Source organism: Catharus ustulatus, chromosome 18 (assembly GCF_009819885.2).
Source record: "Catharus ustulatus isolate bCatUst1 chromosome 18, bCatUst1.pri.v2, whole genome shotgun sequence".
Lineage (NCBI taxonomy): Eukaryota > Metazoa > Chordata > Aves > Passeriformes > Turdidae > Catharus > Catharus ustulatus.
Window position 1 is genome coordinate 3,381,040 of NC_046238.1, and position 114,927 is coordinate 3,495,966.

Below are 114,927 nucleotides of genomic sequence, written 5' to 3' on the forward strand. Positions count from 1 at the left end.
CAGACTCAGGTTCCCCATTTCACCAGAAATTTAGTTCTCTAATTAAAAACCAGAGGAAATGGGTCTGGTCTCAGCTCGAACCCTCTCAGAGCAGCACTTGCACTCAAGGCCAACCCCCAGTGCACAGAGCAATGAACAGGAGCCGAGCTGAGCTTGTCCTCCCACGCCTGTGTGCAGCCACCCAGCCCCGAGCTGGGCTGTGGCAAACACCAGCTCAGGCCCAGTGGTCTCACGTGTGGTGCTGCAGGAGCTGCAGCCCTCAGCTGGGAGGGGCCTCTGCCTGAGGCTCCAGACCCGCAGCTAAACCCAACAGTGCTGTCCAACATCACCTCTTGCAGCTCAGACAAATCCAAACCAAGAATCCGTGGGTTTCCAGAACAATTTATTTCTCCATGTCAGGCCCTGGGAGAGCAGTAGTGTATATGTTATGATAAACCGACACTGAGAAGATTTAACAATTTCTTCATTTAATAAGTGATTTTCACTACATGATATTGTACACTGTCATCTGTTCAAAAAAGATCAACAGTTTTTAAAAAACAAGATTCTGTGAGAGATTTATATAAACCGGTGATCAAGATCAACACCTCTGGTTGGCTTATCAAGCGAGTTTCTCGGTTTCTTTGTAAAACAAAGTCTTTATGCTGAAATGCACAAACCCCTCGCAGCAGATCCAGAGCCTGTTCCGTCACTCCCAGAGCTGTTTGTGTCACTGCCCCGGGACTGCTGTCTCAGCACTGGGATGTGCTCAGCTGAACACACAGAACTGTACAAGAACGTGTTCACTTGGAGCACGGACAAGCCTTTCTGTTTGCTATTTCCAGCCAGCACTTCCTTTTCTCTCCGACAGGAAGGCGTGGATGGGAAGCCCGGCCGGCTCAGCAGGGGGGCTGTGTACAAACGGGTTTCTAAGCGAACTTTGGCTTCAGGAAAGAGACACAAACACTTAAAAGAATGGCTTTGTCATCTGAAGTATACGGAGAGGGATGTGTGTCTGAATTAAATATACATCCTACCAGTGGTGCTGGCAAGGTTGAAGGTTATTCCTAATGTTGACAGCAATAAAACTAACGTGTACATGACAAGACAATAAAAGAAAAGCAATCCCTTTAAAACAAAATTGAACGTAAAAAAAAAGTTCACAGTGGTTTGTATAAAACAGTATGTGATCGCTGACAGGACAATCTCTACTCTCACAGCACACGAGTGCCCTCTGCAGATCCTAAAGAACAAGATTTACACTACTCATGGTTCAGTCCCGCCAGCCCCGCGCTTACCCGGCTGGAGGGGAGATGCTGTGGAGTGTGCAGCTGGAACACCGACACAGGGGGACTTTCAAACTCTTCCTGGGAGGGAGCAAAGTCTTTCATTCGCTGTTACAACCAGCAAATGCCATTCATCAAATGGAAAGGAAAACCACAAACACATTATCTATTTTGAGCAAGCTGAACAGCACACATGATAGGTTTAAAAATGGAGGTTATAGACTATGATACAAGTCCCAACAAGGCAGTGCCAAAGTGACTATTTCTTGGCTTGTTTTGTGATCATACCCCTGGGAGGTGTTACAGGTCTGCTGGAATTGGGCTTCTTCTTCTCTGCAGGTTTCAAAATCTGAAAAGACAGAGGGGTCATTGAGTAAAAAGTTTTAGCTGTCTTCCAGTCAAACAGTAATTCACTGGTAAAGGCACTACATGGTTCTTCTGGACAAGTCTCAATGAGTTTCCTGCTCTGAGCTAGGCCAGGCCTTGGGATCAGCTGCTCCAGAGCCCACAGCAGTGGGAGCAGCTGACAGCCAACTGCTCTGCCTGGGTGATTTAATTCCAGGATTAAACAGTTCCCATCTCACACCAGCAGAGTTATCACGTTTTTGAAGATGTGAGTGCAAACACTGCCCTGTCTACATGACAGCTGTAAAGATTTATTTGAAATAAGCCCTACTGTTATTTAACAGTAGAGCATTGATTCAAAATAGCACAAATTTAATGTGTGACCTCATTAAACAGGAGGGAAAATCTCCAGACACTGTACCTGGAAAGAGCACATTAGTGTTTCATCCACGCTCATCATGGCACCCGCGTTATCAAATTCTCCACAGTAATTTGGGGCAGAAAACAGAGTTACCAATTGTCTTTTTGCAAAAAACTCATATCCATCTTCAACCACCTGTGGAAACAAAAGCAGAGGTGTTAGTCTGGGCAGCTTCCTCCTGACAAGGAGCAAAGAAACTTTTTCAGAGGCAGTGGCTGAAATCCTTGCTATGTTTAAAGAGCAGGAGTTTCAAACTTTTACACCAAAACAGGAGCATCAGCTCAACAATAGAGTCCACTATTGATAAAACTCTTGTTCAAGAGAGTTAGAGTTTATATGAAAATGTTCATTATGAAGGCTGTTAAATACTGGGACACATTCAGAGAACCTCATAGGGTGGCTAGACAGAACCCTCAGCACCTTGGGCTGACACAGATCTGTCCTGGCCTGGCCTGGACCAGGTGATCACCTCAGGTCCCCCCAAACCTAAATTATTCTATGGTTTAACATATAAAATGAAAATACCTGATGAGCTCTACATATGAGATCCAAATCATGTTTATGGAGAAACTTAGCAACCACTTCAGCACCAAAAGTGAAGGACACTCCTCTGTCATTTTCACCCCAGCCCAAGACATCCTTGTCAGGGTCAGACCACAGGAGATCACACAGGAGGCCTTGGTCTGGTACATCCGTGGGACGCATGATTCGTCTGATCTGCTCCATGGACTGCAGGTCTGGTGACAAACCTGTTCACAGGGAAGACACAGGCAGGCCCCAGCTTAGTCCAGCTTTGCTCTGCAACACTGACATTCATCCAGGACAAAAATAACTTGGATTCAAAGTGATTCACTGCTGCCATTTGACGTAGCTCAATGGCGACATTCACTGACGTTTTTTAAATCCAGCATTTGTTCTAACTGAAGTCACTTTCTAGGAGATTTACTGGAAGCAAGATAAAGCAAGGCCATTTCCATGTTTTACAGGATTACAATAATCTCACTAATATTTTGCAAGTGTCTGATGAAAGAGCTGTTAAATAAAAGAGGCATCAACGCCAGGAATCACAGGGAATGTTCGCTGTGACGATCAGGCCCAGTAAGATGAAATAAAATATCAAACCAATCTGGTAACATTTTCCACTGATGTGAGCCCCTGGGCAACTGTAATGACTTGCAAGTGATAAAACATTTAAGGTGCAATCTGTACTTTATGACCAGAAAAAGCTGCATTGTGTGGCATAAATCAATTTCTACAAATTAAACCCACCAGGTCTTACAGGGCCCAACCCAAACCACTCTGGTTCTGTGGAAACAGATTTTTACAGAACAGACATCAAACTCCTGGTTATCTAAAAAAACCCTAGAAGGACTCTCTACTCTAGGAGAGGTTACTAAAGGTGCCTTTGGGTGGAAAAGGAAGAGCAGATAATCATGTCTGAACCAGCTCCATGATTCACAAAACCGACACTCATTGAGCCCAACCCTTCCTCATACAGAGAAAAATCCCTAAGTTTTGAAGCTTCAGCAATGTAAACATGAAACTGCCATGACTGAGTTTTCCAGTTCCTCAAACATCACCTAAGGAACTGCTACTCACCCCCATGACAGCAGAATATCTTCTCATCCACAATAGCTGCAATTGGTAAACAGTTAAAACAGTCTGTGAAGGTTTTCCACAGCTTAATATTGTATCTTCTCTTACCTAAAAGAGAATGGGGAGAAAAACCCAGTCAATGTGCTTTGCTAACACAAACACAACCAAACTGAACTTTACTGAGGCCTCCAAAAAGTCAGCATTAGAGCCTATACATAATTATATTTTCTGATTTAATTGTTTAAAAACAGTGGCAAAGGCTTCTCAGAGTCCCACAGGCTTCAAGGACACCGTAGTCTGTTCCTCAGCTGGCAACCAGGCTGTCCAGTCCCAACTTTGCTTTGGCAAAATATCCCCTGGAAAATTTGATCTATTGCAGAAAATTTAGTATTTTGCCATTTCTTTCAGGGGAAGACAGCAATTCGTGAAAAGCAGATTTTCTTTAAAATTCTGCTTTACCACATAAACTCACTTTCAGCAAATAAACAGGACTGAAAAATGAAACAGGACTGAAAAATGAAACCACCACAGTTTGCTGAATTTCAAAGGGCCTCTCCCAGATATGAACCCTGAACATATTTGTGATATATGACTAAGCCTGTGATTAATCTCTGAGGAGACAACTCTGAAATACCACACATCTTTGTTTCCTCACAGGAGGAGAACAAGACATGGAGTGCACATCTTGTCATCTGCAAGCCAAGTGTGTCCCACCACACAAGTTCCAACATGCTTCAGTGCACAATTAATTTAACAGCATCATCTCTACATTATCTGGATTAAATCACATCCTTTGAAGCAGGAACATTGGCTTCTACTTCACAGCAAAGTTATTTGTTGTGCTTGGGTAAGGTCTACATACAGCCCCCACCATCAGGTGAATGAAACAGAGGTGAATCTCTGCAATGCACATCAAATTAAATCCTCCCATCTCTCATTAGATCCCTTAGGAGTTTTACCAGTGAGAGCTGTTAGTTAACACGGTAGACAACAAATAAAATGCCCAGCTTGGTTGCTGCTTTGTACTGTGAGGATCAGACTCCAAGAGGACCAGGGGAAGGACAGACTCCCCTCTCTCAAACAGGCCAAGGGCAGCTCTAAATTGCACAGAGGGCATTTCCAGTTAGGAGGAACCATCCAACCCTGGCACCCTGCTGTCCCCAGCACAAACACCTGGTACTTACATTCATCATAAAACCCATAAATTCTATTGATGCTGGCACATTCGTGGTTCCCTCGGAGGAGGAAAAAATTCTCTGGGTATTTAATTTTGTAGGCCAATAGAAGACAAATTGTTTCTAAAGATTGTTTTCCTCTGTCAACATAATCTCCAAGGAACAGGTAGTTGCTTTCTGGTGGAAAACCCCCATATTCAAAGAGTCGGAGCAAGTCATAGTATTGTCCATGGATGTCCCCTGCAAGGAGATTCAGACATGACACTTCAGTGACCCTCTGTGACATTATTTGATTGATTCTAGACAAAGAACAAGTCAAAGATGCTTCAGAAAGAAAAAAGCTGGCAGTTACATTCCTCCCATAACATACTTTAAATGGCAGTTAACGTATATAAAATTATCACATTTTGACATCTCTGCTACACAAAAATATTTGTGTGTATAAAACAACATCAAGATTCCAAGAAACAAACTGTGTTTTCTGGAAACACCCAGGAATTCAAATTCTAGAAGGGAAACTGCATCAAAAATGAAATTGGTATTATTTCTGCCTTTGGCTTAAATCATGGACCTCTTTCTGACAAGCAGAACACTAAATCATGATTTTAGACTACCAATATTATAAATATGTAATGAGCTGCTTCAAATTGAAGTCCTCTGTTTTAGAGTAGGATAAAAAACTAATTGCTGGAAGCTTTCAAAATTGCATTTATTGAGGTTTTTATGTTGATATTTTTCATTCTTTTAGCATAAGTAGACATGTACATGAGTGCAAAATGAGCACTGCTGTATGCAATACACTGAAACCAAACCAGAAAGTAATTCCAAGAAACAAATTTAAGTTTCCATCAAGATTTTAATATACTGTCAAACCACTGTTCAGCTTTGCATGGCAGCACATTAAATACTGGGGCTCCTCATTGCTTCTCCTTATTCAGGCACAACTGGGCCAGACATTATTTATTTGGTAACTTCTTTCCAAAACTCCATGAGGATCTCTCCCCCAGCCTGGTGAAACTGGACCAGTTGCTTTTTGGGTTTGGATTATTTTGGTCCCAAATACAATTCCCACATGTTAACCCCTCTCCACTCCTCTGCCCTACATATCCAGAAGGGTTTTATTTTGCCTTTTGCTACAATTATTCATTAGTTTCACTGTTAGTAAGTGAAAGTAGCATCTGGCATTGCTCTCTGCTTAAGGTCTGCATTTACCTGACACCTCCCCCAAGATCAAACCAAAACTCACAGCACTCACCACAGATTTTCAGTGGAGCTTCAAGTTCTAGTAGAATAGGCTGACTCAGGAAGATTTCTCTGGATTTCAAGCACAGTCCTCTAATTTCATTCTCTTGAAGTTGGACGTTTTTCCCTGGTTTTGATCCTCGCACTGTTGGGAGGAGTCAGAAGTCAGTTAGCAAAATCAGCAAGATCCTGGTGTTATTTTAGAGCCTGAGGGCCAGAGCAGCACAGAATGAGAAGGTACCAGGGCAGGATCAGTGTGCTGGGGTGAAATGGCAGTGCCAGGGAAAAGGGAGCGTGCTCTGTTCCACTCATGTTACCTTCATTTAACAGAATTCATGGCTCAACACTTCCCCTGTTAAAAAGTCACATTTTAAACAGCATCAGTTTAGTTCTATTTAGTTATAAACCCCATGTTGGACAATGGGACTATTTACATGTTATTTTTAGTGAATATTTTTTATGTGCTTGTTCTCTAGAAAGCTGTCTGAACTTGAGCAAAGGGCATCTGCAGCTCAATCAACAACAAATGTGCAGGTTTCCCCAAACCAGCAAATCACCTCACCCAAGACAGTCCCTAAACAAGATCACAGCACCAGTAAATCCTGTCCTGCCCTGCTCTGCACTGCAGCTGGAGAACAGGGAAGGAAAATACACACATGACTGGAAGGTCAGGACCATCAGTAAGGAAACAGTTTTGGATCATGGTGACAAAGCAGCTGCCATCATCACTGCCTCTGAGCAGGGTAAAAGACAAGCCAGAAGGAGACCAATCTCCCAGCTCCCATCACTGCTTCCATCTTCCCCATTGCAATAATTCACAACAGTTTGTTCCTTTAACACCCATTAAAGTTTTCCTTCCTCCTCTGGACAAGGACATCAGCCTGGCCTGAGCAAGTTTCACAGTCCTGCTTCTGTTGCCCAGAAATACAAAGGACATTTCTACAGCAGCAGTGCTGTAACTACAGCCCAAATAGACTTATCAGGGTTAAGACTGGATTAAAAAAAATATAAGCATGCCACTACTGGTGAAGCCTATAGTTTTATTTGGTGTCAAAACCAGTGACAACATGTAACAGTGATAAAGCTGAAGAGAAAAAAAAGGAGGAAGAGCAGCAGCCATGATTACAATTTAACCCATTGCTTCAGCCCCATCAAAGCCAAATCACCAACAACTGCAGTCTCAGATGGCTGCAAACCCTCTGCCAACACCTCCAGAAACAAAACCCCTCCACTGCTAAGGCTGCCAGGTTAGGTGACTTACTGTGAGCACTGAGACTGAAGGATCTATGCCCTTATCCAAAAAGGTCTGGTCTTTAATTGCAAAAAAAGCAAGCAACAAGCCTGAATCCTCCCAAACACAAGAACCTATGCAGCATTATCTCCTGAAGTCCTGATTAACTCAGTATCTAGCCAGGAGCTCAGTTTAATTCCTCTGCTACGCTGAACCTCCCAGTGAGAATCTGAAAGCTCCAGATGACTCAAATCTCTGCCATCACTGTGGGCCTTGTGCTGCATGAAGCCAAGTGAGAACTGCAGTGGGAAAGGCTGGGGGTGCTCGAGGCAAGTTTCAGGAACAGCAAGAACAAAAAACAGTTGTGTTCCAATTTCTCACTAGCACAGAAGCTGCTGACTTTTGCACAGGCCTCTGATCAAGCACTGCTCAGTGAGAGTAGACCTTACCAATAAAGTGATGAGTGTGTAACGGGATGTGATCCCTGCCAGCACTCCCAGTGTCACTGTCACAGCAACCCTTCCCTGTCAGGGTGGCACTGCCTGCCCTGCAGAACCACTGCCAGTGCCCTACACCTCCCTGCCTCAAAGAACCCTCCAAAGGAAACTCGAGTTCAGATCAGTCTGTGCTCACAGTGGCAGCACTGCAGGTCAGAAGTCACGGCTTGAAGTGTTCTCTTTAAACTCTACCTGCTCCTCATGCCCACGTGTTATCACTCACCAGTGACACTACATGCCAACACTGGAATTACCACTGCACTTCATGTCTTTCATTAAAATCTCAGAAGTAATGAAGCATGTAAATGGAAGTTCAATCTTTGTCACAGCAGTTTAGCACGAATGAGGCTTTTCATCCACACAGTAATTTTTTCATCCTTACAGTAATTTTCCAAAGACTCCTGAGCAACAAGCAAGTTACTCAAAATGCCAAATATCCAGAAGCAATGAAGAACTGACATTTTCAGAATTAAGTGATAAACTGGCTGAATTTTAAATATAAAATTGATGGTCACTTAATCATAGATTTTACAATTCACCTTTTTTTTAGAGATAATACAAAATACTTGTATTTAGTTTTCTATGAAGCCAAAAATCTAATTTGCCATGATTTGGTCTTCTCAGAAATTGCTAAAACCAAACCCTGTACTTCTCATCCATAAATTAAAAAGTACAAAATATTATAAAGACTATGCAATGCACTGAGTCACTAAAGCTCATGAATAAAGCATATGCATTCATTTTGGCTAAAGATTAAATGAAGATCTGAACACTGTTTCAGACACAGGTTTTCTAGGTTTTTGCAATACATTTTGAGCTGGTATAATCCTCACAGAGTTTGGAATGATGCTTTGCTGCACTCCCCAAACTCACTAGGACAGATTCCATGGAAGGAAGAACAGGAAAATTTGGTTCAGCTCTGCCTGCCAGTGACATTTTCACCACTTTGTCTGACATGGAACTCACACAGAGGAGATGAGTGTGTTCAGTTCCTTGTGACATTAACCTATATGTCTTGAAAAGCTGGGAAAACAAAAAAGGGTTTGGCTTCAGAAGAATCAAAAATGCAGAAGTGCATCTTGGTTTGAGAAATTTGTATTTTTAGTGCAAGGATTTTCTCATCCACAATGAAAGAGCTGGCACAGAAATGCAGGATATTCAGTCCTAATGACTTCTTAAAAGGTTTCTCTGGGTCTTCCAGTTACTTAGTCCTTCTAAGAAAGGCAAAAATAACACACTATGAAAAATATGTTGTTTGTTTCTCTGCTTTGGACCAAAACAAGGCAGCCTGTGGAGATCAGACAGTGTAACACTAATTGACAGCTTGGTCATGAAGTCAAAAGAGCAGCTCGATAGTTCTGTGCAGGCACATTTGCCCTTTCAATGCATAAAAAATAACCTCTCAGAAATGACAGCCTGCAACTGACAGTGGAACAAGCTAAAGATTAATGATTTGGGGAAAAAAGTCAGCCCATTTCAAGTGGTATTTTATTTGTGTCTGAACACACTGCTGCAGCATTTCCAGACAGCAAAATGTTCCCAGACTCTTTAGGCAGAGATGTTCTTAGAAATAATTTCTCTAGAGCCTGAATTTCAGTGTCCAGTCTGGACAGCTTTCTAACAGGTAAAATCTTTTTTACTGTACAAATACGAGAAGTTGTGAAAAAATAAACTCTCACTAGACAGAAATGACTACAGATAAAAATCCCTCCCTGGAGTCTGGATGATCTCTGCAGAGGTGCTGCTTTGAACACAGGGCTCACTATTAAAGACAGGGAGAAACCAATGGAAACAACAAGATACCAGCTCTAAAATGAGTGCATTATAAACAGTGCAGTGTGACAGGTGCCCAGCAGAGGGGGAAAGGAAGGAAAAGAGAGAAGAGCAAGAACTCGAGGCACCCCCATCACTGTGGAGCGAGCAAACAGCGAGTACCAAGTGCAGCTGCCAGGAGTCAGAGCTCTGCCTGACATTGAGAACTATTCCACATTTCCCTGGGAGGGATAAATGGGTCAGGAGCTGGGGGATCCAACAGTCTGAGCCCATATGTATGCAGAGTACAACAGACTCCCACATCCCAAGCCAGCCCCAGCGTTTTCCAAGCCTCACTTTGGTGCCACACAGTCCCTTACGTCACTCAAGGTTAATAGGAAAGGGACAGATACTTAGAGAAGTATTCAAAAATAGCTGCAAGTTCAAAAATGCCAGAAACTGCAGTGATCCAAACATCTCATTTCCATTCAGTACTGCATTAAAAGAAGCAGCTGAAATACTGTCAACTGAAGTGTGAGAATCGAGTTCTCCTACAGAAAATGTTTTAAGGAAAATAGTCTGTCTACAGGTCAGTTCATTCTTCTGCCTTATTAAACGAGTCTCTCAGTTTCACCACATTTTACGTTAAGATGTCTGCAATCATAGTGACATTTCCAAAAATACTGCAGGTTGGTTTTAATCTAGTTTTTAGCAGTTCCTGATGACAGTTTCACAGTCAGTTTTGCACCACAGGCACAAAGGGAATAAATAACTTGAAAGTGGTTGATGTAAAAAAGGTTTTACTTTACTGCAGGCACTACCAGCTTTGATCAGATGGCTTCAAATTCAAACCTGAGATGGAAAAGCATCTCCTCAGTGCACAAGGCTCTGAACAGTTCTCATCTGCTTCCTAGCATGTCAAAGTTCACAGCAGTGTTATCAGATGGAAGATTCTGCATGATTACAAGCTCTTCATCTTGTAAGGTGTTTCCACACTGCAATAGGAACTCACACTGCTCACAAACACAGGGGACAAATTCCTCCCCTTCACTCACTGGGCAACTGATCAGACTGATTTGAATCCATGGCATTGGTAAGAATCTACTGCTGGTCTGTGGAATTAAAAGAGTTTCTATTTCCCCCTCTTAGAGACTGCTGCACCACAGCAGGAAACAATTAACATCAAGCTACACAAACCAGGGAAAATGATATGGTTTGAGGTCAAAGAGTGTTGCTTGCTCATGAGAAACTTCATCACAGCATCCCAACTCAACCATGAGTAAATGTGACATTTCAGATTAACATCTCAGAGAATCACTCTTGCCCCAGTATATGAAGCTAAAGGGCAAGTAACCCTGCAGACCAGATTAATGCTGTACTTAGCAGAAAGGTGAAAAAAAAAAATTAGAGAACTGCATTTGTGAGAAAAGTCTTCTCTGTGCTGAACAAATTCTTATCCATGCTCTTTAGCTTAACTATTTTTAATAAGTAGATGATAATCTTTCCCCATTTAAAGCAAATTAAGATAGAATATCTCCTTGACATCTCTACAACAGGCTTTACTGGGAATAGAAATCTGTGGGTGTATAAACAGAAATGTTTAAGGATTTAAGAGTCTTTTTGCTGATTTTAGTGCACTAGCCAGGATTTCAGCTTTCAGAATGGCTACCACCACTGTAGCCTCATGTGGCTTTATCCAAAGTAGCCTCCATTCATCATTCCATTTTCCCTTAACTGCAGAGGATGCAGCACAGGAGATTTGCAGAAACACATTTTAACATGGGTCACTAAGGTGTGTTGAAACTGTTACTTTACCCATTATTTATTGTTACCATGGTAAGACTAATACACCCCAATCCTGTTTTCTAAATAGGTGACTGTGAGCTCCAAACCAGACCCTACTTATCTGCAAAGGCTGCCAGCACAAGAGATGAAGGAAATGGATAAGGGGCTCAAGTTATAGGAATCCCATCTGACATGCCACAGAAAGGAAGCCACAGGATTTGTCACTCATTCTTTACTGAGGCAAGCAGGAATTCTGCCATTTCCTGGAGCCCTTTCCAAGAGCACACAGGTGCCACTGATTTTTTTATCTTACAAGGAGTTTTTAGCAGCTTCTTGTCTGCTGGCATTTTTGACTCAGCACACACAGATGCAGTTGCTGCCTTCAGTACCCTGGTGGAAGGGGCATAATTTGCTCTCATGTTTGACCCCTCTTACTCATCAGAAGGTGAATTAATTCCATCAATATCTGAGCTAAAAACATTTCAATACTCAGTGTAGGATATTGTTACTTACTACACTTTACAAGTGTTATTCTTATGGATATTACAGTTACCAAAAGTCAGGCAAGCTGTACTCAGGAAATTGCTCCTAGCAGGACAAAACCCTTCTCAGTAAAGACAGGAGAAAATACGAATTCAATTACAGCAAAAAGAGTCAGTATTTTCAATATTTTCCCTGAATGGCTTTCCAAGGTTGAGAACAATGCTACTGAAAAATGTTTTTTTGTGACATTTCAATGCCAAATGGTTCTGTACTATAAACATCTGGAGCAAGGAAGACTCTTCAAATATTTACCTTAGAATGAGAAGCTGAAGTATATATTTCCAGGCCTTTTAAAGAACAAGTTAATAATTTCACCTGAATAGCCTAATGTGGGTGGGAGAACATCACTATTTGGAGGAAAAGCAGGAATAATGTGAGTTGAGCAGAAGAGTCAGGACAGAAAGCAACTAAAATCCCTCACAAATACATTATTAATATCCTGTATTAAGGACAAAAGCAAGAGTAATTTATTATTCACCCTTCACTTTACCTCAGCCATTAGACTCGATTCACTGCTTCTTCCAACAGGGCACTGCTAAGGCACATGATAAAACAAACACCTGACTGTATCTGCTCCCTGATTTCCAGCATCCCATCCCAAATCTCCTCAGCACTGGGGTTTGTCACCTTTAGAAAGGGCTGAGCCCCCTGCTCACACTCCTTAAATTTTAGTAGCAAAATCGCCTAAAGTTAACTGCTATAAAAATGTGTAAGTATTTAACGTTTAAAGAGAGCTAGAATGAAATACCAAATTGCTCTAAAATTACAGCTTGCACAAGGATTTGTGCTGATTATTAAACCAGATTTTGCAGTGTTTTCATGTCTGAGTGTGGTTTTAATGCGTGTGCAGCCTTGTCTGAAGGGGTACTGACACAGAGCTCACACCACACTTTGTGGGACTAACATCATGCACTTGCTCTACCAGGACTGCACTGAAAAATAATAATTTGTTTGATCTAAATCGAAAATGCAGTGTGTGTTGAAATGCAGCAATGTTTTAGGAAAAAAAAAGTATAGAAATGACACAAAGGTCAGTCATTACTCTCTGTCTGGCAAAGACATTTAATAATCAACAAATAAAGCACTAGCATAGGTTACTCACACCAGCAATTGTTTTAAATATGGAAAGACAATCATTGCCTCAAGGAATTAAAAATCCCAGCTGCAGTATTAATAGAAGAAAAAAAATTAATTTCAGTCCTGGCAGCTGATGCAACCTCAGGTAACGTCTGTATTTACATGAAGCACCTCTTAAAAGATGTCAATAAATCTTCTGCAATCTGATTTATGAACTCTTATCTGCTCCAACCATGTAATGCTGATATAAACTGAGCAAGAGCAGAACATATTATTAACATACTACTTTTTGAAACTTTAAACAGAGAAATCACCCGCATTTCTTTCTAGGAAAGGTCTAATCCATGCTTTTAAAAACTAGAATTTTCACTTTGAAAATACTGCATTAGTTACACTAAAGGGCATCTGTAAGGACTGTAACTAATACATGCAGCTCGACTGAGCATGTATTAATATGTCACCAAACATATGACATACGAGACCTGACATTTACAAGTCGTACTACTGGATTTTCAGGAAAATCCTGGTCTAACTTTATGAAGGGAAGTCTTTAAATAATTGAAACCAGGGCGGTTTAAATTGGTAACAGGCAAAACCCAAACCAGATCAGCGGAAAAACCCCATTTACTTTTACTTATTCAATAATCCCGTAATTCATCTACAGGATTTTTTAAACTCCAATTGATTGCTAGAGTAGAATTTCTGTTCCCCTGCCTGACCTTTAGCTATGCAAGCATTACACAAGCAAAATCCTGTAAGAAGGAAAGTGTGTAAGAAAAGACATTTCTTCATCATTTTTTCTCAGCTGACTTTGCGCCAAATGGAAAAAAGTTAAATTCCTGACCAAGCTCTTCAAGAGTAAATCCAGATGAGGTGCCTGCCCTGACACACGTGAAGTGAGGCTGGATCAGGACAGCTTCCTTCTCTGAATAATTACGGCTTTACTTGATGTCTGCAAGACAATTTCTCAAGGGCAGCTTCTCAGTCTTTCGCCCTAAAATCAGTCAATCCCAGTGAGTGCAGATCCCTGCAAGTGAAGGGATGATGCTGGAGAAACCCCCTGCAACTTCCAGGTTTTCCTTTGATTTACAAACTGCCAGGCAACTCTTTTCACCCCAAAGCACCAACAATAGCAGACAATAAGCCCTTTTTCAGACTGTCTGAAACACCAAACCCCAACCCTCTATTCACACCTAAAAACCCACCATATGTCACGAATTAAGAGCCAAAATCCTGTGGCAGCTTTAATGCAAGCAGCTAATCAAAGCTAAACCCAGCAAACACCGAAACCCATGACAGTCTCCTCTCGACTTGCTGAAAAGCTGCCTCAACACTCTTCAAACACGCTGAGTCTTATTTCCAGAGCCCCACAGCCATGCACTGATCCCATGTGTACACGTGAAAGGCAAGAGAACACCCCAGGCTTTTTAAAAGACCTACCTACAAAATACTACTAAATTAAGCATCCCCTCATTCGAACACCCGACTAGATTAAGCATCCCCTCAGAACTGCAAGGGGAGGAGAAGGGGGCAGCCGGCCGGTCCCGGCATTGCAGCGGGCGATCAAAAGGCAGAAAAGCCTCGGGAGCACACGGGCTGAGGGCAAAGTTGGGGCTGCGGGGCCGAGCCAGGCGGGGAGGCGGCGACCCCAGGCAGACAAAGCGCCTCTCGCCCCTCCATTTTGGTGCCCCCTCAGACCCCGCGGGGCGGGCGGGACGCGGAGCATCGGCCCCGCCGCTCCCCCCACCCGCGCCGTCCCCGACCCTCACCCTCCAGCAGCCGTTGGATGATGCTGTCGATGTTGAGCTTGTCTATATCCGCCATCGCCTCTCAGCGGCCGGGCGGAGCCCTCCCCGCCGCTCCGCTCGCGGCTTGGCCGGCCCGACTCCGCACCTCGTTCTGTTTCGTTTTTGCCCTTTCCTGCTCTGCGCCTTCCCTCGCGCTCTCTGCCCCCCCGCCCCCTCAGCACAGAGCCAGCAGTGAACAAAATGGCGGCCGTCCCCTCAGCGGGCTGGCCTGGCGCACGGATACTACGAGCGCGACGCCGCCCGTCGGAAACCCTTTATAGGCCGGGCGGGAAGAGCGGGCGGAGTGAAGCGACCCCGCTGCGGGATCCTTCCGCTCCCGGGACGGGAAGTAGTGCGGCGGTGCTGCCTCCCCGTGTCGCGATAGTCGCGGAGCGACGGAACCAGTGATGGCGGTTACAGAATCCCAGAATCCGTTAGGTTGGAAAGGACCTCCTAGAGCGAGTCCAGCCCATAACCGAACACCACTCTGTCACCCAGACTATGGCACCCAGTGCCACAGTCAGGCGTTCCTTGAGCACTTCAGGGACAGGGACTCCACCACCCTGTGCACCATTTCCAATGTCTAATCACCCTTTCTGTGGAGAAAGGTCTATAATTTGTAGGGTTCCTGCAGACTGGGGTCTGCAGGGAGCAGGAAGGGGCCACTATGGCCCTCATGTCCCCTCAGTGTGGTCATGGCCCCGCGCACCCACATGTGAGGGAGATGGTGGCTTCAGGTGGCATTTTGGGGCTGTTCACCCCACTTTGGGACTGGGGGAGCACAGCCCTCATGTCCTTCACCTCACACTGAGCCACCTCTGCCCCATGGGTTGAGGAAATGTGTCCTGAGGAGCCCCTCCAGACATGTGGCTCTGCACCTGCAAATCCTTCAAGAAACAAACATACAGTGCTATCAAGTCCTTGCAGATGAAGGAATCAACCTCCTCGTTCAAAAGCATCTCACTACTTTATTTCACAATTTTATTATTTTATTCTATATCTATCTCCAAGCCATTAAAAGAGGTTGTGCTCATAAACTGGATGGTGTTTGTCCAGAAGACAGCCGTGCGAGCCTTTCCCACTATTCAGTCTGCATCTCGGGTTGTATATTGTTTAATTGCTTTATTTACTCCTGCTTTAATTTGCAGGGCTGGCCGTATCGAGCTCTTTCCTCCTCCCCTCCCTGCTCCCACTATCCTGTCGGATTCCTCCAGGCAGCAGTTATACAATATTCATTACGGCTCATTGCCGTGGTGGGGCCGGAGCAGAGTTCGGATCCGTGCGGGTGATAAAGCAAAGGACTTGCAGTCTCAGCACACCTCAGGTCTGCAGGAAGAAGGAGATAAGAGGATGCAGAGTCTACCTGAAGCACAGGCTCTGGCCCCTTGCAAGCGCAGCCTCAACGCTCCGCTTCCCCAGCGAACACTTATCGCATGGAGCACGCCCAAGCTGATATGCTAATCTTAGTCACGCTGGTGTAAACCCAAAGTAAGCCCATGGAAAACAATAGAGTTACTTCAGATTTACTTCAACGTGACAGCCTTTGCAGATTTACATCTATTTTTTTTTTGTGCTGCACCTTCTCGGGGAACGGCCCCCTCCGGCTCTTGCATCGAATGCTTTCTTTCTCTTTCAAATCCTTCCTAATTCTGCAGGGCGAGTTGTTCTCTTGGACTTAGCTGAATTATTTAACAAGGAAAATTGGTCCTGTGTTTCCAGAGGAACCTTCCTGGCCTTGTTTTCGTTCCCGGAAATATCTCCAGCTCATCTCACCCCTCCTCTCCAGGGACAAGTCCTTTGGGGATCTGGGCACCTTTATTGGGGTGTTGAATCCTTTTCACTCCTGTTAATGCTCTGGGAAATGGGATGGAGGGGAAGAGCTTAGCAACCTGGGTGCAACACAGGAGATGTACTTGGGAATCCACTTGGGAATTCACATGGAAACCCCACATTCTGAAAGGACAGAACCAGCCCTTCAAAACAAGGCCAGGGCAGAGAATCTGTCTCACTTGCTGAACCATATGAGGCAAGGTCCAAAGCACTGAGAATTCTTGTAAAAAGAGGTGTAGCTGGGAGGAGAGAAGAGAAATGACAGATAAAGGTGAATCTCTCGAGGCCTTATCATCACCTTGATAACCAACTCTCCTTGTTCCAGCTCCAAATCTCAACAGCAGCTGCCAACACTTGATGTCCTGTTTGGTGGGGACTGGATTTTTGCACAGGGTCTTTCTCATTCTCATTTTAAAAAAGAGACCCTTCCTTATCAGTAAACTGGAGAGTCAGAGTTATATTAAAATGCTACCACAAAATTATCTTTTTAATAAGGTAGCTTTTCTCTGCAGGAAATAACCAGCTTTGCCCCACACCCTGATTAGAAAAGGGACCCAGCCAAGGTGTTATAAATATAATGAAAATGTTCTGTTCACCAGTGCTGCTCACAAAAATTATTTATTTCTAGAGGAGGAACATATTTATTTCCAGAGAAGGAACAATCAGGGGAATCCCTTTGTCCTTAAACTCTGCACAGGGGCTTGGAACATTCCACAATTTTGAAGCTTACACTTCATATACCAACATCTCCACCCTTTCTTTCAATTTGTCTACAATTTTTTTCCTGTTTTCCTACTAGCTAAATACATGGTGATGAACGATTTGTTCAGCACAAATCATTCACAGCTCACAGCTCTGAGACCTCTGGGTCTTTTCCTCCTTTCCTCCCTTGAAATTCCACAAATCACCACTTTGGTCTCATTCCTTGGAAGCCTCTGTCTAAAACACCTTTCCCAACTGATTTGTCCTCACTCTCCCTTGCACATATTGCTTTATTATTGTATTATTGCTCATAATCTGGTTAAATTTAGGAATACAAAAATTATATATATAATTCCCACCTACATATAGAAGAAAAATAAGATTTCAGTATTGTTCTGTACATATAAATATATATATACATACACATGCATATACTGTGAGTACAATATAGCACAAATTTACACATCTCCACATACATCTGTGTATATATGTGCAAAAAATAATTAAATATTCCCTGATTTATCCCTATTTGTGGGTGGATCCTGAGAAATGTGAGGCACCCACACTTTTAGATTACATATTTGCTAAGTCCATGAAATTCAGAGTGTTTGTGTACATTTCAAACAAAGCTCTACACGCTCTTCAAACTGCCAAAACAAGAATGGGTGACTTGTGGGTCAGGTGTTATTTTCCCTAACTCGCTCCACAGCCAGGATTCCAATGTTTTCATAACTCCTACTGTTTGCACCCAGCCTGCCTGGTGTTACAATCGAGATAAAGCCTCATGCACACGTCTTGCTTTTCACGCCTAAAATATTTTGCTAACCCCCAAATTTCAGCAGGGTTTTGGGGGTGGGTGGCGCTGATTTGTCAGACAAAAGAGGAGCAGCTGGAACAAGCTGTGAGGCTGATCTGGAGATGGAAGGGTCTGTGTCCTGTTCTGTAGGGAGCTGCTGACGCACAGGCAGGAGTTTTCTTAGTGTCATGTTTTATTTACAAAACACACAGCGCCGCGATCTCCCTCCAGCAACAAAACTTGTGGATCCTGCGCGTTCCTGCGCGGAACCTGGCGAGGAGCTCGGGGCTGGCTGCTGCTCCTGAGCCTCCAGCTTTGCCTTGGGGCTCTCCAAGGACTCAAACCCTGTGCAGAAATGGAATGAAAGCTCATTCCCAGACAGCCAGCAGCAGGATTCCTGCTGCAGATTTCCTTACGCTCTTCTCACAGGTCTACCCTGCACACCAGAGCCAGGCCTTGATCTGCACCAAGATGATAATTTCCCAATCTCAGCAGCTGGTCTGTCTGAAATCTCCCCCCTACAGTAGCTGTCAGCACCAATGACAAGTCCATCTCAAGCTTGTTAAAATCACATTTTTGATACCAAAGATAAAAAAAAAATTCAGCTCAGAAAATTTTGAGACCGGCGATTTTGACGCGGGAGAAATATGATTTTGCCATTCCTTCCCTCCTAGTGGGTTTTTAAAAATCTGTTTGTTAAAGGTTGTTGTACTTAACGGGTTTCTGGTGAAAGGTATTTTCAAATGGAAAAATATTCTATTGGTGAGTTTTGGAAGGTTCATACTTGCAAAAATACTACCAATAAAATCCTTCTCATATAAAAATGTCATAAGTGCCTTTTTCCCTAATATAGCAGTGAGCACAATGAGATTTTTCCTGCTCCAGCCCTTTGGATTAGGAAAACCCAACCCATTCCACACTCTTGGTGAATTTCTAAGCTGAATCTGATTTTTGAAGCTCCGAGATGAGGCACAAGAGCCATTTGGATGTGTCCTGTGTGTGTCTGAGCATCCCTGGGCAGGGTATGGCCATGGTCTGCTCTGCTGCTTGGGAAAAGAGGAGGAGCAGCTCCCAAGGAGGCTCTGTCCTGCTCTCAGTGAGGCTCTGTCCTGCTCTCAGTGAGGCTCTGTCCTGCTTTCAGTGCAGAGCAGCCGTGGCGGATCAGTTGACGCCGCTTTGGCACCGAGTGGAGCCCTGTCTTCCCCTCTTCCTCAGGAATCCCTTTGCCCCGCCAAAGGGAGTTGCATAACTGCCTGGAAAGCTCTTGTGGGCTTCCACAGGGCTCAGCTGAGCCTTTCTCTGAGGGGAAAGGGAAAAGCACAGACACCAGCCAGTGCTGTACACACAGCAAAATGTTTTCTGCCCCTTTTCCAGCTGGTTTGTGGTGGGGTGAGCACAATTTCCTTTCCCTTTGCAGTGTCAGCAGCTCTCAGCACGGCTCACCTGGATGTGGTGGTACAGAGGGATGTGAGCAGAGTTTGCAAAACAAGGAGAAGCAACTTCTTCTCAAAGTGAGGCATTTCTGTGCAGCTGCAGCCTCACGTGGCTCCAAAGGCAGAGCATCATGGATGTTCCTCCTTGCACTGGCCAGAGATGCACGTCTGCAGCTGGGACACGGCCTCTGGTCTCAGCCCAGCTTCATGGCTGAGCTGCTTCTCTAATTAAAACCCATGAAATGCAGGATCAGGAGGGCTGTCAAGGGAATGGGAAAGTGGAAATAGGATGGAGGTCTGGTGATTTGCTATTGGTCAAACGGCTGCTGTGCCTCTGCCGGGGGGAGACACACCACTGAACACGAGATGCAGGAGCAAGAAAGAGACTTTCCATGCACCCCAGAGATCCCTAATTCATTAATTCCCACCTTTTCCCATGGAAATGCAGGTGAAATATGTGGCAAATCCCGGCTGCAGGTGCCTGAAGGCTGGTGCACCAAAGCCTTCCAGGGACAGCTAACAAATGTCCAGAGGGCAATAGCTTTGCTGCTCCAGATTTTGTTTTCCCTTCCACTCCTGAAACTCCAGAACAATCCCATTGGCAGCTCTTGGACATCTGGGATTTTTGCTCTCATGCAGCATTTGGAAACGTGGTCCATTGTGGAGGTAGCTGCCACGTATTCTTATTTATTTGTTTCTATTCTCACCTCCTCCTTGCTGCTCCCTGCTCGCGAGCCTGGCAGATTTTCAGGAGCTGGGCTGCTCTTACGTAACACTGCGCCAAAACTGGTGTGAAAGGATTCAGAGGGATCTGTGGCTGGAATCACCTTTGATCCCTGGATTCCCTTCTGGTTTGTCCTTGCATTTTGGGCAACACCACTGTGAGCTGCTGAGGCATCTCTCCCTGGCATCCATGGGCATTGCTCAGGTCCTGGTGTCCAGGGCATTCCATGAGTGCTGCCCTGGTCACAGCTGCCTTGTGGCTTCTCCCAGGTCTCCAGGAGAGCATGGCCAGAGTTCAAGCCTGTGTAATTAGCAGTAATTAGCCAGTTGAGGGAGTGTGTATAAAACGGATTAAACTCACTGAAATCCCCTGCCCAAGTTGGGCTGAGCTGTGTTCTTGGCTCAAAAAGCTGCATCCACATCCAGAGGATGCTTAAAGCAACTTGAAGAAACCCTCTTTCTCCTGGGAGGTCTTTCCTCCCGGCCATGGGCAGCTTCATCCAAGCAAACACCTGGAACACCATGGACACTGGGGCTTAGCCCAGCAGCAGAGAGAGAAAACTTGGGCTGGACCCAAGGGAAAGGTGGACAAGGCTCCTCACAGTGCTTTGGGTGATGCTGTGAGGTGCTTTACAGCAACCTCAGCCCTGGGAGCTGCAATCCCCTCTCAGGGCTGCAGCAGAGACAGATCCCAAACCATGGAGCCAGGCTCTCTCCCACGCTGCTCTCCAGCCAGCTGCCTTTGCTGATGGATCACAAGTGGTTTTGGTCTGGATGTGGTGATAAATCCAAGTGCTGCCAATGACAGACTCCACAATGGTGGGGTTTAGGTGATAAATCAGCTTTTTACGTCAGTGCTTCCTGCACACGTAGCTGTGAGGCAGCAGGTGAGGCAGGAGAGTTGGGAACATTCATCTGGGGGAAAAGGGAGCCTTGGAAACTTGCCCCTTCTGTTCCATCTCTGCTCTGCTGCAACTCCATTTTCCCATTCTTTATCTCCATGTTTTGCTTTATGTGATTTTTTGCAGCTTAGAGGTAGATTCCTTGTTTGCAGGAAGAATCCCCTGTGTATCTTTGGGTGAGATTCAGCTCCCCAAAGACAGACAGACACGGATGGCTGGTGTTAAACTTCTGTCTCAGAGTGAATGGCTGTGGACACCAACAGTCCATTCCTTCCATTTAGAAAGCAAAATAGAAATTAGAAGAAGTGTTCACCCCACAGCTAGAACAGCTTTGATGATTCCAGGATGCATTTAGGCTTCAAATGTGTCATGACATCTCATTTCTGAGTTCCCATCCAAGCAGGGAAGAGACACCCTGTGTGAGACTCTGCATTCCCTACGAGGATCAGGTCAACATCCCAACATCTCATTCATCCTACACATGAGGTGATACAAGCACAGGTCCCTTCTTGTTGTACACAAAGAGGAAAGGTGGATTTCGACATTATGAGGCAGAATTTTACAAGGAAAGTAGTTTATGAAAGTTTGTGCCTGCCTGAAATTGTCTGATGATAACACAGAGCACTCTTCCCAACAAAACCATTTCTTCCCAGGTAGTTCAGCCTGAATCACAAGTGTCTGGAGGTGAAGGAACATCCCCAGGGATGGAGGAACCTGCTGGAGGTCAGAGAAGCCCCTTTCACCTGCACACTTTGTTCTCTGCAGCCTTCACTGGCCTTGGTGGTCTCCAGCTCTCAGGCTCCACTTTCAGTCCTTTTCCAACATCTTTTGACTTCACTGCAGAGTTCCTGCATGAATTTAACTTTTCTAGCAAGGGGTGAGGAGGGGACCAGTGAAAGCTGCTCCTGGGTGATTCCATGCACCAAAAGATTCACACCAAAACTCCTCAAGAGAGCCTCACTCCAACCCCAGTGTGTGTCACCCTCTCTGCCAAGCCATACTCCCTTTGTCACTTCTCCCAGCACAACCTCAAACAAGTGTTGGGTGTTTTTTTTTTTTTCTCAGTAGCATGTAGGTCACAGCAGAGCCTTAGGGACCTGACAGCTGACATTCATCCTCAGCTCTGAATCCGTGCGTCAGGCTGTCTGGAGGCGATAGAAGTGCAGTTGCTGGTGAGACCGACTGCCTTTTGTGTGGCTTCAATTAAATGTCTTTCTCGGCGTGGGATAGTTGCCAGAGTTCTTTTTTTCTTCTTTTTTCTTTTTTTTTTTTTTTTTTTAACAGAAAGAAATGGTTTTGTTTAGGTATATATATAGAGAGAAAAAGTCCACCTGGCTTTTTGGAAGGGTTTCAACTGCAATGTATCAGCTCCCATGTTCTTCTATAAAAAGGTGAGCTGTATTTTTCAGCTGAACTTTTCTCCCTTTTATAGCTGTGATTTGGCACACATGAGGCAGAAGCTGTGGCAAGGTCACTGCCCTTCCCCAGCCAAGGAAGGAAATCCGTGGCATGTGCCATGGATATGGGTGCAACTGCTGAGGAAGAAGTTGGGGTGGGCACAAGCTGGGAGCTGACCCCCTAAACCTGCTCATCACTGGGGCTGTGCAGAAGTTCTGGAGCAGCTTGAGGACCTTGGGAGAGGCAAGTCCTGGATGCTGTGGGACCTGCCCTGATGATGAGATGCCTTCAGCCATGACCTCTGCAGAGGACTCTTGGGGATGGTCCTGGCACAGCACGTGCTTCTTCTGCCAGCCATAGAATCCCAGAGTGGTTTGAGCTGGAAGGGAACTCAAAACTCACCTTCCACTACCCCAGGCTGCTCCAAACCCTGTCCAGCCCAACCTTGGACACACCCTGGGATGGGGCAGCCACAATTTCTCTGCTTGGTCCTCACTGCTCTCTCTTTCCACAACAGTGTGGGTAAGCAGCCATCATAGACTCTGCCCTCTTTCTTCCTGCACCCTTTTAAATTTGGGCTACTCAAACGATGTTTTCCAGACCTGGGTGTCCTCCTCCCACCCTGCCCAGTGTCCCTTGTGCTGTGGCTGGGTGCTCTGGCTGCTGCTGCCAGCTGTGGAGGAGGAGGTGCAGGGCAGCAGCTCTTTTCTGCTTGACCACAGACACATTTTAATTAATTTTTTTTCCCAAGATTACACTTATTTTTATTACACATTTATTTACTATCAAGTCTGCATATTGCAGTGCCTCTCTTCCCAGCCCCAGCTAGTGGAGGGACCTGCCCAGTCTCACCCAGACTCGCTCCTTCCAGCAGCAGCAGGAGATGCCAGAACTGCTCCGGGAGCCGCAGCACCTTGGCAGAGTAACATTTGCATGAGAAAGCAGGGAGGAAATAAAATCTAAAGGTGAAGAGGTGTGAGTCACTTGGTGAAACTGAGGTACTGCTGCTGAATTCCCTGGGGCTTCAAGGAGAGATTGGAAATCCCAGGGATGCAATCGGCCAGGAATCAGGAGAGCACATTCGATACTCGATGGCTCGGCCACTCTGGGAGCTCCTTCATGTTTTGTGTTTTTTATCGTGCTCTGATTATATGGAAATGGTTGTATCTGCCCAGGCTGGGTGAGCACATCCCTGTGCTGCTCTGATCCTGCTCTGGAAGTGCCTGTCAGGCTGAGGGTTGTCCCTGGCTCTGCTGGGCTGCAGCAGGAGCACAAAGCAATGTTTTAAATCCTCTACTCGCTGCTCCTGTTTCTTGCACAGCCTTTAACTGCTTGATTAATTAATGCTCTTCTGTTTCACTTGTTTGATGATGATGTTCAGAGATGTGACTGAAACTCCAGGGTGGGGACAGCCTCATGGGCTGAAACATGCTGGACGTGTATTTTTAGTAAAACTGTTTTTTCAGCTCAGGATTTGAAGTTTCTGGTCATTCCCTCATCCCTCTCTGATCCACGTGTCAAGTCCTTTCTGCTGTTTATTGCAGATGTTGAGGGTTAAAATAATCTGGGAGTCAAGTGCTTGGCTTTTGGAGGGAGAGGGGAGTGGGCAGCTGGATGAGCTCTTGCTGCTCATCAGCACCAGGCACCCAAGCTTATGGCAAAACTTCCAGGGAGCTCCAGTTTATATTTATATCATTATAGAAATAAGGACTTGGAAAAGGCACACGGAGGATTTAAGGCCATTCCACGTTATTGCTCTGCTCAGCTGAAAGAAGTGAGGTTTCACTTTGTTATCCTGGCCTGGAGGTGGTCACTGTCTGTCCATCCATCTCCCCACCCAGGGCTGCTGCTGGCGTGTCCCAGGCCCCAGGAGCAGCAGAGGGGTGAGATGGGGTGAGCCAGGGGGTTTTGCCACTTCAGCAAATATTCCTTGATGTGTGTCCTCGCCTCTGCCTGCAGGCAAGGACTGAAGCCAGGAACGCTGTCAGTCGTGTTTGTCCTGCCAGCAGAGCTCACCTTGGAGGTGTCAGCCCTGCAACGGTGCTTTACCTGCAGTGCATCTCTGCAGCCTCCCTGGCTGCATGAGTCCTAAAAAATGCATCCCTGGCGTTTCCCTCCTTACTCCCCAGATTTCCAAACAGTCAATGGATGTTCAGAGCGCTGAGAAGGTTGAACACACAGATGGAGTATTGGGCTGTGGGTTGCCAGTGCAGATGTGGTTTGGTGTTTGCCTGCTCTGCTCTGTGCCAAGGCAGATTCCTGTCCCCTGGCAGGACCAGCTGTGCCCAGGGGGGATTCTTGCTGCCAGAGCATCAGGGATACAGGGACTGTGAGGCAGCAGAGCATCACCACATGGTGCTGGCTGCCAACTGCCTCACCCTCACTCACTCCCAGATTTAGGGACCCCCATTTTCACTGGATGGATGGATGGACACATGGATGGATGGATGGACAGATGGATGGGACCAGCTGGACAGAGGTGCCTGTGTGCCCTCCCACCTTCCACTGGGATTTCAGAGCCTGTTGAACCATCCTCCAACCCAAAAGAGGATTTTCCACCAGCGAGGGCTGTGTCTGCCCTCCGAGAGCAACACATCCAGCTGCCCTCTCTCTTTCTCTTGCAGGGGCAGAGAATTCAACAATAAAAATTGAGCTGGAAGCACTAATTGCCTGGGAGACAGCACTGGTGGCTGGGGCCACGGGGACAGCACACCATGGAGCTTTAGAACCACAGATGGGTGCCCAGTGGGATATTTTGCCAGCTCAGGAGGAGATGGGCGAGGGCTCAGCCGGGGAACACAGCACACAGGCGGCTTTCTAGAAGCAGCACAAGTTGAGCTGGTAAATTATAAAATGCCACACTTGAGGTCTGTTACATAACGTCCCTTTACAGAACCTGGGAGCTAAATATAAAAAGGGAGTTACATTTTGGGCTGGTGTAAAACGATGCTCCAGAACGGGTTTGTGTGGGAAGGAGGCTCTGCAGCATGGCGAGGAGCGGAAAGGCTTTTGGGACCCTGGGTTTGCTCCCAGCCTCTGTCACTTGTTTTCTGTGCAACCTCACAAAAACCATGTATTCCCCAGGTCTCAGTTTCCCTCTCTTTAAAGCAGGGACAATGAAACCTCAATTTCCTCGCAGCTGCATTGTCAGGATTAATTCATGTTTTCAAAGTGACCTGAGAATCTATAGAAACCCGAATAATATATCATTATCCCGATCTAAACTTGGCACAGAGTATCAGCAGGCCAAATTCCCCTCCCACACTGGAGGAGAAGGGGTTGTGTCAGCATAGCCAAGAGGAAAATTCCAGCCGCTGTTCCCAACCAAAAAATCCAGAAGAGAAAAGCCTTTTCAGGCTGAGACCATTTTATTTCCCTTGAGGAAATTCCCCCTTCATTAACTCTGAGCAGAAGAATCAGCTCCCACACAAATGGCCTCATGCTGAAGTGCAAAAGGGAGTTTTGGGTGGCTCATCCTTCCTCTCTTAGTTGATGGTGGTGTTGATGGTGACACTGAGATCCTGCAGGACATGCTGCCACCTCACTTCACTGGCTCTTGAGCTTGAAGGTGACAAAACCAGGAGCACATCCCATGGGAAGTGCAAGTGGGAGTAGAGCAAAGTAGAGACGCACAGAGATGCTGTCTGTGCCAGGATCCAGCCTCCTTGGCAGTGATTTGGGGCTGTTTTGCCTTTTTTTTTTTTTTTTTTTAATTCCACTACCAAACCCAACATGGTCCTCAATGTTCTACTTTGCTTGTTCTCCATCAAAAGACCAAAAGTTGGGAACAATCAGACCCATCTTCCTTCTCCTTCCTCTCTGCACACAAAGTGAATACTCAGTAATTGCCCAGAAAAGCTGGATGGATTTCTGGGTCAGGTTTGGCCACTGAGTTTGGGGGCTCAGAGAAGTCAGGTGTGGGCTGAAGGACAGCTGAGGTGTGGGGTGTCAGGGGAAAGGCTGGCTGGAGGGTGATGCCACCACAGCCTTGCTCCTGCAATGATGGAGAGACACAAAGATTGAGCTGGGATCAGCCTGGTCCAGCTTCTGATCCAAGCAGGTGTGTGGCCCCTCCAGGTACAACGTGTGGTTTCTTCAAATCACCTGATCATCCAAACCTGTGCCTGTGAAAACCCATCCAGATCGCTGGAAAAAATGTTTTCTGACAGGAGGGAGATTTGCAAGGGAGTTGCCAAGCAACTGGCACGGCTCTGCCGCCTCCTGCTCCTCTCCTCCCTCTGAGCAGTGAGCAGCGATGCTGCATCCCTGTGTCCCTCTGCCCAGTGCCCCTGGGCTTTCCCAGCCTGCCCCCACCTGCCTGGGAAGGTGCAAGGGGGAAAAGCAGGGACCACTGGTGGCTGGTGGGACAGGATGCTCCTGGCTGCTGGGAATGACTTCCCTGCACATCCAACCCATGGCAAATCTCCTTCAGCAGCAGGGTTAGAGGCAGGCTCCCTTTCCCAGCCCATTTCCAAGCTGTGCAGTTTCCTTTTGAACTAGTCCCAGAAATGTGGGAGAACACCCAGGAGGATTCATTATAACCCAGCTTTGCTTCATGTCACCTCTGCATTTCCTTGGAAGCTGCTTCAAACTTACACTAAGAGAAACACGCAGCCCAAGCCCTCGGGATTTTCTTTGCTGAAGCTTTAATTTAAATGAACTCTTGAGTAACAACTATTACAAAAATCAGCTGATGTCTCTTGTAAAGCCTTGGACTAACCTCAAGAGCCGTGAGCAGCAGCAGACGGGAGGGGAGGCACTGATAGCTGGGATCTTGCAAAAGATCAGTTGCTGAGTGAGTGGCAATAAACAGCAAACCCAGCCAGCTTGGAGGAATGGCAAATGGACCAGGCTGTTCAGAACAATCTGTTCCTGCTCCAGAGCAGGGCTGTGGTGCCGGCAGCAGCCTGGGAAAGCGGCTATTCCTGGCATGAGCAGGTCTGAAATCCTGCTTCAGAAAAACAGCGGGGCCAAGCCGGGCTAATTGCGAGGAGACGTGTCCTAAATCAAACAGAAAGGCTCCGAGTGGTTTTGCTGGGCTGAGTCCTCTCCAGGGAGCTTTGTGCTCTGCCTCATCCCCTGGACCTGCTGGCTGCCCTGTCCTTGGCTTTCTGCTCCAGCTGCTGGGCTAATCTTGGGCAGGGCCGCTCTGATCCACTCTGGGTCCTCTGCCTGTGCTTGGCTGAACATTTTCTGTCTGATATCGTCACCTACTTAATCAGGCATTAACGTCACTGAGCTGGAGCAGAGCAGTTGGTGCACTCAATTTCTTCCCATCACTGTGGCTGCTGTTGGAAGGGAGCAAGAGTGTCCAAACTTCTCCCATAAAGCCAAAACTGAGGAGACAGGAAGCTCTGGTTCTGTCCATATCAACATCCCCACAGCAGGTTCCTCCAGGAGGATTTCTTTCAGTTGTGCTTCTTATCATGGGGCTTGTGGGCTCCTCAGGATACTTTCCTCCTGTGCTTAACCCAGAGATCAAGTGGCCTTCATTTGATTTGGAAAAGAAAAGAATGGGATGCAGATGGTGCAGAGCACCCATACAGCAGTTTAATTAATTGCATTTAAGTGTTAATTCAGAAGAGTTTCCCTGAGTGATCTTATAGAGGCAAATCCTCAGTTGCCTTAAGCCACTTGCAGAGCGTGTTCAACTAATGAGGTATTCTTAGTCCTGACCAGGAGCCTTGCACAGGACTGTAATCAGGAATGATTGATTGGAAATAGCTCTTCTAAACCAGGTTGTACCTGCTGTGCTCTCCTGTGCTGCCCAGCTCTGCCAGAGCTGACATGGAGTCTGTGGAGGAGGGAATTTCCTTCCCAGCTCTGTCATGTGCTGCTTCCTCAGCCACAAACCACTCTCCCAGTGTCCCCAGCTCAATCTGGCATGGAGCACAGCCTCTGGATTTTGCCAGACTTTCCTGGGACAGAATGGGATGTGGGAGGTCACAGTGGGGATTTATTAGCTTGGCTCAGCCGTGGCCAAGTGCTCTGCCAGACTCTGAGAGCTGGTGCATTGCATATCCCAGCCTGGAGCAAATCCCTGCCTCCTGCTTGGGTGTGATGTCTCCAGAAGTGCTGAGGGATCAGCAGCACCACTGAGATTAACTTTGTGCAGTTTTACCTAAATCACAGCTGAGAAAAAAAGTAATAGAATCATGGAATTCCAGAATGATTTGGGTTGGAAGGGACATTAAAGCTCATCCTGTTCCACCCTCTGCCATGGGCAGGGACACCTCCCACTATCCCAGTTGCTCTAAGCCTCATCCAGTCTGGGATACTTCCATGGATGGGGCAGCCACAGCTTTTCTGGGCACCCTGTGCAAGGACATCACCACCCCACGCTGGCACAGAGAGCCCTGCTCCAGGTCAGTGTGACAGCAGCATCTGTGACAGCTCTGTCCTTCAGTCCCCTGCTCTTGTGCTTTAGCTAAAATCATCCTGCAGTGTCTGTGAGCTTGTTACATACCAGGTTTGACCTCAAGCCAGTGAAATTTTTGGAGGTCTCCTCTTTCTGTGCTTTCAGCACATCCTCGACTATTTTCCTCCTTCATTCCACCCCTGTGGGAGCAGCCTTTGAGCAGTAATTCAGCACAGTGTACCTGCTGCAGCCAGAGGTGGCTGGGAGTTAGCCCAGAGAGATGAAATCCACGTTATTTGGCTCTGCTGGAGTGCTGGAGCCTGCTGTGGACGAGTTTTACTTTCCTGAAGTCAAAGCTTGGGGATCTTGCTCCTAAAGTGACACTTGAAATAATACCCAGTAAAGCCACAGAGGAGACAGTTCACTGCTGGAAATCACATTTCACTTGGTGTCAGCAATTCAGGAGAAAACCATCTGCAGGAAATTATGATGACAATTTCCTCTTGGAGTGTGGAGAAATTACAGCTGTAATCGAGGAGGCAGCCAACAACCTCCTCTCCCCTTATTTCTACCAATTACCCTGAATTTTTTAAAGTCATTTGGCTGCACAGAGATGTCTCTACCCCACCCAGGAAGGACAGCCTGGAAGATATCATGCAGGGAGAGAACAGCTCAGCATTTGAGGATTAGATGGTGTATATTTGAAATTAAACCTTTCCTCTAAGAAACAGAGAGCAAAACTCAAGCCAGTTGCTAAAAGCGGCAGGTCTGCAACTCTCAATGTGTTTGTGATGGTTTTGGGCCAAAACTGGTCTTGCCTGTTGAAAGCTGATTCATGCACATGTGAAGATAACATTCATCAGAGGAAAGAAATCAAAACCTGGCTAGAAAATGTGCTCATGGGACACCACTGGCCAAGGGATCCCTCTAGGTCCACAGGACAACATTTACATGTTTTTGATGGTAATAGGACAAAGAGGAATGGTATTAAACTAAAAGATTAGAGATTAGATTGGATGTTAAGAAGAAATTATGTACTCAGAGGGTGTTGAATCACTGCCAAAGGGTGCCCAGAGAAGCTGTGGCTGCCCCTGGATCCCTGGAAGTGTCCAAGGTCAGGTTGGATGGGGCTTGGAGCAGCCTGGGATAGTGGAAGGTGTCCCTGCCCATGGCAAGGGATGGAACTGGATGAACTTTAAGATTCCTTCCAACCAAAGCCATTCTGGTTCCATGATTTCAGCAAATGGAGGTAGCACGTGTCTGAATTCAGAACCTTTTCTCTGAAGTTTTAGCCATCACTTTGTTGCCTGAGAAGATCTTTCCCCACCACCAGCTGCCTTAGCAGTTGTCAGCATCTTCCTGCTCATCCCAGCCCTGCTGCTGGAGCTGATGGGAGTTTGATTATGATTTAATCCAGGCTTTTAGAGGAGGGAAAAAAGAAAGTTTTGACAGTTCCATATATAGCCCTCTGACTCACCGATTTCATGTGTCAAACACTAAAGACGGGTTAAGTAGAATTAAGTTCTGGATTTATTATAAATAGGCATTAAGTAACATGAATGTATTACATTTGCATGAAAATATGGGTCTGATTCTCCAGCTTACCCCAGAGATTTTGTTTGACGTGGATGGGACGCTCCCAGGTGGGAGCTGAGCTCAGAGCCAGCCCAGCTCTGACCATCCCCTGCAGCCCCCGTGGACTGGACCCAGTGAAACAGGAAAATCATTACTGGAATCAGGAAAAGTTTATGCTGCTTGCACAGATCAGAATTCATCCCTTAATATAGTACAATGAGTTTTAATTAGCCCCCAGATCTGCTGCTGAAGGAATAATTTCTGCATGTCAATCAATGCTAAATGTACTTGTTAAATCAGGCAAGATTGGTTAAATTGAAAATTGCATAGAAAGTCACTTTTCTTCTGTTTCTCCCAGAAACTGGAGACTTTTTGGATTCAAATGTTATGGATAACTTCATCCTGCTCCAAATGCTGTTCTGCTGAAAGGTCCATCCAGACAATGAAGTCACCCTCACTGAGAGTGTGACAGGCAGGCATTGTTTGGGTGAAAAGAGTCCTCTTTAGTCAAATCAGTGCTTCTGCAATGAGGGAGACAGACACAGACTCTACCAAATCAGAGCCCTCCTGAATAGTTTAATTTACTGACTTGTTCATTGCTAAACAATTGAGAATTGGTCCATGGAGAGGAGCACAAAAAGGACAGACAATATGGGCTGTATTTTAAGGCTGGACTAGTCCAAACCAAAGAAAAATAAGATTTTGAGTTGCATTGTTTCTGGAAAAATAATGTTCACCCCTGCACTTCTAATTTTACTGGGAACTGGGGGTTTGGCCCTATTTCTGTTGAGGGTGAAAAGAAGGGATATGCCCTATAACACAGCCAGGGCCACTGGGACTGAGTGACAACCTCACCCCTGCAGAGGTTGCTGTTATTATCCCATGGAGCTGTTGATCGTGCAGGAACAGCATGAAAAGCTCTGGGAGCTTCCCCCAGCCCTGCTGGGATCCTCAGGCTCTGGTGCCTTCCCAGCATGCTTCTTCCCTCGGTTGTGATTTTTCTTATCAAACACCACATTCTGCTTTCTGCCATGAATATGATTTCCAGTTAAATGCCTCCTCAGAGCCTGTGTGGCTGGGAATTAGCCTGGAACTTGGTGGCTGTGCTGTTAGCTCATCAAAGTCTCTGGGATAACGGGGAGGTGCTGATGCTCTGGTCGGGGATTTTGCTCTTGGCTTTGAACTCGCTGCAGCCCTGCAAAGTGGGACAGGCTCACCTTCAGCACTGCTCTATTCCCCTTCAGCCCACAGCTGAATAAGCAACTCCAGGGCTACAAAACACAGCCCCTGTGCTCCTGCCCTCCAGGGATCTCAGCGTTTGCACAGTCCCTGGGAAGGAGCTGGCCACGCGCTCCAGCTTACAGGGAAAGGATTATCATGGTTCTTATGACTCAGTCCACAGCTCCTGCATGGAAAGAAGAGGGCATGAAGCCTCAATCTGTCCCCTAATCAACCACCTAACAGGTCCCTGTCCCCAGGGTCCTTCCCCAGTTTGGCAGCGCCATCCATTGCTGCTTTGGATGCTAACAGTGGTGGCAGTCAGGTGGTGATGGTCTCTTTGTGAATAAAACAGGTAAAAAAACAGGTTGGAAGGCAAAAAAATCTGGATGTGGAGCTGGGATCAAGATGGGGAGGGAGTGGCAGCCCTAATCCCAGAGCACTGCTGAGGTTGGAGAAAAAAGGCTTCGAAGACCGGGTTATGGGTCAGCTCCAAATGAGGATTTCTCCTTGCTGTGGACACACAGCCAAGGAGATGTTGTAGCTGTGCTTCAGGGCTGGTTTTGGGGCATGGAAACCCTTTGGTCCATGTTCTGTGGGCTCTGAGCAGGTCCATGGAGCTCCCCCATCCCTCCATGGCGGTGGTGCTGCCATGGCAACCGGGCCTGCCATGGTTCCGCCGAGCCTGGGCCAGTGCAGGGCGCCACTGGGACCTGTTCTCTTCTAGGTTCTCTCCTCTCCCAAGCTCCCTGCTGGAAATAGGGGTGGATCTTTGGGAATACCTGGCTACCACCGTGGTTCTGGCTCCTGGCTGGAGAGGAGCCACAGCGGCCTGTGTGGGGCTGAGCTGTGCCAGGGCACCCAAGGGACGGCAGTGTGGCTGCTGGGGACCAGCTCTGGGGGTAAGGGGGGCAGGGTCCACTCTAGTGTGCCCTCCTGGCATCAGTGGTTCAGGGGTGTTCTGCTGAGTTCTGCCCAACTCAGGTGTTCTGCTGGCACAGGGTAGGGGGGCCTGGCCTTGCTGGAATTTCTATGGAAACCCAGGTACTGAATGGGGTGGAATAGCTCAAACCATCTGTTCCTCCCCTACTTATAAAACTCGATAATTTCACAATGACATCACCAGAAATGCTCTCCTTTTATTCCTCTTGCAGCCATCTGTGATGGTTTCCTCATGTGCCAAACACGCGCGCGGGTGCTGAGGGATGGGCAGGAGGATGCAGCCACTCCATTAGTCCTCTTTCATTTCTTCCCTTGGAAAGCAACCCTGGACCTGCAGAGTTTCACTTGTTCCCTTCCCGAGTTTCTGCAGAGCAAGCAGCAGAGTTAGAGGAGGAAAATGAAGGTAAAAAAGGACAAACTAAAGCTGAACTTCACAGGGATTATGGGGGATCTGCTGTGGGGATCTTACCTGGGAATGCACAGCCAGCAGTGGGAGCCAGGTTTGCTCCTGTCAGCAGGATCTGTGGGGCTGCTTTTGCTGCCAGGAATGAGGTCCTGGACTGAGATTTGGGTGTAGGACACAGGTGGTGGTGGGTCTAACTGCCCTCAGTGCTCAAAGTCACCTTTTGATGGTCAGGGACAGGAGCACTCCTGCTGCACTGCTGGCTCATCCATGTCCCCAGCACCAGTGGCTCTGGTTCTGACTCATGTGGTCCTTGCTGTTGTGCTGGGTGATAAAAGAGGTGACAACCTGCCACCACCTGCTCTCTTCCCTGTCCTGGAATTGAGGTGCTGGCTCCAGCTCAGCCAGCACTGCGTGTTTTGGGTGGTGATGGATGTCTCAGGTGCCAGGGAAGAGCTGGAGCTGGCGCTGCCCCTCACCTGCTGCCACTGCTGGCTGTATTTGCTCAAGTGACCAAACCCTCCCTTGTCTATGGCAGAGGAGAGAAGCCTCAGCAGACCTGGAGCTCTCTGCAAAGGAGAAGGAGGAAAGGGCTAAAGTGGAGATCAGGCACCTGCAGACCCAATTCCATCATGAAGCCTACAAGAGGAAATTCTACGATGCCCACATCTGGCGGCAAATGCAGGCTCAGGAGTGAGTACAGCTCTGCTGGGATACCTGGAGCTTGGGAATTTCCTTCATGCCAAAATCACAGATTTACAGAGTCCCACATGCAGAGGCACTTTCCACTATCCCAGGTTTTTCCAAACCCTGTCCAGCCTGACCTTGGGCACTTTCAAGGATCCGGGGGTAGCCACAGCTTCTCTGGGCACCCTGTGCCAGGGCCTCACCACTCTCTGAGTAAAGAATTTCTTCCTAACATCTGATCTCAATCTCTCTTCTTTTAGTTTAAAATCATTTCCTCTTGTCCTATCGCATCTGCCCATATAAAATCTTGCTCCCTCTTTTTTATAAAGAGATCTGGGGACCACAGTGCGGAGATGGGGAGGGATAAGGACCTGCCGTGGCAGATGGGACATGCTAAATGTCATTTGTTGTTCCATTTTTACAGAAAAGCAATAGATAATCTGAAGCAAGAACACAGACATGTGACATTAATGCTGGGCCAGATCTATTCCCCAAGTAATGTGATTGTGGAAAACAGAAATCGTATGAAGGTCCAAAGCCTTTTGCAGATCACAATGCATAATGATGTTCTGATCAAAGAAAGAAAAGCCCTGTTAGCTGACCTGGCCAAGCAGGTGAGAGCATCCAAAGGGTTCCAAGGCAGAGTCACAGAGGAAGACCTGTGGCTGAAACTGCTCAATGTAAAACACATTTAATTCAGGCCTTGGAATATTCCTCCTGGCAAGTGACACATGGCAATGATAAATGGATAGAATCAGGCTCCCATTCAAGTCAGCACTAACTGGAAATGAGAGGTTGGACTCTCAACCTTGTCCCACCAGTCCCTGCACCCCTGTGTGATGGCACACACAGTCTGGGGCCACAAACATCCCTCTCCTTCTCCCTTCACTTTATTTATTCTCCTGAAAAAGAGCTAAAACTGAGACAGTGCTGTCTGAGATGTGGCAATCACAGGAACAGCAGCATCTGAGGGATGTCCCATCCCTACTCCTGGTTGGATTTGGGCAGGAGAGGGGTGGGAAGCCAAGTGAAACGTGGGCTTTGGAAGTGACAGCTCCCTTCAACCTTGTTCTCAGAGCCAGCTGCCCAAGCTGGATGCCAGGGAACATGCTTGGATAGTTTGCTGTTGCTGGAGGTGCTGCAGAGCTTTCCCAACAGGGTTAGTTTTCTGTCAGGGATGATAACTCTGACTTGACTGACTCATCCCTCCTCCACCTGCCCCCCACTTTGCTGTTCTCCAACTGCTTCACTCTTCCATGGATTTATTTCCTCTGGAATCTCCCCACTTCTGGCAGGAGTTTTTCTCTGCTCATTCCAAGGCAGGACTGCACAGACCCCTGCCTGGCCAGCTCAACACCTCTACCAAAGCCCCATCCTCATTGCCTCTTCCACTCTACAAAGTGCTGCTGTGCCTTGTTCAGCACCTGCTGGAGTTCCCTCCATAACCAGCTGCATTTCCTTCATGGCACAAAAAAAACCCCATTCCCAGTTACAGTTTCTGTTTCTCTGTGTGCAGGGTGGGATCCTTTGGGATTAAAGTTGCTCTTATAACTGAGAGCTCATTAATGACATGGTTACTGTAGTTCAGGTCAACAGAGAGGATTTTCTTTGGCTCCATGTCCTGACAAGAGTCCAGAATGCAGGGGTGGAGATTATACTTCCTTGGTTTTTTCCCTGTGTGTGTGCAGGTTGTAGAGCTGGAAAAAAAGATAGTGAAGCAAAGAGACACAACCTGGAAGATGCTGGAAGCAAAGAGTCACAAACACCTGCAGAAGAAGATTGAATTGCTGGAGATGCATCTAAATCATGTAAGGAAACATTTTAGAAACGTTTGGAGAACACGTGTGGGGTCACACATTGGCCTGGGACCTTTCTGGTCAGGACAAAGCGCAGTGGTGCAAATGAATTTGGTTTACACAAGCTACATAAAGCACCTGGCTTGTTCCCTTGGCCTGATCATTCCCAGAATATCTCAAAGGCTCCTTCAGGCTTGGTGACCCAAATGCAGCACTTGTGCTGTGCCAAGAGGCCTGAAGGTCTGCACCTGCTTTGTGATCAAACTGGGCTGCCTGGAGCCACCTTGCCTTGGACAAAGCTAGCTCCAGGTCTCTGTTGTGATCAGCCTGGTCTTGTGCTGCCTGTGCAGGGCCAGCTCCAGATCTCTTGGACTGTATTTGACCATGCCCTGCTCAAGGTCTTTAAGCATCAGCCTGAACCTCCCAGTCCCCACCAGTTCCACACCTTTGGCTTTGCTCTCCCCAGGTCACTGTTCGTTACAACACCATCATGGCCCGAAACAACCAGCTCAGAGAAGAGACTGTGAGCATGCAAATCCAGAAAGCCACTTATGACAACTACTACTGGAAGCTGGATGAAAGCCTGGTTCAGCAGAACAGATTGCTGAACGCTGCTGTCGAGCAAGCCACGGAAGACTACGAGCAGTGGTACGTGGCCTTGTCAGCCCTCTGGGCAAAACTTGGGGCTGAGGGGTGGTGCCAGCAAGGAGTATTCAAATAGAGAGACTGACTGAGGCTTCAGAGAGAGGATTCACCACTCAGCTAGATCTGGGTGCTAAGAGTTGGGTGCCTGGTCGGTGTGGGGAGACTGGTACCTCCAGGATGTTTTATTCCATCTGTCCCAGATGTTTTTTTGGATGGGATGAACTGCCCTGTGGAGGAATCTCTTTCTTCTGAGTCCCACCTGAGCTGGATATTATGCCTGAGTGCAAAACTGTCAGCAAAGGCAAGGGATGATAACTCTGACTTGCCATTTCTCTCGCACTGAGCAATTTGTTAATTGATGTTCAAGGTGTGAGAATAGAACCCCACCAAAAGCTGTGTTAGTGGCCACGAATTCCCTCTAGACTTACTCAACTCCATCCAGATGAGAGCTGGGAACGGGCACAGCATCACAGGGGCTTTGGAGTGGCCAGGAATACAGAGCCTTACACACACACAGAGTGTGGGTGCTGCTGTCCCTGTGCAGGATGGAGGATCTGGGGAGGATCTCGGACATTCGGGGTGTGCGCTACAGAGAAACCATCCAGTACAACATCAGGCTGCTGGAGAGGAAGTTAGCCCTTCACCAGGAGACCAGGCTGAAAAACTTCTTCCTTGCCAAATGTACAGATCTCTCTGAATTGAAGGAACAGGCCAGAAAGAGAGAAGGTATCAGAGGAGAATTTGTGTGGCTGGGACCACAAACCCAAAGTCTGCAGAGGTGGTGGGGCTGCTCATGGTGATTTTTAGAATTGTATCCCAAAGGCAGGACACCTGCCCTGCCCACAACCTCCCCCACCCAACCTTCACCCTGCCAGCAGAAAGGCTGAACAGTGGTAACTGAGTGAGACTGAGTGTCCTGGGGTGCCCTTGGGACAGGGAGATGCTCCTGTGTGCAACCATGGCTCCTTTTAGCACAGAAGCACAGAATGGGTTGGGTTGGAAAGGAGTCTTAAAACTCACCCAGTCCCACCCCCTCCATGGCAGGGACACCTTCCACTATCCCAGGCTGCTCCAAGCCCTGTCCAGCCCAGCCTTGGACACTTCCAGGGATCCAGGGGCAGCCACAGCTTCTCTGGGCACCCTGTGCCAGGGCCTCACCACCCTCCCGGGAAAGAAATTCTTCCTAACATCTGATCTGATCTAATCTAATCATTCCATCCTCCTGTAGGGGGTCCCATAGTGTTTGCTCCATTCCCATGACACCCCTGCTTAGTTTCCTGGTGAAAGAGGCACCCTCTGCCCCTCCAGCACTGCTCCCTCCTGCCCCAGCACTGCAGCAAACCCCACAGCACTGCAGGGAAGGCTCTGCAAAGGGCAACCACGGCTCTGTGTCTCTTTTTCAGCCTTTGAGGCAGCTGAGAGGGCCAAAATGAGCCAAAGGGAGAGCTATGAGGTGGCCTACAAGCGTCTGCAGGAGCTGTCGAACGGAGACATTGATGATTTCTTGGAGGATTTTATAGAAAAGGACAGGAGATTCTTCATCCTCTTTGGCTATGCCATTAGGCTGAACGTCAGGAATGAGGGGCTCAGGCAGAGGATCCAGGAGATCGAGGTCTGTCCCTGGCTCTTTGTGTCTCCTCTTTCCAGGTTGTGATTTTGGGTCAGGGTGGGTTTGTCCTCTCCCGGCATCACTGCCCACACCAGAACCTGGCTCCAGCCACTCAGGTAGGATTAGGGGGCTGCAAAGGAGCAGCAAAAACTGGAATTCCGCTGTGTTCTCAGAGCTAAACGTGTCTCAATGCTGCCACCGTGTACCCAGCAAAAATACTGCAGTGTCCCGGAGAGCCAGGAGCTTCCTCGAACCGCCTGGAGTGGGAAATGGGGTTATCCATGCCCTGCCCTCCTGGCCTGGGGGTGTCCCAGCTCTCAGGGCTCCATCTGGCAGGTCAGCCAGGATTCCATCAGTGCCATCTCCCCGTGCTTGTGTTCCCACAGGATGATATGATGTCCGTGACAACGGAGCGGGAGCAGGAGGAGACAACCCAGACTCAGGTCCTGCAGGAGCTGGAGGTACCATGGCTGGGAATTCCTCTGGAATTGCAGCACATCCCTGTCTGTCCCAGCACACAGCCCGGAAATTCTGGTGCTGTAAATGCTGCTCTGACCAGTGGCAGGAGAGGTGTGGGAAGAAAAGGGCCCTGCAAAGGTTTTGTCAGGGTGAATGTGGGGCTGCTGCCAGCCCTGGTCCAGCGTGGGCAGCTGGGGACATTCAAGAACTGTCTGGACACAATCCTGTGCCCTGTGCTCTGAGATGACCCTGCTGGAGTAGAGGTTGGACCAGATCACCCATTGTGGTCCCTTCCAACCTGACCCATCCTGGGATCCTGTGATTCTGTCTCCAGGCTGAAACTGGGCAGCACTGGGGTGGTGGCATCAGCAGGGGCTTGTGTGACACCTGGCAAAACCTTCGCTGATAGGCAAAAATAAGAGAGACTGCTGAGGAAGCCAAAAAGTGCGAGAAAAAATGCGAGGAGAGCAGCCAGCTCCTGGGACAGATCCAATCTCGTGTGGAGACCCTCTTGAAGGACATGGACTGTGACACCTCAGTGATAGTGAAGCCTCTTGGGGAGAGCTTGGTGCCAATTTTTGGTAGGTCAGGGCTGCCCATCTTCCTGTGCCATGTACCCTGTCCACCCCCCTCTCACACTATTTTAATTGAGGTTTTAATTTCCCTTGTCCCATCAGTCATGGATGTCCCAAAGTGAATTTACAGTGCCAAATTCCCAGCAAATTTGGGAGTTAATTTGGATGTTTAAACACCCCAGTGGACCCCCAAACCCTCATCTTGGTTCTGGGTGTTGAAGTGAGGTTGGGGTCAGCCTCTCTTCTCAGGCAGCCAGCAAGAGGACAAGGGGAGTTGCACTAGGGGAGGTTCAGCTTGGATTTCAGGAAAAATTTCTTCACTGAAATAGTGGTCAAGCATTGGAACAGGCTTCCCAGGGAAGTGGTAGAGTCACCCTTGAAGTGTTCCATAAATAAAGTGGACGTGGTATGCTTTAACAGGCAGGGGATATTCAATATGAGGCTGGATTTAGTGATTTTGGAGGAATGACTCTGTGATTCCATGATCCCGTGATTCCATGGCCCAGCCTTGGCCCCCTGTCCCTGGGGAGGATCTGCAGACAGCCAGGGGTGGGTTTGGGCAGGATCCTGGTGCAGGGACACTGCAGGACTCTGCTCCTTCCCACCCAGGTCCCGTGGAGAACAAGGTCAAGGAGCTGCTGCTGAAGGAGTGCGTGCTGCGCTACACGTCCGTGGATCGCACCCAGCGCTCCCAGGCCTTTGTCAGCCCCCTGCACGGAACCTCCGAGCTCCTCTGGGTCATGGACAGGGCCAAGCTCTGCCCACCCCCCCCAGACCTGGAGAGAACCGACCCCAGAACCGGTGAGCAGGGAGGGGGAGAGAGGAGCCATGCCTGTGCAGGAGCTGTTCCCCAATCCCCTGTGGCTGCCTGCATGTCCTTCCCTGCCCATCCCCTGCCCCAGCAGGGCTGTGAGGTCTGTAAAAGGGTGTTATTATGGGATGGCTGTTCTCTTGGGCAGCGGAGGAGCCGCTGGACCGGGCTCAGCTGCGCCAGCTCGTGATCCAGAGGCAGCAGGAGGAGCAGGACAGGCCCCAGAGCTCGGCCAGGAGGAGGAGGAGACCTGGATCAAGGAGCCCACCACGGACAGGGATGAATTAAAGAAGCAGTTTCATGTTTGAGCTTCTGCATCCTGCACATCATTCCATCTTCCTTCTCTGGAAGGTTTCAGAATCTCACCAGGTGATATTTTGGTGTGGCAGCACCATCAGCTGCTCTACCCAGGGTGACACCCCTGTCACACAAGGTGGAGGTGGGAACCACATTCCCAATCCTGCACCGTGCCCAAGGGCAGGGACTGACAGGAGGGGTGCAGGGGATGAGTGTGCTCTCATGGGGTGTTCCCTGCTAAGCTGGCAGAAGCTGGCAACTCTGTGCTGCCTAAAGTAAATCTGAGCTCAGTGCTGGCCCTGGGCTGTGGGATTGGGTGGGATGGGCACAGCCCAGTGTGGAACAAGCTGGTTTGGGGCTGGGAATGGGAGTGGGAGGCAGAGGGACTCGAGGACACAGGAGGGTGACATGCAGTAGGTCTGGGGTACCAGGGCCAGCAGGGTCTGGAAGGATCTGGGGGCTCCCAAGGGGCACAGACATACCACACAAGCCCAAACACTGCTCACACCAGCAGCTGGGTTTCCTCTTGCCAAAATGCCATTTAATGTGAATGCCATTCCCGTGCCAAATTCCCAGGCACATGCCTCTCCAGGGGAAGAGCAAAGGGAACCCCTGTGTGACCTAGGGAGAGGTGATTCTGCAGTGCCAGCCCCAGCCCTGAGCCCGGGCTAGTCCTTCTCTTCACCATGAGTGATGACATGGACCAGGTTCTTGTAATCCAGGTTGCCAGACATGTCCGGAGGGAAGGCAGCAAACATCTGATCGATCTGCCAGGGAAGAGCCAGGGAAAAAAGGAGGCATGGGAGGAGTTTGGGAGGCTGGGAGGAGGGATGGGGTCTGTTGGGATGGAAGGAGGCTGGCAGAGGGTGGGAAGGAGATCATACCTCTTCCTGGGAAAACCTCTCCCCCTGTGTCATCAGCATTTCTTTGATGCTGCAATCGAGAGGGTGCAGTGAGCACTGGGGAGCTCCTTGTGGGGACAGCCCCATCAGTCCCTGCCCCAGCCACCCCTGCACTCACTAGGCAGATTTCAGGCCTTTCCCCTCTGGATCAAACACCTTGAATGCATTCAGGATTGTCTCTTCTGGGTCTGCACCTGCGGGTGACAAAGCCGTGGCCATTGGAGATGGTGAAATAGGAAGCCAACTGCAGCCTCCTGCTTCTCCCAACCTTAGGGGCAAAATGGGGGGCAGGCTGGGATGTGGGGTCCCTGCAGGAATGCTGACCTTGCAGCTGGAGACTGCAGTGAAGTTGGTGGCATGCAGAGGAGCAGCCGTGGTGTGAGCACAGAGCGGGCGGTGTCGCCACCACTCCGGCATCCAGCATTTATCTAATCTTTGGAGCGTATTTATAGAGCTCCAGGCACGGCCCTTGGGGCCCTGCAGCCTCTTGGAGATCTGCAGGAGGCTGCATTCCTTGGGTTAAGTACATGATTGAGGGTGCAGCCAGATGGGATGATGGGTCAAAGTCTGGCTGTAGCCAGGGGGGCACTGCTGGCACTGCTGGTGTCAGCAGCTCAGAGGTGCTGCCAGAACTGTCCCCTCTTCCTAAGGGACAGCAGCAGCACAGCCATTTGGGTTTTTAAATGTCTGGGTAAACTGAGGCACAGAGACCATCTCATACCCCCCAACAATTTGGGGAGATGTGGGACAAGAGCTGAGTCTTTGGACCTAGGGATGGTTGGTACTGCAAATCAGCAGGAGTTTGGGGCATGGGAGTGCCACTGACACCACTGACCACCACTGACCACCCCTGACCACCACTGACCACCACTGACACCACTGACCACCACTGACACCACTGACCACCCCTGACCACCACTGACCACCACTGACCACCACTGACACCACTGACACCACTGACACCACTGACACCACCGACCACCACTGACACCACTGACCACCACTGACCACCACTGACACCACTGACCACCACTGACCACCACTGACACCACTGACCACCCCTGACCACCACTGACACCACTGACCACCCCTGACCACCACTGACCACCCCTGACCACCACTGACACCACTGACCACCACTGACCACCACTGACACCACTGACACCACTGACACCACTGACACCACTGACCACCACTGACACCACTGACCACCACTGACCACCCCTGACCACCACTGACACCACGGACCACCCCCAGCTGCCCAGGTGCCCTCTCACCCTTGAGCTTCTCCCCGAACATGGTGAGGAACACGGTGAAGTTGATGGGGCCGGGTGCCTCCTTTATCATCTCATCGATCTCCTCGTTCTTCACGTTCAGGCGCCCTGGGGAGAGCAGTTGTGGGTCAGTCATGGATCCCTGTCCTGCTCTGAGTGTTTGAGGCTAAAAATACACACCACAGAACCCTTCCCTGGGGGTTTTTCCCCCACTGGAGGGAAATAGCACATCCCTGGGGAGCCCCTTCTGACAAGGAATGGAGGCAGCAGGAGTGAGGTGAGAGAATCTCCAGCTCTGGCTTCTCAGGCTCCAGGATCAGAGAAAAGAAGGATGCAAAGGGCTGAGCTGTGCTGCTTCCTCCCCTCACTGCCCCATGGATCAGCCTCTTTTAGCCCTCCTTGGAAGGAATTTTGGGTCAACACCATCAGTGGGATCCTCCCTGTCCTCCAGCACCAAAAGCAAACGGGATTGAATTCCCACATCCTTTTTCCTGAGTAAAACTTGGAACTCCATTGCTGATTCATGCTGACCTCTGATGGCAGAGCCAAGCTGGCAGTGTCACAGCCTCCCACAAATCCCCTAAATCCCCTTAATGCCCACACACCCCGGGATGCCGTGGGATGGGCACAGCCAGGTGCTTCTAGGCACGGAAAAGGCAGGGAATGTTTGGCTGTGTAATCCAGGAGCTGCCTCTGGTGCCAGCAGGATAAACCAGTGCTGCTGTGGGAGCTGCTCTTGGTCACTCCTGAGGGATCTCCCAGGCTGCCAGGCTCGCATTTGGATCAGGTTTTTGGCAGAAGGGGAGATGCAGTGAATGGCAGGGGGTGGTTAAATGCCTCACCCCACCCCTTGTTTCTCAATTAATGGGTTTGATGTTGGCAGAGCTGCTGGGGAGGGGAGGCTGCTGAAGCTGGGCTCACCGAGGGCAGCAAAGGTGTCTCTCAGATCTGCCTTGTCGATGAAGCCATCCCGGTTCTGATCCATGATGGTGAACGCCTGGAAGCACAGGAGCAGGGCAGGGAGCACAGGGAGAGGGAGAATTGTCAGCCTTGGCCAAGGCTTTAGCACCTTTCTCCTTCTCCCTTCAGCTTGGATGGGATAAAGGCATTTTGAACCCTCCTAGGATGGGCTCTGGGGGCCTCACTCACCCTAATCCCGCACAGTCCTGCAACCCAAACCCCAGTGCTGTACAAACCCTTTCCCTGGCCAAAACCCTCTCACCCCAGTGTGACACCAGGCAGAGAAACCAGCCTGAGCCATCAGCTCCTCCATCTGGGGCCAGTTATCCCTGGGGCTGGGATCTGCACAGGACCCTGTGCCTGCCATGCAGGGGTGAGAGCTGCTGGTGGGAGGGAGCTGGGAGAGGAGCTCCAGCTCCCTGGGATGCTGCAGGCTCCTCAGAAGTTGGATTTAACAGTGTCATTGAGGTGTGACTCTCCCTTTTAAAATAAAACCACCCAAACCCTGCCTGCTGCCTGCTGGTGTGACCCAGCTGTCACTTGAGGGCACCAAGGAAAGAGCTGAAGGTCACATCCCAGCAAGGACCCACCAAACCCACCTACCTCCTTGAATTCCTGGATCTGGGCCTGCTCGAACATGGAGAAGACATTGGAATTAGCACCTTCAATCCTCTTCTTGGCTTTCTTGGGTGCCTGCAGGAGTCCAAGTATGTACCATTAGCTCACTGGCTTTTTATGGAGTGGAACAAAAGCATGAAAGTGCCCTATTCTTACTCGTGACTCCTTCCTGGGAGCTCTGGGCTGGGGCTTTCTTCCCTGGGGGCTTGGTAGTTTCTCCCTGCAGCTCTGGAATACTGAGGGGCATTAAGATTCCTGCTTAAATTTCAGCTCCTGGTGAATTTAGCCAAATAGGTCCAAGGAAAGATGAGGAGTGAAATCACTTCTCCCACTGGCAGGTAAAAGGGCCAGGACTGAGGTGAGATGTTCCCGTTGGAACCCTGGATTTGGGAGCACTGCTGAGGCTGCACACAAGGGTTGTGGTTGGTCAGTGCTTCTTTGCCCTGCTGTGCAGGTATTAAAACTTGGCTTAATTAAAAATCTGCCTCTGCTTGAAACAACCAGAAATGGGTCAATGTGTGTTTTAAAGAGGACTGAAGGGTCCCCTCACTGTCCCACCCAGCCCATTATCCCTCATTCCAGTGCCTCTCATGGGGGTCTGTCAGCAGGAGGATTTTGGGGGCACACAATGGCTTTTCCTCTCACTGCATGAAGGAAGGCAAAAGAGAAAAATGGCATTTGGACCCTAAAGCCATCTACCCTCATTCAAAAGCTCTGCTTGTGCAGGAGACACCTCTGTGCTCCCTCTGAGATGCTGCTGCTCCAACCAGATGCTCCCCAATTTCCTCACCCCTTTTCCAAGGCAGACAAGACCTTTGGCCCTCAACTCCTTGTTGCCTCCTTCGCTCCCTGCCCTTAAAGCTATTCTGGTGAAAAATCGAATGGATTTTCTCTCTTCCTGCTGGAGCTTTGTGCTCTCAGTACTCACCATGGCTTTGCTCGGCCGCCGCTGTCGCTGGGAGGGGTGTCCCGGAGGCTCTCCCTCCCTCCCCCCGGCTGGAACAATAAATACACCCCCCTCGGGGTTAAAAATAGCCCCATGCCCACTTTTGGCTGTAATAGGTAATTTGGCCGCCCCCAACCCTGTTGTCTCTGCCTTCCTCTGTCCCTCTCTCTCTCTAATCTGGAATGGCAGCTTGTTGTTGTCAGCGGCTGACGTGACATGTGAGCCCGGGAGGGTTTCAAGGTTAACCGAGAGCCGGGTGGCCCCCAGCTCCCACACCGGGGATGCTGACCCGGGACCGCCCGGGAACAATCCCACCTGCCTTTGTCACTCGGGCTGGCGCCGGGCTTGTCCCCTCTGCTGGGACACGCAGGGAGGGGCTGGCCCCAGGGGACCCCCCGCTCCAAAATCCCCCAAACCTTGGGACATGGATGTTTTTATTTCAGTTCTTCCAGGCGTGTTTGAGAGCCTTGGAGCCCCATCTCAGCGATGGCATGGCAAAGCCCGGAGCTGCTGGGCTGAGGGAGGCAGAGGAGCCCCCTGCCCTTGGGTCACCTCCCTTGGGATGCTCCAGGAGCAGCTGCCGGACACCAACATCCATCCCTCTGCAGCCCCATCCCAGAGCGCTGCCGAGGGGCTGGAGGCGGATGCTGAGCTCCCAGCGAGCAGGGCAGGCACGAAGGGCTCCTCTCTCATGTGTCACCCCCTCTGAGGCACCTGTCACCCACTTAAGCCAAACATTTGCTCGCCTTGGTCCCGGTGGGACACACGCATTTAACTCTCCCAGCTCCGGGGGACACATCCTGCGGGGATGACACTCACACTCAGCATTCCTGCAGCAAGAGGCAAGGAATCCCAAAAAACCTCTTCCATGTCTGCTGCGCTTGTGGCTGCCGGGACCGCGATGTTCGGTGGATCCCTTTTGTCTTCATCCTGTTCATTTTATCTCCCCTCCCTCCCTCCCTCCCTCCCGCCTTGCCCGGGATGAGACTGGAGGAGGATTCACGGATGTGCTGGGGTGGGAATGATGCTGCCCTGCCAGCCCAAGGATGCCCATCAGCCCCCCAAGCCTGGCATGGCCATGACCCGGCGGCCCCCGGCATTGTCCCCTCCCCACGGCGACCAGGGTGGTGGGCGAGCTGGGACAGGGCTGGGAACAAAAGGGATTGTGAAACCAGATCCCTGGAACTCCGGGCTCTGCCCAGACACTGCCCTTGTTCTCCGGAGGTCACAAATATCGTGTTTAATCCCTGGCACTCGCCGCCCGGCTGCCACGGCCGAGCCAGCGAGGATGGCATTACAGGAGGATTTCTGCAGGCAGCAGGGAAGTGTGTAGGGAAAAGTGTTTGTGGAGGAGAAAAACTCCTGATCCGGGAATGACCGTCTCGCCTGGAGGGAGCTGCAGCTCAGGGGAGGGATTTCAGGATGTGTTTTGGGGTCTGTGTGAGCACAGGAGCAGGAGAAAGAGCCGCGGGGCCAGGACCAGCCCCGGGCTCAGCCGGGAATTGGGGGAATCAATCTCGGCACGGACGGTCCCTCGTCCTGCCAACTTCAGCCGGATTCATCGGCCAGCCGAGCCCAATTACCTCCATTTGTGGCATTAAGGAAAAATCCATAAGCATCAGGGAAGTGATGTGTGGTGGTTTCCCAGGACGGGCTGGCCATGGAGCCACCGGCGCCGCCTGTCCCTGTCCCTGTCCCTGTCCCTGTCCCCGGGTCCGTGCTGGGGCACGTCTGGAGGCGCAGCAGAAAACCCTGGAGTTGTGAAGATTTCCCAGAATGTTATTTTTTTTCAAAAACAACCATTTTTTGCCTGTCCATCCTGGAATAAAGCAGAGCTGGGTCTCTCCCCGGGTTGTGGTTGATGCTGTCTGGGGGTTTTGAAAAGTCGGCGGTGCCGAGGGTAGCACAGAAATCCGGGATGGGCATGGGGTGCAGATGGCTGCCAGGATTTCTGCTGTGGTTTGTAAGACATTGCATCTGCTCCACTGCTCACTTCTTGCTGGCAGCTGAAATCCTCTGCGCTGCACGGGCCAGATCCTGCTCTCCCCTGAGGATCCTGCAGATGGAAACGCCTCCAGGCACATCACATCCTTCTCCTCCTGTGGATTTTGGGGGGCTTGTTGGCCCCCAGGAAAACCTGAGTGCTTTAAACACGTCTGTATGCACAAACCTGCCTCTGGAGCCCTGTAGTGAACAAAAGAGCTGTGGGAAGTGGCTGCAGCCTGTGAATGGATGTCAAGGAATAACACACGGATCTGTGCCACGGCAAAATCGAGCATCGTCCCTTCTTATCTGCAAAAGAGCCTGTGTTTTACATGAAAAAGCCTTTCTAATTAATAGGCCAGCCCCTCTTGAGCTCGATAAAAAATGGAGTCAAAAGGATTTGATTAACCCCCGCTCCGTGGCGGGCGTGTGCTCTGATGAGCAGACCCTGCCCGGGGCCGATAACAGCTCCGTGCCCCGGGATCCCGGCAGATCCCGGCAGATCCCGGCAGATCTCGGCAGATCCCGGCAAATCCCGGCAGATCCCGGCAGATCCCGGTACCCTGAGCACCCCACAACCACCTCAGAGGGTCAGGATGCTCCAGAGCCAGCTCGCTCCGTGCCTGTTCTTTATGAATATCCTTTGCTCCAGTCAGGTTTTTTTTTTTTTTTTTCTGTCATCAGACACATTTGACTAAACTAATACATATGTATACACTCCCGGACGTTCCCGTCCAAACCAATGTAAATTACCTCTGACCAATACATTTTCCCAGGAAATCAATGCATTTTAACACTGGATAATATTTATGAAATTGAATTTTTTTTTATTGAAGCTAATGCAATTCCCTTCTGTTTTATGCATTTTTATTAAACTAATGCATTTTAAATTAAACTGTTGTATATTAACTACAATGGCTGTGGGTACTTACAGTAAAGTAATATATGTTTGCTGAAATCAATACATATTCCAAACCTGGGAATTTCCAGTTAACAAGGCTATATCAAATATAACAAATGCGTGTAGCTACTTAATTTGATGCTTATATACACTGGCTGCTATATTTGTTTATTGGTAATGATTATTTTAAAGGGGGAAAGCATGTTAAAGGTAGAAAGACAGATTCCTGTGCTGCTGGGAGCTGCAGTTGGAAGCTGCCAGAGGTGGTCACCCCATCCCTGATGCTCGAATTGGGGGTGACCCACGTGTCCTGGTGCTGGCTGGTGGCTGAAATTCATCTCCTCTGCCCCAGCTGGTTTCTGTGCCCTCTGCCACATCCCTGCACCTCAGTTCCCATCGTGAGAGGTTTTGGGGACATCCTTCCCTTGCCCACCACACTCCCCCACAGCTCCTTTCTACTGGCAGCATCCTCGGGAGATTTTGGAGGGTTTTGTCCCTCTCCCCTTGGTATTCAGAAGGTTTCCATGTGTAACAGCTTATTCCAGGCAGATTTGATGATGCAGCTTTCCCTGGTTCAGCTCTGTTTTACCTTGGGAAGTTGTAGCACCGTGGTTATGGCTGGGAGGATTTGCCCAGCTCAGGAATTTGGGGAAGAGCTGGGGAGTGGCTGGCCCGAGGATGGGGACGAGGACAGACAATTCCTGAGCTCTGGCCGGTCCCGGGGCTGTGCCCTGCACTGAGAACAGGATGCAGTCCGGGGGGAGGTGGCCGTCAGGGGGAGGTGGCATTGACAGGGGACACCGTAAATAGCAGCGTTATCCGCCGGGAGCATCCAACGGCGCCGGGGATGAGATTATTCGGGCGAAGCAATGAAAGAGGAAAATTAATTAAAGAGCATGTGCTAATTGTAGGGGAAATGTGCTTGCAGTAAGAGGCCGAGGCAGAAAAGCGGGCGGTGGAGGGGTCCGGGCAGCATCCCCGCACATCCCGGGGGCAGCGAGGGCTGAGGCTGGGCACCGCTCAGCGATGTCCTGCGGGCACTGACGGAGCTGTCACACCCCGAGGTGCCTCACCCTGCATTCCTGTGCCACCCTTGTCGCTTTGCATCCCCTCACCGTGGCCGGTTGTGTCCCCCCGTGTCCCCCCCGTGTCCCCGAGCCGGCCCGCGGGGACGCGCTGCAGCTCCCGCGGTGGCCGCCAGGTGGCGACGTTGTAGCGGGAGCGGCTCGGTCCTGGAGGGGAGAGGAGAGGGAAAAGGGGAAAGGGATGGGAAAGGGATGGGGAAAGGGAAAAGGATGGGAAAGGGATGGGGAAAGGGATGGAATGGGGGAAAGGGATGGGGAAAAGGGATGGGGAAAAGGGATGGGGAAAAGGGATGGGAAAAGGGATGGGAAAAGGGACGGGGAAGGGGATGGAATGGGATGGAAGAAAGGGATGAAACGGGATGGGGGAAAAAGGCATGGGGGAAAGGGATAGGGGGAAAAGGGATGGAATGAGATGGGGAAAAGGGATGGGGGAGAAAGGATAGAGGGAGAGGGCAGGGAGAGCAGCAGGAGGAAAAGAAGTAGAGGAGCAAAGGGAGAGGAGACATGGCCATGAAGCTCCACCACCTGTGGTAATGGGATTTTGTGCTGTCACAGAACCAGAGGATGGTTTGGGTGGGAAGGGACCCCACTTGTAACTCACTGCTGTGGAGAATCCTGCATCCCTGAGCTGGCAGAGCCCTGGGTGGCTTTTCCCATTGGAGGAGACAAAACCCCAGCAGTGGGGGCACAGGGAGGGCAGCAGGACCTCTGCCAGGGCTCCTGGGAGCGCAGGGCCAAACCTGCTGACAGAGGCTGCACTGCCTTCCCCTGCAGGGAGGGGGACAGAGCTCTTCAGCGTGTCAGGGTGTCCACGAGGGGTTTGCCAGGCCTGGGCAGCCCACACATCCCTGCTTTCTCTGAGGCTCCTGGTGTCCCTCTGTCCATCCTTGGGACAAGGTGACCGAGCAAGGTCCCAAACAGCACCGGGTCACCATCAGCACCGGGTCACCATCAGCACTGGGTCACCACCAGGCTGGCTCTCCATCAGCAGCTCACAGCATCACCCCTCGGCTGCCTGATGGGGCCAGATCACCGCACAAAGGAGTTCCATGGATCACAGACAGGCAGGAATAAATTAACGCCTGCAACGGGAGTGTGCTGAAATCCTTTTTTTTTTTTTTTTGTTAAAGTACACAGAAAAGCCCCTTCCATATTTTAATTAAAAGCCTTTCAGGAGGGGAGGCAAGGGGCTGCCATTTACAACGGGCTATTGTCAGGAGCACAAAGCAAACGGGGCTGGAGACAAACTGATTTATTAACCTGCGCCTCGCAGCGCTCCCCGGGGCGGGGGAGCCCTCTGTGCAGGGGGGTGGCAGCACCAGGGTCCCCCTGCTCTCCCCGGGGTGCTCCAGGGCCGCAGGGCAGCACCTGAAGGGACACAGGGAACACAGTGGCTTGTGCCACCCCGCAGCTCTCCATCCCTCCAGGTGCCACAGGGTGCAGCCCCTCTCCTCTTCCTTCCCATTGATTTATTAATGATTTGGCCAAACAGAAACATTCCTCCAAAGCCCACAATTTAATTTGCTCACCAAAGATGCCAAGTTAGTTTTATTCCTGATTTATGAACAGGCTCCTGTGTTCCCTGGGCAGCAGAGCAGGGAGGTGATTTATGGGGGTGAGATCAGCTCTGTGGGCACAGGGAGAAGATCCCTGCCCGGGACCTGTCCTGGTGGTGTCCCACCATTGTCACAAAGAGTCTGGGCAATCCCTGCTGCTGGCCTGGAGAGGAACCAGCTCTGCCCCCAGCAAAACCACTCATCCCACCTGGGTTTACTGACCCATCTGTGAGCAAACCTCCCCGTGGCCCTGAGGGAGGTCTGGAAATGAATTCCCACGTGGAATCTCCCCTTGCACAGCCTCTGCTCCCACTCCTGGCTAATTACAGCCTCATTAAGCCAGAGGTGAAGCAGAATCCTGGCACCACCAGCAGCCCCAATCTCATTACAAATCTCAATCACTCCCAGCAGTTTCCACTCCCTGATTTTTATGATTTGGGGGATAAGGGGATCTATTTTTAGCACTTGGGTTGCCAGAGCAAAGTTGGAGGCTTTGACCTGTGTGCCCCCAAGCAGGAGCAGCACCAGGGCACTCATAGTGGAGGTCTCAGAGCATCCATGGAATTTGCTGTTGATGCCACCAGAGTTGGGATTTCAGCTCAGGATTTCCATCTGGGGCTCCCTGGTGCCAGGCAATGAATTTGTTGCAGGACCCTAAGGAGAATTTGCCATGGGAAAGATTTGCCCCTTTTCCAGCCAGCTCTGAAGGTTGGGAAGATGCTGGTGCAGGGCTCACACGAGCATCCAGGCTCTGCCTCAGCTCCTGCAAATCTTTCTTTGAACTTTGATTTTCTGTTCACTTGTTCTTCTGCCCGAGGCGTTTTGCAATTGTGGGATTGTGAGCGGCTCTGAGTTTCTCTGAGTGGAAGAGATGAGAAGAACGAGATCATTTCCTGGCTGTTTGTGCCACAGTGTGGGGCCAAGGTCACTTTGGGTGTCTGCCTCACCTTTCAGGACAATTTTCCTGGCCCAGGAGCAGACCTGTCCCTGTGACAATCGGAAGCACCCGCAGGCAGGCTGCAGTTTGAAGGGTGTCCCTTTTCTTTGGTGTCTTCTGGAACCCCAAAAACGCAGGGAGCAGCAGCAGGGTGATCCCTGGGCAGTGAGGGGCTGCTTCCTCCCCAGCCAGGAGCAGAGAGAGGCTCCAGCACTGCAAGGTTTGCTGCAGCAAGGGGAGTTTTGGGAGCAGTGAAGGACTGCAAGACCACTGCAGCAGCACTGCTGGGTTTGCTGCTGTCCGTGCTGCCCATCTCCCCCCAGCCCTCCTGAGCACAGGGATCCAAAGGGAACAGGGAAGACAAAGGGACCAGGACAGCGATGAACGTCCTGCCCTCATCATCTCTGCAGTGCTGGAGTGCTGGGAACATTTTGGGAGTCCTTCCATGGGGTGGTGGTGGGCAGTGTGGGGTTGGGGGTTTGTCACAGCCTGGCAGGAGCCCCCAGGAGCAGAGATGTGCACGAACCTGCACGACAGCCTGGGGTGTTCCCCGCTCCTTGGCAGGGATATTAAACCTCTGCACTTGCTTGGTCTGCAAATCCCCGCCTGTAAAATGCACCCGAGGGGCAGCTCTGTCCTTCTCTGCTCAAAACTGAGTCGTGGCCACTGGGGCTGGGGTCTCTCTAGAACAAACACAGCACAGCTCTGCTGGGAGGTATCACTTCCCCAGGGCACTGGGAATTAATTCTCCAAGCCTCCTGGATGTTGGTGTGGCTGGTACAACGTGGGGCAACTTAGTGTAGAAAATGTAAAGTTCTTTTTTTGTTTGGTGGGGAAGCAGAGAGGGAATTTCTGGGGCAGGTGTTGTCAGTGCCAAGATGCTGCTGGGTGGGTTCAGTTCCTCTGCTGAAGTTGGTTGGATTCTTCAGAGCCATTGAGAAATTTAAAAATACAGCCCTAAACCAGCCTGAATTCGGGGTATTTGTGAATTTGGGGGGTTTTCTGGCTGTGGAGCGCTGGGAGTGTGTTTGCTGTAGCCACTCCCAGCAGATCAAAGGTGCTGGAAGGGTCAGATTAGGGCGGAAAAAAATCCAAACAAACCTGGAAAAGTTTAACCGGCGGCTTCCGGCTGGAGATTTTTCCAGCTTAAAAAACCCTTTAATTTGGCCGGGAAAAAAAAAAAAATCCATCACCCGGGGGACTCGGGGGAGGAGGGAGGGGGTGTCCAGGAGGCGCTGGGGGCGATGCTCGGAGGTGGCCCCGGGGGGGACAGGGCTGGTCCAGGAGGGTTCCCCATCCCTCGGGGGTGGCGGGGCCGGTCCCGGCGGAGGCGGGCGGGCACAGGGGAGGCTCCCCCTCCCTCCGCACCGCTCCGCGCCCCTCCGCGGCACCGGGCTCCCCCAAGATGGCCGCCGATGTGGGATCGATGTGTCGATACCGGACACGGTTTGATGCCCGCCGGCTCCAGGTCGGTGGCGGCGGCGGCGGGCGCGGGGCTGGCGGCGGGAGGGGAGGGGAGGGATGGGGGCGGCCGCCCGGATCACTCCCCCCCCCCCACCGCTTCTCCCCGTCCCTCCCTCCCTCTCCCCCCCGCGCCCGCCCCCCTCCCTCCGCCCGCCCTTCCCCATCGATAGGTATCAGAAATTGATCCCCGCCGCCGCCGCCGCTCTTTGTTCGGCGCCGCCCGCCCGGGAGCCTGGAGCAGAGCATGGAGCAGCGCTAGCGGCGATGGAGCCGCGATGGAGCCCCGGCCCCCGCCCCGCCGCCCCCGAGGTGACAGCAGGGCCGGGGGGCGGCCGCCGCTCCGCCCCGGCGGGAGGGAGGGAGGGAGGAAGAGGAGGGAGGGAAGTTGCGCGGGATGAAGTTGCGGGGGGCCGCGCCGCCCCGCCAAGTTTCTGGCGGTGCCCGCCCGCCCAGCGGAGCCGCAGGTGCCCGCGGGCTGCCGAGTGTCCCCGGCGCCGCCCGCAGCGGGGGAGGCTCGGTCCCCGCAGCCCCCGGCGCGCTCGGGGCGGGCAGAGCCGCGCGGTTGCGGTGATGGATGCGGGGATGGCGGAGCGGGGCTGCCCGGAGCCCCGCCGCCCTCCCATTGTTATCCAGCGCCGGAGTGCGGGGCTCGGCCAGCCCTGAGCGCCGGGAAAGGGCGGTCGGTGCTGCTCGGACCGGGGATGGATGCGGCGGGGGAGCGGCTGCTCCTTTGTGGCTCCGGGCAGGTCACGGCCGCCGTATCCCACCGTGGTACCCTCGGTCTGTGAAATTCCCGGTAAGTCCTTTGTTACCGTGTGCGGGGGAAGGTTGCCAGGGGCTGCTGACAGTTTGTGACCTTAAATACGCACCTTAAATAGGAGGTGGATAATTAACACAATGGCTCTCCCAACATAATGGGATGAAAGCCAACCTGGAGCCGCTACAACAGCCGAAACGCGCATTTCCATGGATATTAAATGGGTTTATCCCCGTAGGATATTCCGGAGTTTAAAATGCAGCGTGCTTCGGATGGGAGTAAACAAATTGAAATGCGATTTATGGGGCTCCGGTACTGGATCAACAGTTCCAGCATTTAATACATTTTGGCTTTTAAGCAGATTATGTGCTGCATCTGCGCTACGCGACCCGAAAAGTACCGCAGGTACCGCGGCCGGTGGGTTTGCCATGACTGCTCAGTTCTGGCATTGTGGCCGGGAAGGGATTACGGCTCTAAGCGCTTCGGATACAAAAGCGTTCCTCGCTAAATCGCGCTAATGACTTTTCCTGGGTGCGCGCAGAACCTTTATTTAAAGATAAATATTGGCAGCTACTTCGCCGTGGGTCTGTCGGGGGTGAACTTTGCTGGAGGGAGAGGTGGGCTGGGAGGTGGTGGCTCTCCATCCTTCCTTCTTCCTTCCTTGCTTCCTTCCTTCTTCCTTCCTTCTTCCTTCCCCGCCGTTCCGCCTGGCCGGTGCCTGTGGCTGGGTGCGGAGCTGGAGAGGGAGCAGTGGGGATTGACTTCTGTCCAGGCAGCAGTTCTGCCGCCTCGCCGGGATCACGTTGGGAAAGGTGACCTTGTGCCAGCTTGGCCTAATGCCCTCCATTAAAAAAAAAAAAAAAAAAAAAAAAAAAAAAAAAAAAGGAAGGGGAAAAAAATAAAAGGAAGGCAAGCAATCCATTTATTATTCTTCCTAGAGCTTTCTCCTTTTTTTTTTTTTTGCTTTCCTCTTTTTAATGGATGTGTCTGAGCAGCTCTGGTGGCCTGGGGCTGGCCGGGAATGGCAGAGTTTGAGCTGCCCTGATGAATGGTGGGCATATGGAAAACACAGGGATAATGTGGGACTCGGCAGCGCTCGGATCGAAACGGCGCTGAGCCCTTTTACGGCAGAGAGGCGCGGAAATGAGAAGAGATAAAATTCTATCAAAGATAATACCAGACGTATTTCACCGGGTTATGAGATTGGTTTATTGTGTACATCACTAATGCAGTATTTTTTTACAGCTTTCTTGTGTGCGGTAGTCAGAGCGGGATTCATACCTTCATGGGGTTTTTGGGGTTTAATTTGCTTGGGGTTTATTGCGTTCTGGTTGGCGCTGCATGGATTTATGGGATGCTCCATGCGCTGGATGCTGCTCTAATCCAACCCGTTCTGCCTTAAAACGGCAAAAAAATGGGCAAGAGTTGCGAGCTGCTGATTTGGGGTAATAAATACAACGGCGAGCGAGAGCGATTAGAGCCATCTTTTAGAAATGTCTTCACATCTCATTATGCAGATGAGCTCTGGCTACACGGCTCCAAGCCTTTGGTTCTCGTCAAATAAAATGTTCTTGGGTTTATTTCCCGCAATGCAAATGCTCTCTCCGCGTGCCGGAGTTGGGCAGAAACTTCGGCGGCTCTGCCGGATGGCGGAGAGCTGGGAGCCTGGGAGCGTGGTCTGGTTGATGAAATGTTTTTTTGGGTTTTTTTTTGCTGTTTAAAGTTTAGGGGAGAAGGAGAAAAAAAAAATGTACACACAACTGTGGATGTGATTAAAATATTATAACCTTATGATATTCTGAAGTGCATAAATTTTACATATCAGCTACAGAGGGAGTTTAGACATCCATTAAATGATATGACAGCTTGACTTATCTAAATGTGCATCATTTAACAATGTGTCAAAATTCTGCTTTATATAGACGACAGCAGTAAATAAGCTATCAGTCCTCTTGGCTGAGGCTTAATTCCTGAAGCTTGGACTAATAAACTTCACTGGATTTTTGTGGAAACCTGGGGGAGATCGGGGTGCTTCTGGGGGAGCTTCACCTCCACAATACCCTGGGTGGTCTGGGTTTTTAGGGCTTTTATAGAGAGACTGGTGGGACATTCCAGTTTCCTCCAGCATCTCCAGCACCCAACACCTTCCTGCTGGAGGGTGGGATGGTGGCTGTGGTCACTGTGCCCAAGGGAAAACGGGGGGAACCCAAGGAAGCTCTGGGTGCCCCCATCTCAGAGCGATTTTTGTCTTTCCAAGCTGAAATCTTGTTCGTGGAAGCACAGCCTGTGCCCGGGGCTGGCTGAGAAGCCTTGTGAGGTTGGGAATGCAGTTTGTGCTTTCCAGTGGCTCCAGCTGCTCCGGGTGCAGTGGGGCGTGGGGAGCATTGGCTGCAGAATCATCTGGTTTGAACAATTAATCTGAATTTGGGCGCAGCGGCACCGCCGGCGCCGGGGCCGCGGCAGATGTCTGTCTCATGGTTGGCTTGGCTCTTGTCTGATGGTCGTGGGCTCCTCCTGGGAGCTTCCCAGTGACCAGAACTCTTCAGGTGGATTCTCTGCTGGCTCCTGCAGGGCTGTGCCCTGTTGGTGGGACACCAGTGATGCTGCTGTCCTGCACCCAGGAGCTCTGTGTCCTTAGGGATCGAGGGCTGTGGCAGCTGGAAATGCACAGCTGGGAACCCAAGGAGGTTCAGCTGAATTGGTCACTGAAATGCAGATCATGCTCCAGCATCACCAAGTTCAAACCTTGCTCTTGGGAGGACTCAGATGTCTTGGAATGTCACTGTCATTGACCATCCTGTGGTGTCCCCCTCCTCTGTGCCTCCACTGAGCTCCCTCCTTGGGACAGCCTGAGGTGACAATCCATCCCACCCCTCAAATCCTTCATTAATACCTGATATTTTCACTATTTCCAATTTATATGTGAAGAGAGGAGGATTTGGGCTGTGTTTCTGGTCCCACCTGCTCTGGGGTCAGTACTGAGCATCGCCGGAAAGTCAGACTGTGAAGTTCCTGAAGTGAAATCTGATTTTTTTTTCTGCTCAAATTTTTTTTTTTCTGGCTGAATAATTGAGATGCTGCCAGACAAGAAGAGCTGCAGAAAATGAGAGTTTATCTTTAGCACCACAGTTCTCACTTTAGAAACTGGTGACCCCAATTCCAGCCTGGAGAGTGACTTCTTCCCTAATTAATAAATCCATTAATTAATTGTGTGCGTGCTGCAGCCCATTAGAGATGTACATGCTGGCCTCCTGATCCAGTTTAGTGGATTGTCTCTGCGGCCTTGGAAGCAGGGGGGAAAAAAGAGATTGTGACCATGAGGCAGCTCGGGGACGGGGATGGAAATATAATTTGATTTTTGTGGTACTGCAGGGAAGGGCACAAACCCATCCTGGGTGGGTGTTCCAGCTTGGAGAGGGGTGTGGGGGCTGAGTGGAGGGCTCAGGGGTGCTGTGCCCACTGAAATGGGGGCAGCAGGGAGGGGTGGGGGCCGTGGGGTGCGGGATGGGGAGCGGGAGCCGCTCCCAGGGCTGCGGCATCACCTCGTGGGTTGGGCAGGGCTGGGCACGGCTCCTGCGCCACGGGTGGAGCAGAATGTTAAAGCCTTGGGCCATCTGAATTATTATTTATGACCAGATTAGGAAGCAGTGCACTCCCAGCCTGCCAGTCCTTCAGGAGGCACTTGCTGAACTCGAAAACCTCGGCGGAGCCTGCGGAACTCGCGCTGCATCTCCCTCCATCTGTTGGCACGGGAGCTGCTCCCTTCAGTTAATTTTTCTTGCTGTCTGCAGAGACCTGGAATAAAAATACAGGCAAATTGTTGTGTGTACTGGTCCCAGGGCTCCTGTTTTCTCTGCTGAATGGGAAGTTGGCTGTTGGCAAAAGAAGCATCTTTAAATGCAGGAGGCTTTGCTTGCCTTTGGGTTTTTGGGGCTCCAGGGGCCCCTCTGTTCCCCCTTTTTCCATTCCTGGTTTTTCTGGCTGGAGAAAATCGATGCATTTGGGTTCCCAGAGGTGGCTGCATGTCCCAGGGGACAGCAGTGGTGCTTCTCCCCTCCTCCCTTGACTGCTGGCATTACATCCCTGGCTGCAGGAATTCCCACATCCCAAATTTCAGGGAATTGTCCTGGGAGCTGCCAACAAAACACAGCAAATTGAAATTACAGGGCCTTTGTTTGCAAGGAGGGAAGGTGAGCAGCAGCATGCTGCTCCTCAGCATGCCTTGAAATTCAATGGGATTTATTCAGGATTTGCAGGCCATGGGTGTGAGCTCCCTCCACACCTGACCTCAAGCCAGAGCCCACACTGCAGCTCCTGGTGTAGCACATTCCCCCTGGGGCTGGAAAAGACACATTAGAGACATCCATTCATCCCCAAAAGCCTGGCTGAAGTTTCTCAGAACATTTTGTACCATCTTGCTCCTATTACCGAAAGATGTAATTCCCCAACTTGGGAGATAATAAGCAGGTATTGACTTGTGCTGGGGTCATTATCAAGATTTATTCAGTCAATATGGCTCCTTGGGTCAATAAATCTTGAGGTTGATAAAGGAGGAATATATACTTGCAGACTTTATTAAAAAGTTTTCCCCTTTTGTAACACTTTTTCCTCTGTGTTGCAACAGGATCTGTGACTGAGTTTTCTTTAATTATCTTTTTTTTTTTTTTTTTTTCCTGTGGTGCACATTTTCCTGCAGCTTTTAGTCTGTCTTTCCAAGGCAGCACAATTTGGGAAGCAAGATTTGGCCCTGTGCTGGCTCTGGTTTGCTGGAGATCCCTTTTAAGCCTCTCCTGTCTTGGCTTTGGCGCTGGGTGAGGATTTGGGGACAATATTCAATATTCCAACCATTGGTGGCTTCCCTGGATGCGCCAACACCTCCTCCCAAAATGGATTTGGTACCTTTTATTCTTTAACATGACCTTACTGTTTAATTATTTTTTTGCCTACTTAGGTGCACCACTGAGTGATTTCCCCAAAGCTGCCCCAGCACCCCTGAGCCTTGATTTTGCTTTTTGCTGTGCTTTAAGCGAGCGTGGTGCCGATTTAATATTTAACTCTCGGCGTGTGCCTGTGCCAGCCAGTCCTCCTGCAACACAGATTCCCAAAAAAGTAAATAACCAATTTGAACCCCGGGTAAATATTCCTCTGGTGGGAGCTGTGCTGTGCGTCAGCCGCTCCGAGCACGCCGCTGTTGCCTTTGGTAACGCTCCCGTGGTTTTACACCAAAGTCAGGACCTCGAGCATCCTTTGTTTTCTTCCATTGGGATAACATAATAAAGTATTACCTGGTGCTGGCAGCAGGGCTTGTAATGTGTGCTGTAAGCACGGAGCAGAGCCGGGGTGTTATTGCTCAGCCTGGCTGCAGAGGACATTTATTCCTTATTAATCACGCTGACGCGGAGAGCTGCCTCTGTCTGCGGCTCCGGAGCGCTGCACAAACATTGCTGCATCCCTGGGGCTGGGGCATTGCCACCCCTCTTGTCCCCTCAGTTTCTTGGCTGAGGGAGGAGCTGTGGGGCACAGTTTGGGCTAAAAGCTGCCTGTGATGGGCGACTGGGATGGGATGAGGAGAAATGTTGGTGGGGCTAAAGCGCATCCAGGGCAGGGTTAGGTTGGATATCAGGGAAAGGTTCAGTCCCCAGAGGGTGCTGGGGCACTGAACAGGCTCCCTGGGAAGCTCCAGAGCTCCAGGAGCGTTTGGACAACACTCCCAGGGTGGGGTTGTTGGGGTGTCTGTGCAGGCCCAGGGGTTGCACTCCATGATCATTTTGGGTCCCTTCCAGCTCAGGACCCTCCACGATTCTGGGGGGTCTCTCGCCCTGAGTGGTGACTGCTGCTACATTTGATGGGGTGGGATGGGATGGGATGGGATGGGATGAGGTGGATGGGATGGGGTGGGATGGGATGAGATGGGGTGGATGGGATGGGGTGGGATAGGATGAGGTGGATGGGATGAGGTGGGATGGGATAGGATGGGGTGGATGAGATGGGATGAGGTGGGATGGGATAGGATGGGATGGGATGGAATCGATGGATGAGGTGGATGGGATAGGATGGGATGGGATGGGATGGGATGGGATGGGATGGGGTGGGGTGGGATGGGATGGGACGGGATGGGATGGGGTGGGATAGGATAGGATGGGGTGGATGAGATGGGATGAGGTGCGATGCTGTTCCCTTCCTCTGGCACCAGAGATGGGCTGTGCTTTGTTGATGCCAGCCCATCCAAACTGCTGCCAGCCCCATTCCTGGCAGAGCTGAGGGCTGCCAGGTGCCCGGGCTGTGCCCTGGGCATGGCTCCAGCACGTGTCCGGGCATCCCGGGCCGGCGGCTCCGCTCGGCACGCGCCGCCGAGGCAGCGTCTCCCGCCGCCGCGCTCTCCTTTCAAATAGAAGCAGCTAATTAACATTATTCTTTAATTATTGCCTTTATCAACAAGGGGTCTGGTTTATACCAGCAGGATAGTCGCTTTCCTTTCCACTACCCAAGCGAATGCTTCAATTCCTGTTGCTTTTGAAATGAATTTGATGTCATCTGCCCATTGTCACTTAATGGGGACACTTGGGTAATGACTGCGCGCTCCAGCCCTGTTAGCAGCACTGCGAGCGTGTAATTTAGCCCCTTAGGCAACGGTACTTTTGAAATCTCTGGATAGTTTTGAACTCTCTGTTCTTAATTAAATATGCAATTTTTCACGGTAACCAGGTTAATTCTTTTGTGTTGTGTTGTAATACTGTTAGGAATTTTCATAGTTCTTATTAAACATTATTCAGGCATTGTGAATTCCATAATTAAAAAAAATGAAAAGAACAAAGCTTGATTCACTTCTTTCTTTTCCCTGGTTAATTTATCAAATGAATTTTGCAAATTTTTCTTTTTCTCCCCAGACAGCATGCCAAGTGTTTTAAAGGGGAAGGATTTAATTGCTCTGTAGGGATTGGTTGGTTATGAAGGATTTGGCTGTTTGATTAGTAAACCCTATTGGGAATGGTTTAATGCTCCATGATCTTAAAAATTGTCTGATTGTGAGGCTCTCCAAGGATGTTTCCTCTCTTCCTTATGTACGGCAAAGGCTTTGCACAAGTGTGATTATGGATGGGGAGGAGGGAGCCGAGGTCGGAGCTGGGTGAGCTGGGCTGCCCTGGCCAGGAGGAGGAGGAGGAGGAGGATGGTGAGGCAAACCAGCAGTTGTTCCTGTGGATCCCTGCAGATTGTGGGAATGGATCTCTGGCTGGGGCTGCTCTGAGCTGGATCCATCACTCAGTTCCTCCTCCAAGGCTCGCTGCCTGTTTTACCTTGTATTATAATGGAATTTTTAGGGAATTTTTTGTTTTATTAGGAGGCAAAACCCTGCTGTACTCTCTGTGTCTGAACCACTCTGGTATTCCTGGGCACTTCCCTGTAAGGATGCAGGTGTGGCTGGGGGGATCCATACAGGCTGGACATGCACAGGGAGGGATGTGGGGATGCTCAGCCAGGTACCCCAAAGCAGGGGGATCCCACCTGGGGATGTCCAACCAGGAGTCTTTATCCAGGCAAGCTTTTAAAAAGGATAAAAACACTCAGTTTCTGCTGGTTTTCTGGTCCTCTTTGGATCCAGAATTGATGGAGGTGATGTCTGTATTGAGGCTGCAGGGATGGGCTGTGACTCCAGCATGCCAGGAAGGGCACAGTGCTCCAAAATCCCTGCTGGGAAGAGCCTGGGCTTCCCTTCCAGAGTGTCCAGGAGCATCCCTGTGGGCACTGCCAGTGCTCTGTGTTGTTTTCAAAGCCCTTTAGGATATAATATAGAGAAAAAAAGGTCAATATTTGGTGTTTTTAGCCATATGGTGCACCCTGATGCTGTGGGGTGAAGGATGGTGGTGCCTCACTATTAAATAACAGGACAAAAACATGATTCTGGCACCCAGTGGGATTTTGGGGACAGCAGGAGGGGTTTTGCCTCCTGCCTGGAGCATCCCTGGGAGCTGCATCTGTCTGGGAGCTGCAGCCCAGCCAGGATCGATCGTGGCCAGTCTGAGGGGGCTCCCCGGGGGTTATTTGGGCTTTAAGGAGAGGTCAGAGAGTCATTACACTTATAAATATATTACAATTTAAGAGAAGAGCTGTCATTATCTTTGAACTTGGTTTATGTGGCGCCAGTTTTTCCCCATTCTGGTTCCAGCCAGGAGGATCAGCCAGGCTGGGGCAGCACCTGGACAGCTTGGGGGAGGAAATAAAGGATTCAGCAGCGCTGGGCAGGGGGGCTTTGCCTCAAAAAACTTTGGAATCTATGCTTAAAACTGCTGCTTTCCCCCAAAACCTGGAGGAAGATGTTAGTTTGAGGTTTGGGGAGCTGAGTGATGCTGTGGTGATGCAGCCAGCAGCGATCCTGGGTTGGAATCTGTGTCAGAGCTGGGGTTTCTGTGCATCATCATCATGTTGTGGGTGTTTTTGGGGAGGCAAAAGTCATGAGTGTCCTAGTGGGACCAGGTGGGAGCTTCACCTGCCCACAAAGAGAAATACAAGATGCCACCAAGCAGTGGCACCACCCCATGGCAATGCCTCCATCACTGGAATGAGCAGCATGGGCAATGTGGCTTAAAAATAAGGGTTTAAATCAAAATAAATCCCAGTGTTTCCTCCAGTTTTCCTGTTCCTTATGGCTGAGTGAGGCACTGGACAAGCAGTGCTGGGCTGTGGCTGAAGCAGGGACACAAACCATTTGCTCTGGTGGTGGCACAGGATTGGAGCAGAGACCAGCAGCACTGAGGAGTTCCCACAGGGCTGTGCTGAAGCCAGAAAGTCACTTAAAAACAAAGAAAAAAAAACGACCAAAAAAAAAAAAAAATCCTCGACATTTGCAAGGCGAAGGCGAGCAGATGCCAGTAATGTATTCCCAGGCATGACACAGAGTGGCAGTGTGTCATGAACCGTGTCCCCAGGGACCCCTGGCTCTGTGATATTGGCTTTAACCCCCACCAGCTCTGGTCAGGGCGTAAATTCATCAGGCTTACGGGTATTGCTCTTGGACTACTGAATAATTTACAGTTGCAGAGCCCAGCCAGGTTCAGGTCACCGGGGTTCATGGGTTAATAACAGGTTTGGTTTTTGTTGTCAGCATCTGCCTTGATAACATATGAAAGAATCCTATTCTGTTGATTAGATTTTGAAATGGATCAATTTTTAATCAGCAGAACATCTGACTCACTCAATAAGAGGAGCGTGGTGGAGACAGGACGAGGGGCTCGTTATTTACAGGATTGTTTGTTTTTACTAATACGCAAATCCTCGCTGGGGCTGGAGCCTCCCCCCGCCTTCCTGAGCCCTGGCTCCCCCAAAATAAATCGCTGGGATTATCCTGCAGCCTCGTGCCAGGTATTTGATCCATCTACTGATTGGGTGGGAAATCCATGCTGCTGCTCAGGGCACGCTGGAGCTTTGATTTAACTATCTTGTTATCGATGGAAAATGTTTACTTACCAGTCATCACCAAATCTTCGAAAATTTTATATTTTGGGGGTGGTTTATTCAGCTCATCCCCAGCATCTCCTCCCCAAGGACCACCAGGATGAGTTTGTGGGTGCTGGGAGAGCAGGGAACAAACCCTGGTGGGATACAGAAATATCCTGGTGAAATTCCCACCTGTGAGCAAAGTTTCTGAGGGAATAACTTTTGATTTTGGATCCCCATGGGAAGTTAAATATTGAGTGAAGGACCTGGGCCAAATCTTTACTTATTTATTTTTTAAATTATTTGGGCACAAAAGGAAAAAAAAATCCAAAGTTGATGTATTTCATTGCATGTGGATAAGCTGCACATGTTTATTTTTGTATTTACATGCATGATACAATATTATTTATTTAATAAAAAATCAGTGGGTTTTTAATGGAATCCACTGGGTCAAAATTTTGGCTTGAGGCCAATCAGGTGGTTGACAACCACCATCACACTCCCTGAAAATCAAATTCTGTTTTTTAGTAACAGAAAAGGTAAAAGTCTCATCTAGGTAGCTTTGGGAAGGGTGTCAGGGGTATGATGGCTCTGTAGGGGCTGGCTGGGGACTCTGTCACTGCAGATATTGATGTAGAAAAGAACTTGGTGGGTTGATAATTTGCATGGGTTTGCCCTGGACCCTTTGGGTTTTTACTTTTAAAACTCGTTCCTTCTGGCAGCCTTCTTAACCTAAATAAATATTCTCCCTTGGGTCACTTAAGATCATGGCTGGTGGTGAGGAATTGCTCCTGGTAGATTTTTTTTTGATTTTCTTAATTTCTTTCTTGAAAGTGTGACCTTTCCTTAAAAATGTCTGAATTTACAAAGCCAGGTTTTTTGTTGATTTGATGAGGTGATGATTTAAGCATTGGGAGAAGCCTTCTGAGGCCTCTGGGGATGCTGGAGGTGGGGATGTGAACATGGGGATGGATTTTCTGTTCCCTTTGGGTGCTTTGGTCACAAGTGAGGTTTGCAGTGCCTGGTGTTATCACAACCCCATAATCCCAAGGGCTCATTCCTAGAACCTGGAAATAACTCTGCAGGTAAGGGGTGCTTGCTCTGAGCAGACTCAGGTGATGTATCAGCCTCTCCTGAGATCATTAGCACCGTGAGAAGGTTAAATATGCAGATTCTATCACCCCTGGCAGGTTTATTTGCAGGAGAACGATGGGTGTCACAAGTTCAGGACTTCCAAATTACGTTTATTTTCGTGATGGAAAGTGTGCTTCTCCTCTTGAGCATCTGCTGGTTATTTTCTGACAAAAGTTGGAAGAAAAACAGCTTTGCAGAGAGTAGAGGAACTCCTGGGCTGGTTTTTATGAAATAATGGGTGCTTAGAAAGCATTGATGGGGATGATAGCAGTTGAGCAGTGGCTCTGGGGACTTGCCCAGTTCTTGGCTCCTCTGGTAACTTATTAACTCCAAAAATTGTCCTTGTGTTTAGCAGCTGAGTAAATGTATTGCTGCTGGGTTTTTTAATGTCACTGCTTTGGACAGGAGTGACCCAGAAGAGCTCCAGAGCTGGTTCTGCTGGGAGCAAACAGCACAGGAGGGGTGGAAATGCTGCTTTGCTGCTTCCTTTGCACCTTGAGGCCATGCAAGGGGGCTGCTCCTTTGCAGGGTTTTCCCAGGGAAGTTTTTATTCCATCCCTGGAAGTTTTCAAGATCAGAAAATGCAGGGTTGGAGCAACCTGGGGTAGTGGAAGGTCCCCGTGGTCATGGGGAGAGGACAGAGATGATGTTCAAGGTCCTTAAAACCCAAATAAATTTTAATTCTGTGATTAATTTTGGGTGTATAAATTTGTACCCCAGCCAGTCCCAGGTACAAACCTGTGTCACTCCAAAGCTGCATGGATTTGATCCAGACCTGCAAACCCTCCTCTCCCCTTTCCTCAATTTTTTAAAGCCATTTAACCAGGCATGATGCTGCAATAATTTTGGGCACCACAGGGTATTTGGGTTCATTAGGTCTCACTGTGGGGACCATAAAAATTTACCTTTTGACAGCAGTGGTCTTCTCTGCCCATCCCTTCCCTTATGGAAGAATCCCCTTCCCACCAGGATGCATAACCTGAGCCTGGAAGGGTTTCTGCGTTTCGGTCTTTTTTTAGGCTAATAATTAAACCATAATGACAGAGCCCAGCATCTCTTTATTTAAAGAGCAGATGGAGTGTTCTGGATATTAGCATGGCCCTGGCTCCCACAGTGCCAGCAGGGTTGGGATGAGCCCCCCAAGGGCTGAGTTATTGGGCAGGCAGCGGGTGGCAAAGCCAAAATTACAAAGGGCATCCTTAGGTAGGGGCGAGCTGAGACTTTTCCTGTCCCTCTTTCCTATCCTGTGGCTGAATCCCAGGAAGCTGCTTCAAAAAGCACTTTTGTGCTGCTGAGTTGGCACCATGGGCTGAGCTCTCCCTCCATCCCAGCCCTGGAGTGACCCAAGGCACTGAGGCTGCTGCGGTGACAGCCGGAGCGCGGCTTTTTTGGGGACACACATTTTCATGGAAAATCCCAGACTGCCACTTCCAAAAGCTGTGAAAGAACAGAGCACAGGCTTTGGCTGCTGAGCTGGCCCAGAGCCCCTTGCTCCCTCCTCACCATCGTGGTGTGGAGCTGCAGTGATGGTTTCAGAGCTGCCAATGCCATCCCAAAGCTTCCAGATCCATCCCCACAAATCTCTGTCTCTTCCCATTTTGTCTCCACCCAGCCATGGTGCTGTCTACCTCCCACCCTGATTTCTCATTGAAACACACTCTTTTTTATTTTTTTCCTAAGCAGCCACAATTGATAATTTAGCTCTGGATAAAGCAACCTTCCAGCTTTTTCTTTCTTAGAGGCCAAAACATTGATGTTGTGTGAAATGGGAGCTTTGAGGAGGCTTTGTATGGAACTTAGCTTCCTGAAAAATTTATTTACTGCCACTGTGATCCGCAGGAGCGAATTGATGTTTATCTATAGTAGTTCTTGCCAGAAAAAAAATGCATAACTGCACTTTCTTGGGAAGCCTTGAAAGGCCTTTTAAATAAGTGTCTAATAGTAGGCTCTCAATAGCAAACAGCCAGCTTGATAGACAGTGTACAGTATATTATTAACTATAAGCAGGCTTAATCTTTTCCTCATGTTTTAGAGAATGCTTTATAACCTTGTGGCCAAAGAATTCACGATCACCAGGTATTTGAAGCTAAGCAAAAATTATACCAGCTGTAAGTGCTGGGAGATCGATAGCGCTGGGAAAGGAGGGAGGCAGCGAGCTCCTGCTGCAGCTGAGTCCTGGAGCTGCTGCTCCTGGCCACCCCTGGCTGTCCCCACGGGGTTTAGGTGGCACATGTGTCATGTGGAAGATTCCATGGGGAGGGATGATGGTGGGGAGGGTGTTGTTTGTTTATTCTCCTCATAATTATTTTGTGGGAGCGGGGTTCTGGTGTTGTGTTGCTTTGGGCAGGTCCCAGCTCAGTGATGGAATTGAGCTGTGGGATCATCAAAGTTGGGAAAGATCTCTAAAATCATTGAGTCCAGCCATTAACCCAGCACTGTCATGTCCCCAGGTGCCACACCTTTTGAATGGTTCCAAGGGTGGTGATTCCACCCCTGTCCTGAGCAACCTGTCCCAATATCTGACCACCCTTTCAGAGAAAGAATTTTCCTGAATATCCAACCTGAACCTCCCCTGGCACAGCTTGAGGCTGTTCCCTCTTGTCCCTTGTTCCCTGGGAACAAAGCCTGACCCTCCCCAGCTGCACCCTCTTGTCAGAGAGTTGTGGAAAGCCAAAAAAAGCCAGAAGGTCCCTCCTGATCCTCCTTTTTTGGCCCCATGTTGTGGTGCCCTCCTTTGCTGTCCCATTCCTCAGCTCCTCCTGCCCCTGCTGTTGGATCCTGGGAGCTCTGACCAGGAGTCAGGGAATCAATAGATGGTTAAGGTGATAAGTGGCTTTGCTAAAAACCAATTTTGCAAGAGGAGTTTGCAAAGAGGTCAGCGGAGAGGATCTGCATCTGCACTCGCTCCAGCCCGGAGCTCGACCCGAATTAACCTGGGGAACAACCTCGGTGCTGCTCTCCTCCTGCTCCTGTGAATCCATGGGGGTGCTGGGAGGGTGAGCCTGAGGAATGTCTCCTTCTTCCAGGCAGAGCATTTGGGGGAGGTGGATGTGCCTGAAGGCAGTAGAAAATTAAACAAGCAGAGTTTGCTCAGCTGATAACTTCTCCCCGCTCTGAGCTGTGCTGGAATTCTGGTGGCAGTGTTTACATATGGATGAAGTGCTCCTGTATGGCTCCTCCAACGTGGCTGGTCTAATCAGGCTTTTTTCTAATCTCCACCATGGCTGGATGCTGCTTCCAGCTCTGTTTTCCCTCGAACAAACTCATTAACTGCACCCACTGTTAAGAAGATCCCGTTTTCAGGGTGTGCATTGCTTTTGGCACAGCTCTGTGACACTGCTGGACTGTGCCACCCTGCACGAGTGTCCAAGGTCACCATGTCACCGTGTGGACCCCAGCTCTGTGTCACTGTAAGGGATGGATTAGGGAGGAATGAGCAGAAATGGGGAGGAGCAGATCTTTGGGATGTTTCATCAAAGTGTTTCCAACCACCAGCAGCTCCTGTGTGGATTTTCTGTGGGCAGAGTATTGGGTTGTTTTTAGACTTTCTGACATTTCCCAACCTTGACTCATCTTTTCCCACCTGTAAGACCAGGAATATCCCCCAAACTCCATCCTCAAATGTTGGACACTGTGACAGAATGAAGCAGCATCAGCATCCCCTCCCCTCTTGGGCAACAATTCTTTATTTTCCCTGTTTTTTCCCATTTATCAGATGGAATTCCCCCTTGGCTGGTGACCCCAGAAGGAGCATAGTGGGATGCTCATGCCTTGCAGTCGAGCTTTGCTTTCAGCCCATTATTTATTACTCCATCTCTTCCCTGCAGCACAGCCTCTGTTTGGATGTGGCTGAAACCACCTTGTTATTTTATCTTTTTTTAATCATCATGGGGTGGCTGTTTCTGGATGCTGATTGACAGAAACATCTTATCTCCTCTAGTCAAAGTGTCTCCTCTTTGCGTGGTAATGAAAGAGTTTGACACTTTGACACGAGTGTCAAACACTTTCCTGAAGATGCAAACAGTGCAGGCTTTGATCTAGGTGCAAACTGGTTTTATTACAACAAACAGATCCCCCCTTTCATCCAGAAAAAGAGATAAGGGGTTTCAATTGGTGCTAAGTAGCAGCTGCTCTTAAGAGTTTTAAAAATAAAAATAAGAAAAAAAAATATAATAATGGAATAGTGGAGCTGTTATATCATGTTATAAACTGGTCCTGGTGCTGTGCAGTGAAGTAAGGTGGGTGTAAAGCCAACAGTGGGAATGGTAAATGGGAGAGAATCCTCCTAAAATAAAACCACAGAAATTTCCTCTTTTGGGAGATGTTTGGATTTGTTTTTCCCCAGTATTTCCATCTCCAGAAATTCCTTTTCTGGAGAAAATTCGTTCTGCTTTTTGTAAAAGCGAGGGGGTTTTGTGAAAAAGAGCCACTTCTGCTAGAGTTTGGGTTTTTTTAAGGAAAGGGGAGGCAGGGAGCCTCTGGGTGCTCTGGGGTTTGGTGTCCTCACTGGGATGTGGGGTCCTGTCCAGAACAGCTCCAGTGGGACTGTGGGGAGATCTGCAGGGTTTCCCCACTTTTCAATCCACACTTTCTCTGAGGATGGGATGTGGATTTGCCTTCTTTCCCCTCCAATTCTCACCCATATTTCATTATAGGTTGATAATTATTATTTTATTCCCTGGCCAGACCTGGAGGTATTTTAAGCCCTGGTGGGAGGCCTGGAGGGAGGAATCCCAAACACACCCACAGGCTGACAAAATTCTCAGTCATGAGCTTTTCTTTTTCAGTAGATAACTTGAAGTAGAAATGGGTAAAATTCCTGCCTGGCATCACTCTGCTGGCGTTAGGCTGGACCATGCCTGGATTTGGCCAAAATTTGTTTAATTAAATGCAGCAGCACCTTCTCTCTATTTTGAGCCTTGAGCTTGGGCACAAATGCCCTGTGAGCAGCTGGAGGGAGTTGATGTGATGTATGGAAATTAAGTTACAGCAAATCCTGAGGTTTATGTGTGGATTTTTCCTTCCTTCTCTTCTGTATGGACACGAGCCTGGGAAGTGCCTTCAGCCTTTTGGATTTGGGAGTTTTCCTTTTAAATGTTCTCTTAGGAAATCTTTTCCCTTTGAACATCTGGGATTAGATGGTTGCTGCAGGTAATTCCAGCTGAGCCATCCCTGTCTCCCATGCCTGATTTTGCCCCACTCCAGGCACTGGTGCAGCAAGCCTGGCACTGTGGGATGTCTCTTAGGACACCATGGGTCCATGTCCCCTCTCCTAAAGGGACTGGGAAGCTCCTCCTGGGATCAGGGTCTGGGGACGGCGTTCACCCCATCCCTGGATCTGTCCTGCCTCCACTGACTGGCACTGTGGAATTCCCTCCATGGGTTGATTCCTGTTGGGATACCTGGCACTGGTGACCCCAGTGAGGATCTGTCCCTGCCCTGCCTTGGGCATTGCCCCCTGAGATGTCTCAGCCCAAATCCTGGGGTGAGGAAGCATTGGGACAATCATGTGCAGGCTGAAGTGCTTAATTTAGTGCCTCCCTAATTAAACCAGCAATTCCTGCTCCTTGCCCTCCTCCCTGACTGCTCCATGCCAAGGGGGCTGGAGTGCAGTGAAATCCTTCACAGGAGATGCTGGATTGGGAACTGACAGAGGATTTGGGGTTTAATTTTAGCCAGAACACGTGGCTCCTTTTTAGATGCTTCTCAAGTCAAGTCGCGGTGGCTTTGTTGTAGTCGAGGAAAGGAAAAAAAAAAGCCCAAAACTGGAAAGGAGATGTGGTTTAGATGGAATCTCTCCACAGCCAGAGTTGGGGAATTTAATAGGAGGGAGCTATTCCAGCCTGTGCCAGAGATTAAAACTCACATTTCATTTTTATACACTGTGGTTAATCCAATAATGATTCCGTGTTCCAAACGGCAATAATATCTTTCAGCATAGTTAATCAGAAGAGACTTAATGCTGTCACTATTTATTAACCTTTGTTGAAAAGCAAGAAGTTTTCCTACTAATCTGTGATTGTTGCTCTTGTCAGGCTCTGTCAAGTGCAAACCAGATTTGGCATTTGTTCCGGCGGGGAGGATGCTGTGCCTTCCCTGCTGGCTGCTGCATCCAACCCCTGCACAGGGACCAGGGATGCTCTGGGTGCTGGGAGCTTTGCATCCAGCCAGGTTACTCCCCTCTCTCTCTCCCTGCAGCTTCCAGCCTCCAGCCATACAGATCCTGGTGTGTTTGGGGTGAAAAGGCAGCTTGTTCCCTCCCCAGAGTTATTGTTTGGCTGCCTGGGATATATTCCTGCGTCCAGGCTTCCCCAGCTCGGGGATGTTTGGGTCAGGAAAGCAGCTGAACCCTGCCTCAGGGTTATATTTTGTCTGCCTGAGCCATGATTTTACATCCAGGACACCCTAGCCCAGGGCTGGCTCTCAGCGTGGGGAGATGCTCTCCTGGCCAGGTGGCACTGGAGCAGTGACCTCGGTCTCTGATGGTTTGTAGGGGTTAAGTGACTTCAGCAACTTCCCAAAAACTCTGGGAATTCCCCCATCCATTGTGTCCATCCATACTAGGGGGAACAAGTTGTTTCTGGGCAGACCAAGGGGGATTTTGTGAGGATCCTGTGGCAGGAGCTGAGCTCAGGCAGTGGAGTTGGCTTATCCACATCCAAAAATCCATCCCAGTGTGATCCCAGTCCCTGGCAGAGGCAGGTGGGAATCAGAGCCCTGGGCTGGCCTCTCCCAGGACAGCAGCTCCACAGCACCAGGAGCTGAGGTGGTTTTGGGAAGTGTGTGGTGTTTGAGCTCTGTGCTGATAAAAGATCTCTCCATGAAGGAATCTCAGCCTCCCCTGTTCTCCTGTTTGGCTCCTGGTGCAGGGAGGCCGGGGCTGGAATTGGCTCGGAGGAGCACCTGGGATTAATGAGGCAGCTTGGTGCCACGCAGGAATCGATGCTTCCTGCATTAATTGCGCTGTGTTCGAGCTTCAGCTTTTTATTCTGAGTTATGGAGTTACAGGGAGAGATGTCTCTCTTCAGCACAGCCCTGGATCCCACAGGAAAGGATCTTTTTCCCAACACCCATCCTGGCACAGTGTGGGTGGCACATCCAGCACTGTCCAGCACTGGCTGGGGAGGGAAAACCAAAAACCAGCACAAAAATAAACCCCAATTCTCTGCTTCCCTCCCTTGTGATCAGCCAAATGAGGAGATGGATGGTGATGGTCAGGCTGGAGTGGAAAAACCACCAGCAGCCCCCTGTGGGTCCAGCCGTGGGAGATGATGGAGGGAGGGATGGGCAGGAGAGGGCAGGTCTCCAAAAAAGGCTGGTGTCTCCTTGCAAGTGGGTTTGCAGCAGCTTTCACATTTATTCATGCATTAATTGCCATTTAATTGCAAATTATTTTTATTTACTTGCAATTATTTCTGATTTCTGTAACTGAGCATTCATGTGGATGGAGAGCAAAGTCTCCCAGCCCCTTGGGGCTTCGGGAGCTGCTCTGGAAGAGCAGTTGTTGCTGGTATTTCTTATTTTTAGGGTGGACTGACATTGAGCACTATTCTGATCCTCTTGATCACTCCAACAGGTGCAGTTATTTTACATACAGCCCCAAACAATCCCACTTTGCTAATATCATTGAAGCCTAAACATGGTATTTGTATTTTTAGCAAATAGTTCATTCTGGTATTGATTTACGTGTAATGTGGTCCTTGCATGAATAACTACCATAAATCTGGAAGCATTTATTAACCCAAATAGCTGCAAACTCAGTCAAATCCTGTGTGTGTTGGACACAATTGCAGAGCTGAAACTGCAAAGTAAAAGAGCAAAACATAAATCTTATTTTTCTGTGACCAAACTAGAATTTCTGCCAGCTGGTCCATTGATCTGTGATAAGAGGCAAGGGTTAAGATAATTTGGCAATATGAAAAATTAGGGAATAAATAGCAATAAATGGGATTTCTGATGTGGCCTGTCAATACATGGGATGGTGTCTGGCTCTGCCTTCCCTGCCTAGCCAGAGAAATTAACTTTTGAACTCAGTGGCTCCAATCTTTTTCTCCATCCCTTGTGCTGATGGGCAGCAGGGACGGGCACTTGCTTGTCATCAAATTGATACTGAACCCAGCAAAGCTGGGCTTTGTGGAGCCAGGGATTACAAAAATAGTGTAAATATTGTTTGGTATTTGTAAAACAGGGATCATGTTAAAAAAGCCTCCGAGCCCTCGCTGGTGCAGTGTGCCAGACGTGGAGGGCTGGAGTTCGGAGGGCTGGAGGGTTTCTGGTTCTAAATTTAGCCATTTAAAAGAAGATTATGGACTATGCACTTGGGACTTTTAAAAAGGCTTTCACAATAACTCTTGAAAGCCTGATGCCTTTAATCCTAAACTTTAATTTAAAATAAAGAAATCTTTTCAACTCGCCTCTCTCCCTTCCTCCATCCCGCTCTTCCAGGCTGAGGTTCTTCCCAGCTTGCTTACGGAGCAAAGATGTGCTCAGCTCTTTTAATTTCTTATGAAGATATTTATTTTTTAATAGAAAGAAAATCAAGTCAACACTCAAGAGTATACACAGCAGTTTACCGCGATAGGAGGAATTAATCAGTCTAAAAAGTTCAAAATGTACAAAGAGGGAAGGAAAAAAAACACCCCGACTGATCAAACACGAGGCTCTTCTCTGAGATGTGGAGATAAAAGCCTTTTCCTCCGCCAGCTCCTCCACTATTGGCAGCCAGTGGGATCAAGATTATTTTTTTTTTTGTTATGGAAAGCTCGAGATAATTAATGTTGTTGAAAGAGGACCGTTGGGTTGGCGTCTCGCAGGCTGGCCCCCAGTCTGGCATCTCGGGAAGCAGCAGCGAGCCAGGGAGGGGGAAACGTCCCCCACTGAGGGAGCTGCCAATTTAACAGAGCAATAAATAATATGGAGAGATTAAAAAGAGCATTTAAAAGGGGCTGTGGTGCTGCTGTTGCTGTCGAGCCTCTTCCCTGCCCGCCAGGGCGGTGCGCGATCCGGAGCATCCTGATTCTGGGACTGCTCTGGATGCTGAATCCCCGTGTCCTGCTGGGTGCTGCTGGAGCTCTCCATCTCCCAGAGCTCTTTGGCCGTGTCCTATTGTGGAGTTGGATGTGCCTGCCCCCAGGATCGATAGTGGATGGTCACCCAGGCTGAGTGTGCAGCTCCTCTGTCACAGCCCTGACAGCGCCAGATGGAGAGGAGAGCGGGCAGCTCGTACATCGAGCGCTCTTTAAAAAGCGGGAGGAATTAATTACCGCCATTAACGACCGGGCAGAGACTTCAGGAAGCTTCAGCTGATGGTTCTGGAGGCTTGAGGTGGGAGAGAAGCTGAGTTAGAGGCACCTTATGGTGCTTCAGTGTTGGGGTTTCTGTTCTAAGTCCAGGGTGATGTGGTCTCCATCCACGTGAGACCAGCCCAGATCTGTAGGATTTGTTTCTGCACATCTGGCAGAGGAAATTCCTACCAATGAGGGCACTTAGAGATATCTTCTCCCTGATCTTTTGGTCCTCCCTCCAACATCCCTGACTGAGTATCCTCATGGGATGGAGCACTCATGGGCTGGGATGGTCTGGTCCGTGTTCCCCATTTTCATGAGCCCAACCAAAATTGGTAGGATGTGAAGGGTCCCTGCAGATCTGGGGAAAACATATCTAAATTCCCTCATTCCTAAAAAATGGAATCTCTGGATCTCCATCAGCAGACCTTCCTCCAGCACCCCTAGCCAAGTGTCCTCGTGGAATGATGCATGATCCATGGGCTGGGATGATCCCCAAATGTCCCAAGTGCACCAGGCTGCATCAACATCATTACAACGCTGTGGTCGCAGCTGGATTTGCCCCATCCAGATGTTTGCTCAAGACTGTGTTAATTATGATGATTTTTTAATTGCTTTGAGGGTCTTTTTGCTCTTTCCCAGCCCCATTTGAAGGAGCTGAGATAGCACAGCTGATCATTCCATCCTCCTCCACCTTTCCTATCCCAGTTATTTATTATGCAGCATCACCAGGATTGCTCTCAGACAAGACTTGTCAGCTATAAAAAACACTGGCAAATTTTATTAGTTGACAGAAGGGTGGTGGGTTTTTTTTTTTTTCCCCTCCTGAAAATATTAAAAAGTCATTTTAGTTTAGAAACCTAATTTTAATTTAGTTAGATTTTAATTTAATTTAGTTTTTAAATTCATTTTCCGGCAGAACTCAATTTTTCAAGCGTAATTTGATGCCGTCAGTGGCCATAATGTTTAATGTCCTCCCTATAAATTGCAAGGATGGCTTTGAGATGATTTACAGGATTCAGGGGGATAAAGCTGTCTCCTGTCCCTGCATGTGGGAGAGGCTGGAGAGAAAATTATTTTATTGTGGCAGCTGCAACAGCCAGGGTGTTACCTACAAAAAAAATGGGGAAAACCTCAGTTTTCCTCTCTGCTCAAGCACTGCTTGGGGATGGATAGGAAGAGAGCTGGGTAAGGATGCTCCAGGGATATTGCTGTGCTGAGATGAGGGGAAATCCCAGCCAGGCTGAAGAGTTTGGGATGGTGACTTTATTCCCCAAATCCATCTGCTTTCCCAAAAGTGAACTGAACCATTTCTAGGCATGGATGGAGGGAACTGGGAGGTTGAAATCAGGGCCAACCCTTGGAAAATACAGCATAAATGAGTGAAATTCCCTCCCAATTTCATCCCTCGAAGCATTGCATTTAATTACTGGATTAGAGAAGTCTTCAGACCATGTATTGAACATTATAAATGGGGATGAGATGATTCTGGGAATGGCTTAATGAAGCAGGGGAGGTGGGTGAGGATGGCTGCATGCACCTTTGGGTCAGGGCCACATCCATTTGGCAGGGGAGGAGAAACCCTTCAGTGCTTTGGGGGCCATGGGGAGAGTTTGATTTTCCCTCTTGGGTTTGGCTCCTGTGTGGCAGCAGTTGGCTCCTGGGAATTTTTACCTGGTGGAATTTATCTTCATTTTTTGGTGATGAAGTGGCCAAACTGTGTCCATGCCACATGGCAGCCCTGTCCTCCTGTGCCTGGCTCCCTGCAGGGCTGAGGCTTGTGCTCCACACCCATTGGGTGGATCCAACATTGGATTTCCTTGGTTAATCTTAACTCAGTCGCTGGTGATGTGTTTTAAGAGATGCTCCAAACATTTCCATGGAAATGGGCTGGAGAAAATCACCTTAAATGATTGTCCTTGAAGGGGAGAGGGGATGTGAGCACAGTTATTATATGGGACACTGGAGAATCCCTGTGGGAGCTGTCTGCCATGTCCTGGGCTGTGCCACCACCCACTACAGCTTCTCCCAGTGTCCCCACACTGACTCTGGGCTCCTGCCTGGTCCTGGTTCCCCTCAAGGAGAGGAAACACCATATCCCATATCCCATATCCCATATCCCATATCCCATATCCCATATCCCAATCCCATATCCCATATCCCATACCCCATATCCCATATCCCATCCCAGGGCTACTGTGCCAGCACCAAAAGTGAAATCCCAGTGCCCTGCTGAGCTCTCCCAGTCCCTCCCAGCGAGATGCCATCGCCACCAGGCGTCCCCAGGGTTGTCATGGTTACTGACACATGGGACCCCAGAGACCCGGCTGGGAATTAATGGCAGCCTGGGATAAAGGATTCCTGTCTGGGCCGAGTTGATGGATTGCATTGATGTGCCATTTGTCATAGCGTAATTGTTCTGGCAAATGTAATACCCACTCGTATAAACATTGTGCTGCTTTGCTAATAAAACTGAAAATAGGAAGAGAAAGGATGATGCAGTGTTATGGTCAGGCACAGAGACACTGCTTCTGCTCCGTGCCAGCTCTGGGGGCTTCTCCTGGACACCTGCCCCAGCCTTTCCTCTCCATCCATGGAAAATAGGCAAAGTGTCCGTGAGATCCTCCTGGGGTGGGAATTTGGTATTGTTTTTCCCATCACAGCTTTTGTCTGGGGGGTCAGACACATTCTTCACCCCAAAATGATGAAGGTGCTGAGTCCATCCCTCCCCAGGTGAGAGGTGAGTGAAGCTGTGACACTTTTGGTGTCTGAGGGGCTGCTTTCACCTTGAGGGGGTTTATAGACAGAGGGTTTATGGCACAGAGGGCACCTGTCCCCACATGCCACCCCCTACCAGGAGCACTCAGTGCCCAAATCCCCAGGTAGTTTTGCTTTCTGATTAATCAGCCCCTGGATTAGGAGCCCAGCAGGGCCATCAGCTGGAGATGAATTTCTCATCCTCCTGTGAGCAGTTCCAGCCACCCCTGCTCCTCACCCAGGACCCTCAGTCACTGTGAGCATCATCATCCTGCACACACAGCTTGGCTGGCAGTCAGGTCGTGGCACTGTGCCCGTGTTTTGGAGTTCAGGACCATCTCACCCATTTTCTCCCATTTTGCTGCCATGAAAAGCACTGAGGATGAGGAGGAGGAATAACCCCCTTTGTTGCAGCTCCACAACCCTCTCCTAAATCCTGAGGTAGTTCAGTAGCATTGTGCTTTACACACTTATCTCTCCAAATGTTTTGGAAGTTTCTGGTTGACCTGATTCATAGGAAAAAAAAAAAAAAAAAAAAAAGATAAACACCCTTTCTGTGTTTGCAGTCATATGTAATTTTTATCTCTTGACCTTTAAACGTAAGCAGCAGTAAAATGAAGAACTATGGCAGTCATTTAACACCCTGCCTGTACTAACTGGTTTCTGCCTGTGAGCCGTGGTTTTAAATTGGCTAATGCAGAATACTTGCAGAGCTAATAATAATTCAGATTACTTCTGTCAGCTATTCCGGTTTCATGGGTAATTTAGTAGTTGAATAAATTTTTAAAAAAATTCATTCGTTCCCATGCACTGTTATGAATCAGTAGATGGTTTACCATTGGCAGCAGTAACTGTAAGAAGATTTAAATTGCTACTGAAAAGGATTTGAGTGAAGGTAATGTTTTATAATGTTCTAAGCCATATGCACTACTTTCAGGCCTCATCAGTTTTACATTGATTCCTAGTGAAGTGTTTAATTGCATCATGAATGCAATATAATTCAGTTCTTTTTGCTAATATGGTATATATCTCAAAGTGATATACAGCAGTGACAGTGAAGACTCAGGGTTTTCTTAGGATTTTAAAAGATGCCTCTGTGTGTGTTTGCACGCGTGTGTGCACATCTGTGCGTGCCTGGGAGCCTTTTCCTCGGGGCTCTTGGTTGGGTTCTCAGTGCTGAGAGCTGCCAGCTCTCCAGGGGTGTCTGTGTGGGCATCAGCAGGTTGGGATTTCCATATTTAAAAATAAAAATAAATCTAAAAATATAGAAGATGCATATAGAAAGTTCAGCTCTTCTCTGATGTTGACCGGTGCTCTTTGGGCAGCTCAGCTCCAGCCCTGGTGCTGTTTTGGTTTTTCCCAGCATTGCTCATGCCTGTGGTGGGAGGTGGAATCCCTGTCAGAGGCACAGGTGTGGTGCTATGGGCAGTGGATTACAAAACCCCACGATTCCACGTTGGTGTGAAGACAATTCGAATCCGTTCAGGAGCTCTTGGGGATGTGGCAGGCAGCAGCAGGGAGCTGTGTGCTGGTGCTGCAGCCCTGGAAGCCCTCACCCCGACACAAAGCCCTCACCCTGACACAAAGGCCATTCCTGTCCTGCTGTCCTGCTCCTGGAGCTGTGCAGGACGGACCCTGTGCCCCTTGGTGGCCCCGTGCTGGCCCTGGTGCCCTTCCCTCCCTCCCCATCCCTCTGTGCCCTGCAGGACAGGGACCTTCCCTGTCCCCCAGCTCCCTCTTGCTGCTTCTGCTCATTACAATTTCATCAGTTAATTAAGGATTGGGCCCTGGTGTCATCCTGGTGGGAAAAGTGAGGCAGGCTCAGTGCTGGCTGGGATTTTCCCATGGGACAATGCCAGCTCTTGGCTCCAGCAGAGCGAGCATCCCCTAACCCCGATCCACCTGCCTGCATCCTGCTGTTGGCTCCGTTTTAATTCCCAAATTTCCATGACTCTGAGAGGCAAGGAACACCCAGTGCTCTCAGGGACGTGTCCCTGGGGCTGTCCTGCTGCTTTTGCCTTTGGCAATCTTGTATTTTAGATGGAATTACTCGTTCGGGTGCAGCATCCTTTAGTTTGGTTTGCCACCACGAGCAGGGAATTCCTGCCCTCGGCAGAGAGCTCAGCTTGGCCCCGTGGGGCTGGGGGAGGTTGGTGAGAGCAGGATCCAGCCCCACATTGGAGTATTCCAGCCCCACACTGGGAGTATTCCCACAGAAAGCTCCTCCTTGGCCGTGCTGCTCCCCACCGGCGCTGCGGGGCCGGGATGCGTTCCTGCTTTGCAGCCTAATGCGATATCAAAGTCACTAACATGATTATGCTTATATATCATATTAGGGAAAATGAATACTAATTCAATACAAACTACTAATTCAGTAGAACAGAAAATTGCTGAGAGAATAGAAAATTGCTGAGCGTGCCGAAGCTGGGCATGGCTGGGAGGAGAGGAGCTGCCTCGCTCCGTGCTGGAGAGCTTTTCTGCAGTGGCTTTTCTGCAGTTTGCCAGGGTGACACAGAGCATCCCAACCTGTGTCAGTGCCAAAGCTGAGCTGGGGAGGGGCTCTGGAGGTGGCTTTGTCATGGAGCTGGGGAGAGAAACTTTGCTTTCAATCCGGAAACTTGTGGCCAGGGATTGGGAGATGTCAGCTGGGACCTGTGTGGGAAGTGAGGCTGGAGAGCAGGAAAATGGCTCCAGGTGCTGGTGGGAAAGAGAGGTGTAAAACTGGTGTGGGAGGGTGAACTCCTGATGGAGCTGGTGTTTTATGTTGTTTGTTTTTCCTGATGCATGGGTCATGTCTCATTCCTGGCCTGGTGCTGAGCACAAGCTCCCCAAGCTCCAGGAGAACACCCCTGGCTTGGGGACACTGCCTGGGGCTTCCCATGGTCCAGTTTCCCCCTCAGTGCCAGATTTGTATTCCCACATCCTCCTCATGACATTTCTGCCCCACAACATTCCCTCTTGGTATCTCAGGGGTGCTCCCCATTCCAGTTCTTGCTGCACACTGGCCATGGAGCCTCCTGCTCCTTGGGACAATTCCTAACACTGGCACTGCCATGAGCTGGGGCTTGGGGAGCATCAGGGGCTCAGTGAGAGGCAGCTGCTGATGCAGGAACTACATATCAGGCTCTTGGTTTAATTGGCTTCTCCTTCAGATTATTAGAGCTTGTACAAGTTTTCAGACCACGATGTTTCCCAGAGCCCTGTGACATTCCTTGGATCTCCTTCCCTGGCCAGGACACTCAGTGCCATGGTGAGGACACCCAAATGTCTCTGATTTACTTTTAATCAGGAATTTCATTGCAGTTTAATGCACCTGCTGTGTGTCCTGTGCACCATGGGGACAGAGCAGGGTCCTCTGTGCCCAGCCCTTCACATCCTCCCATCCCACCTTTGGACACGAGCCTGGCTGGTTCTGGAAATTACAGGTATTTACCCAGTTCAGAGAGAGCTGTAAGTGGGACACACAATGTCTCTGTACTAATATGGTAGGAGAGTCTTATTGTATTAGCAATTTCCCATCAGATCATGTCATATTAGTATTGTATTGTATTAGTATTTGTTTTCACTAATGTGATGTGAAAGTTGCTAATATGATAAGACTCCTGCATTGTATAGTGAAAACAAATATTAATATGATAGGATGGAAAATAGCTAATAAGAAACTAACTTGCTAATCTGACGTGATGGATCTCCTAAAGGAATTGGTTGAAGCTTTCCTGTACTTTTCCAGGATCACCTTCAACCCTGCTCGGGGTGGGGGACGGGAAGGGAGCAGCACTGCTGTGTGGAGCTGGTGGGTTTTAAAGGGGTGAATCCACCTGGAAAGCAAGAACATCTCCTTTGGGCTTAAATCCAGGCTTTCATTAGGCAGAAGAAAAAAAAACTGATGTGTTTATGGGAAAGCCCTTGTCTGCTGGAAACCCAAGGGTCCTGGGGCAAGCTGATCCCTGGGAAACACAGAAAATCTGAATTTAGGGAGCACAGAGCCTCTGACACCCCAGGAGGCTGCCCCAAACTGCAGTTACACCACAGTCTCACTCTGACAAGACATAACCACCAGTTTCCTAATTTTATTTTATTTTTTTTTCCCCAGTCACCGGAGCAAAATATCAATTTCTGACACAGAGAGCCCAGGGTAGGTGAACCAGAGCTAAATAAAAATAAACATTAAACAATTATTGGAATTTAGCTTTATTTAAAAAATCAGCAGGGTTGAGGGAACGAGCCACCTATTAGCAGGGAAAAAAAAGCTATTGGGCTTTTTAACAACATGCTGTTTCTTGGCGGAGGCTGGGATTTGGGCTGTGCACAATCATGTTATTGATTAAAGATGATGTAGCAGCAGCACAATTATATCACAGTTTGTGCTCGCCGCGGTGGTACCGTTGGCCTCTCATTTGTCTGTCGGAGATTGGTTTGTTCTCCCTGCCCTTCCTGGTGTTGCTCCTCGCTCTGATGGGTCCCCTGGTGCTGGTGGAGGAGGCTCAGGGAGCTCAGGGATTTGGTGTTGTCTCGGCGGTGAAAATGGTTTTCGTTGTTTCTGTGTTTGACGGTAATTCCGGTTTCTGCGCTGTCGACCGCGGTGACGCAAAAATAGGGGAGTGTTGGGGTTTTGTAGGAATTGAACGGCCTGGGGTGGATCAAGAACAGCAACTCCAGTGGAAAGTGTCCCTGCCCATGGCAGTGGGGTTGGAACAAGATTGTTTTTAAGGTCCCTTCCAAGCCAAACCATTCTGTGATTCTATGACCCTGCACCGCAGGGTCTGGTGTTTCCCCAAAATCAGGCCAGATCCAGCCCAGCTTGGGGGTGCCATAGCAGGCAAAGCCACAGGGAAAGGCTGTTTTAAAGCATTTCCAGAAAATTCTGTGCTGGGAGTAAGAAGCCAAGATGAGAGGATGGAAAGGGGCCGTGTGGAGTGAGCGGGTGGCTGGCGGGGAACGTGCGCCTTCTGATCGGTCTATAATGCAATCAATTCTGTATATCCCCAGTGAAACAGCAACATTTATTTAACGTCTTTTATAGAGCAGCTGAGTTTTATCACAAATCACATTCCATTTCTATTCTTTGGGGACCCCTTGAAGGCTAAAACGCACTTACTTTCCTCCGAGGAAGTTTACCAATTCTTCAATAAAACCCCATTTGCGTCCGTATGTAAAATTGACACATTTATTGAATATTAAACATTTGCCTGTTGCCTTCGACTTTATCTGGTGCCCTTAAAAGTCGTTAAGGGAAGGATATATCAAAGTCATAATAAGGGCATATTTATGGATGGGAAGAGGATGCTGGAATCTGCAGGAGGGGTTGGTGTATCCTGTTCAGTGCCTCCATCCTTGGAGCAGCTCTTTTTTCTTCACTGTCTCTTGGCAGTAACCACTTGGCTGTGTATTTGCTCTGGTTCTCCTAAAGGAATTTCTGTGCTCAAAAGATGTTTGGTGTTAGGTGCTGGTTGGGGTCGTGCCAGGTTGCAGGAATACACTTTTTTCCAACCCAGAGTCAGTCCAGCTAATTAGCAGGAGGTCCAATAAAACAGGTTTTTCTTTTATCACTGTTACTAAGTGCTGTTGTAAATCAATTAAAATGTATTCTAGTAATTCTATTTTTCCTTGGCGACCCTGTTTAAAGAAATACTGAGCCATTAACAGCATTTTTCCACATGTTTGTTTGTGTGTTTATGGGAGAATATTGAGCTGTTGCTGTTGAGTTTGGTGCTCAGTGATGAGCTCAGGATCCTGTCCTGTGCTCTTCTTACAATGCAAGGTCTCTGCATTAATTTATTTGGAGAAAGGTGCAGGTTTTTGAAGGTAGAAGGAGGGAATTTTCTTTTCCTTGGAGCATGGATATTCATGCCAATAGTTGTTCTAATTATTAATTAGAGGCAGCCTTGTCCTTTGAGCACATTCCCTGAGTTGTTTTTTGGGGAGGATGTGGGAGCAGTGTGTGGTGCTCCTGCCTAAACAGTCCTCTCAGTCCAGGCCCTAAAAACATGACAGCCTTTGTGCAATGAGAAAAACCTGAGTGGCTGGAGGAGAAAATTTGCTAGGAACAAAAAAATGGGAGATTCACCTCTTTATCTGAGCCATCCATTCTCTCTCTCTCCCTGTCTTTTCCCTTCTTTAATTCACATTATTTTAAGTGCCATGTAGGAATCAGGGCTGGCTTGCCTTGCTCTAGGGATAATTTCTCCCAGGCCAGTGGCTAATTGAGGATGCCTCGTTGGACTGGGAGGTGGCTGCTGGGTGGTTTCATTGACTCTGGAATTCAGCAGAGCACAAACTTGAGCACAGCCACTCGCTGGTGGCCACCTTGGCAGCTCAAACACCACCCTGCCCCATCAGCCTGGAGAGGTGAAGATGCTCCTAAATCCCATCTGAGACAAATCCCTGCTGTGGGTGATTAACTCTTCAGCTCCATGTTCTGGCAGCTTTTAGGAGAGTCATCCCCAACCCATCCTTATTGTTGTCTATTGTGCTTATCAAGAATGAACTTAATAAATCAATGCTTTGCTGAGCACCAGGATGGGACCAAACTGTCAGGCTTTGGGGTTTTTTTGGAGGTGCTGAATTGTCCAGAAGGAATAAGGACCATTAGGTTGGAGATTTAGGAGCTTCTTGGTTGTTTTGAAGGATTTCATTTTGTCCCTCCTTTGGGGCAAGGTGACTCTTGGAATGCAGCTGGCTGCTTTGCTGTGGTTACAGCTCCATCCTTGGATTCTGAATTACAACACTGGGTTAGAAAATTAAGTTCCTAGGGCTGGGTGACCCCAAATTATCCCCAGTGGAAGAACAAATGGGTGTGCAGCAAACCTTCAGAGGAGCCAGCCCATCCTTGCAGTGAAGGCAGATTTTTGGGGGCACTTGTCCGTATTAGTTTATAAAAGAAATAAATAATGAACATCACCTGAATGGAGCTCCAGTAAACACAGCTCATCTGGAGTGTATCATAAAAACAATATAAAACTCCCTCTCAGCAGTTCCCAACTCACTGCTGGATGGGAGGAGAAGCCCCTGTGCCAGGATCCTGCTGCTGGCACGACCCTCATCCCGCCCAGAAATCCCCAAAAGCAGCTCCCGGCACAAATAACCTTCCCAGTGCACCGGGAGGCTCTTCTTTATGGGTGAGGGAAAGTGCTTAAAATGCTTAGAGGGAATAAACAGCTTTTAATGAAGTTACATTGCCACATAATGGGTATCATAAAATTGCCTTCATAGTACAGGGTCCCAGGATGGCTTTTATTATCGACTGAGCAGGAATCCTGTCTGTAAAGCTCCGGCAGCTGCAGAGAGGAGAATGCAAAGTCTTCTTAAATTACCTGATTGAAATAACCGGCAAATATTCTGCTTTGCTGCTTTGTTGAAGGCAAAGCTGCCTTTGGGGTGGTCTGTCAGACCTGGTTTGCAGCTTCTGAAGAACACAGGAGTTTCATTGCAGCAAAACAGATGTTCATCTTGTTTCTCTATCGGCTGTTTGATGAGAGATTTATTGCTCTTCTGCTGGGCTGGAGCTCCTCTGCTGCGGAGTCTATTAGGCAGCCCGGGAGCTGGCGGGGAGCCAGGGAAGCGGCGTTTTGATGAAACCCATGAAAAAGCCTCGGCTTGGAAGGCGCCAGTAATAATGCATCGGCTAGACTTGGATCGGGCGATTGATTGCCGTGATTTGATTTATTGATCAATACCCTCAAATTTGGCGTCTGAGAAGCTGAACTAATCTTTAACTGCTGTGAACATCTCTGCCTGGTGGAGAATTAGAGCTGATAAGGAATGTATGAAAGGAATCTGAGCTTATCTTAATCACACAGTGCCCCGGCGCTGCCTGCGCCGAGCGGGAGGGGATGTGTGCAGAACACAATCACCAGGCAGAACAGAGCAGATCTATAAATTGATGGAATTCAAAGCCTCCAGCATCGATTACCATTATAACAAACAGTGGTGCGCTGAATGTCTGATTATTTTTAGACAAAGATTCTGTGCTCTCAGCAGCAATTTTGCTGATGCTGTCACTGTGTCAGATGTCTGTTGTTGATTGCAATTAGATGCGATACAAAAAAAAGAGAAAAATTTAAAACTATCTCTGCCTATAGTTTTATTTCCACTTATTAAATCTCCTCCTTTGTTTGCCTCCTCCTAATGTCTGCAGCTGGATGAAATATTGCATTACCAGAAGAGATCTCGTATATTCAGTTGGGTATAATCACTTTACAGATCATTGGATTATATCTGATATGGTTCAGATAATCCTGGGGAAATGTGGGACATTTACTCTGCCTTGGTTAAATAAATGCGCCCTGGTTTAGGGTTTTCAATGTGAATCTGCATAACATTTGGGTTTCTGAAACAGGGTCTGCAGCCCTCCCAATGATCCAATTCTATTAAAGCACTAATCAATGCCCTGTGACGTCAGTCTGCTTTCCTGCTGGTCCAACGTGGATTTATCCTGTCCTTTTTAAATGGCTTTTGGAGCTGCCACAGCACAGGCTTTAATGGTTTCAGGGATGGTCACTGCCAGCAGTGGTGATGGGGAGTGGGCAGTGGGGAGCAGGGCACATCAAGTGCCACAGTTTGGTGTTCCAGGGTTCTGTGTGCCAGAATCCCAGGAGCATCCATTGGTTTGGTGCTTTCCAGTTTCCCTCCAGTCCTGGTGTGGCCACATTTGGGACTGATCAATGTTGTGGGAATGTCTGTACAGGGAAGCGTGGCTGGGAAAGGAAGATTTCCGAACAGCTTTTTGAAGCTCTTGGGGAACCCTTGTGAACCACAAATGGGGGCTGTGAGTCCATGCAGCCATCAGGATTGGGGGGGTTCCCTGGGGGACCCTCTTGGACCAGACTGGGTTTGTCCTGCTGGGTGCTGAGCTCTGTCCCTGCATCCCACACTTGATGCTGGTGTAAGATATTTGGGAAATCTCACACTTCAACTTCAACCCCAGGATGGAGCCGTGGGCTTTGGCAGGTGGCTGCACAGTGGCCATGGCCCTGGCTCTGACCTGGTGGCCAGAGGAGCAGAAGGTCTCTTCTTGAACGTGACCTCATCTTGCGCAGCCACGCGCGGCTCCGGGGCTTGATGGAAAAATGCAGCGCGGCGGCGGAGGAGTTATGTGCTGCTGGCAGCTGGTGTTTTCTTTCTTTGGGAAATCTAATATATTGATTAGCTTTCTTCAGAGCAGCATCAATAAAGCGTATAATGGCATGGCTGGTGCCTGCGGCGTCTCCTCCCCTGGTCTGAGCCCCCCTGGAGCCGGGAAGGACCTTGGCTGCTCCGTGCCAGGCTCCGCATCCCGTCGGCTGCTCCTCCCTTTCCTGGCATCCACGGGCTCTGCTCTGCCTGGAGAACGTGCTTGGTTGGACCCCCTGATCCTCTGCAGGGAGCTCATCCTGTGCAGCCTTCCTCCACCTCCTCCTCCTCCCATCCTGTGTCTCTGTGTTGCCTCTGCCTCCGGCAGCTTTGGCTCAATCAGCTCCAGTGTGGAGCTTCTTGGCCAAACCCTGGCAAACAACTCCGGGGTTTGGATAGATCATGGGGGATGGTTGGGGTGTGTCTGTCCTGGTCATCCCCAGGCAGTGAATGCCACCAGTGGAGCCACCATGACCCAAGGGGGGGTGTGTGACTGCTATTTTGGGGAATATTGGGTGTCAGGGGAGCTCGTTGCTCATTGCCATCGTGGTCCTCTTCCCATCTGTATCCCGGCCCATGGATGGTGGCTCCAGCCCTGTGGTCACGGCTGGGGAAGATGGAAGGACCCATTAAAGTGCCTGAGAGAGTTTAGAGGTTGGTTTATTGTTGTTTTTGCGGTTGTTTTTCTTTAAGCTGATTGATTGCAATAATGAATGGGGCCCAGAAATCAGCCGGAGCGGCGGCTCGAGGCCACCGCTGGATTTAAAGTCCTGGTTGGCTTCAAGCCCTCTCCACTATTTTAGCTTTCATTGGTAAAATACACAAAAAAACCAGCAGGATCTTATTTAGGACCCTCCCAAGCCCAGGTCTGCCCTGGGATGCCAGTGCTGGAAGGAGCTGGTGCTTGCCAAGAGCTGTTTTATGAACTGTTGGCTTATTTATTGCTCCATGGTTCACTGGAGAGTGAATCCATCTGGAGCCACAGCCCGTTCCTTGGCATCATGTGCCAGGTAAAGGCAGCACCTTCATCCAGGATTGATCCCACTTATGGATGTTTTTATTCTATTTTCAAGTCTGATCCACTTGTGAAGGGATGGAGGAACATCCTGGTGCCCCAGGGTGGAGGTGTCCAGGCTGCATCCCAGCAGCCAGGAGCCTGGAAGGGTTTTCTCTGCTTCCCAAGCATCTTGCAATGAGCTCATTTCAAAGAGAGATTTTCAGGGCAAATTGACAGCTGATGACTATGGGAAGATGTTTTCCAAAGGAGAAACAATTTACGATAATTAGAAATTTATAAAATGTCTTTAAACATGGTGGTAATGGGGATAAGAAAACACTTGCTGCAGTGTAATCAGTTATTAGCAGCTGATCATTTATCTCGATGGATAGTTGCTGCTGGTACGGGAGACACGTGATAAAAGGACTCTTGATTAACTAATTTGAATATCTTTTGAGAACAAATTCTGAGTTCTCTTTTTTCTCCATTGTAACGGATCCGTACATCTGCGAGATAAACACGGAATGAATATGGAAATGAATATTATTGTGGGAGTGTAGCCCTCGAATGCTACTGCTGCCGTCCCAGCCCTGGCCTTGGGAAGCTGCCTGGGGTGGATCTAACAGGGAAGGAGCCTTAAAGAAGCTGGTTGGGAGGAGCTGAGGCTGTGGGATGCAGGAGAAGCCAGGATGTGGGGTCTGGAGGGACAGGACCAGGTTGGGCCCTTCCATCAGCCCCTCTTTGGCCTCTGGAAGGAGCAGGATGGCAAAACTCTGGAGCTGCCTGTGAGCACCAGCAGAACACCACAGCATGTGATAGCATCCCTTGATAGATGGGTTTTTTAAACACACAGCCTGTTCCTGCCTCCCTGGGAATGGGAATCTGATGCAGGTCTCAAATCTCTGCCCTCTGCGAGATCCCATTACGGCTCCTCTGATAATGCTCTGTAAACCCCGATTCCATTTTAGATGCTGAAACCTCACTCTCAGCATCTGTGCCGTGGGCCATTGGTGGCCCTGGGGTGACCAGTGGCACCGGTGGGGACCGATCCCTGCTCCCTCTGCTGCTGTGCTGTGTGCCATGGGTGCCAGGGCTTAAAAACGTGGTTGGAGCAGTTGGGAAAGCACAACCAGCTTGTATTCCTCTTTTCTGGCACAGCAGGCAAAGGGAGGAGGTGGCTGCTGGTGGGGGCTCAGTGGGATGTGGTCCCAGTCCCTCTTGGTTTCCCTGGCAGCTCCCAGCCCTCCACGCCAGCCGCCCATGACCTCGCCGCGTTCTGGAGCAGCTCCTGCTGCCTGCGAGTTATTCATCGTCCTCAGCCACTAATGGACTCCATTCAACTGCTTCTCCCTCACCCCCCCCCAGTGTGATTCATGTAGTGGCTGGAAGCAGATTCCTTTTGGCAGCGAGAGTCCCAGATATTTTATATTTACGCATCGTTTTCTTCCCGGGATCTCAATTTTCCCCTTCTCTCATCTCCCCCTTTCTCCTTTCAGCTCCATCCACGCTCAGATGGGGTCGTGGCTCTGGCTCCATCACCCACCATCCCCTCCCCACGTGCTGCTGAGGGTGGGGGGTGCTGGATGCATCTCCTGCTGCGGGAATGGGAAGGGGATGCTCGGAGGTGTTGGCACTGCTCCTTCTCAGCTGTATTTACTGCAGCGAGGAGCAAAGTCCACGTAGCTGTGGATGCAGGTTACAGGTAATTAAACTCAGCTTGGTGAGGATTTAAACATTAATATTGATGCTAAAGTTTTTAATAAAATATAGGGAAAGAGAGAAAGAGGTATTGATTCCTATAGGTTTTTTTTATTTTTTCTTTCCTCTGGCTGCATTGTCGCAGGGATTGTGTTGATGTGTTGGTGGGAATGAAATTAGGGTGTCCCGTGCTGGCACGGGGGTCTCCAGATGGGGACAGGTATGAAATTGGGAAAGACTTGGGAAAATGCATTTGGGATTGATCCTTATGGTGAGGCTGTTCCTGACCCAACCCTCCTGGGCATCCTCTGTGGCAGGCACAGGCTTGGGGACAACATCCATTTCTAGGGAATGGTGCTGAGCCTCCAAGGTTTCCACGTCTACTTCTGCATCCCCCGTGTTGCTCTCTGTCGTGGCTGACTCTGAACACAACCCCTTTGACCAGACCCCTGTCTGGGCTCATTCCAGCATCATTCCCCTTCCCACTGTAGCCTTGGGGGGTCCCTGAGATCCCCCATTCCTGTGGTGTCATCCAGCCCCTCCTCAGCCGCTCCTGCGCTGCACCAGAGGCTGTTAAAAAGATGCTGAGTGCCGTTTTTCACTCCCTGCTTCTCTGTATACACACAGGACCCGGCTTTATCTGCTTTCTCGCCAATATTTTTTTATATAACGGTGAAATATTTATATTGTCCAATAAAAGGCAGTAACTTGCAATCTCGCGCAAATTCATCGGAGACCGGGAGCTTCGTTGTCTGAATTTTCCACCCGGCAGTGACCCCTGGTAATTGACTCCATACATCTTTGGCATCAGGGATTTACATACAGGGAAAGGGGTGATGGATGGCCGGGGTCACCCCCCTGCCCTGTGGCCTTGGCTGGCAGGGGACACTGCTGGCTCCCTGTGCTGGTTCCTGCCCCACATCCCATCCCGGCACAGCCAGGTGGGTTTTGGTGATGCCAGGGAGGGAAGAGCCAAATCCCTCATGATTCAGGCAGCCAGCACCCACGGTGCTGGGGTGCAAGGCTGGTTTGATGGGAGTTTTGAGGTTTTGCTGGGACATGAAAATGGAGCAAACTGCAGATCCTCCAGGGCAGGACTGGCTGCTGATCCTGGGGGAGGCAAATCCTTCCATGGCAAACCAAATTTGCCCCAGAAGTGCCCATTTTGGGAGCAGGACAGGCAGGTTGGGGACAGCTGGATCACCAGCAGCTGGAGCTTGGGGCACAGCTGAGCCCTGGCAGACACCTCCTGACCTTGGCCAGCGGCACCTCAGCCCCCAATTTATCAAAAAGCAATTAATGGCCACCCCCCACCCAGCTTTTACAGTGTCTGTCTCTTCCCACCGACTGCAGGGCAGTAATTAGAGTCTGTCTAATGAGGTTTCCATAGTGGGAATACATCCTCTCACCATATCTCCCCACCAGACAAAGCCTTTGCCACAATTTATGGTGCCAACCTAAGTTTTTCCCAGCTATTTTCACCGTGGTACAAGCTGGATAAGGACCAGGACATCCCCTGGGCTGTGGAATTCACCAAGCCAGCACCCAAGAGGTCTCTTCCCACCGCATCCACCTCGTCATTTTGATTCGATTTTATTTTTTCCCCTACATTCCACCGAAATTAAAAAGCCATCTATATCTTAAAAACCTTATTTATGAACACTTAAGCGTAAGTAAGTCATCGTTGGACGGCTTCCCTCCCTGCTGATGGATGGAATCTGGCACCGGGGTGGACCGGGAGGGAAATCTGGCAATACAATATGCTGTGCTTGACTATTTTGACACTCGGAGTGCGATGTTTTTTTTACAGTTACTGATGAGCTTATGGCACTGCTCCTTTTGGAGAAGCGAGGAGGAGGCTGGGGCTGAGAATATTGATTAGCGAGCTCCTGATTATCTCAACAACCCTCTCTGCTTGCCTTTTCTTTTGCAGGGAATACAGAATTCCTTCAATTATTCATGTGAACCCCCTTGTCGATACTGCCAGCGTGACACCGAGCAAAACTGGTCCTGGGGAATTGTATTCCTCAAATTCCAACTCCAGCCCTCCTAAACCCCCTTTATTTTATCCCCTCTTATTTTTTCTTGGGTTTTTTTTGTCCACCTTTTGTTTTTGTTTTGTTCCAGAAGGAGCTTCCTGGCTTTGGCGCTGGCGGGGGGAAAGTGCAGAATCTCATAAACATTTAATAGAACTCAGTTGGGAATTTAGGAAAAAATGTACCTGAGGTTCAGGAGATTTGCTGTTAGGGAATTAACTCGGCAGGATGGCGGATTTCCCTCCCCAGCAACGAGATTTTTTGGGAGCTGTAGATGTGAGTGATTAACAAAAGGGAAGTTAATTGGCCACAAAGGCAAATTTTAGCCCCTAACCTTAAGGTTTGGATATTTCTGGCTCTCACCACCTCTTTTGGGTGAGCAGAGCTGGGGGAAAGGGGCTTTTTGTGGGGTGCTGGATGCAGCATCCACCTGGATGCATCCCAGCAGCGCGGGAGGGAATTTTGGGTTTCGAGGCGTTTATAAAAAGCAAATGTTGAGCGTTCGGCGCGGAGCTGCTGGCACCCAGCTCGCAGCCCAGATGGGGGGAGATGGGTTGTTTGTTAGAAAAAATGAATTAAAAAAAGACGAGAAAAGGGGGAAAGAAAAAAAAGAGCAACTCGAAAATAGCTTTTCTTGGAGGCTGTGTGGGGAGGGGTGTTTCTACCAGCCTGGCTGGGTGGGAGGGAAAACTGGCAGCGTTAGAAGGGAATGCTCAAAGGAGAGCTGGGCGACAGGGGCACGGTCCTGGGGATGATCCCAGACCTTTCCCACCCTGTTGGCTTTTGGGGGGTTGAAATGGGAACAGAGATTGACTGGACAGAGCTTCCAGATAGGGCAAGGAGCCACCAGTGCTGGGAGGTGCCAGAAGGGGACAGGATGTGTCCGGGAGGTGCCAGGGTGTGGCCAGGAGATGCCAGGAGGTTTTCAGGAGTGACCAGGAAGCAGAGTGACACATCCAGGAGATGCCATGGCACAGGCAGGATCCTCTGGATGAGGTTGCAGTGGTGGATTTGAGGAGGAGTTGAGCCACAACATGGTCCCAGCCCATCATCCTACCAGGGAAGATTTCTCCATCCTGCCCCAGCTGCTCCACACCCATGTGAGCCTGGCTTTGGTCCCCAATGCTGCACTTCAGGACACCTCTTTCCTCCCTGGAAATTTGGTATTTTCTTCAGGGGCTGCTTCCCCTGCTCCTCTAATGTGCATGGATGGAAACCCCTGGAGAGCTGCTGATATTCTGAGCTCGCCAGCAGCGACACATTAGGATCTGTCATCTGCTGAGCATTACCTGGTTTTAAATCTGTCTCTTTGGAGCTACGGAACTGCATAGGAAAATATTAAAGTAAACAATAAGTGGATTTACACAAATGTGACTGATTTCCATATTTTTCATCACTTCATTTTATTACCGGGTTTACGGATATGCTCATTTATTTATAGGGCAATCCAGTATTGATTCATTCCGATGCACTGTGCATAAACACATAAAAGAGAGTGATAACAATAGGAATACATTTTCAGTCTTTTAAATACTGCATTTTTTCCAATAGTCTTCATTAGATCCGCTCCAGGAATATGAGCAATGTCCTTTGGGAAGCCTGGGCAGCCCCTCCACCCAAGTGGCTCTGGATTTATGGGGGTGTCAGGGAGAGCAGGATGCGATTCCCAGCGCAGCAGCAGCAGCTGCTTCCCCAGCTCTGCCACCTTCCTCCCGCCAGGCAGATTTTCCACAGGAGGTTTTGGGGGATTTTATCCCAAAAGGTGGATTCTGCTCCCCTGAGGTTGGGTTTCTGGGCTGCTGTGGTGCCAGGCAGTGCAGGGTGGACACCAGTGAGGTGCTGCTGCTCCTGGAGCCAGGCTTAAGGGGGCTCAGGGCTCTGTTTTCCCCTTTTCTCCCTCTTTTCCCTTCCCTTTTTTCCTTCCCTTTTTCCTTTTCCTTTTTCCCTTTCGTTTTTCACATTCCTTTTCCCCTTCCCTTTCCCCTTCCTTTCAATCTTTCTCTATTTTCCTCCTTTTTGTCTTTTTCTTATCTTCCCTCTTTTCTCTCTTCCTCCTTTTTCTTTTCTATTTCTTTTCTTTTTCCCCCTCTTTGTCCCTTGTTTCCTCTCTTTTCCCCCTTCTACCTTTTTCTCCCTTACCCCCTTTTTTCCCTTTCCCCCCTGTTTTCCTTTCCCCCCTCTTTTTTCTCATTTTTCTCTTTTCATGCTCTTTTTCCTATTTTTCAAATTTTTGAAAGCCTGCACCACTCCCATCCCTTATATTTCCTCCTCCAACCCCACTTTTCCCCTCTCCCCATGAATATTAACCAGGGAGAGCTGAGTGCAGGTGAAAAGGAGCCCATAAACTCGGGGTGATGGATGGCAAACATTCCCCCTCTGCTCCTTCCCCTAAATGGGAAGGAAAAAAGGGGAAAAAAGATAATTTTAAAATATTAACCTGGAGGGGTGTGGATGGGCTTGTTGGGCCCTTTCTCTCTCCTATTCCTGAATACATCTCTTAAATATTTTGGCTCTTTCATAATTTTTTTTTTTCCTCGAGGAAGGAGTAGCAGAACCAGGAGAAGAAATTAGAAACACAGAGGATAAACCCAGCTTTTATTTTTCCCCCCTCTTCAACTAAAGGGCAGCTCCTTTCTCTCCCCAAAAGCAGTTTAATGGCAACAGCTTGAGAGGGACAAAGTTTGAATATCCTTGTGCCGGAGAAAAGAGCAGAGCGAAAGCCCTGCTAATTACAAAAGTTGCTTTATGAAAGATAATTCAAAGCAATAATTTAGCAAACATAATCAAGTAGCGCAGATGGGGATTTTGATGAATAGTTTGCAACATGCAATTAGCAGCTCTTGCAGTTACATATCATTAACCCTCAGAGCACAAAAATTATTTTCTCATTATTAGATGAAAAGGTAAAATTAAGCTGACTAGACAGTAAAGGAACAAACTACAATTAATTACCTTCATTTATTACAGTCATTATTTTAAACTTATTTTTTTTTTACTCTGATAGATAGATGAAAACATCTAAATTAAAAGTTTTGTTCTGCTAAGTGGGAGGTGAAACTTTGTGATGCTCGGGGTGTGGGGCCAGCCTGGCTCCATCCCAGCTCCATCCCAAATCTGGGGATCAGTGGGAACCCCCTGATCACCCCCCATCATCCATGCCAGGGATGCAGAGCCTGAGCATCCCTGCCTGTCTCCCACACCAACCTGGATCACTGCTGTCATCCACACAGGGAGTTTTGCCTGTTTTTGCAGGAAAATATTTTCCCACAAGCACAATTTTTCAGATTTTTTTTTTTTTGTGGAAAATAATTATGGAGGGCTTGCAAGAAATCCAGCCTTGCTGGGAATTAACCTGCCCAGGTGGCACCTTCTCCTGGAGATGGTCAGAAATCAGCCTGTTCCTCGTTGGGTTGGATGTTGAAAACTTTGATTTCGGGATTTGTGTTGGTGGCAGATGGTTCGGAGCTGCCAACTGTCAGCAAACGCACTAAAAAAATAAATTCAGGGAAAAAGAATGGAGGGAGAAAAAAAAAAAAAGAAAGAAAGAAACAGCTCAAACAGGCAGTGAAAAAACATGGATTAAATTATGGTGGGGAGGGTTGAAATACTGAAATATTGAAATATTGAAATATTGAAATATTGAAATGTTAAAATATTTTCCCTGTCACTGATGTGAGGGCTCAGTCCATGAAATCCTGAGGGAAAGAACTTGGGCACCTTCTGAGCCAGCAGGGTCAGGATGATGTGGAAAAAAAGGGGGAAAAAATAACCTAATGAACTGAATGTTCTCTGTCTCTGCTCTCAAGAACTTTGCCAAAACGTCGTTGAACTTGTCAGGCAATATTACAACAAAATTAAGAACCAGCAGCAATTTTCTCTCATTCAGGATCCCGCTCTTTATAAAGTAAATTATTAATGCATTTTTTTTCTCTGTTAAGCAGTTATTTGCAGCAGTCTTGGTGTATTTCTCATTAGAAATAACATCATCTAAAGAACTTATATTGATTCTTCTTCCCCCCCCCTTTTTTTTTTTAATCTCTGAATCATGGACGTGAACAACATATTTCTGTGATGTTCCCTTTAACTAGAATTCTCAGGCTTTATTTTTATATTATTGATCTTTTTGACATGGATTGCTTTTTGGCCTTGTGAAAATCTTGGGAGCTGCTCCTGCCTTTGGAGGAATGGAGGGGGGCTGTGGGTTCTGGGTGGGTGTGATGGGTTTGGCTGGGGGTGCAGTGGGTTTGTGTGGGTTTGATGGGTCTGTGAAGGGTTTGTGTGTGTCTCTGATGGATCTGTGGGGGTGTGGGATGAAGCTGTGGGTGCACAATGGCTCTGTGCACACGTGTGGTGCATTTAAGGACTTGGTTGGACACGGGGGCACCAAAGGACCCCAACACGCGTCTGGTTCCTCGTGGTGGTCCAGCCCCATCACCCACAGCTCTCCCAGGACAGTGGCTCCTCCAATCTCCCCCTCCTTGCCACCCTCTCTCTCTCCCCAATTTCTTTACCCATCAGCAAAAAAACACCCAAGGAAAGCAGCGAACGCTTGAATTAATTTTTTTTCATCACTTTTCTCCAGCATTTGGGGTCTCATTGCCTCTTTCTCCCCCCTCCCAACAGCTGTTCCTCGATGCTGAAAAAGAGCTCATTTGTGGTTTACTGCCACCAGTATTTAGATGGAAATAACCCACTACTTAAGCTGCACTTGATCTGGTGGATGTAAGAATAAACTCTCCGCCGGTGCGACGCAAATCCCGCGCCTCTGGAGCGGGGATGCTCCGACACTCCGAGCTCGGGAGGAGGACCGGCTGCGCCGGGGGAGTTTTACCATTTTGTCAGTCAATTATAATAATATTTCTGCTTCCAAATGTTTAAAAAGTTGGCTTTGGAAGGTATAATCATGGCACAGAGGCCAGCCTGACAATAGTAATTAATTAGGCTATTACGCATTCTGCAGTGATAATTGCTTTGCTGGAAAGTCACCAGCCATGAAAAGGACCCGGCGCGTAAATGTAATTTATCAGACGGCGGCGATCCCGTCCCACCTTGAGCCCGTGGATGCTGCTGAGGGAGATGGAGAGGGGGAAAAAATGGGAATTAGGAGTAGCTGGATGTGTAATGGAGAGGCAGAGTTTGTTCAGAGCGGGCACTGAGGGCAGAGGGTTTGTGTCCCTGGTGGGCATCGTGGTGATGGGGAGAACGGGAGTGGTGCCATCCTGACCCCACTGAACCAGGGCTGCTTCCAGGGACATTCAGCTCCCTCATTTTTAGCTGTTCTCTCTTCTTTTTAGCATGTTGTCCTCTTGGGTGTGGATGCAGGGTTTGGTTCTGCCTGAAGAAAGTGAGAATTTAGGTGTTTTAGTTATAAGACCTTGATTTTAAGGCTGATGTGGGCTTTTCCCAGGTGTTTATTCAGCTCTGTGTGAGGAATTACAGCAGTTTCACTGTTGGGTGAGCCATCCCTGTGTGGGACTCAGAGCTGCTCCAGCAGGAATCTCCTCTGACATTTGAGTGAATTATCTCCCATCCAGAAAAGATCACTGAAAACGTTGAATATCTCTTTTCTACTGACATTTCCTAGAAGTTTAGTGGGACTCTGGAAGAACCAAGTGGGTTCCTGGCTCACCATCCTGCCAGGTGCCCACTCTGGTGGTGCCCTGGCACTGACAGGGGCTGGAATGTGCTGGAGCCCAGCTCAGGGGATACTGCAGGGGATGTTCCCTCCCCACACTGGGGGTGCTCAGACCCTCAGGGATTGCTGAGGAGAGGGAAAGGCTCCCTTTGTCTCTACCATGTGACATGAGGAATGAAATGCAGTGCAGACAGTTTGATTTGGAGTCTGGGCCAGTTCTTTGCCCTTGGCATGGGTTAGGGGTGCACAGGGTGATGGAGAGGGGATGAAGAACATTTGGGCTGGATCTTTGCTCTGCACTCCTTGGCTGATGCCAGCTCAGGGGAGATGAAGCTCTTCAGAGCAGCTGAAGCAGATCCAGGCATCCCCATGTCTGCCTCTGCTCCCCTCCTGTGCATTCCAAAGGGTTTGGGAATGGGGAGGTCACACAGGGCTGATGCCATGAGCAGCCCCAGCACCCCTGTGGCCCCACATCCCTACAGATCCCCTATCAGGGCTCACCCCACCAGCAGATTCAGCAGGCACAGCTCTGTCCTGCTGCACCACACGGGCACTGCTGGCTCCTGGCTGCCTCCTCCCTCCTTTCCCCTCTTCACTATTATTATTTTAAAGCACCCTGAAGCCAAGCATTTTTGCAGAACGCTGAAGAAAAGCCCCCAAATTCCTCCTCTGCTGGAACCGCGGTGCTGAGAAAGTAGGTTTGTGTACGAGCCGCTATAAAAAGCCCAGCTTATACAATTTTAACAATAGAAAAATGATCTTTGTGCTCCAGTGCCTGCGAGCTCTGGAGGAGAAGGCAGCTTGCTCAGGTGGCTGCTGGATTACAAATGAGCCGTTTGCTTTGGGTTGGAATGACGAGCGATGGCAATCCGGGCTGGTGGGGTGAGCCAGGAGCTCTGCTGGCATGGAGGAGGGAAAAATGCTCTGGTGTGGGAGCTGCCACTGGACTGAGGCCCAAAGTTCAGGCTTTGTTTCATAATTAGCCCATCCGTGGCTTAAGAGCAATTTAATTGATTATTTCCCTGCCACAACAGTGTGTCTGCTGGGTGGGCACCTCTTCTTCCATCACCTGCTGGTGTCAGTGCCCAGTCTGGCTCTAGCTGGATGTTTTCCAGCTGGGAATGAGTCACTTCCATCCTTGTGCCCTCGTGCCCCTCTGGTGCCCCATCCCATCCACTCTGGGTGGGGCTGGATGTGAGGGGTAACCGAGGGGACCTGGTGGGCAGCAGCCTCTGCCCCGAGGTGTCATTGCCTTGAAAAATTAAAGAGAGTAAATGATTCATGCTCATAAATGTTGGATGGGGACACGCAGCAGATTAATGTTGTTGGGTTATTGGGATGTGGCTGGTGTGAGTGGCACCAGCACCCCGATGGCCAAGGGGGAAGGGGACAGGAGGACATGTCCCAGTCCTGGTGTGAGCATCACCTCCACCCCCAGCACCGTCCCGGGACAGACGCTGGGGAAGGCTCCGGATCCGGCCCGGCAGGCAAAACAACGGGCAGGCTTCTTTATTTCTTATTTAAGCGCCGACATTAAATTATAATTTTCATTTACTCAGAGCACATCAATGATTTAGGGCGACGTGACATGGCAGCGGCACGAGGAGTTTAGCCACAGGCAGCGAGCGGCTGTGGGGGCACGGAGCCGGCTGCGGCGGCACCGATCCCGCTGGCTCGCCCGGTTCCTCCCTCCAAGCCCATCCCTGACCCCTTTATCCCTCTCCCCGCAGGTGATTGCACTTAGTAAGAGAAGCAAGGAGGCTGAGACGGCTTTCCTGAGCGTTTACAAGCAATTGCTCGAAGCTCCAGGTAAGCAGCGCGGTGGCGACCTGGCTGCCTAACGAGTCGCGTGCCGGTGCCCAGAGGAGCCAGCGAGGACCCCGGCACGGCTGGCACCACCCCTGGCACGGCTGGCACCACCCCTGGCACGGCTGGTACCGTCCCCAGCACGGCTGGTACCGTCCCCAGCACGGCTGGCACCGTCCCCGGCACGGCTGGCGTCGCCGACCGCGGCCGGCGCATGGTGCTCTGGAGATCCCAGCCGAAGAGAGGAGAGGAAGCAGCTTTTGCCATCGCTGTGTTTCAGCCCCTGAGCCAAATGCATCTTGACATTAGGAAAGGAATACATTTGCTCAGCCCGTGTAGTAACACTGCGGCTATTCCCACTTGTCTGTTTGACGGTAAGTTGACCGAAGCGGCCGAGCCACGCAGCACGAGCCACGGGCACATCCTTCCTCTGTCACCCTGTGCCGTCCTGGGAGGGGGAAACTGAGGCACAGGGCAGCCCTGAGGTTTGTGTTGGCAGAGCTGCTCCTAGGGAGAGGTGAGGAGCTGGGAGCCCCCTCCTGCTGCTCCCCACTTTGGGGGGGTTCGTGTGCGCCAGGCACGGAGCGTCCCCCGGCACGTCGGGGACTGAGAGCTGCAAACGGCTGAAGACGCGCGGAAAGGCTCCTGCAGGGCCACTAATTCATTTTCCAGACATTTAGGAATAACAAAATGTTTTAATGATTTCTTAGGGGAATTAGGGAGACGTATTTTTGTCCTCATTAAATTTTCTCCTGTGCTACGAGAACCAAATGTCAGCTTGGTTTCCAGAACCTAGTTATCTTCCCTCCCCACCTCCCCACGCTCACCCGCCGGCTCCTCCCGCCTGCACATGGATGCACACCCCCAAAATTGCTTCCCTGTGCTCTCTGCACTCCTTTCTCTGCTCTCCCTTGCTCCCCTCCTGCCCCTCAAATCCTCCTCCCACGGTTCATCCCCGTCTGTTCCATGTCCACATGTCTCTCGACAGGCAAACTCTTTGTGGAATACTTTCCAAGCGCCACATAAGTCCTGATTCGACATTTTTTGCTTTGAATGGCTGCTGTCAACACAAATCTCTGGCAGAGACTGTAACAGAGCCTGATTGCTCAGCAAGTATTTTGATAAGTGAGCTGGCTGTGTGTCTGTAATTACGGGAGAAAACCGTAAATCTTTTGGATATTGTTCACACAGATGTGGCGTGAAGGGAAGGGGGGGAAGCAGTAAAATGTGTTAAAAGCATAATTAATGTCATTGTTGTTGGGGATGATTTGATTTAAGGCTGACTTTGAGTCGTGTAGGGCGCTGGTGGATGTGTTTGAGCAGGTTGGGATGGGGTGGCAGAGGAGAGGCCACCGTGGTGGAGAGGTGACAACACTGTGGAGGTGCTGTGGGTGTGCCATGGGTGACCTGTGCTCCTCCTGGAGCCAGGCAGCAGCAGCACGGAGCGTGGGCTGGGTGGAATGGCCCTGGCACTGGGATTTGCTGGTGATCCCCAGGGATACAGGTGCTCCCTGGAGCTGTGCCTGCTCAGGAGAAGGTGAGGAGCACTCAGAACTGCCACTTCCCTCTTAGTGAGCGTCCAAAGGAGGGCATGGAGATGGTGAAGGGTCAGGAGGAGGAGGAGCCGTGTGAGGAGCAGCTGGGGGCACGGGCAGGAGACTGAGGAGAGCCCTCATCCCGATCCAGAGCATCCTCACGGGGGGCAGTGCAGGGACAGCTCTGATCTCTGCTCTGCTCTCTGTGAGCAGGGATAGCACCCAGGGAATGGCTGGAGCTGTGTCAGGGAGGTTTAGGTTGGATATCAGGGAAAGATTCTTCCCCAGAGGGTGCTGGGCACAGCCCTGGCTCCCCAGGGAATGCTCAAGGCTGCCAGAACTCCAGGAGCATTTGGACACCACTCCCTGGGGTGCACAGAGTGGGATTGTTGGGGTGTCTGTGCAGGGCCAGGGGTTGGACTCCTGGATCCTTGTGGTCCCTTCCAACTCAGGATATTTCGTGATCCTGCTGCTGGTGCCACTAAAGGACGGCCAATGACGCCAGCTAGTGGTGGCACTTACACATGTATTTATTTAATTTATTAATATGTATAAACTGTATATATAGTGGGTATGGGGTGATAGATGAGTGTGCCAGGACAGGGACTCACTGTTTGCCAGGGGAGCTGGCTGTGCCACAATGAGTGATGCTGCACCATGGCCCCAGAGTGTGCAGTGCCCTCAGCTCCTGTTCAGGCACACATATCCCTCCCTGTCACCCATCTGTGCTGCTGGCAGTGTCAGCTCTAATCTGTCCCAGTGATCCATGGAGCCAGGGACTGCACCCACAGCCGGGGGTGGCATTTCCCGGTGTGTGGGCAGTGTGGCATTAGCTCAGTGTAGTTATTCCAGCTGGGAATTTGGCATCTGCACTGTCCTGGCTGTTGCAAAGGTTTGCTCTTGCCTTCCCAAAACTCAGCTCATCCCAGGCTGGCAGCTCCAAACAGGGAACAGCACAAGGGGGCACCACCCCAGCTGTATCTCACCAGCAGGGCTGCACCTCATGGGAAGGAAAACGCTGATCTGAGGAAAATCCCTGGTGCTTTATCACCCAGACTCATTTTTCCCATGTTATTTCTCATCTTGGAGGCAGGAGGAGTTGCTGCTGTGGATGGAATAGGGCCTGTCCCAGTGTTTATCTCCATGGAGGCAGCTCACAGGCTGGCACAGAGCCTCCTGCAGCACCCCCAGGGCTGGGGAGTGCAGGGGGACCCCGGCAGCCCCCGGAGTGCAGGGTTTAATTATCCACATCCTTATCTCCACTCAGGTACTTACAGGGGTTATTAATGGCTGCTTGGGGCTGTGCTGCATCGCTGCCATCCCGCACCTTTGGGTGGGGAGCCAGCCTGTGGGATGTGGGATGCTGAGCTGAGACATGCCAGGAGCTGAAGGATGCCATCAACATCCCAGGAGGGTCCCAGCTGGAGCCAAGTCCCTGTTTCAGTGCCAAAGCCAGCAGCATTCAGATGCTCATGGCCAGAATCCGGCACAAACCTCTTGTTCCATCCATTCACGGGGTCTTTTCCAGCAGAAAGAAGGGATAACATTCCCTGTGGAGGAGGATGCTTTTGGCCTGGCAGTCACTAATCCTGTGTGGTGGGTGCTGTAGGGTGTGATCTTTTACCCTTGGATGCCTGCCACGCATCCATGCTGTACAGTAGCATGCCCAACTCCATCCCACTTCCCTGTTTGTCTAACTTTTTGACCCTTGAGAATTAAAATCTATTTTCTTTCCTCTTCTTTTCCACGAAAAAAAAACCACAACAAAAAAAAAACCCCAAACCTATATTAACCTGGCTCAATAGGAGGCATTTTCTTGAACTTATTAAAAAATCCAGACTTGTAAATTAATTTGTTCATGTTGTACAATGGCAGTGCAGATGGACTCATTAGCATGCACACAACAAATAATTATAGATGAATTTTTAGCTGGCCTGCTTAATGGGCTTGCTGGGTTAATTATGTCAATGTATAATTACATCAGCCCTGGGAGACATAATGGCACACCCCGCTGAGCAGACACTAGCTAATGATGGTGTAATGCTGACAGAGGGAAGACGGACGGCTCCGGATGCACCTGCTTACCTCGGCACAAACCTCCATTGTCTGTGCCCAAACCAGCCCTGCCGGAGCCACCGCTGCCGTGGGTGCCACGTGCCGGGAGGTGATGGCCCTGTGCCCCCTGCCCGTCCCTCGGGGCTGCCAGTTCCAGGGGTATTCCCATGGCACCTGGAATGGCAGGATTGTGGGGTGTCCCCGTGGTACTGGAATGGCAGGATTGGGGGGTGTTCCCATGGCACCTGGAATGGCAGGATTCAGGATGTCCCCATGATACTGGAATGGCAGGATTGGGGGGTGTCCCCATGGCTGCTGGAAAGGCAGGATTCAGGATGTCCCCATGATACTGGAATGGCAGGATTGGGAATGTCCCCATGGCACCTGGAATGGCAGGATTCAGGATGTCCCCATGGTACTGGAATGGCAGGATTGGGAGTGTCCCCATGGTACTGGAATGGCAGGGTTGGGGGGTGTCCCCATGGTACTGGAATGGCAGGATTTGGGGGTGTCCCCATGGTACTGGAATGGCAGCACCCAGGACATCCCCACAGCTGCTAGAAAAGCAGGACTCAGAGTATCCCCACGGCTCCTGGAATGGCAAGATTCAGGATATCCACACGGTTCCTAGAAAGGCAGGACAGGACCTGACATGTCCCCATGGCTGCTAGAAAGGCAGGGCTCAGGATGTCCTGATGGCTCCTGGAACGGCAGGATTCAGGATATCCACACAGTTCCTGGAAAGGCAGGACTCAGGATGTCTCCACAGCTCCTAGAAAGGCAGGACAGGACCTGGCATGTCCCCATGGCTGCTAGAAAGGCAGGGCTCAGGATATCCCTATGGCTGCTAGAAAAGCAGGACTCAGGATGTCCCGATGACTCCTGGAATGGCAGGATTCAGGATATCCACACAGTTCCTGGAATGGCAGGATTGGGGGGTATCCCCATGGCTGCTAGAAAGGCAGGACAGGACCTGGCATGTCCCCAATGGCTACTAGAAAAGCAGGATTCAGGATATCCCTATGGCTGCTAGAAAAGCAGGACTCGGGATGTCCTGATGACTCCTGGAACGGCAGGATTCAGGATATCCCTACAGCTCGTAGAAAGGCAGGACTCAGGATGTCCCCATGGCTGCTAGAAAGGCAGGACAGGACCTGGCATGTCCCCACGGCTCCTAGAAAAGCAAGTCTCAGGATGTCCCCATGGCTCCTAGAAAGGCAGGATTCAGGATGTCCCGATGACTCCTGGAATAGCAGGACCTGGCGTGTCCCCAGGGCTTTGGGAAAGGCAGCCCTCGGGGTGTCCCCATGGCACGGGCAGGTGGCAGAGGACCCTTGGAGGGCCATCCCTGCTGCTCACCGCCCACCCCCCATCCCGCAGACCCCGCTCCTGTGCTGGAGGCTGCCCGGAGCCTGGAGGATCGGCTGCAGCAGCTCCAGCGCCTCGAGCCCGAGCCGCCGCCGCCGCTCAAGGATCTCAGCCGGCCCTGGAAGAAGCACCCGGAGCTCGCCAGCACCAAAGGTACCCGCCGGGGAAGGGTGGCAGCTCTGAGCATCCCTGGAATGCAGGGTGTGTCCCAGGAGCTGTCCCCTGGCCACACCGCTGCTGTCCCCTCCGCAGCCGTGTGACTGTGTCCCCCCGCAGAGCGCAGGGAGGGGAAATCGCCCGCGGCCGAGCCCCCGCTCCCCGGCATCGACGGCAAAGCGCCGGGCACCGAGACCTCGCTGCACAGAAATGAGGCAGACAAGCAAAAGTACGTGAGTGCCGGGCTTTGGGGTGGGTTTGGGGCGCTGTGAGGACGCGTGGCTCTGTCTCCGTTCCTGTTTGTCAGACTCTCCCAGTGTCCGTCTGTCTGTCCATCCCCAGTCCCAGGTGGTTTTGGGGAAGCAGCCCCGGGACAGGTCCCTCCTGTTGTCCCCTTGTGCAGTATCCCATGGCTTTTCTCGGGCTAATGGATTGAATCCAAGGCGCTGATGATCCTCATTAGATGACCTTTTAATTTGGAGGCTCCCGGCCTTCTCGGTGCCTTCATTGTTATTCCTTAACACGCTGCGCCGGGAAACAAATGAGGAATCTTTAAACCCTAAATTGCAGATCTCTGCGAGTAAGTTCCTGGCAAGTGCAGGCTATAAATAATGCAGAATAACTTTTCCCTGATTGCTTCCCCCTCCTCCAGTTAATTACAGGTGGGGGTGGGCTGCCATGCCCCCCTCAGAAGGGTTTCACCCTCAGGGATCAGGGACCATTTTCAACCCAAAGTGAATTTTTTTACACTTGGGGCGATAAACCCCTTAACACCGGTGGGCAACACGACCTGAACGCACGCTGGTATCCACTGGTGGGTCCTTCCTTCAGTCAGTGATGGAGTGGAGGAGGCTGTGAGGGGTCTCTGTGTGATTTTTGGGGCTGTGGGGTTGGCACAGCCCCTGGTCCATCCCTGGTGCCCGTCTCTCGCAGGGGCCTGCAGGAAGCTCAGGTCACCTTGGCCGCTCGGCTGGGGGAGGCAGAGGAGAAGATCAAAGTTCTCCACGCAGGTAGTGGGGCTGGGACAGGGGCTGCTGACCATGAAGGGTGAAGCTCCCACCCCACAGCTCACCCTCCTCTTCATCTTGCCAGCGCTGAAGGCCACCCAGACGGAGCTGCTGGAGCTGCGCTGTAAATACGACGAGGAGGCAGCGTCCAAGTAAGTTCCCAGCAGGGCTGGGTTGTGCTCAAAGCTGAGCTTTGAGCCACTTTTGGCAGCACTGGGACATCTCTGTGGTACTACTTGAGGAGCTGAGATACTTCAAGCCACTGCAGGAACATCCTGGGCTGTAGTGTCACCAAAACTGCAAGAAAAACAGGAACTCTCCAACAACATTTTATAAGTGTTGGAGAACCAAGGAATTACTTTATTCTGGCCAGGATGTGCAACAGAAATTATTTCATCCACTCATGCCTGGGTTGTGCAGTGAAAAATTCAATCACACATGGTTCTTTACCAGACCTTTCACATATTTGTAGATAAAAGACCCACAGAAATTCACATTCTTTGGTTTCAAATGACACAATTCTTAGCATTCGATCGCCCATTAATCCCTTCACCTTCGATGCTAATTTGGTCCTCATCCTTTGGTTCTCTTACTGATCTTTTCTCAGACCAGGTGTCTCTGACTCACCAGGGGGGAAATGTTTGTTAATGTTCGCTTATCTCCTGTTTATCTCCCGGCTACTCCCAATTCTTCCCCTGTGAACAGAGTCTTTTGAAGAGAAACTTCCATTTCCCTCACCCCGGGCAAAGGCAAACAAACCCTTGACTAAAGTTACAAAAAAATTTTGAAAGTCTTACCATTTCCAACAGCGGGATCCTTATCTCTAAACATCCTGCCCGTGTTCTGGGCTGTGTCTGTGCCTCCACACCTCTTGTTTTCTGTCACAGGGCAGATGAAGTCGCCATGATCATGACCAACCTTGAAAAAGCCAACCAGGTGAGCCAGGAGCTGACTTTGCAGGAGCTGGTGGGGTTGGCCCTGCAGAGCCCTGGGTGCTGCATGCACCCCGAGCATCTGTGTGGCCTGGAAGTCTGTCCCCAAAAATGATAAGGGGTTGACAGGCACGAGGATTGGGAATCCCCACAAAGGAGAGCTCAGGTTTCCTCCCCCTGGTGGGACCCCCTGCCTGTGTGTGGGGTCAAGGGTGTGTTTGGGATTCTGCCAGGCTCCATTTGGCTGCTGGAGCTGGCACTTGTCACCTCCAGCCTCTCATAGGTGTTCTAGGGCACAACTCACACTGTTCTGTGTCAGATTCCAGTGTAATCCCTCTCGGTCCTGTCCATTCCTCCTAATTAATTTTATTTAATTCTGAAAATGTAGCTACAAATAAATGCATGTGGATAATAAAAGAGGTCTGAAGAACAATTTGTATAAACAAAACCATCTTTTTGGGTGGAAAAAAAACCTGTTATCCTGGAGATGGTCTGCAGCCAGTACCCAAGGATTGGGACCAGGAACCGTTTTAGGAAATGGGGACCTTAAATACATGGGGGGAGCTTAAATACCTGAACTGGGCTTATGATGCTGGAGGCAGGAGTGGGATGCTCAGGAGAGGCACAGCCTGGGGCAGATCCTGGGCCCTGTGTGGGTGGGATGAGCTGCAGTGCCAGGTCTGATTCCTGCTCTGTTCTCTTGCAGCGGGCGGAGGCGGCGCAGAGGGAAGTGGAGAGTTTGCGGGAGCAGCTGGCGGCCGTCAACAGCTCCCTGCGCCTGGCCTGCTGCTCCCCGACGGGAACCACGGGGGTGAGAGCATCCCTGGGGGACCAGGAGCATCCTCTGGGGGCCAGGAGCATCCTCTGGGGACCAGGAACAACCCTAGGGCCAGCAGCACCCCACTGCAGCTGGCAGCATCTGTCACAACCACAGCATCCCACTGCACCTGGGAGCACCCCACTGATGCAGGAGCACCTTTTTGTGTTTGGGAGCACCCACCGTGTTGGGGAGCATGCTCAAAATTCCCAAGGAGTGTTTCCACCCTGAGGTGGTGGTGCTGGCTCTGTCCTTCAGCCTGCCACGGGGAAGAGAACCCCCAGAGCACCAAAATGCACCTGGGAGACCTTTAAGGGCAGAAGGAAGGTCTGTCCCTCCCCAGGGCTCTGTCACCAGGGTCCCAGTGCACCAGGCTGAGCCCTGGCTCACCTGCTTGCTATGGGGACATGTCCAGTGGGGAGGGTGGCCCTTGTCCCTGTGTTGGATGGCCGGGAGCTGACAGTGTCCCCTCTCCCAGCAGGACAAAGTGAACTATTCCATGTGCTCAGGGTCGAGGCTGGAGGCAGCTCTGGCTGCCAAGGACCGGGAGATCCTGCGGCTCCTGAAGGACGTCCAGCACCTCCAGAGCTCGCTGCAGGAGCTGGAGGAGTCCTCTGCCAACCAGATTGCCGAGCTGGAGGGGCAGCTGGCCGCCAAGAACGAGGCCATTGAGGTGCGCCCAGGGGGGCTTGGGGCGTGCTGGGCATGGGGGACGCGGGTCTGGCCGTGCTGGGTGTCCACCAGGATCTGGCTGCAAGGACTCCCCTCCTCTGCTCCACAGAAGCTGGAGGAGAAGCTCCAGGCACAGGCAGACTACGAGGAGATCAAAACAGAGCTGAGGTATGGCTTGAGCAGCACCCATGGCTGCCTCGCACCCGCGGCGCGCTCCCACAGCCGTGACACTCGGCCACCATGTCACCTCCTTGTCTCCCTCCCAGCATCCTGAAGGCGATGAAGGTGGCCTCTGCTGGCTGCAGCCTCCCCCAGGCAAGTGCTGTGGCACGTCCCGAGGCGCTGGCCGGGCTGTGCCAGCCCTGCCGACAGTGCCTCCGCCGCCTGTCCCCATCTCGGCTTGGCTCCTTGCAGAGCATCTCGAAGGCGGAGGAGGCCCTGCTGCTGGGGAAGGAGGCTTTCTACCCCTCCCAGAAGTACCTGCTGGAGAAGCCCAGCATGCTGGCCAGCACTGGTAGGGATCCTGGATTTTGTGGCATCCCGCTGGGAATATCCATGGGAATGTGGGTGGCAAGGACGGATCCTGCCCTGGCTGTGGTGGGATGGGGGAAGGACAGAGGGTGGGGAAACTGAGGCAGGGAGGCTGCAGGGCTGTGCCAGAGCCGTGGCCAGGGGGACTCTAGTGTGTCTCCCTCTCTCTCCTTCATCTCTAGAGGAGGATCACTCCGAAGACGAGTCGGGGAAGGATTCACTGGGCATGGAGCAGCCGTACCCATCCCCCCACCACGCCCCTGCTGACGACCCCGCCTCCCCCTCTCCCCTCCCGCCACTGCCTGGCCCCGGCATGGTCCCCGATGGTCCCCGGACTTTCTCTGTGTCCCCCTTCCCGGGGGGCGAGCGGCATTCAGGGGACCCCAAGGCCCCCCACCTCCCTCTGCCCAGCTACAAGAGCGAGAGCAGCAGCGGGGGACCCCCCTTCCCCTCCTCCTTCTTCGGGGCCAAAAGCAGCACCGTGCACCCCATCCCTGTGCCAGCCACCAGTGCCACCAGCCCGCCCGGCGAGCCCTGCGAGGGCAGCGCCGGCAGCTCCGCCGAGGAGGAGCAGCTGGACACGGCCGAAATCGCCTTCCAGGTGAAGGAGCAGCTGCTGAAGCACAACATCGGGCAGAGGGTCTTCGGGCACTACGTGCTGGGGCTGTCCCAGGGCTCTGTCAGCGAGATCCTGGCACGGCCCAAGCCCTGGCACAAGCTGACGGTGAAGGGCAAGGAGCCGTTCATCAAGATGAAGCAGTTCCTCTCCGACGAGCAGAACGTGCTGGCCCTGAGGACTATCCAGGTGCGCCAGAGAGGTGAGTGGTTGGGGCGGCCCTGGCCAGCGAGTCCTGTCCTGGAATGCTGCAGCATTCCCTCTCAGTGCACCCCAGTTCACCCTGGCAGCACCCTGGGATGTCCCATGCCATGGCAGGGGTGGTCATCAGAGTGTGGCACCCCAGGATTTTCCCTGGTGGGATGAGCCCTGGCAAATGGCAGCAATTAACAACAACCCATGGCTCTGGAAGCTGCATCCCTGGATGTGCTTTACTCATTTATTCTGACAAGTGCCATTTAATTATTCATTAGGCTGTTCTGTGCTGTATGAATCGATGTGCTCGGGAATATTTCGTTAAAATAATGAAGTTTTAGAGCTGCAGAACCTTGGCGCGGTGTTGGCACTGCTGTGGAGTGGTGACTCCCATCTCTGGGGACAGTGGCTGATGGTGACATCTCAGCAGTGGCAGCTGGTCACTCAAGTCCCCTTGGTGGCACCAGGAGTGGACAATGCACACCCTTGGTCCATGCACCTGCTGGTTGCAGCCTGGAGGGCTCTGATTTATCCCCTGGATCTGATCCATCATTAACACTTCTCCTGCACAGCCAGGAGGGCTCAGTGCCAGGGGTGGGGACATGTCCCTGTGCCCGTGTCTCTGCTCCTGGTGGGGAGAGGATGCCCTGGGTGAGCAGGATGGTGGGAGATGCCAGAGGCAGGAGCTGCAGCCAGGGCTACCAGGGCTCCCTGTGCGCTGGTAGCGACTAATCAGGAGTGACATTTGTCTTCAAACCAGCATCCCTAAAAATAACCGAACATGAGGAGCAGTAAACACTTCCTGACATACAAGTGGAGCTTGTAAAACCAGCCCTGGTGACAAAGCTGTTATCCTGCCTCTTTGATCAGGTAGCATCACGCCGCGGATCAGGACACCGGAGACCGGCTCCGACGACGCCATCAAAAGCATCCTGGAGCAGGCAAAAAAGGAGATTGAGTCTCAGAAGGGAGGTAGGTGCTGCCATGGGGGTGGCTCCAGGGATGACTGAGTCCCTGCTCTGCCCCAAGTGCCAGTGGGTGGATGCTCTGTGGATGTGTGGATGTGGATCCCATCCAAAAATCGGGGGTTTTTTTGGGGAGTGTTCCACCCATTGACATTCATGGAGAAATATCATGTGGGGTGGAAGAGTTCCCGTGCAGCAGAGTTCAGATTTGGGCTTTCAGAAACTTTGGATGCACTCTTTTCCTTCCCCCTGCCCCAAACCAGATGATTAAATGAGTATTCAGGATCCATCTGGCACGAGGAATCATTAAAGCAGCTGCTCTCGCAGTCAATTACAAGAAATGAAATACATTAAAACAGGTAGTCTGCTGAGAAAGCAGAATCCCAGAGAATTAAATTAGATGGGAACGGTGGAAAAACAGGCAGGGAAAACAAACATGTTTGTCTATCGCATTGTTGGTAATGGGATTTATTTTGCAATCATCAAAAAAGAAGTTGGCTTTGAGTCGGGCTGTTGAAACTTTTGCTTTGTGGACGCTGCTGGTCCAAACCAGATCGGGATAAACCACTTTTCTCCCACACTTTGAATTGTGACCACGCAGCAAACAACGCATGCTGCTCCTCGGGGCTGCCCTCACCCCTTTTCTGTGCAGGGGAGCCCAAAACGCCGTCGGCATCGCAGGCAGTGGCCAACGGGGCGGGCGGCAGCAGCTCGGAGGATGCCATCAAGAGCATCCTGGAGCAGGCGCGGCGGGAGATGCAGGCGCAGCAGCAGGCGCTGCTGGACATGGAGTCGGGGGCCAGCGGACACGGGGGGGATGTGGCACCTGCCGAGCGCTCCACGCTGGCCACCGTGAGCCAGAACATCGCCCCTGCCTACGTGAAGCAGGAGGAGGGCAGCGGGGCCAGCCCCGGCCCGCCGCAGACGCCGCTGGCCGTGCTGTCCCCCGCCGCCTTTGTGCAGAGCATCATCCGCAAGGTGAAGTCGGAGATCGGCGACGCCGGCTCTTACTTCGACCAGCACTGGGCGTCGGAGCGGAGCCTGCTCAGCCGGCCCTACACCTCCGTGTCGCCTTCGCTGTCCTCCTCCTCCTCGAGCTACTCCAGCATGGCCAATGGCCGGGGCTGGCCGCGGGGCGAGCCCGGCGAGGGTGGCACCAACGAGGACGAGCTGCAGGCGGCGGAGGAGGAGCCCCCGCGGCTGTCGGAGATGAAGGCGGAGGGAGCGGGCGCGGAGCCGGCGGCTGGTGGGCGTCTGTCCTACTACCCCACGTACGTGCCACGGACCCTGAAGCCGACGGTGCCACCGCTGACGCCGGAGCAGTATGAGATGTACATGTACAGGGAGGTGGACACGCTGGAGCTGACCCGGCAGGTCAAGGAGAAGTTGGCCAAGAACGGCATCTGCCAGAGGATTTTCGGAGAGAAGGTACCAGCCTGGAGAAGGGGGGTCTGGTGTCTGCTCTGCTCCATGACCCAGAGCCTGGGGCTCATTGATGGCTTTCATCAGCTCCTTCTTTTCCCTGGTGTGCTTCCCCTTGGAGGACTCTGAGTCTCAGGGTCTGACCCAGCCCCAGTCTCCCTGACTACTGGTCAGTGGCACTTTCCACCAGGAATACCCAGTCCCCTGAGCAGAGCCCTTTGGGGACCAGCCTCCCAGCCCACTGGGTATCCCAGGGGGACCCACAATCAGCACCCATGGCAGGGGACAGAGGGTCCAGACATTCTGTGGGGCAGTGGGTGGCAGTGGGTGGCATCCTGCTCCCCCTCCCCTGACACAGGGGTAGAGGGCAGCAGCTTCCCAGCACCAGGGGAGTGCACTCCACCTTCAGTGGGTGACACCTGCATGGTGCCCAGGTGCTGGGACTGTCCCAGGGCAGTGTGAGTGACATGCTGTCACGGCCCAAACCGTGGAGCAAGCTGACACAGAAGGGTCGTGAGCCTTTCATCCGCATGCAGCTCTGGCTGACAGACCAGCTGGGCCAAGGGATCAGCCAGCAGCCCACACCCTCCCAGGGTAAGTGACATCATTGTCCCCATGTGCCATCAGTGTCCCCCACACTTCTGTGTCCATCCCCTGCATCCCAGTGAGTTTGTCCTGCTCCCACCCCAGCACTGGGAAGAGCTGTTCCTGCCAACTCCTACACCAACACCCTGGGAAGCCCCTTTCATCCCCAACCCTTCATTTAAACCAAGACTAAAAGGAAAGCCAGATTTTTTGTATTACACTGGTGACATTTTCTCTAATTATTCCACCACCACCTCCTGCTTTGCTGTAGCCATTGGAGAAGCTTGACTGGTATCCCTCTTCTCCAGAGGGCAAAGCCGCAGGCGTCCCCCAAATGCCCCCGCTGCTCCTGCACTGTCCCCTCCTGCTGACCCCTCTGTGTGTCACACAGCCAGCCCGGTGGAACCCCAGCCGTCCCCCTCGCCGCCCCCCAGCCCTGCTGAGCACGACAAGGGCTGCCAGGAGCCTCTCACCCTGGCCTTGGAGAGCAGCAAGGAAAACCAGCAGCCCGAGAGCCGCTCGACGCCTGCGCTGGGTGGGAAGGCGTATCCCAACAGCCAGGGGCCCGTGGGCATCCAGGAGATTGTGGCCATGTCCCCCGAGCTGGACACCTACTCCATCACCAAGAAGGTCAAGGAGGTCTTGACGGACAACAATTTAGGTGTGTACCCTCTCTCTGCTGGTAAAGCTGCATGGATCCAGCACCCCAATTCCTGTAGATGCCACCCCCTCCCCGATGTTTTTCATGGGAATTCCAGGAGGATGCTGGCTGGGAAATGGGGTGCACCTGCTCTGCAGGGGGACTGCAGCGCCCGTCCCGCTCTGCCCCTCTAACCACCTCTGCTTCTCCTCCGCCAGGCCAGCGGCTGTTTGGGGAGAGCATCCTGGGCCTGACGCAGGGCTCGGTGTCCGATCTCCTCTCCAGGCCCAAGCCGTGGCACAAGCTGAGCCTGAAGGGGAGGGAGCCCTTCGTCCGGATGCAGCTCTGGCTCAACGACCCCCACAACGTGGAGAAGCTGCGCGACATGAAGAAGCTGGAGAAGAAGGGTGAGGGATGGGGTGACACGGCCCTGCTGGGTGTGGGGTGCTGCCCAAGGGGGGGTCCTGGGCTGGGGGGTGAGTGGTGCCAGCTGGGTGTCCTGTCCTGCAGCCTACCTGAAGCGCCGGTACGGGCTGATGAGCGCCGGCTCGGACAGCGAGTCCCCCAGCGCCCGCTCCGAGTGCGCCAGCCCCAGCGCGCCGCCGCAGGACCTCAGCCTGCTCCAGATCAAGAAGCCACGCGTGGTGCTGGCACCAGAGGAGAAGGAAGCCCTAAAGAAAGCCTACCAGCTGGAGCCATACCCCTCCCAGCAGACCATCGAGCTGCTCTCCTTCCAGCTCAACCTCAAGACCAACACCGTCATCAATTGGTTCCACAACTACAGGTATGGGCGCTCCCTGGTTTTGGGGACTGATGGTGACACCAGAGAGGGGGTGTCACTGTTGCCCTTCCAGCCTTCCCCTAGATGGGAGGTGCAGACCCACAGGAGGTCCCCAGGTGCACCCCAGGCTGGTGGGTGGTGTTGGCTACCTTGCCCAAGTCATGCTGAGCATCTGTAGAAGTTTCCATGCTCACACCCACCTGCTGACCCCAGAGCAGGAGCTCTGTAGAGGGGGAGGGAATGTTTTATGGAGGCTGCTGGAGCACAGGCTCCATCCCCACAGCACCCAGCCCTGGGGAGCAGCGCAGGTTTTTCATCCCTAAGTGGTACTGTAGATGGAGATGTGCAGTGACCATGGCAATGAGTGGTTGTTGCCACCCCTCCATGGTTGTGTCCCGCAGGTCACGGATGCGCCGAGAGATGCTGGTGGAGGGCGCTCAGGACAACGACACGGACCCAGAGCAGAGCGGTGGCACAGCCATCCCCGGGCGCCGGGCCCCCCACAGCCCCGACTCGGACACCGAGGATCACAAACCCGTGCTGGTGGGGGGCGAGCCCCCCTGCGCCGCCGTGCCCGTGAAGGTGAAGGAGGAGCAGGGGGATCCTGGCGGCTGGAGCCGCCGGCGGGACTCGCGCAACCCGGCCGGAGCGGCCGAAGGGACCGGGCCTCCCCAGGAGGAGCGGGGGGCAGCCCCCCACGCCGCCGCCCCCAGCGCCGGCAGCCTCCCGCGGCGGGGAGGCCGCGCCGGTGCCACCGCTGGGGGACCGCCACCGCCGGCACCGCCGCATCCCGACAGCTCCCAGTCCTCCGCGGGCTCGTCCCGTTGCAGCTTGGTGGTGTCCCCAACATCACCCTCGGCAGCTTCCTCGCCCGGCCTCACCGGCTCAGCCTCACCAGGACCATCCTCTGCCGGGCCGGTCTCGCCGGCGCTTCCCCCGGCTCCCGGCCCCCGGCTCAGCACCAGCGTCCAGCGGCGCCACGAGAAGATGGCCAACCTCAACAACATCATCCACCGCCTGGAGCGGGCTGCCAACCGAGAGGAGGCCCTCGAGTGGGAGTTCTGAACCCCCCCTCCACCCTAAATATATATATACACCCCCCACACATATATATATATTTTGATAAATGCAGTGTGCACCGAGAGGTGACGAGTGGCCGGCGCCACGGAAGAGGAACGCCCGTGGAAAAGAGGGGAACCCCCTCTGTGGAGCTGCCCCATCCCCTCTGGCTTTGTTTTAAATGTGAAAAACTGGGAACAATTTTAGAAAAGAAAAACAAAAAAAAAAACCAAACAAAAAAATATTTATAGACCTCTTTTAGATATTTTAATAAAAGGATACTTTGGAATTTATTAACAGCTTAAGCTGCTTTGATATTAAAGATAGCTATAAAATCAAGATGATGTAGCAGTTGTGTCATTAAATGTACACTGAAGTCTTGTAGTTTGCCACTGGATGAGATTAAAAACAAATAAACAAAAAAAAAAAACCAAACAAAAACAATCCAACCCACAGAAAAGACTTTTTGAGCAAAGCCATCAAGAAGCACTATGAGACTGACCAAATTTAAGAAACTTTTGCAGTTTTCACCCCTGTCTGTAAGACACTGCATCGCTTCTGCCCCAGCCAGAGACTGCATCCTAGTCCCTGAAGACTCTAAAGCCCCTGATGCCATCGAGTATGTATTTAGTTCTGGTGGTTTATGTTTTTGGAAGCCTTTGTAACACAGAATGTCCCGTGCGGTTGTATATGTTGTAGAAATGTCTGCAATAGCCTTCTGGAACAAGATGTAGCATGGTCCCAACGCCGTCCCTCGCGCTTCCTGCAGCCGCCGGCAGCTCCCATCCGGCACGGTGCAGCTCGTGCCAGCTCCCAAAGGAAGAGAGAAAATGAGGCAAAAGCAAAGAAAGCAACCTGAGTTTGGGATTTTGGGAGTGGGATGGGAAAATGTCCGTGATGGTACCATGGACACCCACGGCATCCCGGTTCCATTTGGGGAGGAAAAAGATGGAGCCTCCGAGCTTTGGCCCTGCTTGAGGTGAGCACCCAAAAATCGTGAGCCACACACTCACAGGCTGAGCCCTGCTCAGGGCTGCTCCAGCATCACAGCAGCTCTTGGGGCTGAAGCACTTTTTTAGGGAGAGTGCCTGGGCAGGAGGAGCATCCCCTTCCCACAGCCATGTCCCCAGGTGGTGGATGTCAGTGATGGGCTCTGGGATGTCACATCAGGCTCCTGCCCTAAGTTGGGCAAAGCACCACTGAGCTTTGGCTTTCCAGGACTGATCCTGTGCAGATGCAGGAGCTCAGTGGTGGCACCATCCCGGTGCTGTCCCTGTCACCTCCCTGACCCCACCACCTCCAGCTAACAAAATGCCTTTAAACGCTGTGCAGTGCCCCACACTGGGCTGCTCTGTCCCACAGGGCAGCAGCCATCACCCACCAAGGCCCTGCCAGGCTCCCAGGCGATGCATTGACTGATTTTCCACTGTAGATTTTTATCAGAATAGAAGGTATTTTTATACTCGGGTGGTAGTGGATGAGCAATGCTGAGTGAGGGCACAGCTCTCCTTGCCTGCCTCCCCTGCCCTGGCGAGCCCCAGGGTGCCCATGGCTGCTCTGCCACTGTGCTGTGGAAGGTGGAAGTGTGAGCACTGACTGCCTGCTCCGTTGTGTGCTAGAGGGAGCTTTAGTGGAATGGGATTTGAGGAAGCACTTGGGATAGTCCTGAGCACGGCAATCCTGTTGTATGAAAGCCAGCGGGACACACCGGTCACGTTTTTGTTAGGCTCATGTTCTGTACTTCAAAAGTTTCTATGAGATCGATGAACTTTGTTTAACAATTTTGAAAGGAACAAGTTCTGTAAAGAGCCACTAAATACAGAAGTTGGATACGACTCTGGCCTTGGGGTGTGTTTTGTTTGGAGGTGATGGAATGGGAACTCCTCTCACACTGTCTCAGTGACTGGGAGATTAAAAAGAGGATGTTGGGTTAGTCCAGCTCAGAGTATGATCTGCCCCATTAAATTCCTGTGCTTATCCCTGCTGCAGGTTTGCTCCTGCCCCTAAGGTAGCTCAGAACCCTCCAGAGTGAGTTTCAACTTGGTTTATGATAAAATCATAATTTCCTGGAATGGTTTGGGTTAGAAGAGACCATAAGGATCATCTTATTCCAACCCTCTGCCATGGACAGGGACACCTTCTACTAGACCAGGTTGCCCAAAGCCCTGTCCAGCCTGGCACCATGCCCCAGCACGGCTCTCGTTCGGAGCCGATCATCGCTGGGCGAGTCGGCAGCTTCTGACACAAGACAGGGCTGTTTGTGTCTGATGAATTAATAAATCCATATGTTGCATATCTGTTTGAGCTTGTTTGTCAGATAACACGTTGAGAAGGACTTATTTCTGATGGATATCTGAACGTCTGGAGAAGCTGGGCCAGCTGCCATGGAAACCAGAATCTTCCCCTGCAGCGAAGGACGGAGCTGCGTGAACCATCTGGGTGC

At 50.5% G+C, this 114,927-nt stretch overlaps 4 protein-coding genes across 9 annotated transcripts; 2 read left to right on the forward strand and 2 right to left on the reverse strand.

The window, feature by feature from the left end:
- Positions 1-365: 365 nt before the first annotated feature.
- On the reverse strand, positions 366-14,969 carry PPP1CC (protein phosphatase 1 catalytic subunit gamma). The gene is made up of 7 exons (XM_033075545.2): positions 14,699-14,969; positions 6,058-6,189; positions 4,812-5,042; positions 3,631-3,735; positions 2,557-2,780; positions 2,032-2,166; positions 366-1,614 (listed from the first exon to the last, which is right to left on the reverse strand). Exons 1-7 carry the CDS (start codon positions 14,751-14,753, stop codon positions 1,525-1,527), a joined length of 972 nt encoding a protein of 323 aa, XP_032931436.1. The 5' UTR covers positions 14,754-14,969; the 3' UTR covers positions 366-1,524.
- Positions 14,970-32,990: 18,021 nt separating this feature from the next.
- CCDC63 (coiled-coil domain containing 63) lies at positions 32,991-39,866 on the forward strand. Its single transcript, XM_042779842.1, has 11 exons — positions 32,991-32,996; positions 33,535-33,689; positions 34,108-34,297; positions 35,372-35,491; positions 35,946-36,127; positions 36,669-36,805; positions 37,528-37,736; positions 38,120-38,194; positions 38,602-38,773; positions 39,377-39,568; positions 39,727-39,866. The coding sequence occupies exons 1-11, from the start codon at positions 32,991-32,993 to the stop codon at positions 39,864-39,866; spliced, it is 1,578 nt and encodes a 525-aa protein (XP_042635776.1).
- A 524-nt stretch (positions 39,867-40,390) lies between these two features.
- On the reverse strand, positions 40,391-44,670 carry MYL2 (myosin light chain 2). Its single transcript, XM_033075876.1, is given in 8 exon segments — positions 40,391-40,642; positions 40,760-40,808; positions 40,896-40,971; positions 42,055-42,159; positions 42,973-43,048; positions 43,615-43,704; positions 44,558-44,616; positions 44,619-44,670. Coding segments are annotated over 8 exon segments (606 nt in total). The 3' UTR covers positions 40,391-40,543.
- A 7,736-nt stretch (positions 44,671-52,406) lies between these two features.
- CUX2 (cut like homeobox 2) lies at positions 52,407-114,319 on the forward strand. 6 transcript variants are annotated; one of them, XM_033075732.1, is made up of 20 exons: positions 53,051-53,297; positions 97,073-97,151; positions 102,119-102,259; positions 102,383-102,491; positions 103,196-103,272; positions 103,355-103,421; positions 104,157-104,205; positions 104,908-105,012; positions 105,497-105,691; positions 105,800-105,858; positions 105,957-106,005; positions 106,105-106,204; positions 106,404-107,039; positions 107,903-108,004; positions 108,650-109,425; positions 109,854-110,013; positions 110,396-110,665; positions 110,863-111,051; positions 111,155-111,428; positions 111,827-114,319. In XM_033075732.1, the coding sequence occupies exons 1-20, from the start codon at positions 53,076-53,078 to the stop codon at positions 112,488-112,490; spliced, it is 4,323 nt and encodes a 1,440-aa protein (XP_032931623.1). In that variant the 5' UTR covers positions 53,051-53,075; the 3' UTR covers positions 112,491-114,319. The 6 variants fall into 6 exon arrangements, with proteins under 6 accessions (XP_032931625.1, XP_032931626.1, XP_032931623.1 ...); XM_033075734.1 differs by lacking the exon at positions 53,051-53,297 and adding an exon at positions 52,407-52,505 and having other exon boundaries at positions 105,957-106,204; XM_033075735.2 differs by lacking the exon at positions 53,051-53,297 and adding an exon at positions 52,679-52,810 and having other exon boundaries at positions 105,957-106,204.
- The last annotated feature ends 608 nt before the right edge of the window (positions 114,320-114,927 follow it).

What these genes read in the sequence shown, in the direction of transcription:
- PPP1CC (XM_033075545.2), bottom strand. Translation starts at nt 14,753, where the DNA reads ATGGCGGATATAGACAAGCTCAACATCGACAGCATCATCCAACGGCTG. An exon ending in CATCCAACGGCTGCTGGAGG is followed by an intron (nt 6,190 to 14,698) that starts GTGAGGGTCGGG and finishes TCCTCCCAACAG; the next exon opens with TGCGAGGATCAAAACCAGGG. An exon ending in TTATGGGTTTTATGATGAAT is followed by an intron (nt 3,736 to 4,811) that starts GTAAGTACCAGG and finishes ATTCTCTTTTAG; the next exon opens with GTAAGAGAAGATACAATATT.
- CUX2 (XM_033075731.1), top strand. Translation starts at nt 53,076, where the DNA reads ATGCGGGGATGGCGGAGCGGGGCTGCCCGGAGCCCCGCCGCCCTCCCA. An exon ending in CAGCATGCTGGCCAGCACTG is followed by an intron (nt 106,205 to 106,403) that starts GTAGGGATCCTG and finishes CTTCATCTCTAG; the next exon opens with AGGAGGATCACTCCGAAGAC. An exon ending in AGAGGATTTTCGGAGAGAAG is followed by an intron (nt 109,426 to 109,853) that starts GTACCAGCCTGG and finishes CATGGTGCCCAG; the next exon opens with GTGCTGGGACTGTCCCAGGG.
- CCDC63 (XM_042779842.1), top strand. An exon ending in TAGCTGACCTGGCCAAGCAG is followed by an intron (nt 34,298 to 35,371) that starts GTGAGAGCATCC and finishes GTGTGTGTGCAG; the next exon opens with GTTGTAGAGCTGGAAAAAAA. An exon ending in ACGGAAGACTACGAGCAGTG is followed by an intron (nt 36,128 to 36,668) that starts GTACGTGGCCTT and finishes GTCCCTGTGCAG; the next exon opens with GATGGAGGATCTGGGGAGGA.